This window comes from Lontra canadensis, unplaced genomic scaffold (assembly GCF_010015895.1).
Source record: "Lontra canadensis isolate GAN:19392208 unplaced genomic scaffold, GSC_riverotter_1.0 scaffold13, whole genome shotgun sequence".
NCBI lineage: Eukaryota > Metazoa > Chordata > Mammalia > Carnivora > Mustelidae > Lontra > Lontra canadensis.
The window spans coordinates 11135720-11257615 of record NW_022631007.1 but is presented as its reverse complement, the minus strand read 5'-3'; the positions used below and the strand labels follow the sequence as shown (position 1 = coordinate 11257615).

Below are 121896 nucleotides of genomic sequence, written 5' to 3'. Positions count from 1 at the left end.
CAGGGAGAGCTTCTCTCCGCTCCATTCGGCACCAGCCTCAAAGCAGGGTGCTGGAATTACCGGATGGCTTGCTCACTGTCAGGCAGCGTCTGTACTGTGAAGACTCTCTGGGCATGTCTCTCCCTTCTTCCCTTCCCCCTCCTGCCCCGGCCCCTTCAGGTGATCCCTCCAGCAGAGAAGCCCCTCAGCAAGGCCAAGGGATTCCAGGGCATGCAGCCCAAGAAAGAGCTAGGTGAGAGCTGTACCACCTTTCCTAAGCTAGCCTCAGATGTCACTCAGCGTCACTCCTGCCACATTCTATCCAACGGAAGTACGTCACTGAGATGGGCTCATATTCAAGAAGAGAACGAATCAGGTTCTACCTTTTGTGGGAGGACTATTAAAGAATTTGTAAACATACTTTAAAACCACCACAGTATGGAAAGATGTTCCCAATATATTGAGAGAAAAAATAAATCACACAATAATATGAACAGCCTGGGAGCGAAAAGCCCCTTTGCTGTGTATGCATTCTCAGTCCTGGGGCCCGAACCTGGCCACCCCAGCCTTCACCTCGTATGTAGCCGGAATCGGATCTGGATATATATGCCAACTTCGGCACATCGTGACTCAGAGCGGTTTCTCCAGTAGTAAAACCAGAGTTACAATTGTACTTACCTTACAGCTCTTGTGAGGACCCAAAGAGCCACCCATCAGGAGTGCTTAACTCAGCGCCAGGACAGAATAAGTGCTCAGGCGCTCACAGCTCCACTTGACAAGCCTAGGCCAGCGCAGGCCTCCCCACGGGGGCCGGCATCGTGCTGAACAGCTCTGGGAGGTGACGGGACGCCGGGCCACGGTCCACAAGCACCCCACAACAGTGGAGTGTGGCTCCACTTTCTGGCGCTCCGGATAACCACAGGAGCCACGGCCCATCTACCCCGCCCCTCACACATCAGGCTGCGCCTCCTTCCTGTAGCACAGGCATTCTGGGCTGGGGAAGGCCTCCCTCGCACAGAGCAGCACTGGGGAGGCATGAGAAGGAAGCAGAGCCCTTGCTCTCGAGAAGCTCAGTCTCAGAGGGGGGGCAAATAACCTACAAAGGACTGTAGGGCAAGAAATAGGTGGGAACACAGAAAAAGGTGTAGGGTACCAAATGGTACAGCTGGGAATTATCCCTGGCTATGGGAGCTTTCGTGGATAAGCGTCTGGCAGGTGGACAGCGGCAGGGAGGAAACCCAGACAGAGCACACTGCACAAAGGTAAAGAGGTCCAGTGGTGCAGATGGCCATGCTGCTTTGTGAACAACAGAAATTCAGGGAGACTGGAGCATACAGAGTGAGCGGCAGAGGGCCCTGTGACAGGGAGGGGGTTCAGAGCATGACAGGCTTCTCAAGACCAGACCTGGATTTATGGAGGGGAAGCCACTGTAATCTTTTTGAAAGATCAAGAGGGAGGCAGCGGGAAGCTGGACTGTCAGAGGGAAAGGCTGCAGCCGCACAGCAGGGGAGCGTGGAGAGGCAGAAATTTATATTCTCCCAAAATGTGTGTCGAAGCCCTAACCCTAATGTGACCGTACTTGGGGATAGGCTTTAAAGAGGTAATTAAGGTTAAATGAACTCATAAAAGTGGGGTCCTAATCCAGTATGACTGGAATTCTTGTCAGAGGAGACGGACACCAAGGAGGCACAAGCACAGAGAAAAGGCCATGAGGCCCCGGACAGAAGGTGACCGCCTGCCAGCCCAGGAGAGAGGCCTCAGGAGACATCAAGTTTGCCAGCACCTTGATCTTGGACTTCCAGCCTCCAGAATTGTGAGGAAATACATTTCTTTTGTTGAAACCCTTAGTCTGTGCTATTTTGTTATGCCAGCCCCACAAAATAGTACACTTGGCAACTGGCTTCTCTACTTCTCTACTGGAAACTACTTCTCTACTGGCTGAGTAGAGCTGGAAAAGGGGACGTAGAGATGCCCACCTCAGCTGCTGACCACACATGTTGGCAGAATGAGTTGAGACAAAGATTTGGATGTTATGAACAGAAATGGAACATGGGAGTGAATCACAGAACCTATGGAGAATGTATAGAATGAAATAAGAGGGTCACTGTAGGGGCCCCTGGGTGGCTCAGTTGGTTAAGAGCCTGCCTTCGGCTCAGGTCATGATCCCAGGGTCCTGGAATCGAGTCCCACATTGGGCTCCCTGCTCAGTGGGGAGTCTATACCTCCTTCTCTCTCTACGCCTCCTTCCTGCTTGTGTGTTCTTGCTCTCTCTCAAACAATTAGTTTAAAAGAAAAAAAAAGGTCATGACGGAACTCTAGCAAATGCCTACAACTAAGACTCTGAAGGAAGAGATGCCCCTGAAGAAATTTTAGAAGAGACAGGGGAACACAAGGCTAATCTAGAGATTGGAGCCAAGAAAACTAAAAGAATGCTTAAATAAGCAGGTTCAACAGGGCCAACTCTAACATAAAAATGAAAGCAGATGGGGGGCCTGGGTGGTGTAGTCAGTTACACGTCCAACTCTTGATTTCAGCTCAGGTCATGATGCTGAGCCCCACACAGGGCTCCAAACTTAGTGGGGAGTCTTAGAGAGTCTTAGAGCCTTAGAGAGGGAGCTTCAGAGTCTCTCTCCTTCTAAATCAATCAATCAATCAATCAATATTTTTAAAAAAGAAAAGATGAAGGCAGATAAAGCCTGAGTTACTGAGTTGGAGTGGTCTCCTTGACAAGAAAATCTGTGGGTGGTCAACAATTTAGGTGTGAGGAAGGTAGTAGAGACAGGAAGGGTAGACAACCCTAGAGCTTAACTGTTGTGAAAGAAAAAAGGTGGTGGCTCTGGACGTCAGCTTCAGAGAGAGCTAAAGCACACAATTTATCACCTGCAGCTGTTAGAGGAGAGGTGACAGAGGCAGAAAATTCAGGACAGGAGAGGCAGATAGATATAGCACTGGTGACAAACTACACAGAAGGAGAGAGGTCTTTCCCATTGCAACAGGGACAAAGCAGGTTAAGGCTGGAAGCAGATGATGCTGTAGGTAGAGAAAGCCTAGCGTTTTTGTTTTGTTTTGTTTTGTTTTTCACTACGAAGCAGGAAAATACAGCCATCCTGCTTTGAGAGAACGGTGGAACTAGACCGGCTAGTAGGTAGGGAGCACAAACTGCTTCAAGAAAGACACTGGGACAGCCCAACAGCTCTGAGGATCCAGCTGCATATAGACACAACAGACATATAGCGTCACAACCCCGTAGTCAAATAGGGGTTCCCAATCTCCTTAGGTTTTTCCTTGTGTTTCTCTGCCCATTCGAAAATTTCTTTAGGGGTAAGGCACGCCTGACTGGCTCAGTTGGTAGAGCACAAGACTTGATCTCAGGGTGATGAGTTCAAGCCCCACGTTGGGTGTAGAGCCTACTTAAATAAATAAATAAATAAATAAATAAATAAATAAGAAAACAAAAAGTAGAATTATGGGGCGCCTGGGTGGCCTAGTCAGTTGAGCATCTAACTCTTGATTTTGGCTCAGGTCATGATCTCATGGTAGTGGGATAGAGCCCCACAATAGGCTCCAAGTTCAGCAGGCTGTCTGCTTGGGATCCTCTCTCTCCTTCTCTCTGCCCCTCCTGCTGCTCACAAACTCTCTCTCTCAAATATATCTTTAAAAATAGATAAATAAAAATAAAATTTCTTCAGGGTCATCTCTCTTCTTTTAGAGTCCAGCTGGAAGTGTTTGCCAGAGTTCCACTGTGACCTTCCTATTTTACTTCTATATGTCCTCCATAGGTTCTGTAATTCGCTCCCATGGTTCCATCCCATTTCCTGTGAAATTGAAAATCTGGAAAGGTAAGTAACTAGATGAATCCATACTGGGGTCTCGCTAGGGAAAAGCAATGTAAGGACAGGCATAAATGACCCCAAGAAGAGTTGGAGTGCACCCCATCTTCCCCTTCTCCATCACTTACTTCCTTCTGAGTTTTATCCTTAACTAAAAATAACAGTGCCCATCCCAAAAAGACCCAACATTCCCTTTATATGAGGAACACTTACTCACCACATGTTTACTGTCCTGAGGTGAAGTCATAGATGACCTGCCTAATAGACTAAGTGTAAAAGATCCATTTACTGTCCTCAGGGTAATGTAATGGAGATGCAAAGTGAAATTTATAATAAAAAACAGATTTTCAATCTGTAAATCTCCAGCGAAGGTATAAGAAAAGACTTACTGAAGCAGGAAGATGCTCACTGGTATACGCAGAATCCCCAGGAAGACACAGGTACAATCCCAGAACGATCAAAGTATGCTAAACTTGAAACTCAAAGACCTATATGACAGCCCTTCAGGCCCAGTAAGAACCAATTAATTGCTGCATTTCAAAGAAAGTGTTTGAAGTCTCAGGCTGTTAGAATAATGCCTCTAATATAAGAACTGGAACGTGATTTGGATTCCAGCAAGCCGGCACATCAGACAGAGGAAACCGCAAGTAGGTAATACATCACAAGCTGTCAATCATCTCAAGAGTCTCTGGTCACCCCATTTTATGTAACTCAAAAATATGGGGTGAGGGGGGAGATCCCACCATCAGTGGTGGTCATCCCAGATTTGGAACACAAGAACAGCCTATACTGGGGGCTTTGACTACCTCCCTAATGTTACCCAAGGAGGAACCAGAATGCCTCTCATTTGGACACACAGTAAAGACCAGAGGACTTCAGGAAGCGAACAGCTTAAAGTTGGCTAGAGGTACTGCTACCAAGCTAAGGCTCAGTGCTGCAGCATCTCCTTCCTGAGATGCTCCCCTGATGAGGACACCTCCTCTGAACACTCTAAGGAAAACAACTACATGCATTTCAGACAGCCCAGCAGTCAGAGTATGGCAGATGGGGAACCCACCAGAGCCATGAACATCCCAGCTGATCCCAGTTCCTGGAGCCCCACCCCCATCCCCTCCGCTTCCTTACGAAGCCAGCTAAGTGGGTTTGGGAAGCAGAGACCGTGGTGTGTTGGGTGTCAGTTAAAAGCAAGAAGAGCCCTCAGAGGAACAAGCCAGTGAAACAATGCCAAAGGTCTGTCCGGGGAGCAGACTAGTTTTAGTATACGTGCTGCTTAAGCGGGCACTTGTGGAGCAGACTTTAAATTACATTCCAACAGGGAGAACACGGCAGGATGTATGACCCGGGAGACCTAGGAGTCTGTTTTCCACTTATCATCAGGGTACTCTGGGTCTCTGAGTCCTCTTTCCTCATACGTGAAGTGAGGCTAACCAAAGCAATACTCCCCCTTACAGCCTGGGAGACTGTTTCAGAGGACAGCATTTAGTGGCTTTATTTTACATCAAGAACACTTTACAGAGCACTTCACAGATGTGTTCTTAGGACTGCCATTACTATTTTAAAGCAAGCAAGCAGCAGAACCATAAAGAAGGTGAACCTAGAGCGCCTTGGGGCCCTGGGCAGTCAAACAAGTGGTCACACGTTTCACACAAGTCAAGCCACTCTTCCTAGTCCGCTCCCCAGTGGGAAAGATAAGGATGAAAGATGACTTGCCAAGAGTGAGAGTGCCTGGTTTGGATCTAGAAAGTACAGCTGTAAAAAACTACAAGGCTGGAAGGTGTTCTTGAGAAACAGATAATGTTTCCAAAAATTTCCTCAAAGTGTGTTCCACTAGATAGTAGTACCAAGAAGAATTTGGTGGTGAAATCAGTGGAGGCATAGGCTTCCTCACCCAGGCCTTTTCTGAGACCTTAAAATGAATTTCCCATGAGGACGTGGGATGCAGGATGAGTGAAATTTATTTAACAACAGAACCCCTTTTCCATAGAACATCTATCAAGGTGTTTCTTGAAACCTGCCTTGGGAGTTAAACTCTCCAGTAGGGTGGAAGGTTGTATGGGCACATGGACCAGGTGAAAAAGGAAATAATACTGTGTTGACATTCAGTCAACACTCAACACCTGCTGGACAGTTTGGAGAAAGGGGAAATCTGTTGTTTAACCACGGAACTGAAAGGTGTCACATTTTCCCTGAACCACCCTAATCCCAGATCCTCCAGATCCACCAGCTACACAACCCTGCACTCCACAGTCACATACATTAAATCTACACTTTTATTTTTTTGTTCTAAAATGTGCTTTTTCTGTCATTGAACTTTAATATCAGTCCAGGACCTCCACCACCCCTTAAAAAAAAAAACACCACACACACACAAACACACACGCCACCCTCCAACCAGGTGAAAAATCCCCGGCGATTAGTTTATAACAAATATTGACACAAGGGGGAAAAAAAGCATGTTGAAATGTATTAGAATCAGAACCTGTACAAAAAAAAAAATTAAAATATAACCTGAAACTGTTCAAGTTCAGAAAGGCTAGTCAAGTCCTTTTCTCTTGCCAGGAGAATGCCATCATCAGAGGGCTCTGGGTCATCAGCCAAGGAGGGGTGGAAAGAGAGACAGAAGCAGCAGCAGGTCCTTCACCAGACAGAGGGCCCTCGGCACTACCATCCCCAGCTTGGACGTCGCTGGGAGGGATAAAAGATCTCGGGAGAGCAAGCGTCGGCAGACAGTCCCTTGCAGCAGCTGGGACCTTCACACTGAAAACCAGTCTGAGGAGTCAGGCGGCAGCAGGAAGCATGGCCAGCAAAGAACACCAAACCGGAAGAAACTTCTGCCACCCAACAGACCCGTAGCACCCTCCACTGGTGCTCACATACCAGAGGTTAGTCAACCCAGTGCTCCCAACTAATGAGAGATTGGAGCTGGGCTTAAGAGGCTGAAAACCCGCAGGTTTAGTAAACATAGCCCAGCATCACATCCCTCCGTGGCCTGATCGGAGCTGCCAACAAGGGATAAGGCAGGAGAGGGAAAAGAAAGCATCTGATACCCGGCTAGAGGTCACCTGCACCAGTGTGGGCCTGTGGTACTTGGGGCTGGAGAAGGCAGACCCTCCTCCCCAGAGAGAAGCCTCCTTCGCCGTCATCCCTGTGGGCTGGCTGAAGCTGCCTCCAGCTTATGATCAGCCTGACAAAATGACATGGAGCAAAAGAAAAACTGGGAGGGAGACAGCCCTTAAACAAACACAAGAACCTCCTGGAGGGAAGCTGGGCAGTGTCTGACCCTGTTGGGATGGCATCAGTGGAGCCCCTGAGTCTGAAGGAACAACTGGGGGAGGAGAGGATGGGTGAGGAAAGGATTAACGGTTCTTCTGGAACAGTACCAACAGGGTGGGAGGCGCTGGTGAGGGGAAGGGCAGGTCTGGAACTCACTGAAGGTAGAGAGGGGAGGAAATAGGCCCTCGGTGTCCCCTCCCCACCTGACCCAGGCCTGGTGAGTGCCAGCTGCCCCAGCCGGCCCTAGTGGCGGCTGGAGACCAGACCTTTCACTTTGGACATCTTCTTGGTGGGCTGCCTCTGCTCAGCGTGAGGAGGACACTCCCGTTCAGCCAACTGTTGCTCCATCTCCTGAGCCGAGGAGGAGGCGGTGGCTTTGAGTGTCTTCTTAATGTTGGTAACCTGGAGGGAGACACGGAATCAGTGTGCTCAGCCTGTAAGTGCCGAAAACTCATTGAAACTTGTTCACACCATACTGGGGTCACCCAGGAAAGAAACCAGAATCCTCTAGAAGAAAATCAGTGATTATCTTTAGAAAGCCAGATGAGGAGAAGCAAGCAGGGACTGCTCGTAGAAGACACATGGAAATGAGTTTAGCAAAAAATGGAACTAACACTTCCTTGGCTGAAAAAAGGGATTAAGCGAGTGGAAGTGGACCATCGGGCAAAGAGGTACCACACAGCAGGTGAGAGAAAGCACTGGTTCAAATGGCCTTAGAAACAGAAAGGGGGCCTTAACAACGCTATAGTCAGTTAACCACTGTTCATGTATGAAACTAAAAATATTTTCACAGGCACTTTGGGAATGCAGCTGCATGAGCTTTCTTGAATAAACAACCAGAGGATGGACTTCAGCCAACCAAGCGATAAATGATGAAAACACAGTACCAGGACTGGCAAAACAGGATTACACTGGTCTTCGGCACACGTTTCTTTACTCAACAAAGGAGGGCTTGAAATTACTGAAGCAACTTCTGAACATTTTCCACATTCCACACATCCTTGGTATCATCTGTGTACTGTTACGAATGTTTTACAATTTTCTTAAATTAGTTCCCAGCTTGCTTTTCATTTACGTACAGTGCTGCCAAGAACAGTCTTCTATGTTTACCTGTTCGTACTCTTGTGAACAGCTCTGGAAGGCATATTCCTAAAAGTGAGCTTCCCAGATCGTAGGGTTGGCACGTTTTACATTTTAACAACTACTGCTCTCTTGACTTTTGAAAAGAGATCACTTCATCTTGTACTTCTACCAGCTGTGCCCTCTCGTGCCTGTTTACACACACATTCCCCAACACCAGTTCTAAAGAATCTTTTATGCTTTTGTCCCTCAGCCAGCTGAGAGGAAGAAAAGAGGTAGGAAAAGCATTGGAAAGATTAAGTGGAGGTAAAGGTGTTTTCCCATTTTGATGACCCCCATATTCTCTGTGAAGCAGGGAGTCTATAAAGAAGAGAGTCGTCTATAAAAGAAAGGGAATCATCAGGGTCAAAAGTTCTCAGCAGGGGCACCTGGGTGGCTCAGTGGGTTAAAGCCTCTGCCTTCGGCTCAGGTCATGATCCCAGGGTCCTGGGATCGAGCCCCGCATCGGGCTCTCTGCTCAGCGGGGAGCCTGCTTCCTCCTCTCTCTCTCTCTCTCTCTGCTTGCCTCTCTGCCTACTTGTGATCTCTGTCAAATAAATAAATAAAATCTTTAAAAAAAAAAAAAAGTTCTCAGCAGTCAGAATATCAGGAGCTTGGGTGAGAGGCAGGCCTACTACGGAGAAGAAGCAGTGCTGTGACTGAGGCCAACACCAGGTTCCTGGAAGAGATCTATCATCTGCAAAATGAGCCTTGACTAGATTAAAGCCCAACTCTTATTTAGGTTTGTGTTGTCATTTTGTGATATAGGAACAGCCATGCCCTAAACTGCTGTCCTCTCCATCAGCACTACAACCTTCCTGAAAGGAGCATCAACAGAGGACTGCAGGCTGGGACACTGAATACAGAGGGCATCCTAAGTCAAGCATGGCTTCACCCAGTGTCCTGCCAGTCCAAGACACGCCATCTCGGGGCGCCTGCGTGGCTCAGGTAGCTGAACGTCTGCCTTTGGCTGAGGTCATGATCTCAGGATCCCGGGATCAAGCACTGAGTCGTTGGGCTCCCTGCTCAGCAAGGAATCTGCTTCCCCCTCTCCCTCTGTCCCTTTGTTCTTGGTAGATTTGTTTTCAAGTCTACAAACAGCCTTCTATACACCTCATGCTGGGAAATGATCAGCATCCTACATTAAGTACCCAGATTATACATTTACTTAATGGAAAATGGACGAGGCGCTGGGTTTTGACCATGTTCCCTCTCTTCTCATACTGGTCTGTTCCAGGTTTTCTAGAAGACTGTCAAGACAGTAGATTGTTAGGGCGCCTGGGTGGCTCAGTGGATTAAAGCCTCTGCCTTTGGCTCAGGTCATGATCCCAGGATCCTGAGATCAAGTCCCACATCAGGCTCTCTGCTCAGTGGGGAGCCTGCTTCCTCTTCTCTCTCTCTCTGCCTGGCTCTCCACCTACTTGTGATTTCTGTCAAATAAATAAAATCTTTAAAAAAAAAAAAAAGACAGTAGATTGTTTTAACTGGTGGTGGAGGTGGCCTTGGTCTTTTCCTCAACTTTCTCTCAAATGTAATCAGATTATTACCGCCACCTGGTGGCAGCATCAGGCTCTGCCGGCAGAGCAACCACAGCTGCGGTTTTTCAACAGTGGGCCTCTGAGAGCAAATGCACGTCCACTGGCTCTCTCTTTCTTTGTAATAACTGTAACTTAAGAGCCTACACTGTTCTCTAAGTATTGGTCATGCCTCACCATTAGTCAATGCCTTCTTTCAACAGATACCATTTGTCATGGAAATGAACCTGAACAATTCAAAATTCTGAAATTAACAGCATTCATTTTTGCTAGTGAGCACAATCCAAGCCCACCACCTACCACACAATTAGCAACAGTCTGGGCACAGTGGGGCTGCCAGTGGCCATCAGGCTCCTCTCGGGCTACCAACCAGGTTAAGACGGTTTGCTTCATACAGGCTACCCCAGGTTCGCGGGCACATCTCACCCCCAAACTTCACTCGTTTCCACGGTTTAACTTACAAGGAAGAATCAATGGATGAGAGAGAGTGGTTAGCACTTCCTACTCTGCTCAGACATCAATCCCAGCTCAGAGAGGAGACCACAATATTCAAGACAAGGATTACACAGCTTATTGGAGAAGCAGCAGGCTTACAAATACTAATTGCATTTGTCATTGGCTTGTGATAAATTAAATGTAGTTCAGACTTCTTTGGCTAGAAGTAGGGTTAAAAATTAAACAATGCCCTGAACATTCAGACTTGGTATGCACATATATGTATGTAGGGGTATGTGTGTACCCAAAATAAATGTGTTCTAGTTGATGAAAAGTGGAGTTGAGCAATACACAGGCACACAGGGTGTACCAGAAAATACACAGTACAACAAACAACTTGAGCACCTACTATGGGCTAGGCATGTGACAAGGAGCTGGTCTTACAAAGACAAGTAAGGCTTTATTCTCAAGGAGTACATATAACAGGGTAAGGGAAATCCTCAAATTCCACAAATCCCCCTTCGAAAGGCACATCTACTTCTTATGTTTCTTTTTTATTAAAGATTTTATTTATTTTGTAAGACAGAGAGAGCACAAGCAGGGGAAGCAATAGGCAGAGCAGGCAGAGGAGAAGCAGACTCCAGCTGAGCAAGGACCAACCCCCCCCCAACGTGGGACTCGATCCCAGGGTCCTGGGATCATGACCTTAGCTGAAGGCAGGCACTTAACTGACTGAGCCACCCAGGCATCCCTTTTCTTAGGTTTCTTAAGAACGTAACTCTGGGTCCCATTCTGCCATACTCCTGGACACACGACTTAGAAACTTATTAAATACCACGAACACTTCAAGCTCCATCACACTAGAAAAGGACTTCCAATGCCACAATTTTTAGTTTATTGCTCTAAATTCTGAGGTTGCTCCACAAGTGCCAAGGCCACAGGCACACGAGCTCCCCTTAACCGAGAGGCAAGAGCCTGTGTTCTGGGATGCTAAATGTGTCCAGAACAACCAGGTGTCACTAAAACCATAATCATACACTTTCTTCACTTGCATCTCATCTGCCAAATGTTTTCCCTTCCTTCCTCAACATGAAATTTCATGCATGTTAACAGGTTGTAATATCCATGTGTAGCTTCAAGAGTAAAACGCACACAGTGCACCTACCGCATAGCTTCAGAAGCAGAGCGCAGCCAGGGCCTCAAAGCCCGACACGCCTTTACCCCGCTGCACCCCTTCCTCCACCCTTCCACCCATCTTTAAGACCCACCCCAAACTAGTTTCTTTTGCTCCACAGCTGAGAGGTGCGTGTGTGCCATGGAGTGACAACAGTCTCCACTCTCCGAGCCTGTTCACCCCTATGCAACCAGGAATCAGGAAGGAGACAGTGCGAAAAGCAGGGACCATGTCATCCACATCTGTACCCCACTAGCCCAGTGCTTGTTTGTTGGTGGCTGGTGCACCCATACCAAGAATCACAAAATAAGCAAACAGGGATTCCTGGAGCAGGTAAGAGATGTCCTCTTTCTTACCTCTGCCTCTACCTGCTGCTGAGTTCGGCTGTGGTTCTCCTTGTACTGGTTGGCTCGCAGAACTTGCTGCTCGATGCCTAGCAGAACTGCTTCGCAGCCATCGCACCTACAACAGAGATAACCAGCCCTGAGCCACAGAAAGGCCTGGGAGCTCTCCTCCAGTCTCCAAAACCTCCGTCCCCAACTCCTGATAGGGACTTCCTTTAACACCCTGTCTGCCAAGGAAGACCTGCCCTTCGCTCTTCCCAAGACCAGTATTTCTGATGATACAGGGCACCTGGAGACACACAGTTTCCTAGAACACAGCTTGAATGTCAACTTTTGTATCCCATGAGAAAGGTTTACAGAATGTACCCCACTAAGGGAATTAGGACAGATCTTACAGGTGGCATGGATTCACCACTTTTCTCAACGGAAAAAATGATATTCTAAAAGCAACCTATTTTATTTTTTTAAATATTTTAAAAATTTTATTTATTTGACAGAAAACGAGAGAGAGAACAAGCAGGGGAAGCAGCAGAGGAAGGAGAAGGCGGGTCCCCACTGCGCAGGAAGCAGGAAGTGTGGGGCTTAATCCCAGGACCCCGGTGATCATAACCAGAGCCAAAGGCAGACACTTAACTGACTAAGCCACACGGGTACCCCTAAAAGCATCCTATTTTAAACACTGGCCCTTTTCTCAGAAGTTTGTTACTTCCGGGACGCCGGGGTGGCTCGGTCAATTGAGCATCTGGCTCTTGATTTTTTTTTTTAAGATTTTATTTATTTGAGAGAGAGAGAACGCACAAACAGGGAGAAGGGTCAGAGAGAGAGGGAAAAGCAGACTCCCTGCTGAGCAGGGAGCCTAATGCAGGGCTCGATCCCAGGACCCTGAGATCATGACCTGAGCCAAAAGCAGACACCTAACGAACTGTGCCACCCAGGTGCCCCCTGGTCCTTGATTTAGGCTCAGGTCATGATCTGAGGTCACAGGATTGAGCCCTGCATGGAGCTGCACGCTCAATGCAGAGTCTGTTTGTCCCTCTTCCTCTGCTCCTCCCTCTGCTTCTCTCTAAAATAAATGAATAAAATTGTAAAAAAAAAAGTTTGTTACTTTCTAATTGTCATTCCCCTCATTACTTCATTTCCCCACTTTTATTTTGAAAATGTTAAAAGCTAAAAAAAAAAGTTTGAAGAATAGTACAATGAATACACATTTACCCTCTACCTCAAAGTCTAACTGCAAACATTCTGCCGTATTTGGAGTACTGCTCTCCCTAACAGTTTTGTTTCAAATCTACTCCAGTGCCTCCCTCAACACAAGCTCTAAGAATCTGTACTAGAAACATCCTGGGATGGGGTTAGGATGGCACCTTCGGGTGGAAACCCAGTGAAGCGAGGCAACTATGGGCATGAAAACAGCATCGGTCATCTCAAAGATGGAGTAAGGCAGCCGCCACAGTAGGACGGGAGGCCGAGATTTGCATGCTAGGGCACCTCCCTCGAGGGGTGTTTTCTAAGTTTATTTCCTATTTATTCTGACTGAACGCTTTTATAATCTTTTGAAAGTTCCTGCCTATGTCAGATGTTGTAAAGGGAAGGTGCTTGGGGCCACACTTGGGACAGAACCTGGGGTAAGGGTAGGACAGCACACACCCTGCAGTCCAATAGCAGCTGAAGTGAGGGAAACTTGGATGGGTCTGGACAGGGGGTCAGGGAGTCAAAGCTGGGCCACTCATACCTGAAATGTTTATTTTCTTAAGTTTTTATTTATTTGACAGAGAGAGAAAGCAAGAGAGGGAACACAAGCAGGGGCAGTGGGAGAGGGAGAAGCAGGCTTCCTGCTAAGCAGGGAGCCCAAAGCGGGGCTCGATCCCAGGGCCCTAGGATTATGACCTGAGCCGAAGGCAGATGCTGAATGACTGAGCCACCCAGGTGCCCCTGCATATGCCTCTTTATGTAACACTTCCAAGATGTGGGCAGCACCTGAATCCAGTTCCCTAACCGTATGCACACAACTTGCCTGCACTGCTTCATGATTTCCAACACCACGTGCCTGCCTGGGGACATGCTCTCCTCACCTCCAACTAGGCCCTAACCCTGCCCTCCTTCAAACCTCACCTAAAACCTCTCCTCCAAGTAGGCCCATCTGGCTTTATAAACTCCAAATCATTTTTATAGCACAATAACAAATCCTTGGCGAATGTCCAAAGCTCTTGCAAACATTAAATTCCATTAAAATAGACAACATGCAAAAAAAATAGAGAACATGCAAATGTCCCACTTCTTTTTATATACCAGAATATGATCATCAAATAGTCTGTGTGTGCGTCTGTGTTCCCATTTCAGATAACCCACTCCTCGTCTTCACTATCCCTCACGTTTTACCAATACTAGCCCAAAGTTACTGACACTGAACGTGGGTTCTCATATCCATGGAATCTGAGCAACACTAACTTCCTGAGCTTGGTCAGACTCGGAGGCTGAGTGTGCAGAGCACTGGATGTGTATCACACGGCTAGGCTTCAGAGGCTCCACCTGCCAAGCCTGCTATTAAATAGCCCCCTGCAGGAATTCCTGTGGCCGCACAGCTCTGGCCCCCAATGCAGCCCCACTCCCCGGCTTAGTGTCCTAAGGCTCCAGCCCCCATGCAGCCCCAGCTGATAATGGGAGACAACAGTTCCCGAAGCAGAGGCACAAAGGGCATGCCATACGTCCCCTTCCCTAATGAGAGGTGACCCCTCCTTTTTTCAACCTCACCATTCATGCAAGGTCTTGACAATATTATTGATATCCTTCTTTCGGATGTCACGGCCAATGCAGAAATCCACTTCCAGCAGCTGGTTTCGCTGGTCCAGCTTCCCCTGGATGATGTCAGTGTAGACAGCCTCGATGATGAGGTCTTCTAGTTCCCGGAGATTCCGCATCTCCAGGTCCTTCAGCAGCACGGAGTAGGGGATACACTGCAGATAAAGCCATGCGGTATTTATAAAAACCATTGACAAGGGCTAAGGAAAACACAGGTGTACACCTGTCTCAGGGATTTGGGAAATGCAGCCTGGTGGTTAATTATTAATATCTATGGCAACAAGACTTAGATAAATGTGAGTCCTGGACTTCACCCAGCCTTTAGCTTTCATACTGTGAAGCACTCTTAGAAAATGTTGCAGAGGGACGCCTGGGTGGTTCAGTTGGTTAAGCATCTGTCTTCAGTTTAGGTCATGATGCCAGCGTCCAGGCATCAAGTCCCACATCGGGCTCCTTGCTCATTGGGGAGCCTGCTTCTCCTCCTGCTTGCTGCTGCCCCCACTGCTTTGCATGCGCAGTGTCTCTCTCTCTGACAAATAAATAAATCTTAAAAAAAAAAAAAAGTGTCCCAGAGAAGAATGGGAAATACTCAGTGTGTGCCACTGTGCCACCTTCTGGAAGCTTGCAGACGTGACATAAAATGCCAGATCATCAAACTCTGAACAATTTCAGACACTGGAGAGGAGAACCGGCTGCCTGCTCAAGAGTGCACAAACAACAGATTTACAGACTAACATATCCACCTACTGGTCACCAGTGGGTACTGCCAGCTCAGGGGTCATCCTGAAGTTTACATCTGTTTTCTCTGACTCTTGCAACCAGTGTCAATTCCCCAACAACAGTCCCTTACTGGGCTATATCAACATTCTGCATTTATCCAAGACAAATGTATATCTAGATATCCAGTTTTCTGGACACACCAATTTTAGTTTGGAAGTTAACACAGCCATCAAATCTCAAAAACAGACAGGAGGAAGAGGTATACAAACAAGAGATTAACAGTTAACATACCTAGAGGGGTTTTCTATGACTAAAGGTCTGAAACCCAGGGATGTGGATGGGCTTATAAGGACAGGTTGCAAAAATAAGGAAAAAAGTTACTCCTACTCTTTGCTACACTTGGGAAATCCATGATCAGGCCAAAAAAAAAAAAAAAGAAAAAAAGAGGTTAGGTCCTCCTTTCCTAAGAAAATAGGCCCCCTACCCGAAATGCCAGACTGAGAATCAGAAATCTGGCATCAGACCAGGGAAATGGTCTCAACAACTGAAACGGCAATGCAAAAACAAATCCCCATCTCTCGAGCTCAGTCACAGAGGGGGATGCAAAGGGCAAACTTCTTCAGTGGCGAAGACCCTCAAAAACTTGGGACAGTTATGCCAGGATTGGGCAGAGAACCAAAATCAACTGTAAATTAACGAAATCTGGCTCTTCTTTGTTAATGGCTAGGAGAACCTGACTGCAAGGCCTCTCCTAAATCGAGTTGGGCAGAGAACTCAGATATGATGGAGTGGTTATTTTACAGAAGGTTAGCATCTAGATGGCATATGGGCACCTAGGTGGCTCAATGGGTTAAGCCTCTGCCTTCGGCTCGGGTCGTGATCCTAGGGTCCTGGAATCAAGCCCTGCATTGGGCTCTCTGCTCAGCGGGGAGCCTGCTTCTCCCTCTCCCTCTGCCTGCCTCTCTGCCTACCTGTGATCTCTAATAAATAAATAAAATCTTTTAAAAAAAAATTAAGATAGCATACAAGGCAAAAATCCTAATTAAGATAATTAAGCTTGATAATCCCCAGAAGGCAGCATATTAAAAATCTAGCTCTCAGGAAGTCCAACAGAGCAAGTTTTTCCTCCAGCACCAGGTTCACAGTGCACTAAGCAACAGATGAAGGGGCTAACTTGCCTTGAGATGCCCCCATTTGAAAACTACCTATCTTGAAACGGCAGTCTCCCTTTGGTATGGCAAAACGTTCACACACAGTTGAGTTACCGCAACATGCCAGAACTGATTCACAAGGTCTCCTGGGCATACTTTTCCTGAAAGAAATGGTGAATACTTATCTACACTATTTTAATTGTTATCTTTATCTCTGTCACCCTTTGCCAAGCCGATTTTACACATTCATGGTATGACTACCGTGCAACGGCTGGGAGCTCATGCACCGATGCCAGTGCGACACCTGCCTGAGGGTGAGGAGCAAGAGAGGAAGAGGTTCGGCACTGTACCTTCATTCTCGACGCCAAGCTCACGATGGTAAGGTGTTTCAGCTTGTTCTGCTGAGCTGTGCTCAGTTCCGGCAGGCTCTGCTTGTTGGCTGCTCAGTCCCACCCACCACAAAAATCAAGACACAAAATAAAATTAGAATTGCTTTATGGACTAAGCTTACCAACTCCCCACACCAAATCTACTATTGATTCACTGTCATGACTCTGCACTTATTCATGAAGCAAATGTTCCACGAGCAACTCCTGTCTTCTCCAGAAGACCACGTATGCCTGAAAAGCCAGGCATGAATGCACAAACGATAAGACAATCACCTGAATGGAATACTATCTGTGCCCTGTGTGACACTCAACCAAGGTCAGCATGTCTTCACTGGGAATCTGTTATATGCTATGCTGGGTCTTAAGTGATTCAGGGAAGTTAAGGATAAGATGGGCCTTGTCAGTCCACCAGACTTGTGAAACTCAAGGGCCTTGGACTTGCCCTCAGTCTTACAATTGGGTATTTCAACAGCTTCAGATGGAAGACAGAACCACTGGAAGAAAGGTACAAACTACTAGGAGAGAACAAGAGGCTGAGGGGGAGGGAAGGAGAGAAAAGGAAAAAAAAAGAAAGGGAGAGTACAAGTGAGCGGGATCATCTTGGGAAGGACAGGAAAGGAAAAGAAAGATGGAGTATGAGATGAGCCTTAAAGAATGGGCAAAATTGTAGTAATAACAGTAGTGATGGGGCGCCTGGATGTCTCAGTCGTTAATCATCTACCTTTGGCTTGGGTCATGGTCCCAGGGTCCTGGGATCAAGCCCTGCATCGGGCTCCCTGCTCAGCGGGAAGCCTGTTTCTCCCTCTCCCACTCCCCCTCCTTGTGTTCCCTCTCTCACTGTCTCTCTCTGTCAAATAAATAAATAAAATCTTTAAAGAAAAAAAAAAAAAAACAGTAGTGATAGCGACAGCAATGGCAGCAGCCGCAGGGCACATGTACACACATACCCAGTCAGTCCTCACAACAACCTCTCAAGAAAGATCCCAAATGCCTTCAATTCCTTATCCATAATCCTGGATTCCAAAAAGGTGAATCCAAGCTGTCTTTTTCTTGGGCATGCTGCTGAAATTCATCTGGTGCCAATTCCTGACCTCAGTGAAGCAGGCTTTTAAACCCACTTGTTGTACAACTTCATTTGTTTAGTTCCAAATTGTGGATGCAACTAAATACTGGATACATCTTGGAGGTGTTACAGAAAAAGGCATATGCAGGGGCGCCTGGGTGGCTCCGTCTGCCTGCAGCTCAAGTATGATCCCAGGGTCCTGGGATCGAGTCTTGCATCAGGCTACCTGCTCAGCGGGGCGTCTGCTACTCCCTGTCTCTCTCATTCCCCTCCTCATGCTCTTTCTCTCTCTTGCTCTCTCAAATAAATAAATAAAATCTTTTTTTTTTTTTTAAACATTTCAGGACGTGTCTGTGAATGTGAAATGTGTTTCTTTTTTTTTTTTTTTAAAGATTTTATTTATTTGACAGAGAGAGATCACAAGTAGGCAGAGAGGCAGGCAAAGAAAGAGAGAGAGAGGGAAGCAGGCTCCCTGCTGAGCAGAGAGCCCGATGTGGGGCTTGATCCCAGGACCCTGAGATCATGACCTGAGCCAAAGGCAGTGGCTTAACCCACTGAGCCACCCAGGTGCCCCTCAAATAAATAAATAAAATCTTAAAAAAAAAAAACAAAAAAAAAACCCAGGGACGCCTGGGTGGCTCAGTGGGTTAAGCAGCTGCCTTCGGCTCAGGTCATGATCCCGGCGTCCTGGGATCGAGTCCCACATCGGGCTCCTTGCTTGGCAGGGAGCCTGCTTCTCCCTCTGCCTCTGCCTGCCACTCCATCTGCCTGTGCTCGCGCTCACTCCTCTCTCTCTCTGACAAATAAATAAAATATTAAAAAAAAAAAAGCATATACATCATATTACCTCTTTAGAATCCCCAAAATTCTAAATTCTGAAGCATCTAGCCCAAGGAGGGCAAGTAAATGATTGTGGACCTCTATTATTACTCCCACCTGACAGATAAGGAAACTGGGGTAGAGATCATTTAATTTGCCAAAGGACCCATAAGTAGAAGAAGTGGAGCTACAATATAATTCAGGCAGTCTGGTTCCAGAGTCTGTGCAATGTTGTCCCTTTAGTGAGGATGGAAACAGAAGACACACTCATTGGAACAAAGCAAAGGTCAGGATAAACTAACACATGGCAAATTGTCCAGATGATATAGCACAGGGTAGGTACAAGTGACCAGGAGGAAAGAAAGGGAAAAAGAAGTCTGGGATATAGTAGGGAAGGCCCTGAGTCATACCATTAAAGTAAACTAAGGGGGTACCTGGGTGGCTCAGTGGGTTAAGCCTCTGCCTTCAGCTCAGGTCATGATCTCAGGGTCCTGGGATCGAGCCCCGCATCAGGCTCTCTGCTCAGCAGTGAGCCTGCTTCCTCCTCTCTCTGCCTGCCTCTCTGCCTACTTGTGATCTCTCTCTCTCTCTCTCTGTCAAATAAATAAATAAATAAAATCTTTAAAAAAAAAAAAAAGTAAACTAAGAGGCCCTTGTCATATCAACAAAAACTAGGGAAGCCAAACAAAAATGGCTTGGGTGGAAGGTAAGTTACTGTTTAGAAGTGCATTCACCTTATTCCTGATACTTAAGATCCTAATACAAAATGACTCAAATGACCAAGGCCCCGGCTGGCTCAGTCTGTGGAAAGTGTGACATTTGATCTTAGGGTCATGAGTTTGAGCCCCACTTTGGGTGCGGAGATTACTTAAAAATAAAATCTCTTAAAAAAATAAAAAAAAAAAAACCTCTAAAAAAAAAGAAGAAAAGGAAAAAAAGATTCAAATGACCTACAAAAGAGAATGGGCCAAATATGGAGTTTTAGATTATAAAATGTTAAAAATGACAAGATGTAAAATATGAAAAAATGCCTATGAAGTAAATGAAAAAAGACACAATATCGTATACAAACTAAATGACACCTACATAACAGAAAGCACAAGGGGCCAAAGTCCAGCACCATGACGCTAACAGTAGTTTAATGGTGATCAACTGCAAGTGACTTCGTGTCCTATTTTCCAAATCTTCTTCAATATAGTGACATTATTCTGATAATATTTAAAATACTTGAGTACTTTACAGGTGGGTATTCTGACACTTCACAATATTTCAAGTGTTCTACAAACACCAGTCCTTAAGAATCTCATCTGGAAAATAAGGACTATATTTACACATAAGCATAAACATAGTCCCTCTTTTACCCACAGAGAAAAATAAACGGTGAGAGATAAAGACCTCACGCAAGGTCACCTACAATGCAGAATAAAGTGGGAAACAGCCAGGTAAGAAAGTTCCCACCCCATGCTTTATATCCCAGACCCTAGTGATCCTCATGGAGGCAGTATGTCCAAACAGAGTGACATAATTAAGAAAAGTCTTTGGAAGATCTTAACCAACTCACCTATGTAATCTGGGTATGTTCCATAGGCAAAGAGGTTCAGCAACTGCAAATATGCAGCATTAGCTCCTTCCGCAAGCTGAGGACGGAAAAAAACAACAACAGTTCATAGACCAAGCTGTCTACCAGTCACCGCAGTGTTCAAGCAAAGGGTGACAGTCATGTGCCACGGCTGACTGTTTTACTAGATGGTCCCTGAGGTCCCGTCCAACTCTGTTCTTTGGGAAAAAGTAAGTAAGATTTATTTAATTTTAAATTTAAATTTTCTCTCTCAGGAACACATGTTTTGCACTCCATATAGCATGCCTAAGCAACTGCTTTTGACACACACACACAGACACACATAGCAGTGAGTACTGGAAGCAGTTCAGGTTTTCTTAGAATTTCCATGCCATTAAGATAAAGACTGGAGAGGCACCTGGGTGGCTCAATCGGTTAAGCATCTGACTCTTGATTTCCACTCAGGTCATGATCTCGGGGTCTTGGGATCAAGCCCCACATTGGACTCCACACTCAGCGAGCGGTCTGCTTGAGGATTCTCTCTCCCTCTGCCCCTCAACCCCCCCTAAAATAAATAAATCAATTGTAAAACAAAAAAAAAAAAAAGACTGGAGCAGCCCTGTCTACACAACTGGGTTGACAGGTACAAGTAACAAGCCACTATCAGTCCACACTGAATGAAGTGTAGGGTAGGTTCCAAATAATTTCAGAACTACGTGAATTCTGAATAGTAGTGAGTGCTAGGAAAGATTAGCACAGCATAAAGTGTAACAGAACAGTCCATGTGGGACTGGAAACCACAGTATCAAGCAGTCCCAAATAAAAATGTTCATTAAAATTACTTAGACCTTAAAAAAAAAATTACTTATTCCTCCCTAATGTGAATGGCGAAGAGCCATCTGCAGAAGTAAAACAGACACAGATAATCTTCTGCCTGGAGCCGCTCTGCTCTGTTGGCAGTACTTAACTGGGTGTTTCTTTTACTCACAAATATGTACCCACTGCTCCTTTAATTTATCAAACTCCATAAAGCAGTACTACCAAGGCAGTATTCTGTGGACACCAATAATACTACTACTTAATTTAAACCATCCTTTAAAAAAAGAGTTTCCAAGGGGCACCTGGGTGGCTCAGTCAGTTAAGCATCTGAATCTTGATTTCAGCTAAGGTCATGATCTCAGGGTCATGACATCAAGCCCCACATCAGGCTCCACACTGGGCAAAGAGCCTGCTTAAGATTCTTTCCCTCTCCCTCCACCCCACCCCACCCCTACTCTCTAAAATAAATAAATAAATAAATTTTTTAAAGATTTTATTTATTTGACAGAGAGAGAGAGAGAGAGAGAGAGATCAATCACAAGTAGGCAGAGAGGCAAGGCAGAGAGAGAGGGGGAAGCAGGCTCCCCACTGAGCAGAGAGCCCGATGTGGGGCTCAATCCCAGGACCCTGAGATCATGACCTTAACCACTGAGCCACCCAGGTGCCCCTAAATAAATAAATCTTACAAAAAAAAAAGTTCCCAAGAACTACAATCATTTTAGACCACTGAAAAGCAACTAGGGTTTCCAGCTCACACACGGAAAAAACAGATATAGCAAAAGAGTGGTGATTCGCTCAGCACCCCCATGAGAACTCTGGCTTCCTACTAACCCAGTCTACCTTCTCAGGTTATAAGAACCTCTTGAGGTCCTGAAACAGATGAGGAAGAGACCATCAAATCTAGCCCCTACTTTTCAGACAGATGATTACAAAACTAATCCTAAAAGACTATTTTCTTTACAGCAGATACTCCACAACTTCTCCCACTGGCCTAAATCAATGTCTTTCTATTTTAATTTTCATCCATCTCCTCTCCATCTTTCACAGTTATGGAACAACTACTTGAATGAATATTCATTCAGGTTTTTTATGAACCTGAAGGAACATATTACCCCTTTGTCATCTCTTCTGTTGAAAAAATAATGAGCCATCAAGCCATAAAAAGACATGGAGAAAATTTAAATGCATATCACTAAGTAAAAGAAGCCAATCTGAAATGGCTATATACTGTACAATTCCAACTATATGACATTCTGGAAAAGTCAAAACTAGGAAGAGGGTAGTCAGATCAATGGTTGCCAGGGATTAAGAGGGGAAGGAGGGATGGATAGGTGGAACACAAAGGATTCACAGGGCAGTAAAGCTACTTGGTATGATACTTTAATGGTGGACACATGTCATTGTACATTTAGCCACACCCACAGAATGTACAACACCAAGAGTGAGCCCTAATGTAAATTATGGTCTTTGGGTGATAACAATGTGTCAATGTAGGTCCCACACTGGAGGGGCGACATGGGTAATGGGGGAGGCTATCCATGTATGAGGGCAGGGATATACTGGAAATCTCTGTACTTCCCTCTCAATTTTCTGTGAATCTAAAATTGCTCTAAAGGGGTACCTGGGTGGCTCAGTGGGTTAAGCCTCTGTCTTCAGCTCTGGTGATGACCTGGGATTGAGCCCCATGTAGGGCTCTCTGCTCAGCAGGGAGCCTGTTTCCCAGCCACCCCCGCCTCCCTCTCTGCCTACTTGTGATCTCTCTCTGTCAAATAAATAATAACCTTTAAAAAAATGAAAAATAGGGACGCCTGGGTGGCTCAGTGGGTTAAAGCCTCTGCCTTCGGCTCAGGTCATGATCCCAGGGTCCTGGGATAGAGCCCCTCATCGGGCTCTCTTCTCAGTGGAGAGCCTGCTTCCTCCTCTCTCTCTGCCTACTTATGATCTCTGTCAAATAAATAAATAAAATCTTTTAAAAATATTAATAATAAAAATTAAAATAAATTAAGAATTAAAAATTAATAATAAATTAATAATAAAATTTAAAAATGAAAAATAAAAAAATAGAACTGCTCTAAAAAGAAAGTCTGTTTAAAAATAATAAAGCTAGTTTTAAAAAAATTTCCTCAGGATTTCTTTTACATCTCTGGTAAATTAAATTTTCACTAAAAGCCTACTGTGTGTCAGACTACATATTAAGCATTAAGGAAACAATGGGGAGTACAACAGACCTTACCCTTACAGAGCTTACAGTCTAATAAGCAAGGCTGACATTAAATAAAAATTCACGGGATGTCTGGGTGGCTCGGTTGATTAAGGATCCAGGTCTTGATTTTGGCTCAAGCCTTGAGCTCAGGGTTGTGAGACAGAGCCCGGGTGTGGAGCACACTTAACATTCTCTCTCTCCACAGCCCCCTCTTTAAAAAAAAAAAAAAATCACAATTAGAACATAATAGTGGCTCTTTCTGTCTCTGTTTTTTATAGGAAGCCAAAATGACGCCAGGTCAGCAATGGAGGGTCATGGGGAACTGCTCCAGTTTCCTAATCAAGAGGAAGAAGATGTACAGCAGTGAGTCCCAAAACCCGAAGGTCCACACCTCTGCCACCAGGTGCTGATTCACAAGGTTATGGACATGGAGCCAACAACTGATGGCAAAGGTGTCCTAAAGGTCACAAAGTGAAGAACCAGCCAGCAAAAGTCAGCCACTTCCTCGATGTGGGCCACCATCGACACGAACGCCCAGGCCACCCCCAACAGCATGGTGCACACAATCCATGAGAACGAGCACCACAGTCATCTGCATGTGGCAGCCGCCCCCAGAGCTAGCACCACCCCAGACAGCCAGAGAGAAGCTGTGATAGGAGAGCGGAAGCTGACCCACCCTCCAACAACTTCGGAGCACAATCCCCAAAGGAGTAAAGACGCTGCCAGACTTTTCAATCAATATAAAAGTATGAATCAATAAATGTAAAAGCATCCAAAGTAAGAAGCAGATGTTGAAAAGTACAGGATGCTTTACATCTCTTCGTTTGACCTAATCGTTCTTCACCAACCTTCTCATTTTTTAATATTTTTTTTATTTTTTTATAAACATATAATGTATTATTAGCCCCAGGGGTACAGGTCTGTGAATCGCCGCAACCTTCTCATTTTTAAGGCACAACAACCACAACTAGACACCCCCAGTTTCAATAACAACAATCAAAAATAGAAGCAAACAAAGCAAAAAGGACTACTTTCCAGCTTTTCATGTCTTATTTTACACATATTACACAAATGCCTGAAACTACCTCTGTTAAATATCAGCTATGCTTATGCTCCACTTTTCTTATTTATCAGGTTCAAGGGGATTTTCCCCCTATCTTTCAAATTATTAGTAACCCAATCTAATTTTACCACAAGTTGAAATGAAAACATTGACCAGGAACCCAAAACATCATCCTTGCTCTCTTTCCCTCTTCCCGGCCAATTCCCATCCCTCCCTGAACAGCGCCCCTCACAGGTCCACAATGCTTCAGCACCGAAATTCCCTGGAATCCTGGAAAATCACAGGAAGGTTTAGAACAAAGAAGACAGGGAAACTGTTCGGAAACTGCTCTTACCTCCTGAACATTGGCCAGCTCCAGCAGTTCTCCAAAGACATATACTCCAGGAGCCTCCAACACTTGGCTTATGAGAGCAGTGAGGGCTGAGCCACTGGTACCTTTGGCTAGTAAAATAAACTGTTCCAGGAGATTACTTGAGGGTTTCTGTTCACCTGCCATTCTCTGGCCTTGAGATCTGTCCAAAAGAAAAAGGTTTCAGCCATTCTTCCTTCTCCTTTGCAAAATCTATGCTTATTTAATGCCAGATCAGACATCAGAATACTTTAACTTTATAGTATCCAAAAAAGAAAAACAGTCCAGATGCTATAACCACTTTGTGAGATGGGCAGGGTTCCACCTAGAGTTAAAGGAATTGTGTCCTTGCTCAGAGGTTGAAACACACTTAAGAAAAGCCACTTCATCCCCAAGTGGCAGTCTTCCAATACCAGCACCTTTTAAGCCCTTAAACTTCACTAGACCCAAAGAAACACATAGGAGTTTCTCAGTACCTCTTCTATATTTACCTCACTTATAGGTTGTAGTTAAGAAACAGAGAATTTTGCCAATACACAGAGAAAGCAGATATAAGCAATTGCAATCAGTTACAGCTTACAGTATGTTATTTGAATCCCACCTACAGCCGATACAAATAAGGAAAACCGCAAAAAGACATTAAAGATGTTTTGTTTAATCAAAGAAGTCATTTAAGCCTGGAAAAAGGGAGAAAATCATAATGAAAGATAAGCAACATATTCAAATTAAGAAAATACATGCTGTCTAAGTCCTTGAGGAAACTCCCCTTATTTGACCTCCTATAGCTATGTGATTTTACCAAACATGACTTCAGAATTTGTACAAAATCTCAAGAAAATAATAAAATGATTTGAGAAAACAATGAAGATATTGTATTGCCATCCTGAAGACATGAGGGGCCGAGGGTCCCTCAATTCTATAATCCACTTACATGCTGAGTGTATGGGAATACACACTGCAGACCTACTCTGCAGGAGTCCTGTGTAAGAAAAGACTACTCCACCAACAACACATTTGGGGGCACTGTGACAAAAAAGAAGAGGAGGCAGAGTAAAGTGAATAAGAGAATAATTCGAACGATAGTTTGTGCAAGAGAAACCAAGTTTTCCTGCGGAGGCAGGCATACAGAGCAGCAGTCCTTCCACAGTATGAAAGAAACAAGCTTGTCGACTCACATAGGGTTACATAAGAAATATCTTGTCCGAAACAGAAAAAGCAAAGCGCAAGGGAAGAAAAGTTGCTGAGGAAGGAAGGGGTAAGAGGAGAGAGACAGGTAAGGCGTGAGAGAGGGGATGGAACGAAAACCTCCCCTCCAAGCTGACACGTGTGGAGATGAATGGAAGGGCCTGGGGTGAAGAGGGAAAAATGGACAGAAACTTTGGTCCCTTTAAAGAAAAAAAAAAAAGAAAGAAAGAGAAAAAAAAAAAATCTCGGCCTAAGGCACAAAGCCTGTAGGGGCAAAGAGTAAGGAAGCGTTGAGAGTCCCATTTTTCTGAAGTGGGAGGGCCACAGGCGGCGGCTAGGGACACAGGGAAGCTGAATTCGCGTCTTGCGGGGGCGCTATTTTGATGCACAGTAGAGGGGCAAAGAGGCAGCCTCTGGGGGTGCGAAAGCGAGAAAAACCTCGGTTGAGGAACTGAGGGTTGCAGGCTGGGGTGGACTTTAAGGCCAGCGGCATTCTCCAGGCAGGGCCGCGGGTGTGGAGTGAGGAGCCGCGGGGCGCGCTCCCCGGGGCGGGGCCGGCGCGGTGTGGCCGCGGACATTCCTGGAGACTGGCGCTAAGCCAGACTGCTGAGACAAGCCTGGCGCGCCGGGCCCCGCCCTCTCGCCGACCCCTACCTGCCCTCGCCGCCTCTCCGTCCTCTCGGTCGCTGGCTCGGCCTCCCGGCGCCTGTCCGCAGGTTGTCAAGCGTCCATGATCGGCCCGGCGTCCGACGCTTTTCTGCCTCCGCCGACCCGTTGGCCTTGCGGCTCCCCCGGAAGCCTCCCGCCGCTGCACTCGAGTTCCGCCCACACTAAGTTCCCCCCGCGGCGTTGGCAGCCTCAGACCTCCAGCGCTGCCTGGGCCTGGGAGAGACAGTCCGAGGTGGGTCGGTCCGAGGTGTGTCGTAGCCCAGGAACCAGGTGGAGAGGAGCCTGAAGAGAGGAATGGAGTCTAGGCAGTGCGGGCGCCCAAACCATCGCCATCACCATCACCACCCTGGGCCCGAAATACACTGCTTTACCTCTCAGGAGTTCCCTACAGCAGCTGAGGCTACCCCGGGATACAAAGACATATTAAGTGTAATAACAACTCCCGTTTATTGAGCGTTTTCCCATGTGCCAGGTGTGTACATTGTCTCGTTAAATTACCATAACTCTAAGCTTAAAAATCCAAAAGCTGGTTAAGTGGCAAGGTCGGCTTTGGACCCCGGGCTATGGGAAGCCAAAGACCATATTCGTGACCTCTGTTCAGAAAACGTCTTAAAATAAGAAAGAGATGGGTTGAGCCAACAATGGTTCTGTGAGCAAAATGACATCAGTGGCTCTCCTGGAAGAAGGCTAGGGAATGCTACACAGCTTAACACTTAAGCTGGTTCCTTTAAAGTACACACCAGAGACTTTTGGGTCTTAAAGACAAGGAAAAGGGTTCTATTTGCTTTTAGTGAATCCGAGTGCAGACATCAGACAAATGCAAAGGAGCCTAGCACCAACCCACTGGTTTATTAAAAAACTGTCTTGTTCTAATTTCTATGTTGTAGAAGATTATATAAAGAGAAGAGAAGGTTCTTGCCCTCAAAAAGCTTCAGTGTGGGGGCGCCTGGCTGGCTCGTTGGTAGAGCATAAGACTTTCAATCTCCAGTCGTGAGCTCAAGCCCCATATTGGGTATGGAGCATACTTTTGAAAAAGGGGGGAAAAAACAAGCTTTCATGTGTTAAGTGCTATGAGGGAGATATGAAAACACTTTGGAAGCACAGAAGAGAGTATGTATGTTGGGGAAGAGAAAACTGGCATCTTCTAGGCAAAAGGGGGAAGAAAGGACAGCAGACCATAGCATAGAGGCTTACTCCATGTAGCATATACTAATGCAGAGAAGAAACCCAGAGTGTCTGGAACCCAAGGTTCAGGGATGAGAAGTGAGGTCTGCAGACCTGGAGTCAGGTCATCAAGAGTCTTGTAAACCACATGCAAGGCACTGCACCAGGTAAAAACCTTAGTATAGTAAAGTTTCTACCTGGGAGAGCACACGGCCCCTGAGAGAGACAGACCTGTCTGGCTATGATAGACAGTCGCCAGTACAACATACACAGTATGACAGCACAGTACCCCAGTGCTACAGATAACAGCTCCCCTGCCTGTGCTCTGGGCAGAGGTGATTTAAGGCACAGTTCTGGAGGAGATGAGGCTTGAGTTGAGCGTGGAAGATGAGCAAGCAAATCACAAAAAGTGTAAGCATGTAAAGGAGTTTTTATTTTATCTTAAGGGCATTGGGGAGTTACTCGGGGCTTTCAACCTGTAGAGAAGCGTGAATAATTGGCACTTTAGAATGATCACACTAGCTGCTATTGGACCGGATATTGAAAGAGCTGGAGGCAGGGAAACTCTTGGTGATTGATATAGTATAGATAAGGGGCGTGAGATCCTGAACCAAGGCAGTGGCAGTTGCACATGAAAAAGAAGGGACATTGTTGGAGACATTTAGACTATAGATCTATCCCAACTTGGTGACCAGTTGAAGGCAGGAATAGGGAAGGAGGATATCACCCAGGATTATGGCTACGTAGGCCAGAGCTGTCTTGGAGGTGGTGTTAAGTGAATGGGACTGCAGAGGAGAAAAAGCAAATCTGGTAGTGGAGGGAAGACAACTAAGTTCTGTTTGAGTTCATAAATATTCTGGTAGTGCCTCCACTTCCTTTAGAAAATGTCCAGACTGTGAAAACCCTTCTCAGTATTCTTCCCTCCTATCTTTCCAGCTTTGTCTTGCCCCACCCTCTTACAGTCCGAACTGCAGGCCTTCCCATGCCCAAAACAAATTGCACCTTCCCTCTCTGACACAGGAGCCTATGTTCAACCTTGATCCCTGTTCTTTCTTTTGCAATGCTCTTCCCTCCTATTTGCCTGTTAAAATCCTACCAAGCCTGTAGGCAAAGATTTCTTAAATTTAATGCAAAAAAGCACTAATCATAAAAGAAAACACTGAACTATTGTACTACATTAAAATTAAGAATTTCTGTTTATTGAAAGACATCAGTGCGAGACTAAAAAGGCAAGCCACAGACTTGGAAAAGATATCTGTGAAGGCTGTATCAAAGAATTCCAAATCCAAACTTTATAAAGAACTACAAATCAGTAAGAATAAGACGACAAAAAACCCAACTTGAAAAGTGGGCAAAAGACTTGAACAAGCACTTCACAAAAGAGGACACTGAAAGAGTCAAAAAGCATATGGAAAGGTGCTCAACACCAGAGACAATGTAAGAAAAAACTATTAATAAGATACCACATTTAGGGGCACCTGGGTGGTTCAGTGGGTTAAGCCTCTGCCTTGGGAAGGTCATGATCTCAGGGTGCTGGTATTTGAGCCCCACATCAGGGCTCTCTGCTCAGCGGGGTGCCTGCTTCCCCCTCTCTCTGCCTGCTGCTCTGCCTACTTGTGATCTCTCTCTCCCTGTCAAATAAATAAATAAAATCTTAAAAAAAAAAAAGATACCACATTTAGCCAAAATACCTCAGTTATAAAGACGTGTAAGACCCTGTTTTGACAAGACTAAGACTCATCTAGAATTTTCTTATATTGCTGGTGAAGGCTAACATTGGCAATACCTACTACTATTGCTGATCATATGCAAACTGTACAAGCCAGCTACTCCTCTCCTAGAAATGAGTGCAGAGTCTGAAAAAAGAAACCTGTAAGAACATGCACTGCAGCTTTGTTAACAAAAGCCCAAAACTGATAACTGATAACCTAAATACCCATCAACAAACTAGACAAATATTGCTAGATACCTACGACATAATACTAGTGAGCAATTAAAAAAAAAGTTACTGTTCCATACAACATGGACGAATCTCCCAAAAACAACTGATGAACAAAAAAAGCCAGACTCCCCGTGTACTTACTGTATGATTACATTTAAATGAAATTCACGACAAAACTGATTTATGGTAATAGCAGTCAGAAGAGTGGTTATCAGGATGAGAGGATGCAGTGCCAATTGGGAAGGGGCACAGGGGTGCTGGAAGTGTTCTATATCTTAATTTAGGGGGTGGTGAACACAGGTGTATATGTATAGAAAAACAGTGCCCTTCCTGCATATGTCATACCTCATTAACAAAAAAATTTAAGATAAAATTTTATCTTAAAAATTTAAGATAAATTTTAACAGAAAAAAAAAATCCACCCATCCTTCAAATTCGAATGCCCCCTCCTCCATCAGTTTTGCCAGCTGTAATTAATCTTTCCATCAGAACCTCTGTGGCATTCTGATGACCTTTCCCTTATGACATTTATTGCAGCTCCTCTTGAATCTCAGCAGACTTTCCTTTTTTCCCTAACTAGATGGTTATCTTCCTGATGACAGTGACAATGCCTTTCACCCTTTACCGGAAACCTGAAAAGGTTCTTTGTTGAATTACAATGGAAGGAAAAATTGGGTGGTTGCCTAGATGGGTGAAAGGGGGATGGGAAGAGGAAGGGAAGCCTAGTAAAAGAGATAGGAAATGTCCAAGGAAACCCTCGCCTACACAATTTTACCTAGTTCCTAAAATCACATTAAATGTCACCTTGAGCAACAAACAAAGAACAGATCAAACCACTAAGTTCTTCCTAGACTGAAAATAAACAAACATCACACTCCTTCCCTTGCAGGAAATCCACCAAATGAATGCTTGCCTAACCTCTGGGTGTTTCAACCTGGATGGGGAAACTTCACCAAGGAGAATAATCACATAGCCATGTTGCTAAAAATATCGCCACCTTAATGTGGTGTAAACAGCGCAGACTGCGGGTCAGGAGACTTAGAGCCGAATTCTAACTCTGCCCCAACTTGCTGTAACCGGTGGACAATCTCTTCACCTCTCTGGGCCTCAGTTTCCTCGTGTGTAAAACAAAAGGAGTTGGATTGGCAAATTCTCTTAATAACCCTTCCGGTATGGATATTCTAAGTATACAATCGTTCTCTCTCCCAGTCCAACACAGGAGCACACCAGAAACCCCTGCAAAACAAGTCGAAGGCGCCCCAGACCAACAAACGAGCACGATCTGAAGGAGTCATTTTGTCATATTATCTTCCACGGTTTAATCAGTATTTTTGTTTGTTGTTTGCAGCCTTACCATGATTTGCAGGAGATTTCTGAGTTCCATGTAAACAGATGTTACCTCTCTGTGGGCTGTCATCCTCTTCTGAGAGTTAAGGGGGTCTTCCCGCCCAGTTTCAAGTCTCCGAATTCAGAAACCCCCGAAGCTGAGGGAGGGTTTACGAATTTGCGCACACTGCGCGGCACACTGGAGTCTAAGTTACAGAGGAACAGGATGCAGGGAGCGCTGGGATTTGTAGTCCCTGGGCCTCTTTGTTGCGTGCTGAGATCTGTGGTCCCCCCCAACCGGGCACTCCCCCCTGGAATGCTGGGAAACGTAGTCCCTCTCACATCGCACAGTGCAACGCGCAGTCACCTCAGAGCCTTAGTGTGCCCTGCGGCGGGAGCGGGCCCCTCGAGCCTCTGCAGATTTGAAGCCAACCCTCCGCTGGGGCAAACTCTAGGCAACAAGACCTAAAGAAAAATTTGTCCTACGGGACTTCCCGGGGAGGGCCCTTCCCACTGACACTCGTCGTCCCCCGGCGAAGCCGCTGAGTGTTTCTATTGGCTGCTTAGAGTGCCAATCGGCGAGGTGAGCTTTCCATTGGCTTAGAGGCGGGCGCTCCGAGGCTAGGGGGAAGGAGAAGGGATCAGGAGCGGGAGCTAAGGGGAGGGAGAGGCCGGTCCGGGTCTGGCCGCAGCCTCTGCTCGCCCGAGGTCTCCAGGCTGGGCTGCGGCTCAGTCCTCTGTTCCTGGGCACCGTCTGCGAGGCTCCGCCGGGCCAGCGTGAGAGAGCCGCGGGCGGCGACCGCCGCAACATGTCAGCCAAGGACGAGCGGGCCAGGGAGATCCTGAGGGGCTTCAAACTGTATCCGCCCGGGAGCGGGGCGGGGCCGGGAGGACTGGGGAGGTGGCCTCTAGCTGAGGAGACGGGCCGGGGACGGGGACCGCGCCAGGTGGGCACCGGACGGGAGCGCGGCGGGAGGGACAGAGGGAACGGCGTCCGGGGCACTGGAGGCGAGGCAGGAGGCGTCCTGAGGGAGGAAGGGGACGTTGTCTGGAGCCCCGGGGACTGGAGGCGGAGGACCCCGGACGCAGTTGGGTTGGGAGAAGCGCCCGGCGTCGGAAACGGGATTCGGGGAGGACGGCTTGGGTCCGGCTTGGGTCCGAGCTTGGGTCCGAGCCTCGGCCCCCACCCAGAGGCCGGGAAGGGGCTGTGGGCCGTAGGGAAGGACTGAGGGGGCGCGGTGAGCTGGCCTCGGAGCCCCGCAGCCCGTTTGGCGGGAAGCCCCCGGGGGACCAGGAAAAAGTGACTCGGAGCGAGTGACCTTGTGTGGGACAAATGCAAATACTTGCGCTAAACTCTCCCGGGTTCCCCTATCCCACCCGACCCCCGCCTTGTTTCCACAACTTCTATGCCTCACTTGTGGCTCCTTCCAGGGCTGGAGCCGAGGAAGGTGGGCAAAGAGAAGCCCGGGATCGACCTCATCTTAACTCTGTCTTGGCCTTTTGAGGCATTGGATGGTGGCTGCTTCTTTCTCAGCTTTTCGCTTTTCTGTCCAGCGAAGTGAGGACCCTAAACTCGTGCGTGAGGTGCCTTGAAGTGTTTTGGTGTTGCACTGGGACTCCTGGCAAAGGTATCTGCTCTTTCGCGTTTGTGTGGTTAACGCGTAGACAAGGTGGAGCTGTCCAGCAATTACTTGATTACGTTGGGGAGACGGTAGGATTTAGCACGATAGAGAAATCATTGCCTCGGGCCTGTTGTGCCGCTTGTGCAACCTTAGCTCCTTAGAGTAATGAGGAAACCTCGTGTTTTAATGGAGGGTCGATCTGTAACCATAGGATGCGGATGAAAAAAATGCAATCCTGGACATTCCAATTTCAGATTTTCCTGCTGACCTTTTTCTCTTTGTACATGATGTGCTTACAATATGGAACATTTTCAAATTCTTCTCTCGGTGAAATTGTAGTCATCACTTTAAATCTGCTCCCCTAAAAGGAGATTGAGTGAGGCACTTTTCTCTGAGCTGCCTGTGTTTTTACAATGCCCATTTCACCCCTGCAAATTTTAATTGCTTTCTTACCGTCAGAGACTAAGTCGGTAGTAAATTTTAGACCACAAAGTGCAAAAAAGTTACAGGATGCTTTGGATTTGCAAACGAAAAGTTTCAAATGGAAGCTGACCTGCTATGCTTCTTTTGGAAAAAAACTGATTGGCGTTATCACCTCGGTGTAATGCCATTCCTGATAAACTTTTTCAGTACTTTAACGTAGTGAAGTTTAGTAACATCCTCTTTTATAGCTCCATGTACCTTTTGGTGTTTGTCTTCATAATGGCACCTATAAGTAAATAGGGATGACTGAAGTGTTAGAAAAGCTATGACACAAATTTTATTTTTCACTTAAGTAATTTATATTGTTACTTAACATGTGTGCTGTAGACAGTAAAACCGGAAACTGGAGAATTGAGAGATTTCAGAAGCACCATTTTTGTGCGATTGGAGTAAACACATTGCTGAGAACAAGAATCTTTTTCATGGCTTTCAGACAAAGCAGAAGGGGAAAGTTTAACTTCTTACCTCAGTCTGGGCTCAGTCTGGTGAAGCTGTTGGAAAAGAGGCCAAGGGACAGATGTGGAAAAGAGTAGAAAGCAGAACCTGCATCAGCCCCATAAAGGGCAGGTGAATTAACCAGTTCAATGATGACTTTAGTGTGTTAAGAAACAGGCTTTCAGAGAAGGTTTGACCTGAGCTGATTAAATCTCAACAGAAGAAGCCACATAAAAAAGTTAACATGGTAGCAAGAAGATACTCATCCTCTGGTAGACTTTATTGACATCTGAGGATTGAGAGAGAAAGGGAAAGGAGTTGTAGAATTTGCCCATTACCTTCAGGACAAAAACAATGTTTTAGTAAAACAAACTACCTATTGTCCCCCTTTATTATTGGGTAAATTGTTTTTCTGAACTTCCACTGTATCTGTTTCTGTTAAGAGTTTTTTCTGCCAAAAAAAAAGCTCTGTTATAGTCTCCTACCAACAATGACAGTGCTCATTTCTACATTAACTATGTCTATCTTTTATATTTTTGACAATTTAGACAAGTAATACCTTGTTTTAATTTGTATTTCCCTGGATACCTAGATTCCTGAATAGGTAATGGAGCATAGTGGTTAAAAGCAATTCTGGACTGTAGAGCTGTACTGTCTGTGTTGGAATCCCAGCCCTGTACTCTTGGTTGTGTGTCCCTGAGCAACTTCTTTAACCTCTACCTCAATTTCCTCATCTGTTGTGAAGATCGAATGAGTTGATAGCTGAAGCATTTAGAAAAGCACCTGATGCCTAGTAAACATTATGTAGGAGCTCTTTTTTTTTTTTTTTTTTAATTTTACTTATTTGTCAGAGAGAGAGAGAGTGCTTGAGCAGGGGGAGAGGCAGGCAGGGGGAGAAGCAGGCTCCCCGCTGAGCAAGAAGCCTGATGTGACAGATGTGGCACTCAATCCCAGGACCCTGAGATCATGACCTGAGCCAAGGACAGATGCTTTACTGACTGAGTCCACTCAGGCATTCCTATAGTAGTTCTTCTTATTATTAGAGAAGTTGCAAAATCTTCTGTTTGGCAGTTTCTTTTCCATGAATTGCCTATTGATTTTGTTTTTGCCCATTTTACTATTGGATTTTTTACTTACTGGTTTGTAGGTGTTCTCTATTTTAATATCATTTGCCTGTTCTGTATGTTGCAAATATTTTTCAACAATGTATTGCTCATCTCCTTTTTTATTGAACAAATTTTATTTATTTATTTATTTATTTATTTATTTATTTTCAAAGAGTTTATTTGAGAGAGAGCATGGTGTTGGGGAAGGCCAGAGGGAGAGGGAGAAGTGGACTCCCTACTGAACAGGCAGCCCAACTGGGGGCTTGCTCCCAGGACCCTAAAGGCGGCAGATGCTTGTCTGACTGAGCCACCCGTGTGCTCCTGTTGAACAAGTTTTAAATTATCATTTTAAATTCATCAATATTTTACATGTGACATCTGCATTTTGTGTCCTTTTTTTTTTTTTTTAATTTATTTGAGAGAGAGAGAGACAGAGATAGTGACAGAGATCCCAAGCTGGAAGGAGAGGGAGAAGCAGGCTCCTCACTGAGTAGGGAGCCTGATGCGGGACTCAATCCCAGGACCCTGGGATTAGGACCTGAGCCAAAGGCAGACGCTTAACCAACTGAGCCATCCAGGCACCCCTGCATTTTGTGTCTTAAAGATTTATTTACTTGAGTGAGAGAGAGAGAGAGAGTGCATGTGGGCCATGCATCACACCCCCTTGCACAGGCACAATCAAGAAAAGTGGGGGAGGAAGAAGGAGAGAATCTCAAGCAGACTCCCCCTAATGTGGAGCCCAACTCAGGGCTTGATCTCTCCATTCTGAGATCATGACCTGAACTGAAATCAAGAGTTTGATGCTTAACCGACTGAGCCACTCAGGCACCCTTGCATTTTGTGTCATAAGAAGACCTTCCTGACCTTGGGCAAGTCACTCCACTGTCTCTTCCCATCCATTTTTTTAATATTCAGACAGATAAAAATCATAGTATCTACTTTATAATTTTGCAATACAGATTAAATTAATTGCTATGACTAAAGAAATAAAACAAAACTTTTCTTATCTCAAGATTAAATATTCTATGTTCTCATCTCTTTTTAATGTTTAGCTCTTTAATCCACCTGGAATTTTTTACACAAATTATATGTGGGAGAAATCTAACTTCTTGTGCTGTTTTAAAGTGGTACTTAATTTTTCCATTACCAACCTCAGCCCCCAGAAATGATCTTTATTGATATTTTAATATAACCTTCCAATGTGGCTAATGTAGTATATTTGCTTTTATAAGAATTGAATCATAAGCATTATTTTGTAACTTATTTTTTCTCTTAATAATTAATTTACCATGTTCATAACTTGCAAAGATTTTTACTTTTAATTGCTTTCTTTTTTTTTCCTAAAGATTTTATTCACTTATTTGTCAGAGAGAGAGAGAGAGTATAAGCCAGGGGGAGTAGCAGAGGGGGAGGAAGAAGTAGGCACCCTGCTAAGCTGGGAGCTCAATTCGGGGCTTGATTCCAGGACCCAGGGATCATGACCTGAGCTGAAGGCAGATGCTTAACTGACTGAGCCACCCACGCATCCCTTTAATTGCTTTCCATGACGTAAATTTGTCATAGTCCTTTTACACAGCTTTTCCAGTGTACCCTGTATAATGCACTGTTCTGCCTCTTCAAACTGCTTTTCCTCAACATAAATACAGTTGGCCCTTGAACAACACTGATTTAAACTGTGCAGGTCCACTTACACAAGAATTTTTTAAATAACTATGGTATATAGTATTGTAAATGTGTTTTCTCTGCCTTATGATTTCTTAAGAACATTTCTTCCTCTAACTTACTTTGGGGTGCCTGGGTGGCTCAGTCATTAGGCGTCTGCCTTCGACTCAGGTCATGATCTCAGGGTCCTGGATCGAACCCCACATTGAGCCCCACATCAGGCTCCCTGCTCCTCAGGAATCCTGCTTCTTCCTCTCCCACTCCCCCTGCTTGTATTCCCTCTCTCGCTGTGTCTCTCTGTCAAAGAAATAAATAAAATCTATTTTTAAAAAAAGAATATGGGGGCACCTGGGTGGCTCAGTGGGTTAAAGCCTCTGCCTTTGGCTCAGGTCATGGTCTCGGGGTCCTAGGATCGAGCCCCGCATCGGGCTCTCTGCTTGGCAGGGAGCGTGCTTCCCCTCCTCTCTCTGCCTGCCTCTCTGCCTACTTGTGATCTCTGTCTGTTAAATAAATAAATAAAATCTTAAAAAAAAAAAAAGAATATGGTACATAATACATATAACATACAAAATACATGTTAATTGACTTTATGTTATCAGTAAGGCTTATAATCAACAATAGGCTATTAGTAGATAAGTTTTGGAGGAGTCAAAAATTAGACACAAATTTTCAACTATGAGGTTAGTTTGTGCCCTGACCTGTATACAACTTTATTAAATTAATATCAAGAAACTAACAGCCTACCATAAGAAAGATTATGCTTTTATAATTTTATTATTATTATTTTTTGAGATTTTATTTGATAAATCACAAGTAGGCAGAGAGGCAGGCAAAGAGAGAGTGGGAAGCAGGCTCCCGGCTGAGCAGAGAGCCCCATGTGAGGCTCAATCCCAGGACCCTGAGATCATGACTTGAACTGAAGACAGAGGCTTATCCCACTGAGCCACCCAGGCGCCCATATAATTTTATTATTCTTATACCATTTGGAATTTGCTTTGGTCTAAGATATGAAGTAGTGATTTAACTTTTCCTTTGAAGATTAGCTAATTGCCTCATTTACTTGTACTCCAGAAGTTAATATAATATGTAGAATATAAATGATTGCCACCAGGGGCACCTGACTGGTTTGGTTGGTGGAACATGTGGCTCTTGATCTTGAGGTCGTGAGTTTGAGACCCACGTTGAGTGTAGAGATCACTTAAAAATAAAATCTTTAATTAATAATAATCTGAGGGGCTCAGTCAGTTAAGCATCTGACTCTTGATTTTGGCTCAGGTCTTGAGCTCAGGGTCATGCGATGAAGCCCCACATCAGGCTCTGCACTGGGCATGGAGCCTGCTTAAGATTCTCCCTCTCCTTCTATCTTTCTCTCTCCCTCTTTCTTTCTCTCTCCCCCTCTCAAAAATAAGCAAATAAATAAAATCTTTTAAAAATTAAAAAAATAAACAACTGCATACAAATCAGTAAAATAAATGGGTGAGCTGGGTGGCTCAGTCAGTTAAGTGTCTGCCTTCAGCTCAGGTCATGATTTCGGGGTCCTGCGATTGAGCCCCACGCCTGGCTCCCTGCTCACTGAAGAGCTTGCTTCTCCCTCTGCCCCATCCCCCTGTTTGTGCTCTCTTGCTCTCACTCTATCTCAAATAAGTCTTTTTAAAAAATAAAATAAATGTTTAACTCAAAATGGACAAAGAATATGAACAAAGAGTTTATAGAAGAAAACTACAAGTTGCCAATGAATATATTAAGAGATGTTCAACCTTAATAAATCAACAGATTATCTCTTTTTTCCCAATTCATTAACAAAAATTTAAAAAGTTGACAATAGGGGCTCCTGGCTGGCTCAGACAGTAGAGCATACATCTCTTTTATTTTTATTTTTTTTAGTTTTTTAAAGTGTTTTTTTTTTTTTTTGACAGAGAGGGAGAGATCACAAGTAGACAGAGCAGCAGACAGAGAGAGGGGGAAAGCAGGCTCCCCCGCTGAGCAGAGAGAGCCCAATGCGGGGCTCGATCCTAGGACCCCGAGACCATGACCTGAGCCGAAGGCAGAGGCTTTAACCCACTGAGCCACCCAGGTGCCCCTCCTTTTTTTTTTTTTTTAAGATTTGATTCATTTATTTGAGAGAGTGCATGATCTGGGGGAGGGGCAAAGGGAGAAGGAGGAGCAGACTCCCCACTGAACAGGTAGCTGGATACCAACCTTGATGCCAGGATCCTGGGACCAGGATCTGAGCTGAAGGCAGACGCTTAATGAGTGAGCTACCCACGTGCCTGAGCATGCAATTCTTGATCTTTGGGTTTTGGGTTCCAGCCCCACAAGGGGCATGGAGCCTACTATAAATAAATAAATAAAAATCAATAATATTCAGTATTGGCAACTGTTTGGGGGAAAAGGGACACTTCACTTGTTGTGTGTGTGTGTGTGTGTGTAGCTTTTATGGAGAAAGTTTATGAGTAACTGCAGCAGAGCAGAACAGTAGTTAAAGAGTTCAGTGGTTAAGAGTGTGGACTCTAGGTTCAGACTTACTGCCTTCAGCATTGTTACCCTAGACAGAGCATTCAAACTGTAAACCTCAGTATCTGTATAATTTCCTCAGAGTATTGTTAGAATTACATGAGACTGCATATAAAATAATTAATATAAGGCCTGGCACATAGTAAGTAATAAATGTTAACTATGTTATTATTTGTTTTATTAATAATTATTAACATTATAACAATAACAGTGGTAATAATATTGCTGCAAAGCCAGTTTTTTTTTCTGAGATAAACCAGTGCCTTCATGCTGTTATTCTCTTACTAAGAAAATAGAATATTTCTGTTTTGCCTGTTTGAAGAAATGATTTAATTAGTAAATATTGATGTATGCCTAGTGTTTAGCTTGTTTTCTGGGAAGTAGTTACATTTCAATTTATGACAGCTTAGCAGAAAAGGAACTAGTTTGGCTCAGAAGGTTTCTGAAAGTACCTTTCACATGTTTTCTTTCATTCCCTCTCCATAGTTTGGTCCTGGATCCCCCACATCCTCTTTCTCATAGCATCTTTTTTTTTATTTTTAAGATTTTATTTATTTATGTGACAGAGATCACAAGTAGGCAGAGAGGCAAGCAGAGAGAGAGGAAGGGAAGCAGGCTCTCTTCTGCTGAGCAGAGAGCCGGAGGCAGGACTTGAGCCCAGGACCCCAAGACCATGACCTGAGTCGAAGGCAGAGGCTTTAACCCACTGAGCCACCCAGGTGCCCCTCTCATAGCATTTTGATCTTTCACTTTACTTCTAGTCAAAAATATTTGGCTTTAAATCTTCTATTCATTTAGATTTCCTTATTAAAAATAGTAGACTGTTGAACTTTTCTTGAAGTCAGTATTCCCTAATATATGCCTTGGCCAAATGTTAAAAATGAGTTTGATTTTTGAGTTTATGATTCTCTAAAATACAGTTTTTGTTTATCAACTCAAGCTCTGGGGAAGCAACCAAAACACAGTACTCATAAAGCCAATGAACACTGTTGATCACAGATTGTCCAGTCATAAACTTCATGTAGATTATGATTGGTAACGTGTTGTCCAGGATGAGAAGTTGTTATTGTTACCCTGAATGGATTAAGTGAGGTTATGCCCTATCGATCATGTTATTTAGAATTTTTAAATGGGCATTCCTACGTTCACATTTTGGGGAGGAATTTTGAAATATAATTAGATAGTCTTCAGATCTTCTAAATTTCTTTGAGGATTCTATATATGGTTTATAGTGAAACATTATAGTAACTTCTGGAGAAATGCAACAGAACATGGTGAGACTCCCATGAAAAATTCTGGCTATATTGTCACTGTATTTGATAAAGGGCTAGCAGTGGTGCTGAGGTTTGGCAGCTCTGGGTTCCTATTAAGCTTGACCTCACTTTTGGCTCACAGACCTCCCTTGTAAGCAGTCTGCACCCTCAGATCTGCATGGTAGAGGAACACTTGACTTCTGAACATATGGACCAATCCCTATTCCTGAGCTTTAGCATCATAGGAAGGTAGTTTAAAGGCCATTTTGACGGGGCACCTGGGTGGCTCAGTGGGTTAAGCCTCTCCCTTTAGCTCAGGTCATGATCTCAAGGTCCTGGGATCGAGCCCCGCATTGGGCTCTCTGCTCAGCAGGGAACCTGCTTCCCCCTCTCTCTCTGCCTGCTGCTGCCTACCTGTGATCTCGCTCTCTGTCAAATAAATACATAAAATCTTAAAAAAAAAAAAAAAGTCTATCGTGACTAGTAACCTAAAGTTTCCAACTAGTGCCTGAATACTTAAAACTCAGATTGTGAAGATGTTAAGCGTACTATTCTTTTTTTGCTTTTGACCTGATGATAATTTTGAAGCTAAGAGGAAAAACAAGTATATTTTCTTACAGTCCAATATCCTTAAAAATCTCATGATTGGCAAAGAAGTCCCACATGTGAGGAACTTGTTTGGTCTATAATAAGAGGTCATGGCTAAGTCCACCTGGTCCAGAGGAGAGGCACTGGAATCATGTGGAGAATGGGAAGGTTTGACCTGAAGATGAAGAATTAAGCAAGGGATGTGAGTGTTCTAAAGTTTAAAAAGCTGTTCTAGAGAGAAAGAATTAAGTGTGTTCTATTTGGCTCTCAGAGAAGGGTAGATGTTATAGGGGACAAAGTTTATTTAGCCCAATTACCTGAAGGGGGGGGGCGTTTTCCAGAAAGTATTTTAAGCAGCAAATGGATGTTCCTGTCCATCAGGAGGATTGCAGAGGGAAATTTTGTGTGCATCAAGATAAGGTGTTAGAGAGATGATCTCCAGAAGGACTCAAATCATTTTCCAACATCACAATTCTTTGATTTGGTGACAATCATTCTTAATTAACGAGGGTTCTTTTCAGCAAGTATTTCTATTTAGATATGAGCTACACCTAAAATAGGCAAAACATTTTTTGTAATTTGACATAATTAAAACAAGACATCATTTCCATTTTGTTTTTCAGACAACTCTTTTCTTAGATGCTCAGTATTGATGAAGTATTCAATTTGTGTATTGTGGACCCACTGATTCAGAGTCCTGGAGAGCAATTACTGTCTCTGAATTTAGATAAAATCTAGAGAACTAAACAAATAACTCTAATATAAATAACACTTTAAATATAGCCATAAGAAGAAAGGGGGTGACCTAATAATATTTGACATTCCTATAGTCTTTTTCAGGTTTTCAAACTACTTTGATTTACTATTACATTATTGCAACAACTCTATATAATTACTCTACTCACTTTATAAATGGGAAATTAAGGACTGATGAGGTTATCCCTGAGATTAAGGCAGAACCTGGAGGTTCTGACTACAGAAATGTCATACGATTAGGCCACCCCCTATCTTCTTGTGGCTATATTTCAAGTGTCACAAAATAAGTGCCTAAGTAGCATAAAGTGCTGTAGTATCTCAGAGGAAGGTTGACTACTCCTGGAGGTGTTGTTGAAGGCTTTAGAATTGTCCTTGGAATAGGATCTTAAAAGAGAGATGAGTAGGTGTTGAGCAGCTTAATTTTCAAGATCCTGGAGAGTAACAGAGGAGGGAAAGTGACATGAAACATGCAGGAAGAGAGTGCTTTGAAGGCGATTTGGGATCAAGAATGAGGAGGAATGAGAGTCAAAAACAAGTCCTTGGAATTGCTGGAAATTGAACTCGTTCACTGAATATTTGAGACTACTAAGAGTCCTATGATACCTTATAGGTCGTTGGTGATCTTTTTGAGAGTAGCCGATACTTGAGGAAACAAATTAGGTATAATTTGCCGGGATTAGAAAATGGATAATAGATGAGGAAATTAAGTCGCTTTACTTTTTAAGAATTTAAAGAATACTTTACTTTTTCTAGAAATCTGGTGACCTAGGAATGCAGAGATCAAAGAAGTAGCTTGAGGAGGTAGGTCTTATTAAAGAATGAAAATCACTGGGGTGTCTGGCTGGCTCAGTCAGTGGAGTGTGCGATGCTTAATCTTGGGGTCATGAGTTTGAGCCCCATGTTAGGTGTAGAGATTACTTAATTAAAAAAAAAAAAAGAATGGAAATCACTTATTTAAGCTACCTAACTGTGCAAGTTGCTTAACATCTGTAAAACAAGGAGAATGCTTGCTTTGTCTGCTTAACAGAGATGTTCTGAAATTTGAGTGAAATATTTTATGCCAACTCTCTTTAGAAACCATAGCTCTACAGGGGCACCTGTGTGGCTCACTGGGTTGGGCGTCTGCCCTCCACTCTGGTCATGATCGGGGGCTCTAGGATCAAGCCGCACATTGGCTTACCTGCTCAGCAGGGAGTCTGCTTCTACCTCTCCCTCCCCCCTCCCCCTTCTGCACTGGCTCACTCGCTCTTTGTCTCTCAAATAAATAAATAAAATCTTTAAACACCAACAACAAACACCATAGCTCTGCAAATGCATTGTGCTTACTATAGCATGGTTTCAATTATTTATCTTTGTTTTAAAGTTCAGGGTTGCTGTCTCTTTTGCCAGTTTGTAGGTTTCATGTTTCAGGGTATTGATAAAGCCAGAGTCTTAGTGATTCTTTTTTACCCCAGCTTAGACATCTGAAGCCTTTTTTCACAATTCTGGAAGTAGTGACTATTGAAGTGATAGCAGAGGAAGCCCTCTACATGACACATATGTCCCACTTGAAAAGCAAAATTATCTATGCCTTTTCTTTTTTTTAAGAGGCTTCTAACTTGAAGAAGTTGGTTTCCCTGTCAATACTGTAGCATGTTTTTAAAACTAGGTAAAGTTCACAGGTCTCTGAATGTGGCTTTTGATAGGATTCCAAGCAATATCCTTATGCCTCCAAATAACATATAGGAAATAGTGGCTGAACCTTTTGGGATCACACCCTTGGGGAAGGGCCTTGTATTATCTCCGTGGCTGTGTCTATTCTAGATTGTTTCTGACCAGTTTCAGGCACGTAACTGCACACATTAGTAGAGAAATGGACCTATGAGGGAAAAAAAGGTTAGTTCATTGGACTTTGCTAGTGAGAAGAGTGTGTTGTGTTTCAAATAGTGATCTTCTCATTGCTAAATTACTTGCCTCCATCTGTTTCCTAGGCCAATTTGAATTTTGATTGTATGCTTTCCAAGCACAGTGCCTTTGCCAGGGGCAGAGTATTATTTCACAGGGATATCACCACTGATTACAGTGCTTGCATATTATGTTTCAAGGATACTGAAACCTGGTTTCTCAGGGATCCATTTATATTTTTCTCACCTCATCCCCCATAAATAGGAAAACTACCATGGGGAAAATCACCAATTAGGATTGGTTCTCACGAATGTGAGGATACATATAGGATGCTTTGTCTAACCAATGCTAGTGCAGAAAAAGCCTAGAAGGAAGGCTTTGAAAGAAGTGATATTTAAGAATTAATGAAACTTTGGGACACCTGGCTGGCGCAGTCAGTAGAGCACACGACTCTGGATCTCAGAGTTGTGAGTTCAAGTCCCATGTTGGGGTTGGAGATTACTTTAAAAATAAATTAATACAAATTAAAAAAAGAAGAATGAAGGTGTGAGTAAGAAACAGAAATGAGTTCAGAAAGTGAGCAAGGAGGAGCAAGTTTGAGAGGGGAGAGATCATGAAGGCAGAGTGTTAAAAGAGAGCAAGAAGAAGAAAAAAGGCCACAACCCAAAACTAGGGAAGCAGAGCAAAGAAAGGAATTCCTTAAAAAAAAAAAAAGGAAAGAAAGAAAGGCATTCCTGTGATGAAAATGCGTAGGATACCACCAAATAGAGACTCCCTTTGTTTATTGCTAGTCTGTACAGCTGCTTTCAGCCCAGAGGAATGAGAAGACAGAGGTTTTTCTTCATGTCTGTGCCCTTGGTGCTGAAGCTTTTGCCTGTATTACCCTGGTCTGCCATGGTAGACATTAGCATATATCAGTATGTGCTGAGTCAGCCACTTTGCCTGGAAATTCTACTTACCTTGGAATTCCTCAAACTATAGGTAATGAACCACATGCCCATATATAATTTACAGATACCCTGCCAAGTCGTGAATTCAACTTAATGTAGGATGGGCTTTTAAATTCTAATGCGTTTTTACCTGCAGTTTGGCTGACTGACTAGCTGTTCTCCTTAGGGAGAATGGGATTTTTTTGGTGCTTGCTTTGCTGCTGGTTTTTGCTGAGCTCCAGGTTTAAGTTGTCCTTGGCACAGCATTCTGAATCCTGAATGAGCAGTTCTCCATGTTTGGCTCCTGGACACTCTTCAGTGAGCTTTGCTTTCTGGTTGCTCAGCCTGAGAGGGAGAGTTCTAGCAACCCTTCTGACTTGCTCTCTGTTACTCACTGTGGTTCAACACACATCTGAGTGTCAGGTGCAGAGCACTGAGAAGGGATAAATAGTATTGTGCCCGTGGAACTTGACTTGCAAATTTGACTGACATTCTGATGAGTACTTCCATGCTGGTGTAAACAAGTCTATAGGTACACTGAGGAGGGATCAGATAGCTTTGCCTCAGGGTGTATCAGGGACCACAGTCAAAGAGAAGGTTGACACAGCACTGTGACTTTAAGGAGCATCCTAGAGTGGGACTCATGTTCTAGGCATAGTAGAGCAGCATATGCTAAACACTGAAACACAAGAATATACTGAGATGCAGGAACTCTAAGGCTCGCTGGAGGATAGGTGCATGTAGGGGCTGGAGTAGAAGGTGATTCTGAAGAATGGAATGGATGGCAGAGACTCTGTGTCTTTCTTCTTCCAACAAACCTGAATTTACCCTCTTGACTTCCTTACCCCAGGCTTACAGCACTTTATTATACCTGCTGCCCTTCTGGTTTCCTTCTGAGTTGCTCTTCTTTATCAAATTGTCCTTGCTGCTTGCTCGACATTACCTTCCTATCTCACCCGTCTCTGTTCTTCTTTTAACCTGTTATCAACTCTTTTAACCTATTATCAACCTTTTAACTTATTATAACCCCCCCTTTTAAAAAAATCAACATTCCCCAAAACTGCTTACAAAGCTTGAACTTGATATGTCCCTCAGAAATGTGTATGTCTGAAAATGGAAGGACTTTTTTTATTGGACATTCACATAGGATTATACTGAGACCATATCAAGACCAGAGATCTTATCTTTCAATCTAGAATAGTGTTTCTTGAACTCTCACTGGTAATGATCCAGGTTTTTATTTATTTTTTTTAAAGATTTTTATTTTATTTATCTGACGGATCACAAGTAAGCAGAGAGGCAGGCAGAGAGAGAGAGGAGGAAGCAGGCTCCCCACCGAGCAGAGAGCCCGATGTGGGGCCTGATCCCAGGACCCTGGGACCACGACCTGAGCCAAAGGCAGAGACCTTAACCCACCGAGCCACCCGGGCGCCCCCCAGGTTTTTATTTTTAATCCTTCACAGACCAACATTTTCATAAAATAAAATGAGTTAATAAAAATCATAAGTATGAGTTAATTTAAAAATGACATATAAAATAAAGCCAGAAGGCTTTATTAGAATCCACAAATTATTCTGCTTAATTGCTATTATAGTTTTTAAACACTTATCTTGTCACAAACTGGTAACAGACGATTCACAAACCAGCCCCACTGGTCTATGGATCACATTTTTGGCAGCACAGTTACAGAATCCTCAATATAACTTGTTCCTGATACACAGTAGAACTTCAGTGAATGAGGTGGTTAGCATGATTATACCAGAGAAAGGGGAAAATAACAGTAGCAGCTCTCTTTGGAGGCTTGGGGGTAATGATAAAGGGAGAAAGAGTGCTACAATAACATGACCCCCCCCACACCAATAAAACAGACTTTTCATCATCACTCTCTCTGAACATCACTCCTTTGGCTTTGTAGTGAGCCAGATAGATTTTAATTAACCATTTGTGTAGGTTACTGAGAAATTATAGTTTTGTTTTTGCTGATTATGCAAAACTTACTCTGTCTGCAGAAAGATGTCAGCCCATGTCTCTGAACTAGCTTTCATGAGCAAATGTACAATTTGCCTAGGGTTAATTTCAAATCCTAACCACCCCGCTCTTCAAATCAAAGCATTTCATAATGTAGGCCATACTGCCAAATGCTTCCCTGCCTGAGATTTTGTTTCCTTTGGTGTCTTCTGAATAAGGTAAGAAGTCTTTTTTTTTTTTTTTAAAGATTTTATTTATTTATTTGACAGAGGAGATCACAAGTAGAAAGAGCAGCAGGCGGGGGTGTGGGGGGCGGGGTGAGCAGAAAGCCAGATGCGGGGCTCCATCCCAGGACCCTGAGATCATGACCTGAGCTGAAGGCAGAGACTTAACCCACTGAGCCACCCAGGTGCCCCAGGGTAAGAAGTCTTTTTATCAAAAACTTTGTAACAAACCAATCAGCCTTCTGTGTCAATTAACATAATTTTAGATGGCTTACAACACTGCAGTTTTTCAGTTCTTCAAAGCAGATTGTAAGGTCTTGAATCCCCTTCAAGAGGGATTCATGATATCATTCAGAAGATAGAAAAGCAGGTCACTTTTTTAAATATTCAGATATATAGCTACAGTTGAAGGATATCATTATTTTGAAATATTTAAACTCAATTTTTGTATGTAACTTATAATAGGGAAGTTTTATCATAAATAAAACTTTGTTTTCCATGTGGATCCGTATAGCACCAATAACTCAGTAAATCATCCTCGTTCTCTGCTAACCATATCCCAGGAGAACATCGTTAGAAGGCCAAAAAGACCACTTCCATGGCATATTTGAGGATCTGGCACCCTTTCTTTCTCACCTCTTGTCAGTTCCCTCAGCTTTTCTAGCTCTGGAGACCTGTCCTCACAAGGATACCCCAGACCTTGCAGCTGCCTGAAGCCACTCTCTAGGAGTATGTAGTGTAGACAGGTATCTGTCGGAACACTAGCTATGTTGTTTACTAACTGTGAGTTGCTGAGAAAGGTATTTAACTTCTGAGAGTACCACTTTTTCATGTGGGTGTCAGTATTAAAGGAGATAAAATTGAAAAATTAAAATGAACTCATTCTAATTTGGTATATAACTTGGTATATATATTGAATGTAGGTTATTGAAAATAGCAGCTATTTTAACCGGCCTCCTTTTTCTTTGAGGACCAGCTTTAAGCAGTGAATGTTGCCAGCTGCCAGATAAGGCTGGAAATACTGTTTACCTTTTCCCTGGCCTTACACTATCAGCAATTACTAAGTTAAACAAGACTGTTACGAAGCTAATTCTGAGAAAAGATTAGGGCTTTGTCTGCTTTAGTAATGAACCACTGATTAAGAATTATTGACCTTGAGGCACCTGGCTGGCTCTGTCAGAAGAGCATGTGACTCTTGATCTACTGATGGTGAGTTTGAGCCCTGTGTTGGGTGTAGAAATTACTTAAATTAATAAAACTTTAAAAAAAATCGATCGTTTTAGCTATCGTTAGACCAATGCAGTGTGATTTCCTTTAGCCTTTGGAGACTGCAGAAACTCAGAAGAGAGACCAGAACTTCAGTCTTAGTTAGACTGATCTGTTTTCCCAGTCTTGACTAGAGTGGATTGTCTGGTCACACACCTCAGCATTTGAATGTGGAAGAGACCGACCCTCAGTTGGTACTAGATCTGTTACCTGGACATTGTGGCTCCATCAATTTTATATAGTTTGGTGTGGTTCAATAATTTCTGGGAAGTTTGTGTAAACTAGAAAATAGTGTCTCTAGTCATACAGTGTGTCCTTTTTGTAAATATATCTTTTACCCATCAAGGATATATATAAAAGATCAAGAATCAGGGATCCCAAAAGTGAATGAACTATGACCTGTAGAGCATGCTAACAGCATAATTTGAGCTTGCATTCTAAGGCATTAAAGACATCTATATTCTGCTGTTTGGAAGTGTGCCTTTCTAGCCTCTCGTCCTGGAAGGACTGCTTGTCCTGTATCATGAGCTTAAGGATCATGACTTCTTCATCTTCTGTCCCCCTGTCTTGAGTATGGTCTCTCCCCGGTATAAAGTAGGCATGCAGGATAGCTGACTGTGTCATATAAATATTGAGAGCATGGACATTAAATCAGGCAGTCAAAAACCGACTTTACTGCTTACTGACTCCCGAGACCTTTTGGCAAGGTACTTGCCATCCCTAAACTAGATTCCTCATTCATGAAAGAACTCTAATAACAGCACCTATTTCATAGCATTGTGAGAATTAATTTAGATATGGATCAAGCACTTAGGCCAGTATCTGGCATTCAGTATGTGTTAGCCATCCTCATTATACAGTGAGTGCTGAATGTAAAGATGTTGTGATTGCCTATGTTTCTGCCGAAGATCCTTACACTCGAGATGTGGAACATGAATTATCTGACAACAGAATCCTTTCCATTTCTTGGTAAAATCTTCCCCTCTAATTTCTTCTGTTCATTTAAACAGAAATTTACTTAGAGGGGGCGCCTGGGTGACTCAGTTGTTAAGTGTCTGCCTGGCTCAGGTCATGATCCCAGGGTCCTGGGATCGAGCACCGTATCAGGCTCCCTGCTTGGCAGGAAGCCTGCTTCTCCCTCACCCACTCTCCCTGCTTGTGTTCTCCTCTGTCAAATAAAGAAATAATACCTTTTTTAAAAAAAGAAGAAGAAGGAATTTACTTAGAAATGGCCCATTTGAGGGACTCCTGGGTGGCTCAGTCAGTTCAGTGTCTGACTTTGGTTCAGGTCCTGATCCCAGGGTCCTAGGATTGAGTCTCCCCCAACAGGCTCCCTGCTCAGCTGCTTTTCTCTCTCTGCCTGACACTCCCCCTGCTTGTGCACCTGCTCGCTCTTTCTCTTTCTGTTAAATAAACAAATACAATCTTTGACCAAAAAAATGGCCCATTTGATAAGGAATGCCTCATAAAGTATACCAGCTCCAGATAATGTTATGTGAAAGTTTTCATATTCTTTTGTTTTTAGAAATTATTTTGGAAGAATAACAGTATGGTGGCAACTTATGAATATTTTTATATTATTTATTATTTTATTTATATAATAATTTATATATTATATATAATAATTCATATAATAAATACATATTTCTATATGATTATAATTTTATATAATTATAATATATTATAATAAATATGTATTATTTTATTATTATATATATTTTATTATTTGTATTCTAAAAAATATACTAAACATTTCTCATTTCCATGGGAAAATCCTCCAGGGAAAAAATTTTTCCCTTTCTTTTCTTTTCTTTTTTTTTTTTTTTCAATAGCTCTAGTGAAGTTTAGAGATTTGAGGAAGAGTATTCCCAAGAAGCTGCAAAGAGACCCCATGTTTGAGCTTCTTAATGTAATTTCTACAGACAAAGAGAAACATTTGGGCACATAGTCCACTGTTTGTTGTTGGTTCCCAAAGCACTGCCAAGGGAGACCTGATACTCTTGGGGTCTCTTCTTGGGTCCCCAGGAGGGAGTTGATGGAAGATGGTTATTAATCTACACCAACCTCAATTTATTAGCTGTAATGGTTCCCAAACATGTTTTTGGCAGAGAAATAAACTCTGTAGTTCTCCTTATAGTGTTTCTCTATCCCTTTCCAGCACTGCCAACCAATGGTTTGATTTTTTCCAGAAGAATTTTATAGACATTTGATCTTTTTTCTTATTGCTCACCTCTCTTTTTCCTCCTGTTTGCTTGCACTCCTTTGTGCACACAAAATAGATGAGCTTCGAGGATTGTTTTTCCTCTGAAAATAATTTTTCCTAACTTTCTTTCAGTTTTCTAAAATCTAATTTCCTAGAAACATCTTTTAACAACCAGTGTCGATTCTTTGTTCATCCACTGTAGATCACCACTCTCTGTCTTGTGGTATAGAGTATGGACTTCAGTGGCTGTAAGTTGTTCTTTCCATCCTTTAAAAGCCTTTTCTTTCCCTGAACCCTAAAGCTTAAAGTTTGGTCCCTGGGCCAGTAGTCTTGGCATCACCTGGGGAGCTAATTAGAAATGCAGAATCTCAGGTCCTACCCCAGACCTACTGAACTGGAGTGTATATTTTAACAAGGGAATATATATGCACATGAAAGTTTAAGAAAGTACTACTATCAATCATGATTTGTTCAAAGTGGGAAAAGCTCTGTCATGTCGTAGTTCTCAACCCTGGCTGTTCAGTGGAATTACCTGAAGAACTCTGAAAAATGCCAATACCTCGACTCCTCATCTCCAGAAATTCTGATTTAATTGCTTTGCCGGGGGTGGGGGGCAGCATTGGGAGTTTTAAATGTTCCCCAGGTCGATTCTAATACGCATCCCAGGTTGAGAACTACTGTTGTTCATGAATCTTAAAATTTTTCCTAGTTTTTTAGAATAGCATGTATATGTAAATCAGTGCAAGACTAGTGACTAAAAACTATGGGGGTTTTTTGTGTTTTTTTTTTTGTTTTTTAAGATTTTATTTTCTTATTTCACAGAGATCACAAGTAGGCAGAGAGGCAGGCAGAGAGAGGAGGAAGCAGGCTCCCCGCTAAGCAGAGAGCCTGACGAGGGGCTCAATCCCAGGACCCTGAGATCATGATCTGAGCCAAAGACAGAGGCTTTAACCCACTGAGCCACCCAGGAGCCCCAGGCTTTTATATTATTTAAAGTGAATCCTGACCCAAGGTGAATGGATATTTGCCTTAAAAGATATGTTTATGGGGGAACCTGGATGGCTTAGTCAGTTAAGTATCTCCTTTGGCTTAGGTCATGATCTTAGGGTCCTAGGATCAAGCCCTGCAGCAGGTGCCCTTCTCAGTGGGGAGTCTGCTTCTCCCTCTCCCTCTGTCCCCCACCCACTGGCTCGTGCTTTCTCTCTCACTCTGTCTCTCTCACATAAATAAAATCTTTAAAAAATGTATGTTTACATACTGACTGTTGTTTTGAGAGACTAACTGTTTAACTCTTTTTTTTTTAAAGATTTATTTATTTATTTGACAGATCACAAGTAGGCAGAGAGGCAGGCAGAGAGAGAGAGAAAGGGAAGCAGGCTCCCCGCTGAGCAGAGAGCCCGACTTGGGGCTCCATCCCAGGAACCTGGGATCACGACCCAAGCTGAAGGCAGAGGCTTTAACCCACTGAGCCACCCAGATGCCCCTAACTGTTTAACTCTTAAAAACCCTCAGTGTTTGGAAGCTTTCCTTATCCACAGAAGGCAAGGCGTTCTTTTTGTTTGTTTGTTTGTTTTTAAGATTTATTTATTTGACAGAGATCACAAGTGGGCAGAGAGGCAGGCAGAGAGGGTGGGGGAAGCAGGCTCCCTCCTGAGCAGAGAGCCTGATGCGGGGCTCAATCCCTGGACCCTGGGATCATGACCTGAGCCGAAGGCAGAGGCATTAACCCACTGAGCCACCCAGGCGCCCCTAGCCAGGGAATTCTTAATTATGTTTGGATTGTAACTTATCTGTCCTGTTGGTGGGAATTATATTTCTAAACTTCCTCTTCAGATCCTTTTTAGTTTAGTTGGAATTGTGCTTCAAGACAATATCTCCTACAATTTGAGTTTCCTCTTCATTAATACATGCATGCACCGTGATATGGAAAGCTGGAAAATTCCTAGAGCAACATCTTGAAAGCTCAGTGGTATGGAGTTGTCCAAGCTATGTTATAATCAGGGAAAGTCAAATACATCCTCTTGCCCAAACCTTGGGAATAAAAATCAGTTTTACGACTTCAGAACCGTACTCTGCCTCTGAAACTGTCTTTAACCCAGTCAAGTTGCATTATATGAGAAGAGAACAATCTGGCTAATGGTCTCTTTGCCAGAAAGGAGACACAGTCTGCAGTTAGGGAAACTTTCAGAGATGCACAGTAGCTTGCTCTGCAGGACAAAGCTCTTCTTGCCATCTTCTCTACCAGAATCTGTATATAAAAGGTTCAGAAATGTGCAGTTTTTAGTTTTAGAGAAACAGGCTTAATTTATTCACAGAATTGAAGTTCTGGCTAACAGAGCTTTTGAACTTAGCATTTCTTCTGAAGAGGTTTGTAAACACTTCACAATGTAAAGACTTCAGGAGCTGCACTTGTTGCCTAAGGTCATGACACGATGTGTGTTCTTTAAAGTACTTAGTGTTTGGTCTGAGTTTTCCCCTAAACCTGAGATGATGGCACACTATCACCCTTGGCTGTCTTCTCTGAATATGCAAATCAGGAAGGGACAAGACACCTGGGTAGAGCACAGTATTGAAAGGTGATACAAGTTAGTGAGTGGGTACTCTGCTTTGGAAGCATGTTTTAAGACACTGATATTAATCTTATCTCACAAGACCTGATCACAAGTAAGCTGAAGAAGGTACTTTGTACACATCTCCATTAGAGATAGCCCTTCTTGCATTGCACTGCAATTATTCTTTTACCTGGTGGTTTTCCCTACCTGGAGGAGAGCTCCAGGGAACATATACGGGGATTATGTTTTATTAATCATAGTATATCCTAGCCCAGAGCCTAATACTCATAAACCTTCAGTAAATGAAATGTCAAATTCAGCCTTGGTATAATCCAAAATTCTTTGGTTGTATTCAAATCTGGGTTAACTTTTTTTTCTTTTTTACCAGTTATAACTTGATCATTACTTAATGCCAGTAAATGATTAACAACTATAAAGTAGCTGACTATTCCGGACATTCTGGAGGGAAAATAATTATGAACGCTTTTATCTAAAATTTTATCAATGTTGGGGATTTGGGGGCCACTTGGCTGGCTCAATTAGTAGAGCATGCAATTCTTGTCTCGGGGTTGTGGGTTTAAGCCCCACATTGGGTGTAGAGATTGCTTAAAAATAAAAACCTCTGGGCACCTGGGTGGCTCAGTTGGTTCAATGTCTACCTTTGGCTCAGGTCATGATCTCAGGGTCCTGTGATCAAGCCTCACATTCGACTCCCTGCTCATCAGGGAGTCTGCTCCTCCCTCTCTCCATCTGCCATTCTCCCTTATTCATGCTGGCTCTGTCTGTCTCTCTGTCTCTCTCTCAAATAAATAAATAAATAAATAAAATCTTTAAAATCTTTTTAAAATTGGGAGATTAGAATTTTAGACCACATTTGTGTTCAGAATGAACATGTTACGGAGGACAAGTATATCTCTCAGTATCGTCATGGTGCTTTTAACATTTTTTTTTTAAGAGAGGAAGGGAGGGAGAGGGGCAGCAGGAGAGGGAGAACTTCAAACAGGCTCCACGCTCAGCACAGAACCTGGCTCAGCACAGAACCTGACATGGGGCTCAGTCTCAGAACTCTGAGGTCATGACCTTAACCAAAATAAGAGTTGGACACTTAACTGACTGAGCCACCCAGGTGCCCCATGGTGCTTTAACTCTTAAATAAGACATGAAAACACAAATTTTAAAAATATTTCCCTGGTCACTTATGTTAATATATTAAGTAATTTGAGTGGATGAGACACATGTTTGATTTTTGGACGTATAGCAAAGTTATGCCTGAAACCATTATTTTGACTCCTTAAGCATTAGTATCTGCAGTGTCACCTTGGAATTTGTTCTTCCTAATAATTTTTTGGTTTTTTTTTTTTTTAAGAAATGACATCTATGATTGAGATTAGTGTAGAATATGTATAATACTGTATCTTAAACTATATTTCAGTATATACCAAATTACTATTTAAAATAAGTTCTAAATAGTGTAAGAGAAAATTCACCAAGAAATAACTGTAGTAAAATGAAGGAATATTCTGTGCAAAAGAGAAATTTCTTTATAAGCTTAGAAGGTGACTTTAGTAGAGGTATTAGTAGAGATAAGACCTGAGTTCTAATGTATTTCCACCTCTGATTAGCTGTGAGGCTTTAAGTCTGTTAATATCTCTGAGGTTATTTTTTAATCTCTAAAATGGGAATGATAACCTGCTTCGAGAGGGCCAGCTGAGTTAATATGTGTTAAAGTGATTTATAAACTTTCAAGGTGCTATGCAAATGAATGATGGATTTCACTGATGGCCTTTGGCTTAATAGCCCAATTCTGTACCTTTTTATTATTGCATAATAAGTCATAGTAAGCCTATTAAAGCAATGGTTTGGAAAACATTAGGGTGGAAGGTTTACTTGGGCATAAAAAATAACTACTAATAAGCTTTATATATATCTACAGAGTCTATGTGCAGACCAGACTTTTTTTTTTGTAATTTTTGTAATAATACTGCAAAGAAAGTACTTTCTGTACTTTTTCTTTTAATATTTTCCAGTTTTATCATAATATAATTGACATAAATACAGTTTTCCTTCCCCCCCCTTTTTTTTTTCAGAATAGATCCAGACCAAGAATATATTTTCTCTTTGTACTAGATCCTTTCCATTCCTACAGATCCCTTTTTCACATGCTTATGAAGTGTCTCTCTGAATCTTTTTTTTTTTTTTTTTTTTTTTTTTTTTTAGCAGCACCTGAGTGGCTCAGTGGGTTAAGCCTCTGCCTTCAGCTCAGGTCATGATATCAGGGTCCTGGGATTGAGCCTCACATTGGGCTCTCTGCTCAATAGGGAGCCTGCTTCCCCCTCTCTCTCTACCTGCTGCTCTGCCTACTTGTGATCTCTCTCTCTCTCTCTGTCCAATAAATAAATAAAATCTTAAAAAAAAAAAGATTTCATTTGTTTATTGAGAGAGAGAGAGCACAAGCAGTGGGTAGTGGCAGAGGGAGAGGGAGAAGCAGGCTCCCCTCTGAGCAGGGAGCCAGACCTGGGGCTTGATCCCAGGATTCTGGGATCATGACTTGAGCTGAAGGCAGACTGCCTGAATGAGCCACCCAGGCTCCCCATGTCTCTCTGAATCTACATTGGATTTTTGCTTTTGAAACATTTATTACCCTTTTATTAATTTTCAAAGTCTTTTCTTGTTATCTCAATAATCCTTTAAAAAATAATTGTGTATATTATATTGCTGATGAACATTTGGGTTTCCACTTTTTTGGCTATTATGTATAATGCTACTGTGAACATTCTCATACAAGTTTTTGTGTGAATATGTGTTTTTATCTCCCTTGGGCAAATACCTAGGAGTAGAATAGCTGGGCCATATGGTAATTCTATGTTTAATTTTTTGAGGAACTGCCAGATTCTTTTCCAAAGTGGGTGTACCATTTTACATTTCCAGCAATAGCGTATGAGGGTTCCAATTTCACTACATTCTCATCAACACTTGTTACTATATCTTTTTTAGAAGACTTCCTAGAGAGCATTAAGTGCTATCTCATTATGGTTCTGATTTACATTTTCCTGATAACTAATGATGTTGAGCATCTTTTTATGTGCTTATTAGCCATCTTTGGAAAAATGTCCAGATTCTTGGCCCCCCTTTTTTTTTTTTTAAGATTTTATTTATTTATTTATTTATTTGAGAGAGAGCGAGTGAGCTGGGAGGGAGCAGAGGGAGAGGGAGATAACTCCAGCAGACTCGCTGAACATAGAGCCTGATGGCTCGATCCCATGAACCTGAGATTCGTAACCTGGGCCGAAACCAAGAGTCAGACACTTACCCCACTAAGCCACCCAGGCACCCCTTGCCATGGATTATTTATCTTAAGATTGAGTTGTAGGAATTCTTTATACATTCTAGATACATTTCCCTTATCAGATGTACAATTTGCAAGTATTTTCTCCCATTCTGTAGGTTGTCTATTTTCTTTTTTTTTAAGGTTTTATTTATTTATTTGATATAGAGAGAGCAGGAGAGCATAGGCAGGGGGAGCAGCAGAGGAAAAGGGAGAAGCAGGACCCCTGCTGAGCAGGGAGCCTGATGTGGGGCTAGATCACAAAACCCCTGGGATCATGACCTGAGTCAAAGGCAGTTGCTTAACCAACTGAGCCACCTTGGCAACCCTCTATTTTCTTGATAGTATCCTTCAAAGCATAAGCATTTTTAATTTTGAGTAAGTCCAACTTTTTGTTATTGTTGTCACTTGTGTTTTTGTTATCATGCCTAAGAAGGCTGTGCCTAACTCCAAGTCACAAAGAGTTACTGCTGTGGTTTTTTCTAGTGGTTTCATAATTTTAGCTCTTACGTCTGGATCTGTGACCCAGGAAGTATGACTTGCCCAACTTTGTTCTCTTTCTCAGGATTGTTTGGCTACTCTGATACCCTTTATTTCTGTATGAATTTGAAGATCAGTTTGTCAATTTCCACACAAAAAAATCCAGCTGGGATTCCGAAAAGGATTAAGTTGAGGGGCGCCTGGGTGGCTCAGTGGGTTAAGCCCCTGCCTTCGGCTCAGGTCATGATCTCGGGGTCCTGGGATCGAGCCCCGCATTGGGCTCTCTGCTTAGTGGGGAACCTGCTTCCCCCCTCTCTCTCTGCCTGCCTCTCTGCCTACTTGTGATCTTTCTCTCTGTCAAATAAATAAACAAAATCTTAAAAAAAAAAAAAAAAAGGATTAAGTTGAATCTGTAGATCAGTTTGGGATTATTGCCATCTTTTTTTTTTTTTTTTAAATAGGCTCCACGCCCAGTGTGGAGCCCAACACAGGGCTTGAACTCATGGCCCTGAGATCAAGACCTGAGCTGAGATCAAGAATCAGAAGTTTCACTGACTAAGCCACCCAGGCTCCCCAGTATTGCCATCTTAACAGTATTAATTTGTGCCATCCATGGAATTCTAATTTGATCTGTAGGAAAGAATAACAAAAAGCGTTGCAACAAAAGTTCTTGCCCTCCCTCTACAAGTAAAAAGCCTCTGGGAAGAATCCCACAATGGAGGGGAGGGAAACCTCAGAACCGTCAATCCCAGTCTCGTAGCTCAGGGAGTTACATACACTGAACCTTGAAAAATCCACAACCAGGGTTTCCAGAGGCTGACAGGGGGCCTGTTCCCTACTGATAGGGACATGGATTTTGTTCCTTTTGACCTCTAAAGTATCCCCGGTGGTCAGAGACAGCAGGGGAGGCATGTTTGTTTCCTAAGTAGATGAATCTGTTGTTTTTGTATCCTTTAAGCCTCTAACTTCCCTGGGCCTGAGAAGATTGCTTTTTGTTGTTGCCATTTTGTTTTATGGCTGTTAGTTTCTTTTGCTTGTCTGTTTTGGAGGAGTTCTTTAACCTTTATCAGACAAAACAGTTTGAGAGTTAGCAAGATAAAATTTGCAGGTTTAGCTTAGAGGCCACACTTCTTCAGAGTCTGGAAACTATAGGCTCCTAAAGAGACATAATGTGTGAAGATTCCACTGGAAATCAGTTTGTAAATGTAATTACAATATCAGTTAATTAAATGGTTCATTTTTTTTTTTTTAAGATTTTACTTATTTATTTGACAGAGAGAGGCAGGCAGAGAGAGAGGAAGGGAAGCAGGCTCCCTGCCAAGCAGAGAGCCCAATGCGGGACTCGATCCCAGGACCCTGAGACCACAACCTGAGCCGAAGGCAGCGGCCTAACCCACTGAGCCACCCAGGCACCCCTAAATGGTTCATTTTTATGTTCCTTCATTTCTTCCTCCGCTAAAGTCTACTTGGATATAGTTGTACCCATGTGTAACACATCAAAATAAAGAAGTAAAGAATATATACCAGTGGGTCTGTCCTTCCCGTGCCCTTGGTGATTTTGTCTTCTGATTCTTAAGGCTCACAGTCTTTTAAATGTTACTTTTGGGAAAAGTTGGCCTCTTCTGTACTCAGGAGGCTTGGCTCTTTCTGTTAAGAGCCTCTCTTTTTTATCCTCAGAAAACTAAAGGAGGATAAAGGATGCCTTTTACTGATGGCAACCTGGTTCTTGTTCGTGATCCCAAATGGTATGATTTCTGACTCTGGAAATGATCTTTCTCTCTTCTTATAACAAAACATGGAGCTTCTAATATGTGCTCTTTCTGAAAGTCAAAGGGTAACAGCAGTCCCTGGAGGAAAGCACAGGCTCCGGCTGTTTGGGGAGTGATGTTGAAGCCAGATCTAGTGACAGCATTCAGTTCTCCCTGGGGAAATCTCTAGGTAAGGAAAGAACGACAGAACTGGCTCATTAGGATTGCCCAGTGAGGGGCGCCTGGGTGGCTCAGTGGTTTAAGCCACTGCCTTCGGCTCAGGTCATGATCTCAGGGTCCTGGGATCGAGCCCCACATCGGGCTCTCTGCTCGGCGGGGAGCCTGCTTCCCTCTCTCTCTCTGCCTGCCTCTCTGTCTACTTGTGATCTCTGTCTGTCAAATAAATAAATAAAACCTTAAAAAAAAAAAAAAAGGATTGCCCAATGATCATTCGTAGAAATTCTAGGCAAATTTCAATCTTAAAAATAAGTCAGTAAAACAAACAAACAAACAATCACTTGCATCTTTATCCCACTATTTGCTAGCCATTTAATAGTAGGTAAGGATTTTTAGTATCTCCAAAAGTTCATTTTCCCATCCAGAAAGTCAAGTAGGGCACCTCTTCCACTCCCCTGCTGTGTTCCCTCTCTCTCTGTGTCTCTCTTTGTCAAATACATAAAATCTGAAAAAAAAAAAAAAGTGAAGTAGTAAAGGTAATGATACCGAAACTGTAGGGTTTTGTGTTTTGTTTTTAAGATTTTATTTATTCATTTGTCAAAGAAAAGGGGAGAAAGAAACAGAGAACAAGCACAGGCAGGGGGAGCTGCAGGCAGAGGCAGAAGCAGACTCCCTGCATAGCAGGAAGCCAGATGCAGGACTCCATCCCAAGACCCTGGGATCATGATCTGAGCTGAAGGCAACCCCTTAACAGACTGAGCCACCCAGGCGTCCCTAAGCTGTAGGGTTTTGTATCTGTAAAGCCCATAATGCAGGGCTTGGCACACCAACTGTTAATGAGATGAAGTCTATAAAGCATAGGGAAACAAGACCTAAATAGAAAAAGTTTAAACATAGGAGATAAAATAAGAGTGCACACAAACTATTATGAGCTAGTGAAACAGACTTTACACTCAGAGAAAAGACTGTATTTTGACAATAATATTAATACTAATCTAGTGAGTACTTACTGTGTTCCGGGCACTGTCCTATATTAATTCTCACTGAATCTTCACAAAAAGTCATGTAAGTACTTACTACGTTTTGGAGTTGAGGCAAATTAAGCCTTAAGAATGGCAGAGCCGGGACGCCTGGGTGGCTCAGTTGGTTAAGCGGCTGCCTTCGGCTCAGGTCATGATCCCAGCGTCCTGGGATTGAGTCCCACATCGGGCTCCTTGCTCAGCGGGGAGCCTGCTTCTCCCTCTTCCTCTGCCTGCCTCTCTGTCTGCCTGTGCTTGCTCACTCTCTCTCCCTCTGTCTCTGACAAATAAATAAATAAAATCTTAAAAAAAAAAAAGAATGGCAGAGCCTTGGTTTTGACCCAGGCTGTGAGACTTCACACCCGTGCTTTAATCCCATGTACACTGAAAGGAAGAGAGGGATTGTCCTAGAGAAGTAAAAGGGAAAGAAAAGGGGGGGGGCGTTTCAAGTGGATTATCAGGTTTGGAAAGCATGGAAAGTTTCAGAGGATGGTGTCCCATATAGGGATAGTTCGGAATCCAACCAGCTGGCTGGAGCATATGTTTTTTAGGTGAACTGGAGACATCTCAGAGTTAAGGGTGTTGGATGAGGGTGTATCTGCACTTGATCCAGTGACAGTAGAAAGCACTGAAAGGTTTTGGAGCAGGGAGGGGACAGGATCCAAGTGATATTTTAGAAACAATAATCTGGCAGTAGTGTGTAGATTGGGTTGAAAAAACATGCAAATGCATTTCAATGGAAGAAAGAGCAGGGCTTGGTGACTGACTGGAAAGGAAAAGTTGGGGGCGGAGCAAGTGTTTTGAAGGTCAATGCCCAGAGAGAGCCCTCAGGCACTTTTGACACCAAAATAGCTTTGTCAAATTTGGAAAGCTTGAGAATAGGCTTTAAATTACTCCTTGACTCTCATTCCTGCAAACTTCCTGTACTTCCCCAATATATAGGCTCTTCAGGCCTTAGGCCCTTCTGGTTGTCTCATCCCTTTGCTTATACTCCCCATTTCTCCCCAGCGGGCACCCTGTCAGAGAGCCCTTTTCCTTTCTAAGCAAAATCCCCTCCTCCTGGAGCTTTTCATGGAGTCCTCCCTCCCATCTGCCCGCCTCCTGAAACCTGAAACTCCTCCTTCCCCACGGAGGAGGCAACTTCCTTAGGAGGCTAGCGGGGACAGCTCTTCCCCACCCACTCGAAGGGCCAGGCTCAGTGGGCCAGTTTGACAGGCGAAAATGTTCATTTCCCCCATGTTTTGCGTAGTATTCTTTTGAAACATTTTATCTTTTTCTTACAAAAATGCTCCTTGTATGTAAAGACCCTGTCCCTTTGCTTGTCATATTATAAATATTTTTCTAGTTTTTCATTTGACTTTACTTATGATGGTTTTGAGGTTTGGAAGGTGTTCTGGTTTTCTTTCAGAAACACTTTCAGAATTAATTAACTCAGGGAATACACAAGTACATTTTCCTTGTAAAAACTTAAAATAATTTGAATAAACTAGCCCATTTTTATCTCTACCCAGTCCTCATCCTCTTTCCTTCCTCCTGAAACCACTCAGATTCTAAACTGTTTCTGTGAAATTATATATACTTAGTTTTTTTGTATTTGTATTTTTTGTAATTCTTCTTTTGCTTTTCTGCTGAGAGAGGCCTTCCTCATCCTTAGGTCATATAAATATTCACCTGTATTTTCTTTGTCTAATTCTTGAGGCCAGTTGGGTACAGGTATCCCCTGCTTTCCGAAAGTTCATGTTAGGCCACTTCACATTTACAAAAGACCTACATTAGTACTTGTTCTCACTAACTGAAAGAAATCCAAAGAGGATTTTCACTTCTACAGGAAAGGGGGAAGTCAACAATAGGGTTGAACATTTGTCTTGCAGTGAGTTAGGAGGCAGCATACACCCCCTCCCACCCAGCCCCGAACATGGTGCTGCCCAGCTCCCACCCTGGAAACTACCCCCAGCATCTCAGCTTCAAGTCACCATAGCTTTTAGTTGGGTCTATGAACATTTGTGCTTTACCTTGATTTATTAAAAATCAATACAATACAAATGCTTTTATTACTAAAGCATTTATTAATTTTAATTTTTTATTATTAAAGCATCTTATTTTATTATTAAACACAAATGCTTTTATTATTAAAGCATTTGTCCTTTACCTTGTTTTATTTTATGCATCTGTTAGAAAGATGTGTGCTAAGTTATCAGAAAAACCTAAGAGAGATGATTTTATACATGTAGAAACACTCAAAACTTTTTCCACGATAATGATAATTACTTCTTGGCTTTGCGCCATTTTGGCTTACCAAGTTTTCTTTTTCTTTTCTTTTTTTCAAGATTTTATTTATTTGGGTGCCTGGGTGGCTCCGTAGTTAAACTTTTGCCTTCAGCTCAGGTCATGATCTCAGGGTCCTGGGATCGAGCCCCACATCCAGCTCCCTGCTCGACAGGAAGCCTGCTTCTCCCTCTCCCACTCCCCCTGCTTGTGTTCTCCCTCTCTCTGTGTCTCTCTGTCAAATAAATAAGATAAAATAAATAAAATAAAGATTTTATTTATTTGTCAGAGAGAGTGAGAGAAAACACAAGCAGGGGGAAGCGGCCGGCAGAGGGAGAAGCAGACTCCCCACTGAGCAAGGAGCCTGGTGCGGGACTCCATGCCAGGACCCTAGGATCATGACCTGAGCTGAAGGCAGACACCTAATGAGCCGCCCCAGGCATCCTTCAGCTTATAAGTTTTCTTAGGAACACCATACTTTGGGATAGTGGGGGAAGCCTGTATATTACAGTAAGCAGTGTGAGGTAATTAACCATTTTTCTTCACTGGTTTGGAATTTAGCATATATAAAAGTTAGTATATGCTGGGGTCATAGCTAAGTTTTTTGGTATATCAATCTACCTATTTTTATGCTAGTACCAGACTAATTGTAGCTTGGACTATAGTGTACTTCACCTGCATGTTCTTCATTACCTTTTTTTTCATCTTTGAGTTTCTTCAAAGGCCTTCCTAATAGCATCCTCCTTTACCACCCTTTTTCCCCTTCTCTCTAAAGTAAAAATCAGGGCACCTGAGTGGCTCAGTTGGTTCAGTGACTGCCTTCTGTACAGGTCATGATCCTGGAGTCCCACATCAGGCTCCCTCCCCAATAGGGAGTCTGCTTCTCCCTCTGACCCTCCTGCCTCTCATGCTCTCCCTCTCTCTGTCTCTCTCTCATTCTTTGTCTCTCAAATAAATAAATAACAATGTGTTGTATGGATAACATACATTCTAGAATTACATTGAGAGTTCACTTGGCCATGCATGGAACCTATGCATGGACTAGTCATGGAACCAGCAGCTTTTCAGCTATCTTATTTATATGCGGGCTCAGTGATACATATTAAAAGAAATGAGAGGTTGAGCAAAGAAACAAAGGGCAGTAGACTTTCTTGTCAAAGCCAGTTCTGCAAAATGTCCTTTCTTTCCTCCTCTGATAGACATTTCCATGTTCCCCAAGTAGCCAACCAGAAGTTTCATGGAACAGCAGATTATTCTCCTGTTTGGTATGTTGTCTCCAGTTTTACCGTTTCCAGGGGAGGAGCCAGGATTCAAGTTAGGCAGGGGAGGGACTCCATAGCCTCTGCTGTTGTTACAAGTCAAAAGCAAATCCCGTGGCCCTTCCCTGTGGTCCCGTGGCCCTTCCCTGTGGCTTTGGACTGAGACAAAGGAAAATAATGTGACAGGAACAAATTAACAGTGGCCACATCTGCCAGCACTAATATAGCACAGAATGTCAGGTTCTCTGGTCAAACAGAGTTGGTGCTGCCCTAGCGGTTGTTTCCCATAGTTTGGTTGTAACGCTTGCTTGAGACACCACTGGAAGTATATGCTTATCATAGAGTGTTATTGATATATAGGACAGTGCTATTTTCAGGTTCTTTGGCAAAGGAAAAAAAGGAACAAATACAAGTTAATGACATCAAGGGATTTTTTTAAATTTTTGTCTATTTCTTTATTTTGAGCAGTCGTTTGTGGCAGAGAAAGGTGTGACTGTGGTGTGACAAACTAAGGTCTGGCTTTTTAGGGGACTCAGGATCTGAAGTGTGATGCATCCAAGTGGAGTATAATCTTTAGACGTTGTTACCATCTGATAATGACATCAGATAAAGTCATCACAGCAAAGACTTCTCAGGATATACCCTGCCTTAAGAAATCACCATAAACAAATTCACTTACATACAAGTCTTAAATTGGGGCAGGGTACCTGCGTCGCTCAGGCTTGAACTGATTCTTTTTTTTTTTTTTTAAGATTTTATTTATTTATTTGATAGAGATCACAAGTAGGCAGAGAGGCAGGGAGAGAGAGAGGAGGAAGCAGGCTCTTCGCCAAGCAGAGAGCCCGATGCGGGGCTTGATCCCAGGACCCCGGGATCATGACCTGAGCCAAAGGCAGAGGCTTTAACCCACTGAGCCACCCAGGTGCCCCAGGCTTGAACTGATTCTTGCTTTAAGTTCAGGTCATGTGGGGTGCCTGGGTGGCTCAGTGGGTTAAGCCTCTGCCTTCGGCTCAGGTCATGATTTCAAGGTCCTGGGATTGAGCCCCACATTGGGCTCTCTGCTCAGCAGGGAGCCTGCTTCCCCCCCACTTCCGCCTGCCTCTCTGCCTACTTATGATCTCTCTCTCTGTCAAATCATAAATAAAATCTTGAAAAAAAAAGTACAAAAACAAAAAACCTTCATTTTCACTGTTTTCTTTTTTATTTCTCTTTCCCCCAACTGTTTTAAATTGCTAAAATTAACCTGTATAAAAAAGCATTCTTTGGGGTGCCTGGGTGGCTCAGTGGGTTAAGCCTCTGCCTTCACCTCAGGTCATGATCCCAGAGTCCTGGGATCAAGCCCCGCATCGGGCTCTCCACTCAGCGGGGAGCCTGCTTCTCCCTCTCTCTCTGCCTGCCTCTCTGCCTACTTGTGATCTCTGTCTGTCAAATAAATAAATAAAATCTTTTAAAAATTTTTTTAAAAAAGCATTCTTTTTGTGTTCTTGTATTAAGGCATCTCACAGACTTTTTTTTTTTTTTAAGATTTTATGTATTTATTTGACAGTACAAGCAAGGGGGGCAACAAGCAGAGGGAGAAGCAGATTCCCCACTGAGCAGAAAGCCTGGTGTGGGGCTCAACACATGACCCTGCGATCATGACCTGAGCCAAAGGCAGGCAGTTAGCCATCTGAGCTACCCAGGCGCCCCGACATTTCACAGACTCTTAGATGTGGCACATTTCTCTAGTTAAATGTGTACACACACATGACCAGCAAGCAAATATACTCATTTATTTTGAAAAGCAAACAAATCTCCAAAAATCGTATGAAAATATAAAGAGACTTTGTTATTTATTTAGGATAATACCCATTTATAAAAGAGTCCTTCGTCATATATCAGCTATACTTCAGTAATAAATTTTTTCAAGGCTTTATTTATTTATTTATTTAGAGAGAAAGTGTACATGCACACCAGCAGGCAGAGGGGCAGAAGGAGAGAGAATCTCAAGTAGACTCCACATGGAGCCCAACATGGGGCTCAGTCTCACAACCCTAAGATCACAACCAGAGCCAAAACCTAGAATCAGATGCTCAACCAACTGAGCCACCCCAGTGCCCCTCAATAATAAAAAATTTTAAATAAATAAGAATACAAAAAAAGTTTTAAGCTTAAAATCCCATAGAATGTATATGTCAGCAAAATTCAAGGACTTCCAAATGGACGTGCCTAATATTCGAAAGTGAATTGAGGGGGCACCTGAGTGGCTGAGTCAGTTAAGTGTCTGCCTTCCGCTCAGGTCATGATCTCCAGGTCCTGGGATTGAGCCCTGTGTTGGGCTCTCTTCTCAACAGGGAGTCTGCTTCTCTCTGCCTCTCCCTTTTCTCTCTCTCTTTCTCTCAGATAAATTTTAAAAAAAATTTTTAAGTGAATTGAAGACTTTTATAAGATAAGGATTATGTACTTGTGATTTCTGCACTTAATTGGAAAAATCATTTCAAATGAGATGTATTCATTAAAAAAAACTAAGACAAAATTATTTATGCTTGGTCAAGTTTCATACTAATAGCACTAATAATGATCTTTGTTTTTCTGTCATAGCTTTAGGAATGTACCTCTGTTTTGACTTTGGTAGCATCTTTAAGAGATTTAATTTTCCAAAGTTTATAGTCCTAAACTGTCAAGAAAAGATTATTTCTAGAATCTGATATTTATTTATTTATTTATTTATTTATTTATAAGATTTTATTTATTTGAGAGAGAGCACATGAGCAGGGGGAGGGGCAGAGGGAGAAGCAGACGCCCACCACTGAGCAGGGAGCCCGACTTGGGGCTCTGTCCCAGGATCCTGGGATCACAACCTGAGCTGAAGGCAGACGCCCAACCAACTCAGCCACCCAGACGTCCCAACACTGACTATCCTTATACTGAGTGTCCCAAACCTAATAATCTATAAACAGTTACCTATCATTTGTCCTTCGTAGCGATATTACCCAAAAGAAAAATAAAATCTTTTTTAAGTACTTTCATACACTAGAAGCTTCCTGATTGATGTGGCTAAATTCTAGGAACTCATAGCCAAAGATTACTCTGCTTTTGCTGTCAGCTCAATGAGAGGAAACACCTCTGCCCTCAAGAAGCTCATAATCAGGGCGCCTGCTGGCTCAGTCGGTTAGGCTTCCGACTCTTGCTTTTGGCTCAGGTCATGACCTGAGGACCCTGGGATCAACCCCCACATGGGGCTCCCTTCTCCGTGAGGAGCCTTCTTCTCCCTCTCACTCTCCCTCTGTGCTCTTCTGTCTCTCACTCTCTCTCAAATAAATAAAATCTTAAAAAAGATTTTGAGTGAATAAAACCAAAGTGAAACATTAACTAACACAACTAAGTTTTTGGTGACTTTGCCCTTACTGAAAAGAATAAGAGAGTTTAAGATAATACATGTTTTTATTAGAGAATGTGAAGTAGCTCATAAGTTACTTCTATAAGGTGTTTTGTTTTTGTTTTGTTTTTGCTTTGTCTAATCCTGAATAATTATTATATTATTATGACTAGTGAAGACTAGTCAGACTTGATGTATTTTAGAGAAATTTGCTTGGTTGGCTTTGCCATACAGTTAGTACCTCTGGGGTAGTTGTAATCAGCATCTGTCAGTGATAATTTCTTTGTCTTTGTTACTCCCATTTCCTTCTGTCATGGTTGCCTCCATCAGGGTCCTCTAAGCTGGAGAAAGGTTTCTTCCCACCTCCTTTTATCAGCTTGTCTGGTGTGGCCTTTGACGATCATAACACTTTATTGGATCCCCAGAAAGCAATTCAGCTCTTTTGATTTTGCTGGATGCTCTTATGGGAGACTTCAGATGAGTGTCCAATGCCCAAGCTGAGCAGAGAGCACAGGGGTGTATGAGTATAGTATCTCACCTGAGTCTAGATGAGAATAGAGAATAGGGAGGAGTGCATAGCAGAAGGGGTGGCCAGAGACATGTTGGGGCCACAAGGTAAAGAACTTAAAATGCTAAGCTAAGAAGTTAGGACTTTTCTCAGTGAAAATCTTTTGATGGTGCACCTGGATGGCACAGTTGGTTAAGCATCCAACTCTGGCTTTTGGCTCGTGAATTTCAGGGCTGTGAGATAGAGCCCCATGTCGGGCTCTGTGCTCACCGCTGAGTCTGCTTGAGATCTCTGTCCCTCTCCCTCTGCCCCTCCCACTCATGTGTGTGGTTTCTCTATCTCTCTCTAAATAAATCTTAAAAAAGAGAAAAAGATTTTTTCTTTTTTTGAAGTTTTTGAAGGGGAAGTAATGATATGATCCAGCTTGTGTTTTAAGAGTATTGCTCTAGTCACTGTGGATTAGCTTATAAAGGCTAAATGAATAGGACCTCAACTTTATTGCACAGAAGAATTGCTTTTTAAAATGAGCATTCCGGGGCGCCTGGGTGGCTCAGTGGGTTAAGCCTCTGTCTTCAGCTCAGGTCATGATCTCAGGGTCCTGGGATCTCAGGGTCCTGGGATCTCTCTGCTCAGCGGGGAGCCTGCTTCCTCCTCTCTCTCTGCCTCCTTCCTCCTCTCTGTACCTGCTTCTCTGCCTATTTGTGATCTCTGTCAAATGAATAAATAAAATCTTTTAAAAAATAAAATAAAATGAGCATTCCGAAGGCGCCTAGCTGGTTCAGTCACCCTGAAACTTAAAGGTGAACATCTTAACTAGATATTTTTAAGCAGATTGTTTAGTGTTGAAATATTTTCATGTTGGAGATAAAAATTTGGGTATCAGAGCATAGTCATTTGATGATAAAAACCAACTGGCCTGATATAAATAATTGAATAAAAATCACTGGGAGGGCGCCTGGGTGGCTCAGTGGGTTAAGCCGCTGCCTTCGGCTCAGGTCATGATCTCAGGGTCCTGGGATCGAGTCCCACGTCGGGCTCTCTGCTCAGCAGGGAACCTGCTTCCCTCTCTCTCTCTCTCTCTGCCTGCCTCTCCATCCACTTGTGATCTCTCTCTGTCAAATAAATAAATAAAATCTTAAAAAAAAAAAATCACTGGGAGAAGAAACAAATCTCCACTGCAAAATTCCAAATAATTCACATTCTTCCCTCAAGAAGATGGAGCATAACTCCCCACCTGTTAGTTTGGGCTGTATACAGTGACTTCCTTCCAAGAGTACAATACAGAAAGAAGGGGGAAAGAACATATTTACAGTGGAGAAACCTGACAGGCATCCCCTCAGCCAGGTGATCAAGATCAGCATCAGTAATGATAAATCATGCTGATAGTACATAGCCTTGACATGGTGGGATGAAAATGGCACTTTTCATCTTTTTTTTTTAAGGTCTTTTTTTTTTTTTCATTTTTTTTTTAAGGTCTTCCGCCTTAAAACTCACAACCCCAGCCAAATCATGAAAAAACATCAGACAAACCCCAATTGACAGACACCCAGAAAATACTTGACTTGTGCTACTCAACACTGGCATTAAAAAAAAAAAAGATCAAGGTCCAAAAAATAAAAAAAAAAAAAAAAGTTAATCATTTTTTTTTTTTAAGATTTTATTTATTTATTTGACAGACAGAGATCACAAGTAGGCAGAGAGGCAGGCAGAGAGAGAGGAGGAAGCAGGCTCCCTGCTGAGCAGAGAGCCCGATGCGGGGCTCGATCCCAGGACCCCGGGATCATGACCCAAGCCGAAAGCAGAGGCTTTAACCCACTGAGCCACCCAGGCGCCCTTAAAACAAGGAAAATATAAGAAACTCTCACAACCCAGAGGAGCTTTAGGAGACATGATAACTAAATGTTAGGTGGGATCCTGGAACAGATAAAGGACATTAAATTAAAACTAAGAAAATTTGAACGAACTGTAGACTTTAGTTACTGATAATGTGTTAGCATTAGTTCATTAGTTGTGACAAATATAAGATATCTATAATCTATTTTCTACAGATTATATAGACACTATAATAAGTTTTTTTGTAAATTTAAAACTTCTCAGAAAGGGCTAGAACAGAATAACAATTAGTAAACCAATACCCTTCTTGGTAAATTGTTAGGAATTGAAATAATATAGCTCTTCCATCCCTAGATTAGTAATCAGGATCTGAGTTAATATCATTAGAGAATTATCTCAGTATCACTGAGAATTATCCAGCTTCAGTATGAACTGTTTTGAGGGACATGAATAAATAAGTTATTTGGTTTTATGTAGAGGAAATCCACAGAATCATCAGAATAATGCCCAAATATAAGTTGACCCTGAATATAAGGCAATCTCTTAACATTCCAATGAAAAAAATATATATTTTTAAAAAGGAATTTGGGTGTGGGGCACCTGGGTGGCTCAGTCGGTTGGGCGTCTGCCTTCGGCTCGGGTCATGATGCCAGGGATGGAGCCCTGTATCAGGCTCCCTACTCACCAGGATCCTGTTTCTCCCTCTCCCTCCTGTTCCCCCTGCTTGTACTCACTCACTCACTCACTCTCTCTCTCTGTCAAATAAATAAAAATATTTTTTTAAAAAGGAGAGGGGGGTATGGGCGGAATAGACAAATGTATATTTTACAACATAGTTAAGACCATAAATTTATAAAATAATATAAAATTTAGAAATATCCCTTTCCACTTGTCTGTTACTTTCTATGAAACAATATTGCCCACATTTTTTACATGCTGCTTTGATGTCCATATAGCACATAGTAGTTTGTCAATAAGCACTTACTGAATGATAATTTGAGATTAGGTATATGGAGAGACCTGGATCAGTCTGGGAGGACCCTTTGAAGGTCTTTGACCAGGAAAGTAACAGCAAAAGTGAAGTGGTATTTAGCCTCTCCTCAGGGGCGATGGAGATGGCACAAACTGTCTGCTTAGGGGAGGCCAGGACATAGCCGGGGTTGGCATGGGTACACAAAAGGAGCCCAAACTTCGGAGTCAGGCAGATCTGGACTTGGAGATGTGGTCCCAAGAGCTTCCCTGAGGAGGTACCCCTGAAGCCAGGATCTGGGGGTGTGAAGAGTAAGGGCAAGAGCACTCAGGCAGCATCACAGGCAGAAGAGACAACTAGTGTGCTGAAGAGAGAGAAAGGAAACCATTAAGAGTGGAACATAGTGACTGGGCACCTTGTAAACTATGCAAAGGACTTGAGTTTTGTTTTTAAGTGCAAAGGAAAACCCGGGGTTAACATCTAATTCACAGTATTTATAAAATTACCTTCTTCTGTGAAGAGAATGGATTGAAAGAGGGAGCAAGAATGGAAGCAAGGAGGGGCACTTTAGGTAGCCCAGTTGGTTAAGCGTCTGACTCTTGATTTCAGCAAGGAAAGCCATCAGGAGCCTAGACAGGAGATGATAATGGATACATAACAACACCACTCTGCTGCTAAGATTCTAAGCACCTTACATGAGCCAACTCCTTTAAGTGTGCTGTCCCATTAGCACCCTCTTTGATTCTCAAAAGTACTAGTTTGGATGATAAATTACAGGAAACTGTGAATCAGCCAATTAACATTTTCAGGGGGTCAGTCTTCCTACCCATCAATTTCAAACCATTCTATGAAAGCCGCTAACCATGACAACTCTGTAATATAAGATTCAAGCAGGAAAAACTGGAATCTCATCTCTGAACTTCCTGAGCCCCTTCCTTCTTGTTCCCTTCTATTTGGGCCTGGTTCTCAGTTACATGTGGGCATTTTTTTTGTCTCTTTCTCAGTATCTTTTTTTTCTTTCACTCCGTCCCTTGTATGTGTCTCTCTCTCCCTCTGTTTGTGTGTTCCATGTTTCTTTCCTCTTCCCTCTCTTTTCCTTCCCCATTCCTCCATTCTACTCCAGTTTCTTCCTCTCCCCTAATCTCCTTCTGGTCTCTTCTCAATTGGCCGGTGAGGTCCTGCCATGTACAGTGGATCTGTTCTGTTTAATATATAAAAATGAAGGTATAGTTGTACTCGTGTCAAAATGCTTCTAGATGATTGTCACTAAATATTTTAAATTCTTTTATCCCAGTGCCTGCATTCACATCTTAAGGAAATTTACCTCATACGCCATTCATCTGACTGCTTTCTTTTTTTTCTCCCCAAGCCTTTACTTCCCGCTCCACCACCACCTCCCTGCTGGCCTTCTCTACCTTAAGTCTGTCCCCAGCCCCCACACTGGACCAAAATCATAATCATACCAGGTCACAGCTATTTAAAACATAAGAAGACTTATGTAACCTTCTGTGTGGCGCCAAGTGACTCTCATTCTTCCATGCGTATCTTAGTTTACTTCCTTTTTTACCTTTCCTAAGGCTTGACATTCTACAGACTATTGATTTTTTTATTTTTTTGGAACTTATTTTTTCCAGGCTGAAGCTTATTTTTAACATGCTCTTACTTTTACATACGAGAGTATGCTGCTTTTGTCTGCCTGGTTCCAAATAATAAGGTACCAGGAACAGCTCTCCCAGCAGAGGTTTCCCATAGTAAAGGAGTTTTCCCTTGTGTTCACCCTGGGTATAAATCACCTGGGAGCTTTTAAATGAGAAAAGACCTGGCTGACCCAGAAGGTGGTATTTATAAATAGTCCTCTAACCCCCCTCCCACCCCCTTAAAGCTTGTACCTAATCCTCTCCTCTCTCAAGATTGGAAGTGACTTGACCTTTGAGTCTTAAACCTCAGGCTCTTTTTCTCTGAAAAATCTAGTTAACAAAAAGCTGCTAAAACAAAAAAAATGTTTCCAACCAGATGATGATGAAGCCATTAAAGCTTGCCTTTCATTTCCAACATTTTTTTTAGAAAGTTTTATTTACTTGACACAGAGAGAGAGTGAGAGAGCACAAGCAGGTGGAGTAGCAGGGAAAGGGAGAGGGAGAAGCGGACTCCCCACTGAGCAAGGAGCCTGATGTGGGTCTCTATTCCAGGACCCTGGGATCAGGACCTGAGCCGAAGGCAGTTGCTTAACCAACTAGCCACCCAGGCACCCTCATTTCCAACATTTTTAGTGAAATACACTTCCTCTTTTGAGGACCATCTTTTCTTGTGGTTATTTTAAGATACCTGCCTCAGGGGCACCTGAGTGGCTCAGTTGGTTAAGCACCTGCCTTCGGCTCAGGTCATGATCCCAGGGTCCTGCGGTCGAGCCCCGCATCAGGCCCCCTGCTCAAGGGGAAGACTGCTTCTCCCTCTCCTCCTCCCCTTTCTTATGCATGTGCTTGCACTCTTAGTCTCTCTATCAAGTAAAAAATAAAACTTAACCAAAAAATACCTACCTTAATAATTTTTATTTCTTTTTGCTATTGAGCTGTCATGGATTTGTATTTTTATGATTTATAAAGCTGTTCCCAGATGGCAGCATCTTTGCCATGAATTAAGAGTGTTCCTTTTCACCTCTACCTTAGAGAACTTGGAGGGGCTCTCAGTAGCCTCCATCCCAACATCATTGGATGGAGCTCTATGTGTATTTCTCTAATTTTGTGGTATTTATTGAGGGTGAAATCTTACAGGTTTTGTTAGGATTATACAGTGAAGTCCATGATACAGACTGATAGGTTTCTGGATTAAGGTACATGCAAGAAATGCCTAATAGTTGAACTGGCCAAAATATGTTTTTAAGTATATTTCCAAAAGGACAATAATAAATTTCCTAAAGAGATAATTTAGTCCTTAAACTGATAATTTATAAAGACAGGAGGCGCTTATGTTAGGAAGATAAGCCATATATTTTTAGCACCTTCTCTCTCTTGCTGTAAATTGGAGGAATCTTCAGTTCACCATCCGCTAATCATCAGAGAGCACACTCTCATTTAAGACTTCTTTCTTTCTATCCTCTAATAGATTGAAGAGTGAATTCTGGTGCCAGGTTTTTTTTTGCTGACCCAGGCCAGCAGCAGTAATGCTTTTTTTGGAAACTGCTAGCTCTGTTCTAGCTGTTGCTTTACAAAGGGAGCCCCCTTTCCCAGGCTTTTCTCGCAGTAGTTTTGCTGGAATGCCCGCCTTGTATGTGAGCCTGAAATTTTAAGAGTAATTTTAGTTTTGTTATTTAAGAAAAGCCCGTGTCCAGTGTGGCTATATTGGTACCTAAGAGAGTATCCGAAGAGAAAGAATGAAAAGCATGTACAGAGCGGGTTAAATGAGTGCTGTGTCTTCTGAAAACCTTGGGCTTAAATGTCTAAGGCAATTCTGTTAGATCTGAGTTCTGAGTGGACTTGCTGGAGCAGTAGTAGCTACTGTTTCATTTCTCCAGCTGGGGAAGCTTTGTCTTCATATACGGAGACCCCAGAATAGCTAAGTATATTTATAGTCATTGGAATTTTAATACGTGATCTGGGGGTGCGTGGCTGGCTCTGTTGGTAGAACATGCAACTCTTGATTTTGAGCTCGTGAGTTCAAGACCCACACTGGGCGTAGAGCTTACTTTAAAACAAATAAACAAAACACACACACACACACACACACACACACACATATTAAAAAAAAGGTGATCGGGGGTGCCAGGGTGGCTCAGTGGGTTAAGCTGCTGCCTTCGGCTCAGGTCATGATCTCAGGGTCCTGGGATCAAGTCCCGCATCGGGCTCTCTGCTAAGCGGGGAGCCTGCTTCCCTCTCTCTCTCTCTGCCTGCTTCTCTGCCTACTTGTGATCTCTTTCTGTCAAATAAATAAATAACATATTTAAAAAAAAAACAACTTAAAAAAAAAGGTGATCTAAGCAAGTATGTATACTATTGACTTGCTTTTTAATTTAGTTTTTAAAGAATATGAACCAGAGAAGAAGAAAACTGCAAAGGTATATAAGAGCAGTAGTATCTGGGGATATAATGAGCATGTGAGGAGACTGTTAGGATTACACACAAGGAGAGGAGAGAAGCACAACCAACCCAACTTCAAAGCAATGGTAGGTTCATAGGGGAGTGGAGTTGGGGTGCAGCACACCAGCAGGTTGAGAGCACAAGAAGCCAGGGTAACCTTGGTTATCTTTTGTGACTTCAGTAACAGCAAAACCTAGAAAGAATGTCTCCAGAGGGTTAACTGTACCGTGTCATGCATAGTGATGCTTATCAGCCATGTTGCTCTGGGTTCAACACTGCAAGCTACCCAGTCAGAAAGGCGGAAGGCTCCCTGGGGTTTCAGTGGTCACAAAGCAGGGAAGTTTGGGTTAGCACAGCTCCTGCCCCCATCTTGCAGAACTGCTGACTTTTCCTCAACTCCTGGTACCCAGGCTTCCAAGCCTAGGTCATGTGCTTGCTCCCAGCTGCACCAGGCTCTGGAGGGAAGGATTTGGATCTTCTAGTTACAGTAATGCCTTGCAGTTGCTGCCTCCCACAGGGGCAACATGGTGCTATTGGGAAGAGGGTTGGGTTTGGTTGCTAGACAGCAAAAATGGGAAAAAAAAAAAAAAACAAACCTGTAAACTTTATCAACTGTTTATCTGAAGGTCCATCTCTTTGTGAATATTAGCTATCTTTCTCAGACTTAGCCTCTATGTATGGAAATACTAATGTTTTTAAAATTATTTGTCCATTGTTTAAAAAAACTCAGGACTGTCTTTTTAAATTTAGTGTTCATATTTATCAAAGTTGTGTGTGTACATTGTTCAGAGTTATAGTTCTACCTGGTTTTGAATGATGAGCTGCATTCTGTATCCTTTCATTCCTATTTTCTATTCCCTGGAGAAAACCATTTTCAGTTTCTAGCTGATTTATTTACTATTTATCTTCATATTTCTGAATTGCACACTGTGGCTATGCCTTAATGTCTCTATTTTAGGCATTGTTTATTGACTTCTCACTGTGGAAAATGAGTTTTGTTCTTTACCAACACTTTCTGCCTGACCACACATACATGCTCTTCTCCTTCCCCCATCCTCTCAGGATAATGGTATTGGATCCATAGTCTGTGGTTTTATTATTATGACTCTGTCAGCCCTATTTGCAATGGTGCCATGTAGTATAGTGTAACTGCTTTTTTCTTCCAATACCACCTTTGATTTTTCCCTGATGTTAATTATTGTCTTGGTTTTTTATTCATTTACTTAGGCTTTCTGTGCTTCTCACTAATGAACCCCCAAATATCCCCTAACTGTATAAATCTCTCCCATTTAAACCCATCAGATATTCTATGAATTTCATCTTCTTTTTTTTTTAATTTTTTTATTTTTATTTATTGGACAGACGGAGATCACAAGTAGGCGAGAAGCAGGCAGAGAGAGAGGAGGAAGCAGGCTCCCCGCTGAGCCGAGAGCCCGACGTGGGGCTGGATCCCAGGACTCTGGGATCATGACCTGAGCTGAAGGCAGAGGCTTTATCCCACTGAGCCACCCAGGCGCCCCTGAATTTCATCTTCTTAAGATCTCTTTCTGAGTCTTCTGACATGCTCTTGTCTGGACCTCGGCCTGTCACCCTTCAGTCCTCTAAAGAAGACTTTTTCACCTGTATCTTGTCTTAGTCCCTTGCTCATGGATTCAATATCATCTTTTTCCTTAGTCTTCCCTGTCATTTTGAAATAGCATATTATCATTAGTTTCTTGAGAAAGTATCTCTTTTTTTAGTTTTAGGAATTTCCCTGAGATTCGTAAAGGCACTGCTTCATTTTTTTCTACCCTCCAGAGTCCCTGTTGAAAAGTGTGATTCATTCTGATTTTTTTTTTCCCCATTCTGATTCTGACCTTTATATGACTTGTTTTTCCTCTGGAAGCTTTGCTTTAACCTTGATGTTTTGCAAGTTCACAATGATGTGACTTGGTCACTTGCTAGATCTTCAGTCTGGGACATTTTCTTGAATTAATTCATTGATCACTTCCTCTCCATGGTTTTTCGGTTCTTTCTTGGACTCCTGTTAGATTTTGGATCTCTTAGGTTGATACCCGGTTCTTTTATCTTTACTCTCCTGTTTTCTGTCCTTGTTCCTTTTTATTTTTCTTTCTGAAAGAGTTCCTCAGGTTTGTCTTCCAATCCTTGCGTTGAGTTGTTTGGTTCTGCTATCAAAATGTGTATTTTTCTAGCATTCTTTTTTGTTCTCTGAATATTCATTTTTTCATTGCTATTAGTGATTCATTTATTGTATAATGAACAATACAGAAACTAGAAAATATAACTACTTAAGTTAGAAGGCATTTTATGATTAAATGAGATTATCAATTGACTAGCCTCAAAATTTGTAAACTTGAGCCAGAGAAGATCACCTAAAATATACAAAATTTAATTGTATATGATTTTTAGTGTATAAGGGTTACATTATCTCTGGCTGTTTTGTTTGTTCGTAGATTTTATTTATTTATTTGATAGAGAGAGAGACAGCAAGAGAGGGAACACAGCAGGGGAGTGGGAGAGGGAAAAGCAGGCTCCCTGTGGGACTTAATCCCAGGACCCTGGAACCAGGGCCCAAGCCAAAGACAGATGCTTAACAACTGAGCCACCCAGGTAACCCAATTTTGTTAGTTCTTAATACTTCTTTTCAAAAGTTTTTATCTTCTGGGATGCCTGGGTGACTCAGTTGGTTAAGCATCTACCTCCCACTCAGGTCATGATCTTAGCCTCCTGGGATCAGGCTGCTCCCCCTGCTTGTGCTCTCTCACCTCATTCTCAAATAAATAAACAAAATCTTTAAAAAAATTTTTTGTATCTTCCTCTGTAGTCTCTTTTTTCCTCTTAAGTTGCTTTTTTCTCTTTGTTTTGGTTTGTCTTTCATTTCAGTTTCTGGTGATCCTTGGCTAGTTTCTTATATCTAAGAACAGGCAGTTAAATGGGTACTTGAGATCTGTGGACTTGTGAGCAAAATTTATGGGCTGTGGGGGTGGTCTGCATGAGTCACTTCTTGGGATACCTCTCTTATCTGTTTCTTTAAGTCTTTTATCTTGGCTGGTCTGATTCTGTTGGAAAATTTTTTATTTTGTACTATTCATTTTCTCTCTCCTTGCAGTTTCTAGATGTGTAGTCTTTGGTTCTCGTGTTGTAGATAAAAATATCTCCACTGCGGGGGGCACCTAGGTGGCTCAGTCATTAAGCATCTGCCCTCTGTCGGTTCTGATCGATCCCAGCCTGCTGGGATCTGGCCCCACATTGGACTCCCCGCCCAGCAGGGGAGCCCTTCTCCTCCCTCTGCCTGCCACTTCCCCTGCTGGTGCTCTCTCTCTGTCAAATAAAGAAATCAAATCTTAAAAAAAAAAATCTCTGTTGGGTCTGTACTACAATCTTCCTTTAGATGTCCTTTGGACCTCCTACACCTCCTCATTTGCTTTCATGGCACTTGGCAGATAGGCCAACTTGCTAAAAAGTAAACAGGAGTTGGTAGCAAATCTGAGAGCTAGAACACACCTTGAGTGCAAAGTTAGAGTCGCTTTCAGTGCATTGTTTTCCTTAATACATTTGATCAGAAATTGGATGAACCTCCGGGATGCTGAGACAGGGAAGATACTGTGGCAAGGAACAGAAGACCTGTCAGTCCCTGGAGTGGAGCATGAAGGTATTCCCCAACCCTTGCCCTGCATAGAGCTCTGATGTTTCAGGAAATGGGCCTAAGCATCAGGGAGCTAAATTAATGCAGATCCTGATGGGCAAATCCCTGCGGGCACAGCATTTGTTACTGAGATTCTCAGTTCCTTTCCTACCATTTTTCCCTCTCACTTCCCAAAACTCATTTTGTGCTGAAATTTTAACATTAAAACATCCCTAAAGATATAAATTAAGCTCTCGACTTTTTTTTAAAGAAAAATTTCCATTTTTATCTCCCTGAAATAAAAGAAAAACTAAGGAGTTAAAACCAACAGAACAGAGTAAAAAAGGTGTCCATTCAGCCCTTTTCCTAATGAGAACAGCTAGGGAAGGCCCTTAGATGCACTATATCTGGTGTTTCTTAAAGATCTTTCAAGGGGGCGCCTGGGTGGCTCAGTCGGTTAAGCAAATGCCTTCCACTCGGGTCGTGATCTTGGGGTGGTGGGATCTTGCCCTGCATCCCTGCATCAGGCTCTCTGCTCAGCGGGGAATCTGTTTCACCCTCTCCCTCTGTGCTCTCCCTCTTTCTCTCTCTCTCAAATAAATAAATAAAATCTTTAAAAAATAATAATAAAGATATTTCAGTCAGATGCACTTGACCAATTGGGGACCTCTGCCTTTAATTGTGTTACCAAGGCTTTTCTCTGAAATTTAACATAGATAATGTGTTCTCTAAATCAGCTCTAAGAAGCTCCCAGAAACTTAAGGAATAATAGTATGTGATTTTCATTGAGAATGGCTTCAATATTTCTTTTTATTTACCAGCCCGTGTTCCCAAGAAAATCCTCAAGTGCAAGGCAGTGTCTCGAGAGTTGAACTTCTCTTCAGCAGAGCAAATGGAAAAATTCCGCCTGGAACAAAAAGTTTACTTCAAAGGGCAATGCCTAGAAGGTATTCTGTGGCCTAGTGCCTGGAAGCTCCACTTAGGATGACAAAGTAAAAAGGCAGGACCCAGTGAACTTAAAACACTGCTTCAGTAACGTTCATTTTGCAACTCAGTTTGTGATGGGATTCCTACACCTTGCGAGACTGGGGGCCCCAGCAAAAACAAAGCTGGCAATGACAAGGGGCTTTGAGCCCAACAAAAGGGTTTCTGACACTGGTGGGCCCGGGTTGGTGCCTGCTTTATCACTGGCGAATTATAATGTGGTCACGAGGAAGCTGCCAACAAGGGCCTGGTACAGAGCTCTCGGTCTCCCGCAGATCTGGTCGCCAAGACCACTCTGCACCGATTCCACCATGAACTGTAAGAGTGCACGTCCGTGTCTTACAGCTGGAATTGCAAGTGAAAGGCCTAGTCTGTTCTTCTGTTTATCATATACACATAGCCTATTGCTAAGAAAGCGTTGTTTATACTATATCTGCCCACTAGTCCTCACCCTTTAGATCCTAGAGCAGAGGGAGTAAGTCTCTGGTGTGGTCGGGGGGGACAGCCTGAGGGGTTGTCATGCCTCTTTCACATGCCTCTGGCCCCAGAGGTTTCTGATGGCTTCATTTGTGGTTCTCGGGGTAAGAAGAGACACACTCTAAAGGTGGGGGGGCGGGTGCAGAGCCCCGAGACTCTCTGGGGTGCCCACTCACCAGCTTTTTGTTCTTCCTTCAGAATGGTTCTTCGAGTTTGGCTTTGTGATCCCAAACTCCACAAACACCTGGCAGTCCCTGATAGAGGCCGCACCCGAATCCCAGATGATGCCCGCCAGCGTGCTAACGTGAGTGAGCAGACCGCAGGCGCTGGGGAGTGGGTTCCAAGCAGGGGGGCTGACGGTGCTGCTCAGCGGGCAGCCCCGGGTAAAAATAAGGGGAGAGAGTATTCAGGGGTATTTGAGTTTACAAGTTACTGACTCTGTCATAGGAAAAAGACAGTGTGATCAAATGGAAAAAAATTTTAAAAACTTTAGATTAGACCTTTAGACTAAATTCCTGAATAACCCTGACTTGCCGTGCAATCTTGGACAATGTTTACCTCTCTGGCCTTATTTTTCTCCTCTCTACACATAGAATTAATAATTCTATCTCACAGAGGTGTAGTGAGCATGAAAGAAGATGATATGGGAGGAAACTGGCCTGTACTCTATATTAAATCTAGGCTAATTTGATCACTTTCCTGACAGCCGAACTTCTGATACTCTGTACTTTTCTTGAATGGCCTTTAATGGAATCTGGCAAAGTTCTAAGTTTGTTTTAGAGGATAATGTTTGGTTATGGTTTTTCAGAGACTAGCTTACCATTTTCATAGTTATGCTTCCTGCTCAAAGAATAATTTGTTTGTCCTTTGTCCAAAAACACTCTCAGTAAGGGCCCAGCTTACATTTTCTCTTCGGAAAAGGTATTAGACTTTCAGAGGTCTTAATAATAGTGTCTAGTAATGAGTTTTTCCCACAGATATTTGTGTAATATTGGATTGTCCCTTTAAACAGATCCTTGGTGAAAGCCACACTGAATGTGAATAGAGGTTGTTTGCTTTATAAGATGTTTGCTTTAATAGATTTTTAATTACAGTGGTAGATATTTTTATATTCTAATAGCCAATTAAATCTTGAGTTTCTTATGTACCTATTTTATAATTAATTGCCAACAAAAATGTATCTGCTGGCTATTAATTACCCTGGGAAAGTACAGGGTAGTATATTGAAGGGCATTTTTTATATTTTATTAACCTTCATTGACTCCTTCTTGGCCAGGTCCAATAAGTCTGTGATGACTTACTTAGGTTCTTTAACTCAAATTTTACTTTCTGGAACCCAAAAACAGTACCTCTATTGTCCTTAACTTGGTTCGAGAGTGGTTTGGTTTGGAAACACTAGGATACCCACCAAGAAAAATGAAATTCTCCCCTGTACAATACAGGTGTGTCATTTGGGGTTCTTTGGCTGCAAGCCATAGAAATGACTCCAGCTGATAGGACAGACCTCAAGGGGGATGGGGGGTGACGGGTGGCGGGTGGCACTGAGACCCGGGCAGCTTCAAAGATGCTGGTGGCAGGAATCCATCGATGATCTCCTTCAGGACCAGCCATAGGAAGGATCCTGCTCCGGCATGGAGCAGGGGAAGAGTCTGGTTAGCCCATATTATGTCCTGTGCCTAGCCCTCTGCCAGGTGAAGGAGAGGCTACTGGACTGACCCATGGACTGGAGATGTGGTGGGTCCCCAGAAGAAGAGCAGAGTGCTGTTACCCAAAGTGATGGAAATAGATGCAGGAAAGACCAACCCATAACTGCCTACCAGAGACCTGAAGGTTTCCATGTGTATCAAAAAGTCACTCATATTTAAAAAAAAAAAAAAAAAGTCGTATGTATAAGCACCCCTGTTTGCAGAGCACTCTGCTAAGGGGTTTACATATATCAAGGATTAAAACATGCTCTTTCTTCTGTTTTCTGAACTTGAGGAGAAAAAAAATCTAATCACAAAGTTACACATTAGACTTCTAACCCCATTTGGACGTAGATTTCAGTGTCCCCAAGCCAAAGTTCTAGATAGGTGCGTGTCCCCAGACCCAGCAGACCCAAACTTGAAGCCACTTTGTGGAAATGAAACCTGTTGCCTAACACACTCACTCTTTTGCCCTCTCTTCTTACTTATAGTGGGAATGTTATCATAGAGACAAAGTTTTTTGACGACGATCTTCTTGTAAGCACATCCAGAGTGAGACTTTTCTACGTTTGAGAGAAGAATGTGTGTGCATTTCAAGAATTTGGGTTTTGGGGGGAAAGGAGGAAACTGTTGACTTTTTTCCTCCACGCATTTGATTTTTGACATTTCCACCCCTAATTCCCTGTACGGCAACCCACCTGCGGCCACCAGGGGACCAGTTCTGTGTAGGTAACCAGATGGCTGTTTCCTCCCAAGCCGCCATCTTCCACTGACCAGACTCAACTCCCAACCCCAGACCAGGGCAGAGGATGAGCCTTGACTCCTTCCCAGGGTGACACAGGGACAGATGCTTACCACGAGAGCCAATGCTCTTCCCACCCCCTCTGCTTCCTCCTTGGGCCCTGCAGGCAACGCATCTTCCTTTGGCCCCTGGTTTTGGAAAAATTCATATTCCTGACCTATGTTTAGTTTTTTTCCTACCATTTCTATTTCATACATTCTCATACATTTAACTTGTAAAATAGACTGTGATATTATTATTACGTAATGAATTAAAACATATGAATTAAAATATTCCTACAGTCTTTAGCATGGCACTGCTTTCATCTCTGCTTTTCTGGAACATGAACCCAGCCCCATGATGTGAAGAAAGACATTTATCAGACCGTAGGACCACAACTGTATTTTACTCCAGAAATCAACTAATAGATTTTGCATTTCCGATGCTTCAGTTGCTGCTTTCCAAGAACGTACAACGTACCCAAACAAGACCCATGACCTTAACATTTGTCTTTGAGACATGATATGCAGTGGTTCTTTTCCACAACATAGATGTCCCCTTTGTTTGGTGTTGCTTTTAACTTTTCTCATACCTTTATGATGTACCTTTGCTCAAGAGGTTTTGGGAAAGGGTAGAAGTCCAAGCTGACAGAGTAGAAACTCTTCTATTCTTATGTAAGAGGACAAAAGTTCCAGAATGGAGAAAAGATCTCCCTGAAGTCATGTGGAGAATGGTGGGAACACATCTGGGATGGGGTGGGGTGCTGGGAGGCCTTAAAACCCAGGCAGAGGAAGCCAGCGTGGGAGAGAGTGATGGTAGCTGGGTGCCCGCAAGTCTGATGTGACAGAGAAGGGTTCTTTTTTAGAAACTTACCTCTGAGCTACCAGCAGCCTTCACTGTTCTTTATACAATATCCGCAATTAAAGGATTTCTAGTTCGCACAGTAGTAAGGCTGAGACCAGAGGGAAGGAGAATATAGCCAGAGATGGGCCCTCTGGCGTAGCCCCTGCTCACATATTCCTCCTCTTTTTCTTACCAAAGGGTCTGTTTGCCTCTGTGGGTGGGGAGGAGAAGGACATTTTTAGTGGACTGTCACCACCCTTCAGTGATAATTCCATTCCTCACATGAGGGCTCTTGTCTTCAAAAGCTAATTTTTAAATACCAAGATTGGATGAGAAAACAAAGTTAAAATGAATCCAGATTTCCTTTTGCTTTCTGGAAATGCCATCTCTTCCCTCAGAGTGAGCTCGTCTCCTTTCCTGAACTACGTCTGCTCCCCAGAATTCCAGCGGGGAAGGCGCTTAGGGAACTGGACACCTCCCAGTGGAGAGAAGTCATCCCAGGGAAGCTCCCCTCCCCCCCAGAGCCGCCTTCACTGCCCCTCTCCACTCACTCATCCAGCCAGAACTGTCAGGGACACTTCTTTGTCAGCTGCTCTGAGAAAAAAAAAGAACTACAGCCTAGTCATTCTTAGACACTCACCATCTCTCCAGGCAACAGTGTGTGTGTTCAGGCAGCGCTGATCATTTTATCATGAAACAAGGCCCAAAAAGTGTGCTCTGGGGACAGTGCAATTGACAGGTTCTGAGCTGTGCAGGAGGGACTGGGGCTGGCCGGGAGGATGGCTGCAGCTATGATGGGAGGAGGAAGAGGGAAGGCGTGTGGGCAGGGGTGAGCACAAGGGAAAGGAGAGGACACAAGAGCTGTGGGGACTCGGGCCCTTGTAGGTCAGAGTCAGCTCCAGTAGAATGGGTGCAGGTCTAAGTGCCTGCAGAGCTGGGGGTTTTGCGGATACATCAAAGGCCACAGAATGTTACAAAGGAGAGGCATGCAGCCCAGGCCCGGCACATGTACGGGTACCTGCCCCACCCTCCAGAGATTGGGGTTCAGTAGGTGCAGGGCCCAGAAATCTACCTGCTGCAGCAGCCCAGGTGATTCTGACACAAGCGGTCTGTGGACCAGACCTGGAGAAATGCTGGTAGAGGCAGTAAGTGTCAGAGACGGATAGATGTACACGGGCGGCTGTAAGGTAAGCTAAAGTCGCATGCAGGCTTGCGGACTTCTGTGATGGGGGTGTGGTGAAGCACCGGGTCTGGCCTCAGTTGGGCGGGAAGGGGTTGGAGGGAGTCCAGTGCACCGAAGGCCACACTCGCACTCTTCCCATACGCACACATGGGAGGCACAGGCCTGCCTTTCGGGGATTTGTCTCTAGTAGAGGGAGGTGACAGGTGATGGTAACACCTGTGATAAGGGAAGCGCAAGGTGAATGAAAGGAAGAAGAGATTTAAAAAAAGTGAAAATGAAATAAATGAGAAGAGATTACACATACTTCAGCAAAATCCGGAAAGCCCTCTCTTCTCTGAATCCTAAAACTCTTAGCCTACGAAACATGTTCAAGTGACCCTAAAAATATAAATTTTAAAAAACTAAGGCATGTGGGACGCCTGTGTGGACCAGCTGGTTAAGCATTGGACTTCATCTCAGGTCATGATCTCAGGGTCCCAGGATGGAGCCCCGGTGTTGAGCTCTGCACTCAGTGGGGAATCTGCTTCTCTCCCTCTCTCTCCCCACTCTGCCCCTCCCCTGGCTCGTACTCTCACTCTCAAATAACTTTTTAAAAAAATTTTTAAAATAAGGCTTTCCTTCAGTCCTGCGACGCCTATAGCCCCTGCTCCATCCTCTTTCTCTGCAGATCCAAATTCCTTGGGATTGTCTCCACTCACTCTTTCCACCTCCCTACCTCTCATTTACTCCTCAACAGCCTCTATTTGGCTGGCTCTGACTGGGGGCCTCCTTTCCACCAGTATGTCCGAGAACTCCACTGACCCACTGCCCACTGCTGGTCCTTCCTGCTTTGTCTGCTGCATTGGATCCTTCTAACACCTCCTGGAAATTCTTGTGGATTCTGGGAGCCCCTTTCCTGGGAGTTCTGCTCCTTGCAGGCTGTTCATTTGCTTCCAGCCACCTTGTCCCCAAAATCTTTGTTAGTGGATTTCTGGGGTTTTTTTTCTGTTTTCTTTCTTTCTTTTCCTAGCTGTTGTGTATCGAGAATATTCTATGTGCAACGTCTTTAAGCATTATGCATTCAGTCCAAACATATTTACTGAGCACTGTTTATGTACCAGACGCTATATTAAATGATGGACATACTTGTTCAACCAGTGAAGTCCCTACCATCCCATTCCAATGAGAGGAGACAGGAAGCGAATAATTCCAGGTAGCAATCAATGCTCGGGTGAAACCGGACTGTCCAGTGCCAGCATCAGTCTGATGTGAGAAGCAATGGAAAGAAGTCAGCGTTCAGCTTTTGACTACCAACCCAGGAGGGACAAGTTCCCAGCAAACCAAGAGCCATGGAAAGCCAGGCTTTACTCAAAAAGATTTTTTTTTTTTTTACTTATCAGAGAGAGAGGGAGAGAGAGCGAGCACAGGCAGACAGAATGGCAGGCAGAGGCAGAGGGAGAAGCAGGCTCCCCGCCGAGCAAGGAGCCCGATGTGGGACTCGATCCCAGAATGCTGGGATCACGACCTGAGCCGAAGGCAGCTGCTTAACCAACTGAGCCACCCAGGTGTCCCCTCAAAAAGATTTTTAAGTCCCTTAAACTATCAACGAAGCAAGAACGGAGTGGTGGAGGGGAGGGGGCACACAGGATTGTCTCATTGACTACAAAGAGCTCCTCCTTGTGGGAAGAGTGAACCTGCCACTTCCCGCCCTGGTATAGGATGGAGATGGGAAATGAGGAAGAAGGCCACAGAGGTCAGCTGCAGATGTCCCTGCTTTCCTTCCCCGCCCCCTCCCTCCCAGGCTGGGGTGGAACTGGCAGATAAAAACCGGCCGGGTTCAGGGGAAGGAAGAGAATTTCAGGTTGATAACTGCTTCCTGGAGGTTAGCAGGGCTGCCCCACAATCCAGACCAAGGCCTGTTGACTAGCCTTACAAACATCTTCACCCCGACTGCTCCTGCCGCAGTTCCTAGAACTACCTGGGGCCTGTCGGGCCAAAGGCATCTTCTTCCCTTCCGATTTATCCTCCAGGTCTCGGCCAAAAAGAGCGCTGAAATGTGCGCCTGGTCACCAGTCCCTCTGTATTGAACAGTTTATTTTCAGAACTTGCTGCTAGTGACCTGGTAATTGTTTTGCGGCTCTCAAAATGCTGTTAAAATAGTCCTCAAAGTGAAGACCAAACCTGGCTCAGCATTTTTTTGGTGCATTTTTATTTGGTTCGAAGCTAAGCAGCTTTGTCCATAGTTTTGAATAAACTGGGGGGGTGAAGTTGAATGGAGTGAGAAGCAGAGATTTGGTGGATACATTTGGTTCCCAAACTGCACCAAGGCACCCCAGGGCTTTGCAGCAAATTCACAAGGGTTCCAAAGGATATTTTAATTTTCAAAGGAAATGCAGCCATTGGGGATGTCTGTTGTACCGTGCTCACTATTAGCTCAAGATAGTTCAATTTCAACATTATACTGCACCACACTACGTTCTTTTTGGTGAGTTATCTTTGCGAAGCTGAATTTTTGCACATTTTGGTGATAAACAAGTACCCCTGAAAAATCCATGTGAATAGGAGTGCCTAGTGGTTAAGCATCCAACTTTTGGTTTCAGCTCAGGTCATGATCTCAGTTCGTGGGTTCGAGCCCCACATCAGGCTCCACACTGAGGGCGGAGTCTGCTTGGGATTCTCTCCCTCTGCCCCCCACCCCCAGCTGCACTCACTCACATGCTCTCTCTAAAATAAATGAGTAATTTAAAAAAAAAAAAAAAGGTATGAACAGGAAATGAGGGTGGTTGTGTCCAATCTGATTCCAAGGTTTGAGAAGATGTGCACATATCACATCAATAAGTCATTGTGATTACAATAAAATAAAAATATTTTTCCTCTAGATTTATGTGCCTTTTCTTTTTCCCCAATAATATGACAGCTACTAGGTTAGGATATAAATACTTAACAAGTTGTTTGAACCTAACTACATAATAATAATTTTAAAAACATTTTGGTTTTGTTGCACTGTGGAAAAATGACTGACACACTAATTGTGCTGTGAACAGAGAAAGTTTAGGGACCCCTAATAAGCCATTTTGGGGTTTTTTTCAGAGTGTATTTTTTTAAGTAATCTCTACCCCCAACGGGACTCAAACTCATAACCCCGAGATCAAGAGTCACATGCTACTAAACCCTCAGTTTAAAAATAATGCCTGGGGGCGCCTGGGTGGCTCAGTGGGTTAAAGCCTCTGCCTTCGCTCGGGTCATGATCCCAGGGTCCTGGGATGGAGCCCCGCATTGGACTCTCTGCTTAGCAGGGAGCCTGCTTCCTCCTCTCTCTCTGCCTACTTGTGATCTCTGTCTGTCAAATGAATAAATAAAATCTTTAAAAATAATAATAATAATAATAATGCCTGGGGTGCCTGGGTGTCTCAGTAGGTTAAGCCTCTGCCTTAAGCTCAGGTCATGATCTCAGGGTCCTGGGATTGAGCCCCACATTGAGCTCTCTGCTCAGCAGGGAGCCTGCTTCCCCCTCTCTGCCTGCCTCTCTGCCTACTTGTGATCTCTGTCTGTCAAATAAATAAATAAAATATTTTAAAAAAAAATAAATAATGCCTTTCAGGAGCACCTGCCTGGCTAAGTCAGTAGAGCACACAGCTCTCAATCTTGGAGTCGTGAGTTTGAGCCCCATGTTGGGGGTAGAGATTACTTCAAATAAAATATGCCTTTCAGAGGGTTAGAAACCCAGGCACGTGCATTACCATCACTGACAACCACAGCAACAAGTGGGTATTTACCACCCCTGTAGGAACCCCGAGACAGCTCTTGGTTCCATGGAATGCTTTTGGATTCTTGTAATTATTAAAGAAAATGTTTTCAAAGGAAAAGAGGGCATTTATTCAAATTTCTTAGAGTGGCTTTTTAAATGACTTGATTTATTCAAATCATCCCCCAAATAGCTCTTCTCAATTATAAGAGGATAAGCAAGATTATTATCACTTGGATGTTTTATATATAATTATTACTTTCATTTGGGGGTAAAGTATGTGCATTAGAGCCATACAACATGAAAATTTGAATATGGAGCACAGGGGCCCCCTGTGTAATTAAGTACACATGATTGGTGTACGTCTTTACAGAACTTGAAATTTCATTTCACTTTTTTATGTTATAGGGATTGATAATGGTCCTTTCTTTCCTTTCCTGGTATGTCGTTGGCCATACACACTGTTTACTCAGGGCCCAGCCCTTGGTCAGGATTGGAATCCAAATCCTCTCTTCTGGAAGAATGTCTAATTGTTTCTCTCTTTTAATTGGCTTGTATTCAGCAACAGTCTACAATACGTTTGGTACAATTAAGCTAAGGGTTTTCTTGGAGCGTTCATATTTACTTAAAAGTAGACACTTGAGGGCGCCTGGATGCCTCAGTGGGTTAAGCCGCTGCCTTCGGCTCAGGTCATGATCTCCGGGTCCTGGGATCAAGTCCCGCGTTGGGCTCTCTACTCAGCGGGGAGCCTGCTTCCCTCTCTCTCTCTCTCTGCCTGCCTCTCCGCCTACTTGTGATCTCTCTCTGTCAAATAAATAAATAAAATCTTAAAAAAAAAAAAAAAAATAGGGGCGCCTGGGTGGCTCAGTGGGTTAAGCCGCTGCCTTCGGCTCAGGTCATGATCTCAGAGTCCTGGGATCGAGCCCCGCGTCGGGCTCTCTGCTCAGCGGGGAGCCTGCTTCCTCCTCTCTCTCTGCCTGCCTCTCTGCCTGCTTGTGATCTCTCTCTGTCAAATAAATAAATAAAATCTTTAAAAAAAAAAAAATAGACACTTGATATTCAAGAGGTTTTATGACCATCACGATCCTTCAGCTTTTCCAGGCTCAAATGATATCGTTTGGGCACAGAATTCTGAGACCTCAGTATGGATTTGGTTGTGTTTTGACGCAATCATTTGCTGAAAGAAACCTTGCCTCTGCCCAAAGGTCTCCTCCCTCGAGAGGCAAGTGGCCACTGGGAGTGCCACATCTAAGAAATGTCATCACATAACAAGAGACTAACCATTTAAAAGTTAAGTCGCCCCTGAGCAGAGCGGGAAAATAATAGAAAGCCCACCTACCTAATAATGGGACTCATTTGATGCCAGGGTCTTTAAAATGGATTCAGACCACACTGTCTCCAAGGAAAGAAATGAGCATCTCCAAGTAAGAGGTGCTTACTGAGAGGTTGACTAGTAGAGAGGTCATTGGGCCCTCAAACTTGACTAAGGACAATGTTGACAAAGGGGTCAGAATTGGAGAATCCACTGTCACTTCCCCCCATGTGGCTGGAACCCATCCAACCTCAGGATCTTCTAAGAGTAGATGTCTGGGGGCGCCTGGGTGGCTCAGTGGGTTAGGCCTCTGCCTTCAGCTCAGGTCACGATCTCGGGTCCTGGGATTGAGCCCCACATCGGGGTCTCTGCTCCGCGGAGAGCCTGCTTCCTCCTCTCTCTGCCTGCCTCCCTGCCTGCTTGTGGTCTCTCTCTGTCAAATAAATAAATAAAATCTTAAAAAAAATAAAAAAAGAAGAGTAGATGTCTGTCCAGCATCACTGTCAAGCAGGACGCACCCCCAGGCTCTAGTGGAAACCACAGGAGTCACACTTGGGACATTGTGGGGAGATTGGTGAGAAGGACCCAGAGAATACCTCTGGGAAGGGGTAGAAGTTTTCCTGGGATACAGAATGGAGATGAGATGAATTTCTAAGACAAAAGAGCATGTGCACATTTTTTTGGAACTTGACATACAGGGTCAAATGCTTTCCAGAAAGGTTTGTACCCATTTCCACACCTTAGCTACGTCCAAACCTACTGACACTAACCACGTCCTGGGCTGTGTTGACAAGGGTCACAGGACCCCAGACCACCTGCCACTGAGGGAGCCTGCATGAGGCCTGTGCAGGATTCTATGGCCAAACTATGGAACCAGTTCCCAGAGGAATCCTTTCCTATCATCTGTTTAGTTCAGCAAACAATCCCTGAGCTCTGGTGGGGGTCCTTGTACAAGACCAACTTTTTCTGGACACTTACATCCTTCAGTATGTTAATAGGTTTATGTGGGGGAAAAAATAAAACCAAGGGGCGCCTAGGTGGCTCAGTATGTTAAGCCTCTGCCTTCGGCTCAGGTCACAATCTGAGGGTCCTGGGATCAAGCCCTACATCAGGCTCTCTGCTCAGCAGGGAGCCTGCTTCCTCTTCTCTCTGCCTGCATCTCGGCCTACTTGTTATCCCTCTCTCTGTCAAATGGATAAAACCTTTTTAAAAAATTTAAAAATCTGTGGAATATTACTCAGCCATCAAAAAATGAAATCTTGCCATTTGCAACAACATGAATGGAACTAGAGGGTGTTATGCTAAGTGAAATAAGTCAGAGAAACACAATTATGATTACACTCATGGAATTTAAGAAACAAAACAGGGTCATAGGGGAAGGGAGGGTAATTTAAGATAAAATCAGAGAAAGATAAATCATAAGAGACTCTGAACTACAGGGAACAAATAGGGTTGTTGGAGAGGAGGTCGGGGGGATAGAGTAACTGGGTGTTGGGTATTAAGGAGGGCACATGATGTAATGAGTTCTGGGCGTTATATGCAACTGATGAATCACTAAACTACCTCTGAAATGAATAATACACTATATGTTAATTAAATGAATTTAAATTTTAAAGTTTCAGGTCAAATTTGGAATGAGCTGCATCTTAAACTATCCTCTTAGAGACTCCTTCATATGTTAAAGACCCAGGGAGTCTGTTTTCTTTCTTTTCTGTTATGCAAAAAGAAAACCCTTCCCATTGCTTACCCAGCACTTTGCCAAACAAGATGGATTAACCTCTCAGGCACAACTTGGAGCAGAGAGACAGTTGGGAGGTGCCAGGCTGCATGAAGATGGGGGTCTCACCCATGAGTCCTATGATACTGCGTTTGGATGTGAGGCATAGGTGGGAACCCTGTAAGTTCTGTGAGTTCCTGGAAGGTCAGAGGACCAGAGACCACTGCAGGCTGGAGAGAGGGAAAGGGGGACTCCAGGCAGTGGATGCAAGGTGGGCAACTCAGATGACTGGGTCATGGCCTGCCCCACACACTCGGCTGGAAATGAGTCCAGCAGGGACTCTGTGATCTTATTGAGAGATGAACCATGAGCATCACAGCCTCTTCTGAGGCTGATTCACCTGCCTCTGTTCTCCTTCAACCTGGAAACCACACCAGAAGTCAACACCCACACCCCTGTGCTCTTCCTTCCTCAAGTTGTCTCTGGTTCATGGAAGTCTGATTGGCTTCAGAGTTTAGAGCCTGGAGCCAGGTATCCTTCGGTCTACTAGTGTGACTCAGTTACAAATGACAAAAAAGCCAACCTGAACCAGCCTGAACTAAGAGAAAATGTACTGACTTGCATAATTGAAAAGTCCAGGGATTGGTACGGCATTACGTACAGGCCAACCCAGAGACTCGAGTAATGTCATAGAACTTGGGGTCCCTCTGCCCCTTGACTCAACTCTTCTGTCTGTGTGGGCTACAGTCGCCACTCCTCACATCGCCTTAAGTTCAAGGCTCACTGCCCAGGCCCAGGCTCCTTCCCTTTGCAGCGACTCAATAAAAAAATCCCAGGAGTGGGCACCTGGCAGTCTCAGTCAGTGGAGCACACGACTCTTGATATCAGAGTCCAGAGTTCCAGTACCATATTGGGCTAGAGCTAACCTTAAAAAAAAAAAAAAAAAAAAAAAAATCCCAGTGCTCACTCTGATTGGATCAGCTAGGGTCATGTGCCACCCCTGAGCCAATCAGTATAGCAGAGGGTTCCTGGGCACTGATTGGCCAAGACCAAATGGCATATTCTGCGGGTGGAATTGGGTTGAGAGTGGGGGAGGAGACGTTCTTCAAGAGGCAAACTGGACACCATTTCAGGAGATTATTGCCAAGAGAAGGGTGATGGGATGGCTGTTGGTGACAAAAACAACATATGTCCCCTGGTACCTTATGGAATCTTCACCAGCAGCTCCTTCCTGGGAGAGATCTGCTCCCTGCCGAGAGCCTCACAGCTGGGCCCCCGGCTTGGCTGAATGTGAAATGAGGTTGTCTCAAGTGACCACCTGGCACTTCTCGTTGCTATGGGCAGCAGCTTTGACGGAGAGCTCATGAGGACATACTCCCTCCAAGCTGGGTTCCTTGGCTACGCTCAGGACTTCACAGCCACAGGCTGCTAGGCCTTCTCCTTCAATAATACATCTATCATTCCCCTAGTATACAAGGTCAATGTTGCAGGCCGCCTTCCAATGTTTCAGCTGTGTTTCCTATTTGAGCTTTTGTCACCTCTCTGAACTCAGAGCAAACCCTGTGAGTGGAGGCTGAGCTCTCTGGAGAGGAAGTCCTGGGGAGAGCCCTGCCCTCCATCCTGGCTGGCCCTACCCTTCCCTCCAAGCACTTGGAGCTGGGGTTTGACAGCCACACTGCACAATTGGACTACTCCATGTAAAGCTGGGAGCAGGGTTTCTGTCCCCATGAAGCAGTTTTCAACAGGCAGGGATCACGGAGTGGCCAGGTCCTGAGGCAGGCAGGGTTGGCTTGTACCCCGGACACAGGAGGCCACATAGGAGGCATGGCAGAAGAAGGCTGGGCATTGGAGACCTAGGTCTTTGGACCCCTGGGCCAGCAACGGCAGCCAGGGAGAGGCGGCACAGACCCTAGGGCAGCCTAATGGACAGCTCAGAGAGTGGCCAGGAGGGCAGCTGGGAGCCTTCAAACTCTGGCCCCCATTCCCTGCAGCTGAGGACCCTGGGACTGGGACTTAGGTCAGCAGTCACTATGAGTAGTGAGCAGAGAGGACCGAGAGCTGCACCTGCCCAGGGAAGGAGTCGCGCACCAAGCATTCGAACAGATTAAGTAATAAGGAGCCCAGGGGGCCAGAACCCAAGGAGGAAACAACCCTGGCCTCAGCTCAGGCTCTGGAGAGGCCTGGGGCCTCCCTTTGAGGAAAAGAAGGACTAGATCAGCTGACCAGAGGGAAGGCTTGGGAAATGACCAGTGACTCTCATGTCTGACCGGGGCTCCAGAAACAGAGAGGGAGGAAGGGCTTTCAGCCTGAGTCGCGGTGGCTGAGGCCGCTCTTTCCTGGACGGTACAGAACACGGCAGAGCCCCGTGCAGTTCCCCTACGTCCACCAGAGGGAGCCCGTCGCTCGCAAATCTCCCAATTTGGGCTGTATGGGCCGCCCGATCCTTGGCTTTTAGAAAGATTTTGGGAATGAGGATGAGTGGGACTCTGGACTCCGAGAACAGGTCATCAGGCGGTGATAAGTAGTGTGCTAGTCTCGAGACTAGAGGACAGTAGGCTCTGCCGAAGGCAGCAAGGACTGTTCAGGCCAAACTTTTGGTGGGATGAAGCTCTGCAGTGAGGCTAGGCTGCTGGGACAGAAGCAGCAGGGAGTTTGGTGCAGACATGGGACCTTAAGAAAGGCAGCCCTGACCCTACCTCCTGGCTCACCCTCTTCTTGCCATTGTGCACAGGAGGAGACTGAGGCCCAGCAAGTTTCAATTACTTGCTCTGTATTAACATGCCTGTCGAGTCTGTGTCTGGATGGGGCTCAGCCTCTCACCTCCTTTCTAGAGGTTTTGAGGGGAGTAGTCCCTTCTGAGCAGGGCCAGAGCCTGAGTGGGCCTGGGAGCCTGATGCCAGCTCCATGTGTTGCCTGCTCTGTGGTCTTCTTGGCCCCTGGGCTGGACACCCAGCCCAGGCTCTGGGCCTTGCGGACATCTGCAGGGCTGAACTGCTCTGGGAAGCAGAACCGAGAGCAGCTGGTCAGTCTTGCCTCAAGAGCCTGTGCACAGCAGGGGTGGGGGGGGTGGCAACTGCGGTGGCAAGTTCCCTCCAACCAAGGCCTTGATCTGACCCTGGCAGCCGTCTGGGTACAGCTCAGTGAGGGACAGGCAGCCTGGGGCTTGAGCAGCCCAGGGAGGACACTCCACACTGTCCTTACTCCACAGGCTCCAACCCTTGCGAAGGGCAAGCCTCCCGCCCCCCCCCCCCAAAAAATGGGGCACCTGGCAGAAACCACAAATGTGGGTGGGGAAGACAAGGATGTAGAACGCCATCCCACCACCAAGAGGTGTCCTGTGGTGTCCTGAGGAGGGACCTCCTCTCTCGTGCTCTTTTCTGTATCTCTGGAGCCCAGAATGGAGCCAGGCACAGTGGCAACATTCAGTACACATGCAAATGAATGAATGAACGAAGGAACAAACAAACAGAATATTATGTGCAGGGAAACGTGGTGAATAAGGCATGGCCCCTGGCCTCAGTAGGGCACAGTCAAAAAACACTAACTAGTAAATAAACAAGCTCACTTTGTGAGAAGTGCTATGTGGCCGAGGGACAGAACTGGGGACGGCTTTCTTGACGTCAGGGACAAGGAAGGCCTCTCTGGGGAGATAACGTGGGTGCTGAGACCTAACATGGGTCAGGTTATGAGAAGTCTGGGAATCAGACATTCCTGGAGCAGGAATAACCAGTGCAAATGCCCTGCGCCAGGCCCAAGTTTGCCTTGGACACAGGGAGGCTGATGTGGCTGGTGAGCCAGGTGGGCAGGGCAGAGGATGAAGGGAGAGGGGGCCTTGGGCTTGGAGCCTTCATTTCCTGGGACGGACAGCACTCAGTTCCCTGTGCTCGCTCGTGTGACCTAAGCCTTATGTCTTCTTGCTAGGCCCTTTCCCTGGCCTGTCTGGTTTATACCTCGGCCTCCATTACTCTGGCCCAAGCCAGGCCTCTTGCCGGCCTTCCGGACCTGTGTACCCACCAGCCTCTGACAGTTCACCTCAAACACAGGTCTCCATGCAGCTTTAGACCTTCATCTCCAGCCCCTGGCACGTGGTAAATGGCACCTCCCTGTGCTGGAGGGCTCAGGCCAGAACCTGGGGGATCCTTGCCTCCAACACCCATTCTGTCCTGGAATCTTGACACTTTAACCCATGTGTATTTTTTTTAAAGGATTTTATTTATTTATTCGAGAGAGAGAGAGAGAGAATGAGAGAGAGAGAGCATGAGCAGGGTGAGGGACAAAGGGAGAAGTCAAGTACCCGCTGAGCAGGGCTTGAGCAGGGAGCCCATGCAGGACTCGATCCCAGGACTCCATCCTGGGAGTCCAAGATCATGACCTGAGCTAAAGGGAGACAGACTGAGCCAACCAGGCACCCCTACCCCATGTGATATCTTAAATGCACCTGTTTCTCTTCCACCTGGCCCTTCCCCCTTAATCCGGGTCCCCTGCCTCTGCAGATGTCACATCAATGCTTTCCAGGAGCTTTTCTACCTCAAACCATCCTGTGGCTTCCTCAAATCCTAGCTCTGCACCTGGTCCGCAGCCTGCCCACCCCCTTTGCCCGTGCACCCTTAGCACTCTCCTGCACAAGGCCTCCCCATGCACCACTCCTGCCCCCTAACCTGTCCCCCATCTCCTCTCTCATCCTCCTGGCCCTTCCAGTCTCAGCTTCAATGCCACCTCCCCAGGGAAGCCCTCCCGGCTGTCAGGTCCCCCTGTCTTTGTGCTCAGGGTCCCATTATTCATAGATGGTCCTTAAGGAGTTGTGGATGGATACTTCAGTTAACAGCCCCATCCTCCCATCCCTTGCTACTGGTAGGTGTCTTGCAGGCTCCCTAACAAAGAAAGTGGAGGCCTGAGAGGGAAGGAAGGCAGGGGAAGATAGGAGGGCGATAGGGGGTGGTTATCAGCAGAAACTGGGGTCCCAGGTTTCTTCCTTTGGATAAAGCAGTGTGTAAGTCAGCCCAAATGTGATCCAAGAACTCCCACATGGCCACGATGTTGGGGAACAGGAGTGGGTAGGGAACGTGCCTGGCTTCTGTCCCCACCCATTTCTGACTACAGGGTAGATTTGGGCATTCCAGACAGAGGTGTCCCTCCTGAGCATTCTGTCCCCCTCCCAATTCTGTCCCCCTTTCCCTTGCAGCTCTGAGTGCATGCATCTTTAGACTGCATTCAGGGGGTGCCTGGGTGCAGTCGCTTGAGTGTCTGCCTCTTGGTGTCTGCTCAGGTCAGGATCTCAGGATTGTAAATTTGAGCTCCGTGTTGGGGTCTGCACTTAGTCTCCTTAAGATTCTCTCTCCCTCCCCAAAATAAATCTTCACCCCCCCCCAAAAAAAAACCCCCAAAACCAGCTGCATCCAGGAAGGATAAAGGAGGCCCAGGATCACGCAGCTGGTTACAGAAGTGGGAACAGAACCCCTATTTTTACATCCTTAGTGAACAAACTGTCCCATTCTCAGCACCCCTAACAGCTAAGGTGTCAACTCTCGCTGACCCCCTAGAGAATGGGCATGATTCAGGGGCACGCTATGGAAGCTTGCGAGGGGCAGGGGGCGTGGTGGAGGGTTCCACTTGTGAAGCTTACCTGCAAGCCCCAGATGGCTTAGAGCGCTCTAGTAGCTCCTGCCCCCAAGGACTTGAACTTTCCCAACTCACTGCCGTCTGCAAATCCTAAGTGCTCATCTACCATCTTCAACTGTGTTCAAGGGGAAGGCTGTCCAACCTCCCTAACCAAGGTCCACTTCTTTCTCCTTGAAAGAGCTTGGGGACTTAAGGCAAGCCTGTGTTGGGGCCCTGAAACTAAGTCCAGAGGGACAAGGTGCCACATGCCACCACGAGGGGGAGCCACAGTCACCAACTAATTGGGTGAGGACCCAGGAGGAAAGGCCTAGGTTATGGGTAGCCCCATGGGCAGGTGGCTTATCTGGGGTCTTGGCCATGTTCACAGTTGGCCTGTGCCACCACCCACCCACCCCAACCCTGGGGGGGGTGGTGTCTGTGTAACAGTGCCTCATGTAGCCCATTCCTTGGGAAGTGCCTGGGGATGGGGACATTCTCTTCCAGAGCACCCTCATCCACCTGACATGCAATACTGCGGTCCTGGGAAATGGCTCTTGGTACAATCAGTAGACCAACCCCTCTAAGTGGCCTTCCCTTCACAACCCTTAATTCCAGTACCCTCCCGAAGGTCTTAGTGGTCAGCCACAGCTCAGCTTTTGATCTCCGTGGCCACCCACCATGCTGCTCCCACCCATTCTTGACAATTGGGGGTCTTCAGCCCACTATCCCCAGAAAATATAGCTGGGCCTGAATTCAAGATCCTTCCAATGCCCCCTCCCCTCCTGTCCTTGCCCCCACCACAGGTGATCTAGAGAAACTGAAATGCAGAAAAACCAAGCTTGAGACAGCTTTGTTAGAACAACTCAGCAAAATAAAATTCCGGTTTATTGTTGGACAACATTGTTTCACACATACATCAAACAGGCCAAAAAAAATAAACAGCAACTTCATAGACAAAAAAGGAAAAAAAAGAAACCTTTTATCTTTGGCCTTTTTAACCATCTCATACAAACCAACTACTTATAGTACAGCTAAGTACATACACAAAAAAAGTTACTGGAATGCTCGGAATAAGATTGTTTTTTTGTTGTTGTTTTTGCTTTTTTTACAAGGTTTTTTTTCTCCTTTGAGATTATAATGAACATGGTCACACCACAAGTAAAGTCAGAAGTAGGACAGAGAACGCTCCGAAGGCTGATTTGGTCATCCGAGATCATTAAAAATGGCTGACCCCTAACAATATGTACAAAAATATAAAATGTAAATAAAAAATACAAACAAATTTTCCTTTTTAAAGTACTTTTAAGAAAAAAAGCAGGGCCTTGGAAGTTTTGGTTCTTTTTTCCTCCCCTGTTGCAAATTCACGTTGTGGTTTTGGTTGGGTGGCGGAGAGCGTGTGTCATCTGCGGGTGGCACTGCCCGCGTTGGGCAGGCGGGCGGGACTCTCTACTCGAAGGTGACCACGTTTAGATTCTGAGACGGGAAGTGGAGGGTGAATAGGTCACGGTGGCCTTTTTTTTTTTTTTTTTTTGTTAAGTTTAACTTTTCCTTTTTTGCTGTCTAGTCATCCTCATCAGTCTTCTGCTTCTTGGTGTCGACATCATCATCCTGCACAGCGAAAGATAGTCAAGGCCCCTGCAAGCACACACCAGGCCCACCCCCACTTCTAGGAAAAGAGGCAAGGACCAGGCACTGGCTGCTCCAGAGGCTTCCAGAGCTCTGAGAAGGCAGGCCTAGCTTCCTTTCTGTTCCTGCTCAAGATAAGGGAGCCTTTCAGGACTGCACAGCGGGAACGAGCCCCTCTGGCTATCTTGTCTCAGGTCCCAACCCCCCACCAAAACCAGAACCCACCTCATCATCTTCAGCTGCCCGTTTGCCCGTAGCTGCCTCAGCCTCCTCATCTTCATCTCCATCCTCTTCTTCACCTGCAGAATCAAATCCCAGGGTAAACCACATGGCCTTCCCTCAAGGACCAGGAAGAATCCTGATACCCTACCCACCCACCAACAACCTGAACTTGGGTAGGGACAAACACCACAGCTCCTTAGGGGAACTTCCCGGTGAAAGATTGTCCAGGAAGAGGAATATCCCTGATCCCTGCTGCCTGACAAACCAGGCAGCCAAGGGCCACCTTGCCACCTCCTAGTGGGCACTTGTCTCCAGAGGAGGAAAGAGCAACAGACCAGTGTGTGGAAGGCACAAGTGGGAGCGTGCATACGTGGGGGCACAGGTTCACTTTGCTAGCCTAAAACCAGCGAAGTCCTAGCCCCGCTGTACCGACCCAGCTGTAGGTGGGCCACTGGTCCCCCAACCCCAGGACCTAACTCCTGTCCCTTTGCTGGACAAGGCCAGGGAATGGTACCCCCTAATAGTGGAGACAAACAAGGCTACTCACCATCACCTTCCTCTTCTTCCTCCTCCTCCTCCCCACCTTCTTCCTCTTCTTCATCTACCTCATTGTCGGCCTCCTGCTCCCCATTTTCCTCATTCTCCTCGACAAAAGACATACCAAGTTGTTAATGAGAAAAGATCACCACTCCTGCCGTCTCTTCCCCCCACACCCCACCCAATGCATTTGCAGCCCGAGACAAGGCAAGAGACCTCAACTCCTCTTCCTAAAGCTCCACCAGGAGACCATGATGCAGGAACTAGCCAAGGGCTCAGCCTTCTCGCTCACCCCAGACTAAGCCCAACCTGGAGTGAGAGAACTTCTTGGCCAGGAGTGGCTAGGCATCATGGGCAAGGCGGACACTCACAGCGTTCCCATTAGCAGGTGCGTCTCTTCCATTCTCTGCCTCCTCCACAACTTCCTTCTTCTCCTTTAAGTCCTTCAAAGAGTTAAGAAGGAACTAGTAAGTCTTTTAAAAAACCCGGGGCTGGCAAAGAGGCCCAGAACTCAGGGGCATGAATACAGCGCTGATCAGGATGTCCTAAGAGCCCCATGTTACATTTGGAAACACGGGAAGGAGGAGCTCAGGACAGCCAGCATGTCTGTGGTCAGGGTTTCCTCCAATTTCTCAACCCTTAAAAAGCACATCAAGAAGAGTCCCCTGCAGTTGTTCCCACTGCCCCTTATTCATACTTCTTAGGACAAGACCCATGTGGCACCACGGCCTTAAACCCGTCTGGCCGGGCAGACGAGCCAGCGAACACTTCACTCACACACCCATCATGAACTGGCTTCCAACCAGAGGGAGCTCCGCCTCTCACAAATCCTTCTTGGAAAATAGCAGGTATGTGCCATAAATAAATAAGGTAATGGAGGGAGGACCCGGGCACTGCGGGAGAACTCCCGTGGGCGGGCTAGCCCGGGAAGGGAATGGAAGGGAGGGAACTAGCAGAACCCGGGAGGCTGTCTCAAGTCCTCCCCGCCGAGCTAAGCACCAAGCAAGCCCACGGCAGCCCAGCTCTTTAAAAAACCCAAACCCACCAGTCCCCTAACTGTGACAGCTGTCCCAAGAGGTCGCAGGTTTTGGCTGGGGAACGTGCCCGGGCTTAAGGGACTGACCCTCCTTCAGAAGAGAGCCGCCCCGCGCGCCCCATCTCAGAGACCATCAGACCACACCTCGAGGAGCGGACCCAGTCCGCTTTCCAAAGGGCAGCGCCACCGCGGGCGCCCCGAAGCCCCTTAACTTTTTCCGCCTGGCCCTGCCGACCCTGCCGCCAACACGAACAGGCGTCGAGCCAGACACAGCTCGGACTCCGTCCAGTGAGCGGCCCCGGGCACCTGTCGGGCCCATTACCACCCGCCGCCAAGCCGCGAACCCCGGTGCCGCCCGCTCCCGCCCCCTGGCGGCCGAAGCCCCGGGGAGCGGGTGGGGGCGGGGAGAACGCGGCGCGCAGGCGCGCAGCCCCCGCCCGGCGGGCTTTGCGCGCGGGCCTCGGCACGCACCGCGCGCGCGGAGCACGTGGCCCAGGGCCGCCGAGTGCGCCCCTGACCCTGGAGACACGGAGCCTGCCGGCTGCGCTGGCCCCGCCGCCGCGCGAGGTGCTCGCCAGTCTTTCCTGGGGCTTCTTGACGCCCCCAGAGCAGGCCTCGATGCGCGGGCCTGCCTCTCTGCATTTGGCGGGCAAAGTCCCGCGGTAGACTGCCCCGAAGTCCATGGGGCTTTTCCAGCCCCGCAGCCCGAGGCCGTCGGGGACGCGCTCCACGGGGCTATTTACTGCTGCCAGCGGGAAATCACCTTGGAGGAAAGCTAACGCGGACGTCCGCACTGGGAAGAGCCGACCCCCCCCCCCAACTAGTTCCCGGGCTTGGTCCGGAGGGGGCCCGCTGGAGCCCTTGCGGAGATTCCAGTCGCCAGCTCCTCTCCGCCGGGGAAGTCACCCCTGGGAGAAAGCCAGAGGTGACGCCAGGGGCATAGAGGTTAAGGAGACACCAAGGTGACTCCTGCCCGTCCCCAAAGAGGCACAAGGGGCGCAGACCAGAGCTTAGGTAAAAGAGCCGATCTGCCTTAAAGTGCCGCGCTCCGGGCGAGAGCGGAGAGAAGACGCTCCCCGCGCTGGCCGCGAGAACGACCCGGCGCGCAGAACCGGAGCTTCGCCAAACGCGCAGGATCTCAAGACTGAGGGCAGCGACCCCGCAACACCAGGCCCCGACAACCCCCAGCGCCCGGCTAGACCCCACAACCGGCCAGCCGCGGCCACAGCTTTTGTTCGTCCGCGTTGCCTCCGGAGCGGCGGCGCACACGGTGCTCCCGGGCAGCCGCGGGGGGCGCCCATCGTCGCCCCGGCGCGCCGTTCCTTCACTTTCCGTTTCCTCACCAACGGCGCGTGGGCTCGCCTCCTCCACAGCCAAACCCGGCACCGCTGGTGAAATTACTGAAGCTAGGCGGCTGCTCCCGGCGCTCTCTCCCCGGAGGACGCCTACCCCCGCCCTCCCTGAGGGCTCCCAGGGCGGAGAAGACCTTCACACCTCCGCGGAGACAATCGACGTCGCGGTCCGCCGACCCGCTGCCCGACTCCACCTTATCAGCGCTTAGTCCAGATAAACCACCTCGGACCCACCGCAAGGCGCGAAACGAGGCGGCCCGGCTCCGAACAAAGAGGAGCGCCGCCGGCGGGCGCTCGTTGCGGAGCCGCCGCTTCCCGCAGCCCCCCCGCCCCCCCCCGCGCCCCCCCCCCCCAGCACTTCCGATTCCAAACGCGCTTGAGTTTCAAAGTTATTTCCGTGCGCCCTACGGGCTGACGACCCTCAGCCGGCCCCTCTCCTCCCGCCACCTTTCAGACGACTCACAAACAAGTTTCAGGAGCTGTGAAACACCCGCCCCCCGAGCCCCTCGGCCCCCGCCCCTCAGGGGCCCCGCGGGCGCCTGCCCCACTCCCCGACCGGCATCACGCCTGCCGCCGCGCTTCCCGCCCCCTCCCCCGCACACAAAAGAGTGAGCGGCCTGGGGGCCTAGGCCGGGGGCGAGAGATCTCTCCGCCCGAAGACGAGACAGCGGGCTCGGAGCAGCCCAGCCGCCGTGCGCGCGCCAAACACCGCTCCGGCGGCAGCAGCGCGCGGACCCCGAAGGGGCGGGCGGCGTCCAACCTCACCTTGGTGGTGATCTCGGAGCTGGTGTCCACGGCCGCGTCTGACATGATGGGGCACGCCGGTGATCCGATGCAGCGGATTAAAAAGAAAACAAGAGTTCGAGGACTCTGCCGAGAAAGCTACCGGAGTCCGCGGTGGCGGAAGAGGCGCGCGGCGGAGGTGGTTGCGGCGAACGAAGAGCCGGACACAGGAACAATGCAAAGATGGCTTTTCAGAGCAGCCAGTGGGGAACTCACGCGGCGCCAGAACCTTTAATATAGATTAGTGGGCGGCGCTCGGCCTCCTCTGCCCGAGTGCTATTGGCTGAGCGCAGGGAGCGGGCGCTCGCTCATTGGCTCGATTCCGAACAATGGGCAAGCGTGCTTAAAGCGGCAGTATCTTGGTGCGTCCCGCGCTGCGCAGTCTCCGTCCGCACTGTCATTCAGGGCTCTAGTTTGCCGGGTCTCGGCGGCGCCGGCGCCGCGGGGGAGGGGCGCAAGAGCGCGCTCTAGGCGCGCGCTCCCGCCGCTGTTTTGCTGGGGCTGCTGACGCAGAAAGCCAAAGCGCGGCAAAGCCGCCCGCCCAGCCCCCAGTCCTCCCCTGCCCGCTGCTGCGCGGAAGGAGGGGGAGGGAAGAGGAGGCGGAGGCCGGCGCGCACGACGGCTGCCAGCGAGGGGGAAGGGAGGCCGGGTGCTGGGCTTCGCTTGCCCGGGGCGGTGCCCTGTGCGGTGCCCGAGGAGGTGCCCGCCCCCCGCGCCGGGGCACCTTTCGACCGAGAGGATTGTCACCGTGCAAGTGGGTCGAAGCCCTGCGACGAGCAATGAGGGCGTGAGGCCGAGACCCGCGCTCCTGGGCCGCCCCGTCTGTACTTCGTCCACACCCTGTGCCCGGCCCCAAGTGCCCCGGGTCTTTAAAGAGGTGATCCCGTTGCCCACCACGAGCCCCGGCGTTGGCCGCATGAGCCAGCCGACAACCGGGCTCCGTGCCAAGCACACACACAGTCTGAGAGTCATGCTTCGAGGGGACTCGTGGGCCGGTGTTAGCTCCTGCCTTCGAAAGGGATAGCTCCTTCGGCGTCGCACCACACAGAAGTCTCCGCACTCCAGGGGTTTGGACGGCGCCTACCCCGACTGGCCACTGCCGTCGCGACAGCTTCAGGGAGCTCCTTCCAGGGCCCAGCCATCTAGTCTATCTTTTCTCTCACCCCACTTGAGGGACTGCGAGGGGCACATGAACTTATATACTGAGAGTTTACTGGGGTAAATAATCGCCCCCTTAGACCAGTTTGTGTAGTCCTTGGGGACTCCTTGAAGTTTGGGACGCCATTTAGAGGACCACGCGGAGCCCTAAGAAGGGAAACATCAAGTCGCCACTCTCAAGATGGCGTTGGGCTCAGCAAGCGTGGCGTGACGTGGCGATCCGATCACGCAAACGACCTGAAGATCACACGTTACAGGCTCCTTATCGCCATTGCATTTGACTGTCGAACTTAGAAAGCAGCTGTGTGGGAAGAAGGATTAGAATAGGTGGGAAAATGTTCCAGAAAGAAAATAAATGTGCCGCACTCAACATGGCGACAGATAGCGTTCATCCCAGTGTGGCCAGAAGGGGGCGCCCGACACGGAAGGCGGGACTCCGGAGAAACGGGCGCGCACTGGCTGAGAGTGGCGGGCGAACACAAAGTTGACGCTTTGCGTCCTGCCATTGGCAGGTTCCGCTGTCTGTCTCTTGGGGCCGCGGATCTGGGAGTGGAGAAAACCCGGAGTCTGAAATCGTGGAGGAGGGACGTATGCCAAGTCCCGTAGAGGTTCAAGCGAGGAATGGGAGGTGGGATTGCGGCGCCCTTCTTGGTTCTCTTAGGTCAGGGGCTCGCTGACCCCGTTCTCAACGCGAGACTCCCTTTTCTGAGCTTACCACGCACTCGCCCGGCTGCCTCCTCTGGCCCCGGACTCCAGTGCCCGGCCTGGGGGGAGGCGCGGAGTGCCGGGACGCTACCTGGGTCTGGGCCCCCTCCCCACTTCCCTTGGCCCGCACGCGTCAGGCCCGCATCCTGGTTCACATCTTTCAGTCTGGCCGTTGGGGCTTTCCCGAGCAGCTTGTCCTCTGGGAAGAGAAAAGCCCAGGCTCCATGTCCTGTGGCCGGAAGAAACGAGGACAGGTGTGGAAGAGGGCGGGAGAGCCGCGCCACCTCCTGTTGCTTGGCGATCGCGATCGCGATCCCGTCCCGGTTACGCGGTGGCGGAGGGGGCGGCCGCCGGTCTCGGTCGTGCCCCCAGGTACCCCCATGGCTGGAAGTGGGATTTTCCCCAGGGTGGGCGCTCGCCAATCCGAGGCACCCACAGTGGTGTCCCCGGACCACGCGTCCCAACTCTTTGTTCGGTCCCCTCCCTCCCCTGGCCCGTTGCCTTCGTTGCGGCGCAGACCTGGGGCCTCCTTTCGACCCAAAGCGGGAGAAGGCTCGTTGGCCGCTGCCGCCGTGACCCCTCCTTTGTGCCATAATTTTCTGAGAAGTGGAGGGATTGGGCGGCGTGGTAGATGAGGCAGGACAGCGCCTTCTACCTGCCATGCACCCATTAATCTCTGGTTACCCTAGAAGAGATTGTTCAGTCCGCAAAACCCGGATGCTCCCGAGAGCTTGGTCTTTGCCACATCTAAGCGATTGAGGCTTCTTCCCTCCCTGGATGGTGGCTTTGGGCGGTCGTCTCTGTGTCCAAGCTGAAAGCTGAACATGACCCGGATTCTGGCTCAGGCGGGGGTGTGGGGGGGTGTGGGGAGAGGGCTCGCACAGGAGCCAGCATCCGGGAAGAGCTGGGTGAACGTGAATTTCCCTCGAAGAACTGCTTTGCCTGACCCTGTCCCCAGGCAGTTGGCTTTGCCAGAAGTGGTAAGGACGGCTCATCCCCACCTGATTCAGGAACCAGTATTTACATTCACCAAGCGTTCACTGGATGCCTGCTGCGCATAGGGCAGTGAATCTTTGGCTCATGCTTCAAACATTTTCATTTATCCCCTGCACCTTGCAAGGTAGACAGGACAATTATAGGGTTGGATCATATGAAACTGATGTTTTTGTAGGTCAAAACCAATTGAAAATCAGCAAATTAGTACGTTCAACCTCTAATATGATAACCCTTTACTTGTAACAAGTCCGAGAAGCCGACCAAGGGATTATTGCAGGGAACTTGAAGTAACCAAGTGAATCAGTTACCAGGCTGGGGCTAAAATCATAAAATGGAGGACTCTGTTTTGCTAAATGAGTCTTGTAGCAGAAGGGGCCTCCTTGGATCTCTTTGGGCTCATAGGGGATAGAGTTCTTCAGGCTATCAAGAGTCTCCTCCCTCAAGGAACAGGCAACTCACATCATCTTTGCTGTTTCTAAATGGGCTGTTCTTCCTGTCCTCTGTCACTTCCACTCACCCAATGCATATCTGTCCTTTCCTGCTTCTGTGTCCTTTCAAACCCCCCAAGACAAGCTGGTATGCCCCATTAGGCCACATTTCCTGGTGCATGTCGAGGTACGGTGCAGTAGGCTTATGTTAGAGCTGCTCTAAGAAGGGAGGGGTGGGGTTGGGGGTTGTGGTGGCAAATGGCCTCCAGGCAAGTTTCAATTTAGGGACTTTGTATGAGGACACCCCTGGTTGCCGACCCATTCTCCAGCTGGGACCACAGGCCTCTCCCCACCAGGCCTGAGTCACACATTTATGTCACCTACCGGGCCCTGTAGGCACTGAGGTTTGCAACATGTGCTCCTAAGCCATTTCCAACATATTCCTAATTGGTTGTCTCACAATTCTGCTTGATTCCCAAAAGACCAAAAAGGATATAAATGCTGGTAAAGCTGCTTGGGTTCATAGCCCAGTCATGCCACACACTAGCTGTGTCGACCTGGGCAAGTTACTCCCTCATCTCTAAAGAATGGAGACGACAATGACAGGGCCCACCTTCCGGGGTTAGAGTGGGCACTGAACTGGCTAATATTCAGAAAGTGCTTGAAACCGTGTCTGGCACATCCAGGAACACCATTGGTGTTCTCGGGACCCCATTTTCCAGCTGCTCTCTGTACCTCTGTGGGTTAGTTTCAATGTATGCGGGTCTCTGGGCAAAGGAACAATGTCTTCAGCAAACTCTTCCCATATTCAGTGGGAAATAAGGGCACCAGCCTTGCTGAGTTTCTGGAAGCCTATGATTCGGTGCCTGACATGCTTGGCAGCCCTTGTGGCCTCAGAGGAATGACAGAGTCTGGGAAGCAGCCTGAGTGGAGCAGGCCTCAAAAAAATCCCGCCTTCCCGCCCTTCAGAAACCCAGGCGTTTCAGGCTGTGGTTTCCTTGCCTGGGCATAAGGGGCTGGGGAGCTGCCAGGGGCCTTTCAACCCTCCCGCCTTGCTGAGCCCGGATGGGATTGTGTAAGAGCCCCCTCCCCGCCCCCACGCCTGCTCCCTTGTACAGCACGTCTGGGCCTGCCCGTTCTCCCGGGGAGCTGTGCCAGAAGGCCCTGCTACCAGCGCAGGTCTGGCAGCCCCAAGAGGCTCCTGCCAGGCAGGGAAACGGTGGGGGGACATCTCCTGACGTTTGGGGCCTGGCCCCAAACTTATGCCAAACCGGAGCTCTGGTTGGAGGCCAGGGGAGGAGTGTGTGCCGTGTCCATGGCCACCGCTGCACCACGCTCGTGCCGTGGTGCCAGTGCTGGACCCCCTGTGCATGTGCCCCCTATGGTGTTTCTAGACCCTTCTGCCCCCTCCTGCTGTTTCCCGGCCCTGCTTCCCCACATCCACCCATGTGTGTGTGCGCCTGTCTGTAGACCTCAAGCTCCGTGGGCTCCGTGGGTGTTTTGCTTAAGCTCTGGTTACCGTGTGTGAGCACATGGGCCGAGCATCCCACTGGCAGATGAAGGTGCTGGTGGGGTAGGGGGTGGAGCACGTGCGTGGGCACACATCGGTCTCCCTGCCCATGAAAGCCTGTGGGGGCAGAGCAGCCAAGGAAAGTTTAAATACCTCTATGTGCCATGAGGAGACCCTGAACTGGGCAGCTCCACACCTGTCCCTTCTTGCCACGTGGCCCCACACGGGAACCTAGCAAGACGGGAACCTCCAGTGGGCCCTGGATGAGTGTCTGTGTGCCCACTGCGAGGCCAGAGCCCCAGGCCAAGTAAGGTTGAAGTGGGGAGAGGCAGGCTCTTTAACTTCCTGAAGTGTCTGCTTTCCTCTTTGTCAACCTCAAATCGGTCTTTCCTTCACCCCAGCAGAGAAGCCCCCTCCAGTCCTATTGCGGGGGGAGAAGGTGTAAAATACAGAGGACACACCCCCAGCCAGAATTTGCTCACTCCCTCACACCAAAGGGGAGTACAGACAGGGTGACCAGTTGTCCCAGTTGCTGCAGGACGTAGAACTCTCGGTGCTACAACCAGAAACCCCCAGGTGCCCTGGGACAAGTTGGTCACCCTGGTCTAATCCTTCTTCACAAGCTGGGAAGAATTCCATTTCTGAAGAAATCTATAAAACACCACCAAGAAGGGTCCTGTGGCCTTTGATCCAAAAACAGCCTCCCCCCTTGGAGTCTGCTTGTCTTTGCCACAGGCAACCCAGGGTGACTCTGGGAGCATTTGGCTTGCACATGGCAGAGCAGAAGGATTGAGGGGCTTAGTAAAGATCACAGAGGAAGCTGGCGGTGCGGGGATCAGGACCTCCCGCACCCTCCCAGGAGGGCTCTCAGCTGCCACGTGCCAGGAGGGCTGCTACACAGTGACAGTTGTGAGCAGGAGAATCTGTTTCTAGATCCAGGTGGGAGCCAGGTTCTCTAAAACAGGGGGATATTTCTTAGGCTCCTTTCAAAAGTACTGTCTCCTCCAAGAAGATTTCTGCGAGTCTTACAGGGGAGAAAAAAAGATCTCCCTTGGACAATTCTGTAGGAAAATCTCAAAGCAGGATGAAGCTTTATCCCAAAACCCAAACCTCCCCAGAGAAGGGATGGTGGCAGTCCCTTTTTCAGGCAACTGCGAGCTCCTCACACATTTAAAGCCTGAGAGGAGGGGCCCCCAGGTGGCTCAGATGGTTAAGCAACCGGATCTTGATTTTGGCTCAGTTCATGATCTCAGTGTCTTGAGATCCAGCCCTGTGTCGTGCTCCACACTGAGCATGGAGCCTGCTTCAGATTCCCTCTCTCCCTCTCCCTCTGCCCCACCCCCACTCTTGCACTCTCATACTCCCTCTAAAAGAAAGAAAGAAGAAAAGAAAGAAAGTCGGAGAGGAAAGAGTTCACACACACAAACCGAGAGCCACCTCAGCGCTTTCCCCAGCTGTAGCACATTCTCGACTGCCGTGTTGGGGCTGGGCCTTGCTTGCGCTGTGACTTCACTGGCTCTGAGCGGCGGCTTTCCCCAGGTCCTGCCATCTCTTGCCACTGAGGCACTTTAAGACTGTTTACCTCAAAAGCATCAGCCAAGTGTACCTACCAGTACACTTGGCTCCTGGCAAGGTCTCAGTCTTTCCCGTTGCTAGACTGAGAAAACATGGCCCATCTCCCAGGAAGAAAACAACATGGCCGCCTGTCCCGGCTCCTGGACTGTTCACAGGGCCACAGCACTCTGAGTTGCAAAGTCCTTGGCCAAGATGTGGTTTTGACACCCCTAAAGTATTTCTCACCTTGGTGGTAATCAGCCTTGGGCCTATATGTGATCTGTTGGAGGCCTACCTCAATCAAGATTTTCAGGAGGAGAACACGTATTTCAGAATGTTCTTCAGAAGTCACTACTACTATAAAGGCTGAATTTGGATTCAGGGACATTCCTGATAGAAAGTAAAATGTGTTCTGAATACCTGCAGAAATAAATAAGAGGGAAATTAGAAATTAATGATTAATGTTAAAAAGTGAAACTACATGAAATGAAGCAGCTCTCAAAGCGGGGAGGGACAAGCATTAAGAAACATCTTTAACCAAGAACCCTGGTTTCTGGTTTCTCAGAGCTCTCAGCCACACGGACGGCTGTGGTCAGCAGCCATGGGGCTTCTCCATGCCTGCTTTTCTGCAGTCCCAGCCTCTTCCTCTGGAGCCACCAGTAGGAGTTAGGAGCGCAAGGATCGCAGGGATGGGCTCCTAGGCTTGACTGACACTAGCCCATGACCTGGGCTAAAATGAGAGGAGACCTCTGAACCTAGCCAGTCACCTGAGCACCCAGCTCCCATCCTGTGCCATGAGCTGGTGGTGGCAGGGCAGTCATGTTGGGCCCCAACTCAGCGTGGCCCTGGGCCTTGTATATCCGGTTCTACTTCCTCAAGAAATGACCGTTCAGGTGCTCTGAATGAAATGGAATCGGGCCCAACATTCCACTGAGCCCCCATCCCAGGATGCTGACACCTGCTCCATGCCAGAGGAGAAGAGAAAAATTGAACACACTTCAAGCAGCGATGGCAAGCACCCCACCCTGCCCCCAGATGGAGAGGATGGAAAAGAGCCTCATTCTACAGATGGAGGCACTGGGACCCAGAACGGGAGGCTGATTTGCCAGCAGAGTGGCCCCTGGCCAGGAACAGAGCCCCCTTGGCCCTGGCTGCCAGGGCTCCATGCCACCCACTCACCCTCCCTCTCACTGAACGACTGGGGCCGGCTGACACCGGCTCTGAAAACTCAGGAGACCAGGGCACACCAGAGTGGTTAGGGGGTATATCCTGGGGCAAGTGGGGCTTGGCAGGAGCCTGAAGTCAGGGTAAGATGTGAGGCCGAGAGCAGGAGTGAGATGCTTGGCAGCTCCAGCGTGTAATCCAGCCAGGCGAGAGCGTGAAGGAGAAAGTGCAGCAGGAGGGGCACTGGGCAGGGGGGCTCTTTGGAAACCCAGCTTGCCCCCACCAAACAGAGGCATTCCAAGTGTGCCCTTCCACTTCGTTACACAGCTGGAGCCTCACAACCCTGCCCCTTCGGGGGCACAGCAAGGGACCATAGTCACAGCCCCAGCACATCGGAGGGGCGAGAGACGAGAGGTCCCATGAGAACGGCAGCTCCGGCTTCCCTGAACAAACTCTGGGCCAGACGGTGTTCTGAGTTCTAGACATGATAACTTATTCAATACTGTGAGGTTTGTGGTTAACCCACATTGTGAAAGGGGAAACTGAGGCATGGAGCAGGCAGGGGCGGCCCAAAGGAAGTGGCAGAGCTGGGATTTGGAACTGGGCCGGGCTCCAGAGCTCTAGGGGCACATGCAGCCCCGTGGCTCTCCGAGGGAAAACTTGCTGGTCCTCATCGCCCCTCCCGCCATCAGCCTCTGCCCAGACCTCCTCCTCAAATGTCAGGGACAGGATCTTGGGGTTTCCTCTCTTGATCGGTAAGGGGTTTATTTTTACCGACTGAGGCTCTCATCTCCCAACTGGTGCCTCTCAGGTTGTAGGAATTGCAGAGAAGTCCTCCCCAGATCAGTGATTTCTGGTTGTGGGGCAAGACTTTTTCCGGGGTGACCTGGAGATCTGGTGGGGGTGGGGTTGCAAGTGTTTGCTGTCAAGGGCTCACCAGAAAATCAACCTGCTAAAAACCAAGTGTTCCTAGGCTGTTCCACTGAGTTTCTTCATGGCATCAGCAGAAAACGGGTAACATCTGTCTTGAACATTTCTTCAGGCTACTGTTCACCATGGCCTGACACTGGGCTCTGGAACTACAACACTGTGTACAATGTTTTTTATAGCGACCCACAGGACAGACTTCTCTCTGGCCTCAGCACTAGCAGGACACAGCAGGACAGTGTGGCCTGACAGGAGTGTAAACTCCGGGTCTCCCCTTCCTGTCCCCCTGGGAAGGTAAGAGCTCATTGGATCAGGGTTCCCCACCTACCTCTGTGGCTCAGTGTGGGTCAACAATTCTCGGTTTTCTCACCTGTAAAATGGTAATCAGTAACAATCTCCTAAACGTCTCCTGAATAGTGTGTTTCATTCTATCATTACAGACCCTCCTTGTCTTAAACCGAATCACATTTCCCTCTCTCTCTGGGCTGCAGAAAGGTCAGCACCCAACTCGACGGCACTTCTGAGTTCCAGAACATTCCTTGAGGTTGATGGAAGTAACCATACCCCTGGCTTCTCCATCTTTGCTACTCTCTTTCCCATAGCCCAACTTCTTCCATGATTCCGTTTCTGTTGGTCTTTAGGTAGTTCAATAAACTTTAGAACTGAGGCCTGAATTAAAGTGATAATTAATTAAATAGCCGGAGCCCTTTATACCCAAAGCACTTTCTCACAGGTTATGCCATGTAGGCCTTGCCCCCAGGTAGGTGCCCCATTTTATAGAAGAAGAAATGGAGGCCCGCAGAGGGTGCTGATGGGGTAGAGAAACATTGTCCAGATCTGCTCCAGCTGCCCAGCACTGGCCTCCCTTTGCCCCTGTGTTGGCTCCTTCCCAGCCCTTCCCAGCATCCCTACCCCAATATGGCTTGGGGATTCTGCCCCTCCCTGACTCTTCACTTCCACCCCTCCTTCCGTTTCCTGTTATCATCTCTTGTCCTCTGGGGGGGATTTCCAAGAGATGGTCAAGTTCAGCCTGTTATTAAGGATGAGTGAAGGGCACCTGGGTGGCTCAGTTGGTTAAGCAACTGCTTTCGGCTCAGGTCATGATCCCAGAGTCCTGGGATCGAGTCCTGCATCGGGCTCCTAGCTCCAAGGGGAGTCTGTTTCTCCCTCTGACCCTCTCCCCTCTCATACTCTCTCTCACTGCCTCTCTCTCAAATAAATAAATAAAATCTTAAAAAAAAAAAAAAAAAAGAAAGAAAGGAAGGAAGGATGATTGAAAAACCAGCCTCTCCATGACCCTCTTCATGGTATTTACACAAATAATTCAGATTTGGCTCTCCAAGTGCTACTATGCTTCTCAGCCTGAAGGAGGTGTGGCCCCAAATACTCCCAGAACTGAGCCACAGGAGCTCAGAATGCAGCCTCCCTGTCCATTTCCTGGGACCATCAACATTCCACTGTTGGGCCTGGGCTGGTCCCTCAGAGAACCCAAAGGTGGGCTGGGAAGAATGACTGCCCAGCCCACCACTCCCTCACTCCCTGAATGGACTCCCTGGGGAAAGCCCAAGATCCAGGGGGGGACTCACAAATCCCCAGTAAAATGCAGAAAGGACCCTCTTTTCAAACCCAGCACCCTCAGAGGCTTGGAGCCTCTAAGTCCAGCCGAGCACCTGAAGCTCCGATGGGCTGACATGGGCTGGGGGCTGAGCTGGGGTCAAGGTGGAGAGAGCTGAACCACTCTGCAGAATACGGGGGCATTTGAGCTTTTCCAGGACACTGGGCACCAGTCCTTTTGCTCTCATCTCAATGACAGAGCAACCTGTGACTTAGACCATATTGATAACTTTTATCGTTATTACTTGATGGCGATTTCCCTTCTCGGTGTTCGAAGCTCCTGGCTGATGTCTTTTTTTTTTTTTTTTTTAAGATTTTATTTATTTATTTAACAGATCACAAGTAGGCAGAGAAGCAGGCGGGGGTGGGGAGCAGACTCCCTGCTGAGCAGAAAGCCCATGCGGGGCTCAATCCCAGGACCCTGGGATCATGACCTGAGCCGAAGGCAAAGGCTTTAACCCACTGAGCCACCCAAGCACCCCACTGGCTGATGTCTTTTGAGAAACTGTGGCAGTGTGGTTAGTGGGATCAGCTCTCCGGTCACCCAGCTTTGCCCTGAAGGCACTGATCCCTGCCTTCTGGTCCCCTTCCTGGGGGGCACCTCAATCTTGATCTGCTCACAGTGGCCACACCCGTGTGTAAGTCATCCAGGAGACAGGACTGCCTGCCACCTCCTTGTAGCTGGAGGTCAGGGGACCAGTCTGGCAGAGGGCTCAGCAGGAAAGGCTGGGAAAGAGCCAAGTGTTGCAGGCTGAAACCCCGGAAATGGGGTCAGGAAGCACCAACCCTGCCGGCTCCTGTGTGGGCTCCGGGATGAGGGAGCTCGCTTCGCCTATTGAGACAGAGCATGGAGAGGGAGTGGTAGCTGGCCTGGACACCCTCGGCCGCCCGGCACATGGCAGGCATGCAGCAGCCACACCCAGCCTTGGCCCAGCCTCGCTCTTCTCTAGGACAAGCCCCTTTCCAGATCATGGGTATGCACGTGTGTTGTATGAACACATATCCCAGATCTATGTCAGGCGACATGTCTCATGAGCACGGGCCACGCGTGTGTGTTCATGCATGTGCAGACCTGGGCGTGTGCCTGGCCTCCCCTCGAGGGGCTGGGGCACCAAGCCAGTCCCTGCAGGTGCATAGGTGTTTGCTTCATTCTCCTTTGTAATTTTCTGTATTTTTCTAACCTTTCTAACCTTCCCAACACACACACACACACACACACACACACACACACACACACACCCCCAGGCTCCCGGCCCTGCTCACCATCCAGTAGGGGAGGCAGGCACCAGGGGCCAGGCATCAGGAAGGTCCCAGGGCCAGAGCAGGGGGAACCAGAGGAGAGAGTGGATGAGCTCTGCCTGACCAGTTATAGAGGGCTTCCCAGAGGAAGCATCCTCTGAGCTGGGGCTTCAAAGATGATGAGCAGGAACGCCTGGGGGGCTCAGTCGGTTAAATGTCTGCCTTTGGCTCAGGTCATGATCTCAGGGTCCTGGGATCAAGCCCCACATCAGGCTCCCTGCTCAGAGAAGAGCCTGCTTCTCCCTCTGCCTCTGTCCTCTACTCAGGTAGGTCCTCAAGTGCTTTCTCTCTCTCTCACCCCCCCCCAAATAAATAAATAAAAATCTTAAAAAAAAAAAAGACAAAGATGCTGAGCAGCGCTGCTCCAGATGAACCCAGAACTTCCCTGCTGATGGCCTCCGGAGCCTCATGTACTTTCCCGGGGCAGAGCGGTGGAGCGGACCCTCTGCAGCTCCTTGCTGCACAGTCTCCATCTCTCATCCTCACCTCACTGCACCCCTGGGACAGGACCATGTCCTCCCTCACGTCTCACTAAACCAAATAAGCAAATCAAACAAACAGCTAATAATGCAGCTGATCTGGGTGTTAATGGAACTTCAGTTCCAATGGAGGCATTGCATTTGAACTCTTCTAGAAGTTTCTGTGTCACCTAAGCCTAAAAAACAGAAGGGGAGGGGGCACCAGGCTGGCTCAGTAGAACATGCCTCCCTTGATCTTGGGGTCATGAGTTCAAGGCCCCCGTTGGGCATGGAGCCTACTTAAAAATAAATAATAAAAATAATAAATCAATAAATCAATAAAATGAAAAGAGAAAGCAATTATGGGAATAACCTAGTCCTAAATCCCATCCTGCAAACCATGATGGCTCCAAGAGCCCCCTTCGGGGATCACCTTGTCTCTATGTGAACACTGGCATGCACAGACGAGCATAAAGCCTGTGCCCACACCCATGCGCCCAGCCTCGGAAGTGCCCACCTGCCCCATCAGCCATCAGGCCCCAGGTAACCTCCCTGCCTCCTGCAGAGCTCTTTTTTTTTTTTTTTAAGATTTTCATTTATTTATTTGAGAGAGAGACAGTGAGAGAGAGCATGAGCGAGGAGAAGGTCAGAGGGAGAAGCAGACTCCCCATGGAGCTGGGAGCCCGATGTGGGACTCGATTCCAGGACTCCAGGATCATGACCTGAGCTGAAGGCAGTCGTCCAACCAACTGAGCCACCCAGGCGTCCCTCCTGCAGAGCTCTTAACCTGGGCCTCCCAGCTGCTTGGAACTGGGGATGCAGTGGGCGAGGGACCAGCAGGGTCCCTAGCCTGGGAGAGCTGAGCTCTGCCTTCCCCTTCCTGTGTGGTCTTAGAGAAATCGATGAACTTCTCTGAGCCTCTAAGTTTCTTTTTGTAAAGGTAGGAAGAGAATGAGGAACAAGTTACAGTTTGTAAACCGTGAACTTCTCTGCAGATGCTATTTATTATGAAGAAACCATGTGAGAGCAATTACAGAGCAACCATCAAGGATTATAGAACAATACAGGGCAAATGGCGCACATATGTGCCCGCGAGGCCCCCCGGGAAGAGCACTTTGAGCGGAGTCCTCTCGCGGCTGCCATTTGGGTGGTATCTCCATGCTCCATTTTCCTCGAACAAGATAAAACACCTCTAAGGCTCAAAGCCAGCCTGGGGGTAGGGGGCTGGGGAGGGTCAGCCGCATGTGATCATGAGGACCTGTTGGCTCAAAGATTCCATCACACAGCTCAGAGACAATAGGCCAGCGCTGGAATTCAGGTCTTCTGGCAGCGAAACGGAGGTGCTTTCCACTCTGTAGGGGCAAGAGGACAGTGTTCAAGCCAGAGATCTGAGAAGATGTGAGTCACACGCACTGATGAAGAGAAGTGGCTATTTGCTGCGGGGAAGGGCATTCATTCATTCATTCATCCACACCTGTTTCTGAACACCTGTCTCCCATTGAGTAAATGAGAATGAGAAGTGGTGAGGCATCAGAGGGGTGGGGGCTTCTCGGGGCTTCTTTGTCATCCAGGTTAGTCCTAAAGCCAAGACCCCGCCTGAGGCTGGCAGGGCCCAGACCCAGGCCATCGCTGGCAACTTCTTTTTTTTTTTTTTTTTTTTTTTTAATTATTTATTTATTTGACAGACAGAGATCACAAGTAGGTGGAGAAGCAGGCAGAGAGAGAGAGAGAAGGAAGCAGGCTCCCCACTGAGCAGAGAGCCCGATGTGGGGCTTGATCCCAGGACCCTGGGATCATGACCCGAGCCGAAGGCAGAGGCTTTAACCCACTGAGCCACCCAGGCGCCCCATCGCTGGCAACTTCTTACGCATGGGCAAAGCCTCTGTTTTTCATCAAGACTGGTTAAGTGAATCCCAGGGCTTCAGTTGAGGGGGGCAGGAAGGCAGAGAGCGAGAGGGAAAGAGGATGAGGGAGCCTCCCTTGGGTCACTCAAGGGGCCCAGGGGATGAAGGGAACGGGAGACAGAGCCTGGCACAGGCCTGGCACAGCAGCCAGGTTGGCGGAAGCAGGGCTGGGCATGGGTCCAGGGCCACCAGGCCTGCATGAGGGAGGGGTGGGCGGATGGAGGCCAGCGCAACCCGAGGGAACAGGGAGCAGCCTGATTAATAGGATGATAGGGGCAGATGGCCGGGCCGCCAGGGATGCTCTGGGCACCAGCCTCCCATTGCCCGGCCGCCAGCCAGGCCAGTGGTCTGGGGGCAGGGACACCGCCGGCCTCTGGTGGGGGTGAGGCTGTGGTGAATGAATCATGGCCAGGGCCAGAAGCCTACAGGCCTCAGCACTCACTCCCAGAGGACTAGCTAATTCACTTGGAGTGAGGCTGGGCCACTAAGGACAAGAGCAGCCCGCCTGGGCCCTGCTGAGCCCCATGCATGGCTGACCACTAAGCCAGGGGCTGGGCCGCAGGGGACAGGAGAACCCACCCCTAATGCAGGCTTGGCCAGCGTTCCCCACCTGCCTTCAGGAGGGACAGCAATGCTCCTAACGATGGCAAGCCCCGCATCCTGGACCAGCCTGTGTCTGGGGGTCCGAAGACAAGGCACAGACTCCCCCTCCTGAGCTCCAAAGAGCCTAATGATGGTGACAGCTGAGAATCAGGTTGGAGGGTGGGACAGGGAGGGCCAGCCTCATCCTTCTGTCTGGGAAAAGGAGGAAGAGGAACCTCGTTCAGCCAAGGCACAAGGCCAGGTTGCAAGCTCGGCCCCACCAGGAATAGACATTCAAGGCCCCGAGAAACAAACCACTTGGAAAACAAGGCTTGGCATCTTGCCAGGCTCTCCCTGACGCAGGCTGTTTGCTGATGATGTAGGCGTGGCATTCTTAGGCTGACCCCTATGGCATTCGTGCCTCCAGGTTTCGTGAGCACCTAGGGCATGGCTTTCGGCTGGGGTCCAAACGCTGTCTCAAGGGCTCGGCCAAGAAGGGCTGAGCACACGGTAATCACGGCAGGGGTGACACCCAGCTTCCACATACCAGGTGCTCAGCCTCAAACCAGGGGTCTGCATGTGCTACCTTGTCTGCCCTCAGTTTTTGCATCTGTAAAATGGGCAAGGCAGGGACTATTGAGGATGCCCATTTTACAGATGTGAAAACTGAGGCATAGATCACAGGCCCAAGGCCTGTAACTTGTGGACAACAGAGGGAGGTCTTCAATGACTCCCAGATATAACCCCCACTTTGCACAGCTCCAGAACTCTTGGTTTCAGGGTTGGGGGTTGGTAAGACCGAAAGCTTCTGTCCTTCCAGAGTCAAAGTCCTCACCAGTGTGCTTGTCGGGGCCAGAAGAGCTGAGCACTGGTCAAAGGGGAGGATTGAAGGGCTCGCTTTTGGGGTCCTAGCCTCCATTTCAGTGGTCAGGGACCCCCTCCCAGGAGACGACGTGTTAGGAAGACTCTTGGACAGATAGTGAGGAGAGGGGAAAGGCTGCGGGCCTATGAGGCCCCCAGGGGCCGCATGGTCCTGCCTACCAGCCTGGATCATAAGCTAGCTCTCCCTTCTTGTGGTGGCTGTCATCCCCGCACTGTGCCCCACAGCCCCCCAGCTCATCTCCAGGGCCAAGAGGAGCGAGACCAAGCAGGGCCCCGAGGACTCTGTGGCGAAGCATTCCCGAGGCACAGTGGCCTCCTCCGGGGTTGGGGAACAAAGGGGACCTGGCCTGGGAGGGAGCGTGGTGACCACATGCTCCCCCCTCCCGAGGCGGCTGGGCCCGAAGGGAAGGGGGCCTCGAGCGCCCTCTGCTGGCCTGGTGGCTCCAGGAGGAAGGAGGTGGCCGCCACGGCAGGGATTTGCAGCTCCTTCTCCAGAACCCCGGGCCTGGCTGAGTGTGCCACCTGTGGGTGCGAGTGTCTGTATGTGGCTGTGAGTGTGGCTGTGGGTGCCTGGGACGCATGTGTGTGCATATCTGCATCTGTGAGAGCGCCTATCCCAGTGTCTGTTGCTATGTGTGCACATCAGACTTGTGTGTCCGAGTGTGTGTGTGTCTGTGTGCATGTGTGTATGCAAATGCACATGTCCACCTGGGCCCCGGGTGTGTGGGGTGTGAATGGAGCTGGGCTTTGGTTGGCAGCCGTTTCAGTGTTTCAGTCCGTTGGGTTGAAAACACCCCGGTCAGGTAGTCCCTGGGGCCGACAGCTCATGCGGGCATAGGTAGGAGGCGGGGAGGGGCAGAGCTGGCCACTGGCCACTCTGATGTTTATTCTCTGCCTATGGGGGAGAAAGAGAGGACGATCTTGAGCCGAGTTCCATCCCTAAGAAGCTTTGCATGTGAACAGTTGTACCCTAGCCTGATAAATAAGATGACAACCACAGCAGAGGTTTAGGCCGGTGAGGGTCTAACTCAGCTGGGAGCAATCCCGGAATGCTCTCTGGAGGAGGCAAGCCGGAACAGAGGTTTTTGGGGCACAGAGAGCAGAGAATCAGAGAGGGAAGTGAGGGTACACCAGACAGAGAAAAGTTTCACTGGGGGTCCAGTGGGGGAAAAGGCAGGCCAGAGAGGGGGCCAGGGCCAGGTACCCCGATTCTGCCGGCTGTGTGGGTCAGGGGTCGGGGGGAGGGTGTCCCTGAAGAAGTCTGGCCAGGGCAGAGATACTGTGGGGCTGGAGGGTGGAGGGAGAGCCCTCTGCACTCCAGCCCCCTCCTGGGAAGGAAGGCCCTGGGTTTTCCTTCTGGGGGTTGCGCAGGCACTGGGTCAGAGCAGTGGCTGCAGAGAAAGTTCTCCGGACTAGGATGTGCAGGACACCCACACAGACCACAGCCACTCAGACGCTGCGCTCTGTGGAGGCCTGGGCACCGCAGAGGTCATGCTGCTCCCCCTGCGAGGCCCAGTGATGCCCACGCCGCGCCAGCTGCAGTGGCCTCTGGGCGCCTCTTTTTGCCATCAATGCCTCCTCTGTGGCCTGGGCCCGGGAGGGTAAGCTGGGTAAGGCCTTGGGCCCCAGCCAGCCCCGTCCCCTCTCAGGGTGGCACCAGACCGGCCTCCTGGGCCCTGGCCTCAGGGTCTTAAGTGGGCATTCTCCATCCTGAGGGCCCGGGGCAGCAGAAAGCCCCTGCCGAGTTTGGTCTGCTTCTGGTGAGATCAAGCAGGGGAACATTTCCCTGAACACACACTCATTTGGGCTTGACACCATGGGCACACACACCTGCCTACAGGGGAAGTGCCACTTTACTTTTTCTAAACTCCAGTGGCCTTTTAATGGCAAGCCTCCCTTCAATGTCTAGAACCTTGTGGGGTGTTGGCTTCTTGGCCCCACTCTGCCTTTTCCTCCGGGGTATCCAGGCCTTATACGGGGGCCCTGAAGACCCTCCAGCCGGGGTCCCTGCAGGCCACCGCCCTCCAACAGCCCTCGTTCTTGCCAACCCACATGCCCACTCAGGCTGAGCTCGGGCTCAGGCACACATCCGGGGCGTCTGGACTCTGGCCCCAATGCCATCACTGTGCAAGGCCCGCTGGAGCCCACCAGCATTCTCACTGTCTACACTGCTGCTCTCCTGCACACACCCCAGGAAGGGAAGTGAGCACCAGGGAGCTCCTCTGACCAAGTAGAACCAGAGCCCCCAATCCAACCACTCTTTTTCCCACTGGTGACTCTAGTGCCCTTTCCAGAGAATTCCTGTGTGCATCCCATTGTCCAACCCTCCCAACTGACCCACAAGGAGGTCTCATGTTGCCCCCAATTACAGCTGAGGGAGCTGAGGCCCAGAGAGACTGCAGGTGGGACTGGAACCCTGACCTGTCTGACCCCAACCCCCTGGTGTTATCTGTGCTATGGGCATCCAAACACACCCAGCCACTGCTCACTGGTGTGTGGCTGTGGGCTCTCCCCTGCCCTGTCCACCTGGTTCCTTGCTCAGCATCTTCTGTGGCTCTGACAGATTCCAGATCATCTCCTGTCACCTTGACGTTCAAGGCCCCTCTGTCACCCCACCCCACGATTCCTCCTCATCGTAAACCTCCTGTGCCCCTATCGTTCTGTTCTCCAAGCCTTTGCCCAGCTCTCCTGCCTCCTTGGCCTGCTATCTCTTCCCTCTCACTGCACACAGTCCCTTTCTGGCCGAGAGAAAGAGAGAGAGAGAGAGAGAGGTGAGGTGCTGAAAAGAGAGTGAAGTCCTCCGTGCCACCAGCATGCTCTGGCCCAGGGCTTGTGAAGGTGTCCTCTGCCTGCTCCCTGCAAAGCTCAGCCCCAGGCTACCCAGGCTCTGGCCCATAGAAGCCCCAGGCTGGAGACGTGTGGTTGTGGAAGGCTGACCTTCTCCGGGAGCAGGTGTTGGCGGGGAGCTGGAGCATCGAGGGAAAAGAAGAGGCGTCAGTCCTCGGAGGGGGTAGTGCCTGAGAGCTGCCATCCCCTCCCTGCCTGCCCCTGGGAGCCGTTGCTAGGCTAGCACACAGCAGCAGCGGGAGCACACGCTCCTGGCTCCTGTCGCAGCACCCACAGCCCACATGGCAGGAGCGGCCACAGGCATGGGCGACTCTTTGCCCAGGGAAGATGCCAACAGGCCATCCTGACCCTGGGCATAGCTACAACAGGGCCCTGGGGCCACAGGAGAGGAAGCTCTTCCACAACCGTGCAGGCATGGGTGACCAAAGGGAGGTGGCAGGTCCCACTCCTGACACCCAGGGTCCTGGCTAGTCTTCCTTGTTTATCAGCATTCTGTCTGATGGGTCACCCAGGGGCCCTTCCTGGCTTTCCTGGGGGCGAGGGGCTGATGGGAGCCCCCAGGCCTCTCCCCTCCACCCCCACCCCTCCACGTAGGGGGTAGGCCCCAGGGGTAGAGGACTCCTCCGGGCACCACACCTGGGAGCCTCCTCTCTTCTCCTGAGTTCCAGGTGCTCAGGGCTTCTCCAAGGGCCTTCCCTATGACCGGGCACTCAGAGACTGGAAGTCTGGGCCTGCTCCAAGTCCTCGGATGCCCTTGGCTCCATTAGGCTCTGGCCCTTCCTGTGGGCTTCCCTGGGGCTGCTCTCAGGATGTGTGTGGCCTGAGGGGGAGGATTTGAGACTTGGGATGAAGGGGCCAGATCACCAAGCCCGGGGCCTTCTTGCCTTCCCCTGCTGTGGTCCTAGGAGCAGATGTACAGCTGGGTGTGAGTGGTGAAGGCCCAGAGTGGGGGGTGGTGGAGGGAGGGGCACCATGATTCTGGGCAGACTCTTCAGCTGGCAGAGGCTCCTGCCAAGACATTTCCCCGCCCCGCCCCCCCCCCTCCACTCATTATCAACTTGGGGTTTGTGTGCAAACAGCAGCTGGTCTCTTTTGTCAGCCACCCCTCCCCCCTGCTCCTTCCCTCCTCCCCAATGCCTCTCAAATGGCTTTTCCTTCTCAGGCCCTGCCTTTCCTTCCAGGTGATCTAGATGCTGAGGCTCTGGGGAGTACCTGAGAGAGGAGGCAGCCTCTGGCCAGTCTTGGCCCTGGGTCCTAAGTTCTCTATCCCTTCCAAGATGCAATATTAAACCCATTTGAGACATGAAATGAGAGCCAATGAGGGTAAGAAGCAGAGCAGAGTCACAGAGTGGGCAAGTGCAGAGCCAAGACCCAGACCCAGGTGTGCCCGTTTGTAGAGCCTGTTTGTAGAGTCTGTTTGCAGAGCCTGTTTGCTGAGCCAGTTCACCTCTCAGTTTTATCTGTTTTTCTGATCATCCTACTGCCTGGCACCCTGGGAATACAGGCCCACTCCCAACCTTCTAAGTGTGTCAAGGGCTTCAGCTGAGGTAATTCTGTGTGCCTGGGGCTGAGATAGGAAGGCAGACAGAGCCAGATGACAGGGCTCTTTCAGTTATCACTAGGAGTTGGGACTAGATGCTAAGGACAACAGGAGAAGTATCTTGGCAAGCAGCAAGGCCTGGAGACTGTGGAGGAAGAGAACAAGGAGGCTGATTAGGAGAACAGGTGAAAAGTAGAAGGGTGTGGGCCAAGGCACCGGCCCTAGGGCAGCAAGGCAGCCAGACCTGGAAGCCCAGGCTTCGTCACAGTAAGATGGTGGGCAAGAGGGATGGGCAATTGTGATACAGATACAGGAGCAGGTGTGGCAGGAGGAGGGACTTTGAGTTTGAGACAAATTGGGTTTGAGATGCTAGAAGGATACCCAGGTGGAGGTTTCTGGGGAGCAAGGAGACTGTCCCAGGGCAGGTGGAGGTGCAGGGGTGGAAGAGCTCACAGAAATGGAATAGGGGAGAAGGGAATTGAGGATGGAGTCCTGAACAGAAGGCTCAGAGATCCAGGGAGGGCACTGTGGTGGGGAGAAGTATCCACCTGATCTGAGAACTTGTAAGTGGCAAGGGCTCTGAGAGGGCAAGTCCATGGTCTGGCAGGGGCTGCGGGTGGCCTGAGTGGGTGTGGTGGCTCCTTACCAGGCACTCTGTTCTTTAAAGATTTTAGCTGTTTTAGTTCTTGTAACAGGCCTGAAATGACAAGCCTCAATCTCAAGTGGAACCAAGATGAGGCCTGAAGGTGGTGTGTGACTGTGGAAGTATTTGGGACGACAGCTTGTTGCTGTCCCTCAAGTGGACATGCACGGAGCACTGTGCTCTGCCAGGCGTCAGGGTTACTGAGTCTGGGTCCCTCCGAGCCTCAAGGCTGGGGATGCCAGAAACCCAGACCAGAGGGGACCACATGCTGGGTGAGTGGGAGACTCCCCTGGGCGCCAAAGAGAAAGCAACCCCCAAGATAAGTCTGGAAAGAAGATTTCGAGTTCATCAGGTGGATGTATCTGAGGCAGCAAGCAGGGAGGGAATCACAAGAGTGTGAGAAAAACCAGAGCCTGTAGGTAAAGGTGCAGCCGGGGCGGGACCACTGCCCGGATCCCCGTGCTCACTCCGAGCCCCCGACCGCGGCCAAAGTTCAGCCTCTCCAAAGAGCCTTACTGGGACTTTGGTTAGGCCCTCTGGGGCCCCTGGGGCAGCTGCGGACACACGAGCGTTCAAGACCACCCGCAGCCTGTGCCGGCTCGCGGCGGGCCCTGCACACGCGCGCGCGCACACACCGAGTACACAGGCGCCGGCACACGGCCCGGTCCGCGCGGGCCGGAAGTAGCGGGGTTGGAGGCCTGGAGACCCGCGGCGGGGGCCTCGCCGAGGGGTACCGCCAGGGAGAGCGGGAACAAAGGACACGGCGGGGCGGGGGCGGCAAGGCCGGGCCGCGATTGGTGGCTGGGGGCGCGGGGGAGAGGCCCGGCCGGGC

The 121896-nt window shown here is 46.9% G+C and overlaps 3 protein-coding genes and 1 long non-coding RNA gene across 8 annotated transcripts in view; 1 reads left to right on the top strand and 3 right to left on the bottom strand.

The window, feature by feature from the left end:
* Nucleotides 1-6056: 6056 nt before the first annotated feature.
* On the bottom strand, nucleotides 6057-31126 carry COPS7B (COP9 signalosome subunit 7B). Of its 4 annotated transcripts, none has more exons than XM_032857487.1 (8): nucleotides 30937-31125; nucleotides 26462-26758; nucleotides 24608-24785; nucleotides 20192-20267; nucleotides 16710-16798; nucleotides 14441-14643; nucleotides 11702-11807; nucleotides 6057-7484 (listed from the first exon to the last, which is right to left on the bottom strand). In XM_032857487.1, exons 3-8 carry the CDS (start codon nucleotides 24767-24769, stop codon nucleotides 7326-7328), a joined length of 795 nt encoding a protein of 264 aa, XP_032713378.1. In that variant the 5' UTR covers nucleotides 24770-24785; nucleotides 26462-26758; nucleotides 30937-31125; the 3' UTR covers nucleotides 6057-7325. The 4 variants fall into 4 exon arrangements, with proteins under 4 accessions (XP_032713378.1, XP_032713379.1, XP_032713380.1 ...); XM_032857488.1 differs by having other exon boundaries at nucleotides 30982-31125; XM_032857489.1 differs by lacking the exon at nucleotides 26462-26758 and having other exon boundaries at nucleotides 30937-31126.
* Nucleotides 31127-31520: 394 nt separating this feature from the next.
* Nucleotides 31521-81228, top strand: PDE6D (phosphodiesterase 6D). Its single transcript, XM_032857486.1, has 5 exons — nucleotides 31521-31767; nucleotides 76932-77020; nucleotides 77815-77940; nucleotides 78653-78758; nucleotides 80631-81228. The coding sequence occupies exons 1-5, from the start codon at nucleotides 31718-31720 to the stop codon at nucleotides 80710-80712; spliced, it is 453 nt and encodes a 150-aa protein (XP_032713377.1). The 5' UTR covers nucleotides 31521-31717; the 3' UTR covers nucleotides 80713-81228.
* A 14918-nt stretch (nucleotides 81229-96146) lies between these two features.
* PTMA (prothymosin alpha) lies at nucleotides 96147-101081 on the bottom strand. 2 transcript variants are annotated; one of them, XM_032857484.1, is made up of 5 exons: nucleotides 100836-101081; nucleotides 98054-98125; nucleotides 97693-97789; nucleotides 97149-97222; nucleotides 96147-96905 (listed from the first exon to the last, which is right to left on the bottom strand). In XM_032857484.1, exons 1-5 carry the CDS (start codon nucleotides 100878-100880, stop codon nucleotides 96858-96860), a joined length of 336 nt encoding a protein of 111 aa, XP_032713375.1. In that variant the 5' UTR covers nucleotides 100881-101081; the 3' UTR covers nucleotides 96147-96857. The 2 variants fall into 2 exon arrangements, with proteins under 2 accessions (XP_032713375.1, XP_032713376.1); XM_032857485.1 differs by having other exon boundaries at nucleotides 97693-97786; nucleotides 100836-101079.
* Nucleotides 101082-113663: 12582 nt separating this feature from the next.
* LOC116867752 overlaps nucleotides 113664-121896 on the bottom strand; it is an 11015-nt gene continuing 2782 nt past the window's right edge. Inside the window, exon 3 of the long non-coding RNA XR_004382659.1 lies at nucleotides 113664-114018. This is a non-coding gene — a long non-coding RNA (uncharacterized LOC116867752). The remainder of the gene's footprint in view (nucleotides 114019-121896) is intronic.

Coding starts and splice junctions, on each gene's coding strand:
- COPS7B (XM_032857489.1), bottom strand. CDS start 24,769: ATGGCAGGTGAACAGAAACCCTCAAGTAATCTCCTGGAACAGTTTATT. Junction 20,268..24,607: donor AGCTGGCCAATGTTCAGGAG/GTAAGAGCAGTT, acceptor TTCCGTCCTCAG/CTTGCGGAAGGAGCTAATGC. Junction 16,799..20,191: donor AACATACCCAGATTACATAG/GTGAGTTGGTTA, acceptor GGGACTGAGCAG/CCAACAAGCAGAGCCTGCCG.
- PDE6D (XM_032857486.1), top strand. CDS start 31,718: ATGTCAGCCAAGGACGAGCGGGCCAGGGAGATCCTGAGGGGCTTCAAA. Junction 77,941..78,652: donor CAAAGGGCAATGCCTAGAAG/GTATTCTGTGGC, acceptor TTCTTCCTTCAG/AATGGTTCTTCGAGTTTGGC. Junction 78,759..80,630: donor ATGCCCGCCAGCGTGCTAAC/GTGAGTGAGCAG, acceptor TCTTACTTATAG/TGGGAATGTTATCATAGAGA.
- PTMA (XM_032857484.1), bottom strand. CDS start 100,880: ATGTCAGACGCGGCCGTGGACACCAGCTCCGAGATCACCACCAAG. Junction 97,790..98,053: donor CACCTGCTAATGGGAACGCT/GTGAGTGTCCGC, acceptor TCTTTTGTCGAG/GAGAATGAGGAAAATGGGGA. Junction 96,906..97,148: donor GGGCAGCTGAAGATGATGAG/GTGGGTTCTGGT, acceptor TTCGCTGTGCAG/GATGATGATGTCGACACCAA.